Source organism: Hippopotamus amphibius, chromosome 3, assembly GCF_030028045.1.
Source record: "Hippopotamus amphibius kiboko isolate mHipAmp2 chromosome 3, mHipAmp2.hap2, whole genome shotgun sequence".
Classification (NCBI taxonomy): domain Eukaryota; kingdom Metazoa; phylum Chordata; class Mammalia; order Artiodactyla; family Hippopotamidae; genus Hippopotamus; species Hippopotamus amphibius.
Window position 1 is genome coordinate 153023593 of NC_080188.1, and position 144179 is coordinate 153167771.

Sequence of the window (144179 nt, forward strand, 5' to 3'; positions counted from 1 at the left end):
TGGTCTCTGGTTGCTATGTGACACCACTTTAAAGTAGCTAACAGATATTGAGTACTTATTATGTACTTCTTCTCTAATTCACATACCCATTTTGACACTAAATCCTACACTGCATTGGAAGATTACTACTTTTTATCTCCACTGTAGTGTCAAAATCAGTGTGTTCAAATATAACAGTAAGAAAGTATATTTTTGTGTGCAGTTGGGTTTGATTCATTGAAACTTTCAAGAACTTTTTTTTCTTTGAAAGCTGCTCAATAAATCTTTGAAGTTTCCACAACCTACACATGTGACTGCATTAATAATTTATTCTCCAAACATTTATTTGAATTTGTAAAATGAGGGTAGAGGCATCAACACAAAATAGTTCCATTTTTTTAACACTGTTCAATAAAATGGACAGTATAAGCAGTGGCCTTAAATAAGAACAGCAATTAAGAATTTACATTTTATACTTTAAAAAATAGTAGTCACAAAATTTACGGATTGGGCCTATCAGTAAAGTTCGGTTGGATCTAACTGGGAAGGTGTGGCAGAGTGAGTCAGTGGTGATGAGCAGTGGGTTAAAACTTGCTAATGCCAGAGAGGAGTAAAGCCAACAGCGTATTGTGTTAAGAGGAAGGGTAAACATCCAATATTCAGACTGAAGAACGCAGAGAAGGAAAAATGCTCAAGTTAAAGGACTACTGTGGGACTGACCTGGTGGTTCAGTGGTTAAGACTCCACGCTTCCACTGCAGGGGGCACGGGTTCCATCCCTGGTCAGGGAAACTAAGATCCCACGTGCCACGTGGTGAGGCCAAAAAAAAAAAAAAAAAGACTACTGTTTGTTGAATAGACAAATGACTGAAATAGGACATTGGATTCAACAAGAACACTCAAGAGGAGAAATTTCAAGGGGAAGGAGAAGCTAAATAGAAGGAACCCTTCCCTAGTAGGTATATTTGATTACTAGGTCACTTACTTGGGTTGAGAGGTCAAGGAAGGTAGTCAAGTTTAGAAAAGCTGTGAAGAAATGTGAAAGAAATACATTGGCATAACTGCCACAATGTATTTTGGATTGCCTTCCCTTGAAGATGCTCAAGTTAGAGCATGAATTTTAGGGACTTCCTAGGGAGCACAGTGGTTAAGAATGCACCTGCCGATGCAGGGGACGTGGGTTCGATCCCTGCCCCAGGGAGATTCCACGTGCCGCGGAGCAACTAAGCCCACGTGTCACAACTACTGAGCCCACGTGCCACAACTATTGAAGCCCGCACTCCTAGAGCCCATGCTCTGCAAAAAGAGAAGCCCACAGCAATAAGGAGCCCATGCACCACAATGAAGAGTAGCCCCTACTTGCCACAACTAGAGAAAGCCCGTGTGCAGCAATGAAGACCCAATGCAGCCAAGAAAGAGAAAGAGAAAGAAAACATCGTGAATTCTAACCATCATTAAACACTGCTATCCACTAGGGATAAGTACAAGGCAAACCCCTGCCTCTGAAATACATTAAAGAAAAAAGTAACAGGAGTGAAATGGGTACAAGTATCAAATGGATGATGCTATCTATACAGGGGATGAGTGAGAAATCAATGAGTTCAAGACTGGTCAGGGAAGGTTTCCTTGAGGTGTTAGATGGAGTTTTGTGTAGCTTAGCAAAGTAGATTTGACCTGCAAACAAAGCCAAATTGAGCAGGTAAGGTTTGTTTTTAGTGACCATCCCATTGGTACTCTCAGAGTCTCCGTCTTGTCTCATTCTTGCTCAGTTTGCTGTCAGCTGTTCTTGGCTAAGGAATAAACTGATCTTTTAAAAAGAAAGAAGGATCTATTTTAAATGTGAATCTGAGTCACTCTGCTTCATAAAATCCTCCCATGCTTTCCCCTTCTCTCCAAAATTAAAGTCCCTTAGCATAGCATGTAAGGTCCTGTTATACCAGCCTCTTCCATCACTCACCCTTCATGCTCTACACTAGCAAAACTACACTAGCAAAACTTTAAGCTGAGAAGAAGAATGTTCTTCAATACTCAGAAGGCCTGAAGGTGACTCTTCTCAGGATATGTCTCTTTGGACCAGTGATTCTCAGGGTATATCTCTGTGGACCAGTGATTTGCAGATACCTTGGGAATGTCATGAAATCTCAAATTTTACAAGAACATTATGATCAGTTGAAACAGAAAAGGGGGGGGAACAAATGTCATAGTACTTTCCACTACCTAATAAGTTCACTGAATTGGTGATATGTGCATTCACAAGTTTCAAAATTCAAAATATATATAAAGGTATATAGTAAAAATCATCCCTCCTACTCCTGCCCCAGCTACCCAGTTCTCCTCCAAAACCAATGTTCTCAGTATCTCAGGTATTCTAGAGAGATTTTAGGCACATATAAGCAAATATACTTCTATATAATATATATATATATGTATAAAACATGATATCCTGCACTTTGCTTTTTATCATATTTATTATGAAGAGTTTTAAATTATGAATTACAAATCCATGACAAATCTGGTTTCACCTATACCCATACCAGCTATCCATCCCCTATTCTGGTCCCAGGATTGGGGCCAGGGTGCATCAAGGAAGTGCTCACTCTCAGGTTTGTACTTGCACATGCAAGTGTGACTCCTTAAATTTTACTCCTTAGGCTTGCCCCATCTGAGATCCAGCTCTGCTGGCTCCACTGAATTATTCTAAGGTGAATCTCAGATATATCTTACTTTTTCTCTTACTGTATACTATATATCTTTTCATATCAGGACACAAAGAACTTCAATGTTTATTACAGTTGCATAGTATTACACTATATGAACATGCAGTAATTGAGCTAGTTCCTATTAGACATTTAGGTTGTTTCCCATCTCGGCATTTTAAACAATGCTGCAGTGATTATTATTTCACACATGTAATTTTACCTGTATGATTAAATATCTAGAAATGGAGCTTAATAATTTACATTACCACCACTTTTTGATCTTTGCCAATCTAGTGAGGGAAAATGATTTCTCAGTGTAGTTTGGTTTGCATTTCTTTTGTAATGAGTGAAGTTGGACCTCTTTTCTTATGTTTGAAGATTATTTGCATTTCCTTTGCTGTAAAACTGATTGTTCATATCCATTGCCAACTTTTATTATGGATCTTTGTGTCAGATTAGAAATGGCTGCAAATTCTTTAACACACCTCCCATAATGAAGTGGGCTCTATTTTTTCAAGCCCTTTAATCTGGCTTGGGGTATGAACATTATACTAGTTCCAGGCCTGGCCTTTAAGAGTACTGTTAGCTTCAGCCTTGGCTTCTTAGAGCTCTGGGCCCCCATATAATAAAGCATACTCCTCTGCCAGAGAGACCATGTGGTAAGGCCTGGAGGCTACAGAGACATGGAGACGGACTCAGGTGGGGCCAGCCTTCCAAATATACATGCCTTAGATACATCTTCTGAAGCCGAAAAATCACGCAGCTGAGCGCTGCCCAAACTCCTGACCCACAAAGGTCACAATTTAAAAAAAAGAAAAGAAAAAAAGGTTGCTTCTGTTTTAAGCCATTAACTTTTGGAATATTTCTTACACAGCATTTTTTTTTTTTTTTGAGCTCTATATATTAGTAACCCTTGTTTGATGTGGTGCAAACATACTTTTCCCAGATCTTCTCATTTTGCTTATTATAGTGGCTTTTTAGTCATGCAAAACTTTATAATTTTTATATAATTAAATGTGTTACTTTTAAAAACCAGCTAGCGCATACAATTGAATAAAAGACAGTTTTTCAGAATGAGAGAGATGAAATATCTGTGATCAAACTAGACGAACTAGAAAGAAGAAACTAAAAACTAAAGAAAACTAAAAACTTCTCAAACGCTCAAAGGAAAATTTGAACAAACAGAAAGCCATCATGTATTTAGATTTTAAAAACAATTCTAAGTTGTTCTAGATTTAATGTAATCACAGGAAAATACCAAAAGGATTTTTTTTAATTAGATAAGCTTATTCTAAAGTTTTAAAGAAAAACAAAAATAGCAAGGAATATTCTATGCACTTCTAGTCCTACCAAATAAGAAAACATTACAAAGCTACAATACTTAACAGTGATACTAGTCGATAGATACTAATATCAACTGAACAAAATATTAACTCTATACATAAAACACATACCTACACACACACATACACTTGGTATGTTATAAATGTGGCATTTAAAATTGAATGAGGAACAAAGGGTTATTTGTTTTGTAACAAATGATGGATAACTGAGTAGCCACCTAGAAATTTTACAGTTGTATCAGTTCTAGGATATACTGGGATATATTCTAGATGGATCAAAGATTTAAATGGAAAAGGGCAAAATCATTAAGAAAAAAAGTAAATCTCTTCTCATGAGTTGCATAATCAGTCAAATGATTGGTTATAGAGATCAATCCTTAAAAGTTTAGAAATCAGGACTTCAGAAACAGAAAAATGCAAAAATAAGTAGCTAAGCATCTCTGCATCTGAGCTAGGGTAGGTATACGGGTGTGTTTATTCACAATGTCTTCAAATTCAGCAAATCTCAACTTTATGCACATCATTACCCTCTATTGGGTTTGGAGGGTGGGGGAGTGGTGATTTAAAAGAAATAATTATTCCATGTGTTTTCTAGCTCTTTTAAAAAAATCACTTTCGTATCCTTTGATCTCACATTTTTATGAGGTCACCATTAATACCATCCTCATTAAACAGAATGCCTTGAAACTGAGCAGGACCCTGCGGGGCCTCCCAGGGGACAAGACCCCCTTGTATTCCCTGCCTCTTATTTATAGAAAAGCTTTAACTTTGTAGGCCTTCCCTAGTTTCTAAGAGTAAATGTGTAATCACAGAAGTGAGAAAATGCAGAAACAAAGGAAAACAGTCAAGCAAGACAAAAATGATAGTTTAGCCATAAAACAAAGTCAGGGCTATAGATAATATCCTGAGTCATATCCTTGAGTTGTTTGGCAGATAATAAAACCGCTGGCAGGTAGAAGAAGCTAACTGCATTGTGACCATGAACATGTAGCCTCCAGACCGGCTGGAGCCTGAGCATTGATAATGCTAACCCTGTGACCTCATGTGGTTACCTTACCACCCAGAGACCTGTGCATGAACTGATCATGTACCTGCAAGCCTCTCCCTTCCTTTGCCCTTAAAAATCCTTTCCTAAAGGCCATTGGGGAATTTGGGTCTTTTGAGTGTGAGCTGCCTGTTCTCCTCACTTGGCCTTGCAATAAACGCTGTACTTTCCTTCACCACAAACCAGTGTCAACAGCTTCGCTTTATGGCTCCTCTTCCCAGTGGACCCAAGTTTGGTTCGGTAACAACCTCAGTTAAACAAGCTATGATCCTGCCACTTTCCCCAAGTGGTGTCCCCTTAGATGAGTCCCTTCAACTCTGAAGGGAGGAAACTCTCAGTTTCCTCATCTATAAAATGGGTATTCTAATTAGATGAAATTTCTGCCAGCCCACAAGCCCATGACATAACCTAACAAATTCTAACTCCTCCCCTTCCAGCAGTGTTACCCATACGTTCAAACACTGAGATCTTAATGTGTATACGTATACACTACAACTTCATTGTAACTTTAACCCCAAGAGGAAGGAACATTTTGATCTCCATTCTGGTAACAACTAAGCCAAGACATGGCAAGGCTCTGTAACTTACCCTTGGTCATACAGGATAAGCGTGCCGGATTTGAGCCAGAAATCAGATTTCAGGATTTTCACACTACATACATACCCTGTCTCCACCTTATAATAACTCCTCACAGAGTTGAAGAGAATTGAATCGGTTACTGGAGCAAACCACTGCATCTGGCTTTTGAATTGGGATTGTCTGTGGCCGAAAGTGCCATCTGTAGGAGCCCTGACTTTGGGCTTCTTGCCACTGTGCCGTGTCCACCACAACGCTACTATCAAGCCTAAATTCCAGGGAAATAGGCCTTAGAAAAAGCACTAAACCAACCCATTTCACAGACAAAGGGACGCAATGGCACGACTTGGCTCTTAAAGCCGACTCAGAAAATGAAATCGCGATGACGAAGCTTTGTCCCACCGCCCCCCCGGCGGCCACCGCACAAGCGAAGCCGCTGGGCTCCTCCTTCAACCCCCCTCCAGGTGGCGCTGTAGGACCAACCCACGTTCCAAAATGCAGTCGCCGCAGTTTGGCCTCCCCTGGAGGCTGTAGAGCACCGAGATACGCGGACCCCTGTGACTAGAGAGGTATTTCCCAGGAGCCGCCCAGGTCGCCGCTCAAGCACTACGCACTTCCACTTCCGGCTCCTTATTCCGGAAGCCGCTTTTTTAGGTAGTGTGCGGGTGAGTGTGGTCTTTGTGAGCTTCGACCATGGCGTACCGGGGCCAGGGCCAGAAGGTGCAGAAGGTGATGGTGCAGCCCATCGTATCCTACTCGGGATGTGAGAACTAGAGGGTTCGGGCCGGGAAGTGGGGGGGCGAAGGAGCAGACGGGGCAGGCCAGAGGGAGCGGAGTGGGGCCCCTCATCCCATGAGCCCCTGGGGCGACCGGGCCTGGGAGAAAGCGCGGGGAGTTGAAGAACCAGTTATGGGTGGGAGGCGGGCTTGGGCCGACCCCTGCGGTAAGAAAGGCAGGAATGGCGGGGGTGAGCGGTTGGAAGACCACCTTAATTACGTACTGAGTAAGCGAAAGTTACCGGTCTCGAGCAGGAGGAAGATGTCGGCACCGAAGAAACTCCAGGAAAATGGGAGTGGGCGGGGATTCGTTTACAGTATTTGGGGACCCCCAAATGGGTGCCTAGCTGGGCATTTTTCGTTGTGTAGACAGCAGACCTCGCGTTCAGGAAAGTGAGATGGGGGTAGGATTAACCAGTTCGAGGAAGCAGGTTTATACTCTGCGTGTGTTTTTTCCTTAACCACTGCTGCAGAATCTCATCTTCAGGTACTTGCAAAATGTAAGTTGTTTATTGTTAACTGTTTCATAATTTTCAAGTTAAAAGTGAATGTATTTGGCTGTTTGTGTTATCCTGTTTGATCATTGGTCTAGAGTTCAAAGTAGATGAAACTGGAGATGAGGAGGGTATTTGAGGGGAAGGAGTGCCGGGAAAGCTCTAAGGGGATAAATTGGTATGTAGCCATGCCACCTCCAACCATGCAAAGAGTTATGTCATCGTTACTTTTTCAAGACCAAAATTGCTGATTTCAAAAAGTAATTATTGGCTGACGTGACAGTGGTATTCGGGTATTGGTGCTTTCGTTGTAGTGATTATGACCAGAATATTGGAACCTTTCCCCTTTCTCTCTAGGATGAGACATTGGAAGAAAAATTCAGTTAGCTTTAAACTAGGTCATATGGTGGTGTGTTTAGCACTTTGAGGGGTGGGGGACACACATACATAGAAAAGACCCTAAAGAAAGAAGACAGGAGAGAGAAGTTCAGAGGATTTAGTGGCAGCCTTCTTTCTTTTAGGGGGATTTTTAGCAACTCAAAATTTGACATGACAGGGCAGAGTAAATTGTCTCTGAAAGAAAATGTGGTTCCTGTTGTTCTGACGTTTTAGTGTGTGACAACACAGTTGAAAGATTGATTTCAAGCCATTGTAATTTTTAATCACAGGAATTGAGGGTCGCCCTCCTGGTTATTAGGTGTGAGACATGGAAAAGTGAGACCCTAGAGAGAGCTGTCTTGGAGCCGGATTTTGCTATAGCAGATAAGAAGGCTTTTTAAATGCTCTCCTGTCACAAATTTTCACTCTAAATGTATAGAGACTAGAAGCAGTGGAAATATGATTGAGTCCCTAGATCACAGGAAATTATTGTTAGTTGCAATATAGTGTTTATTAAGTGAGAATGTTTCTTGATAAATAACTGGTCTTGGCTTTTATTTGTTAAAGTGTTTTTAGGAGCCATATTTGTTTGACCGAAGTGGTTGAATTTTGTTTACTTATTTCTTAACATTTCTATTTTTAATGATTATTCCAGAGATCTCGGATTCAAGTGTGGCTTTATGAGCAAGTGAATATGCGGATAGAGGGCTGTATCATTGTGAGTACCCAAGATATTTTATTTCAGAGCAGTTTGTTCATAGAAAAAGATTTCGCAAAAGATGGGCAGCAGCGCAGTATACAAAAAGTCTAAGACCCAACCCACAGAAAGTTCTTCAGGACTCACTATCCTTGTCTCATTGTTCTACTTGCTAGGAATTAGGTAATTCATAAAAGAGAGGGAAAATTAATTTTTAAAAAATTATTTAAACAATAGTATTAGTCTTTAAAGGAGGGGTCAGAAGAAATAAAATGGGGTGGAGGAGATGAGGATTAATGGAGTATTATTTCTGGGTTAGGTGATACCTGAATAGAACTGGGTGGGGTTAGTTAAATAAGATGTCCAGGATGGCAGAATAACCTAAATAATGTTTTAAAGAAAGAAGATATGGATGGAAGTGTTATGCTAAGACTCTGGTATTTCTTTTACAGCGTAGATTCCGTCAGTAATCTCCCCTTCCCTGTTCACTAGTTGGAAAACAAGCATGGTGGTTTGTGGTGATAGTGTCTTGAGTTAATTCCTATATGTACACACACTGTATTGAGCAGGTTATAAAAGATAGGGGGAATGGCTCTTTGGCATAGTTAATAAAATCTTAAGTCCGAAAGGTTCCAGAAGTAATTTGAAGTACATCCCATCTTTCTTTGTTATTTAAAAAGAGTCTTAGGGAGTTCCCTGGTTGTCTAATGGTTAGGGTTCCAGGCTTTCACTGCCATAGCCCGAGTTCAATCCCTGGTTAGGGAGCTGAGATCCTGCAAGGCGTGCAGTGTGGCCCAAAAAAAAAAAAAAGAGGCTTAGGATGGGCAGGTGGTGTTTCAGCTAAAAGATCAATGGAGAGGTGAATTTCTGAAGTTGGCATTTCTATATGTTTTCATTTAGAATGGTTTATATGTGGTTTTATGTGACGATGACAGTCAATTGGCTTATTTTTCTAGGGTTTTGATGAGTATATGAACCTCGTATTAGATGATGCAGAAGAGATTCATTCTAAAACAAAGTCAAGAAAACAACTGGGTAAGAATATAGGTGGGCCTAAAGAATTGTAGAAATTTATATTCACTTGCATAATTGAATGAGTTGTAACTCATTTCCTGTTTAAATTTAGTTTGCCTTTGAGAAGTTATTATTTAGGGGCGAAGTATCCTCTTGAAAACATCCTTTGCCACTTATTCTTTACCGTATTCCATTTCTGTTTCTGTCTCTCCACACAGAGAGCTCTCACCAAAGTTACCAAAGACTAATGGTGTTAAATCTATGGTCCTCATTTTACGGAGCTCTAAACAGCATTTGGCTCAGTGGTACTATATATTCAGGTTTTGACTTTTCATTACTAGTTGTTCCTTTTTCAAACTTTTATATATTCATTCTTTAGGACCCAGCCATTAAATGTTTGAGTTGCTCAAGTCTTGGTTCTAGGTCCTCCTGTCATTCAGTATTATTTTCCTAGGCACTCAAAACTGCACATTCAATTACATTTGTATGTTGACTTCCAAATTTACATTTGTAGCCCTAGACCTCTCTGAGCCTATTTAACATTTCTACTTGGATGTCTCAAAGGCTCCTCAGAGTTAGCATATCAGAAGTCAAACTCAATTCCGAGCCTTCACACACGATTTAGAGCTATTTTAGTGTTCCCTGCCACACTGAATGGCACCAGTTCTATTCAGTTTACTAATAAATTTCTCTGCAACTATCTCATCCCCCTCCAGTTTGCTCTGCAGGCTCCAGTCATCTTTTTAAAACTTAATCTTAACTTGTCATCTCTTTGCTTGAAATCCTTCAGTGGCTTTCTGTTGCTCATAGATAAGAAAATCTTTAAAGTATCCTTCAAGGTCCTTCATGATCTGGCCTTATCTCCCTCTGCTCATTTTGTATCACTTTGCACTTCATTTTCTGAGCTTCATTCACACTTCTTTCAATTCTTGGAATCTGCACATTTGTCCCGTCGTAAATCTTTGTATATGCTGTCCCCTGTTTCTTTGGGACTCAGATTAAATATCACTTCCTGCCAGGGTTTGGTTTGGTTTTGCTTGGGGTGGAGATTGAGGGAGGGTGTGCCATGCTGATTTTGTAGTAAAACATTCATTACTGGGATTGTTAATGTCTCTGCCACTGGAACACATGCTCCATTAGTACATGAGTCCTGTCTTTTTTGCTCCTGATATGCTCAGTGCCTAACTCATTGCATTACACGTAGAAGAAATTGTAAAATATTTGAATAGTGAAGGCAGTTTCTTAACCCACGTTCTCTAGGATTCATGGCTTCATCAAGACCTACTGAATCATTTCTGTTGAAATTCCATAAACTTGAGGTTTATTTAGGCATTTTGTCTTTAATTGTTTAATGCCCCAGTTCATAGCTCACTAGTATTTTTATCAGTGGTGGGTTTCAGGTACCTCTTTTTTTCCAGTCCCTGAGGATTTTCTTGAGCCTGTGCTAGCTGTGTGGAAAGTAGATTCTGAGAAGTGTTATAACACTTTGTTTTGCTGCTTCCTGCTTAGGCTATTTTTGTGAAAGCCTGGATTTTTCAAATTTGAATATGTCTTTCCAGGAAGGCCAAGCTAACTATTGATACTATTTATAAATTATTTGCAAAGTATTGATTTCCCATGGTAATATTCACCCCGTAGAATAGATTAATATCACCTGTTGTAGAGGCCTGGGAAAGTGAAACAATTGCTTTTGGTGTTGATTAGCATTTCTCAAACTGTTTTACTGAACACCAGTGTTTCTGAGGGTATATATAGATATTTCTCAGGAAAAAAGTATTCTCTGCTCAAACAAGTTTAGAAAATGTTAGATAAAACTTAAGTTTGTGTATCACAGGATGAAATCTTATTGTATTAAGAGCTCTAAGAATGGAGTTATAGTAAATAATGCTACTTTTCCTAAAAACTCATTTCTCAACTTCTACAAATTCAGAGCATTAGGAAATGTTGGGATAGTTGACTTAGTCTACAAAAACTGTACTTTCCATAAAATAACATTTCTGTACCTTCATTAGGTTATCATTGGAAAAGTGCATGTGGTTTAATATGCACAGCCTTTCAATATATGAATATTGGAAAATGTCACATACCTTCACAAGAGAGAAAGCATTTTCAGAATCAGTCAAGAAGGATTTGAAATTCTGAGGCTAAAAGGTGGTTACAAGGTTGTCTGAGTGGCTCTTAATAGCTTTTTTTTTTCTTTTGTGTGTGTGTGTTGCAGGTCGGATCATGCTAAAAGGAGATAATATTACTCTGCTCCAAAGTGTCTCCAACTAGAAATGATCAATGAAGTGAGAAATTGTTGAGAAGGCAATACATTTTGTTTTTTAGGTGTTGTTTGAAGTGTAGCTGTAAAACATTTATTCATATTGTTTTGCTCACCCTTATGTTTTTACCAGATGACAATAAATGCTGTGGGATTGTTTTTATTAAAATATTTCATTGTTTCCTTCTATCCAGTTGTAGAGAGTTTTTACACAATGGCACCATTAGCTGTTAATATTTATATTTTAACGTTTTCTGAAGGATGGCACTTGCCCTGGGCATTTGCTTTTCACAGAACTTGGATCTGTAGATTCTTAAGGCAAAGAATAGAAATTCTACCTGACATGGAAATTTCTGATACTGGGTGGTGAAGAAGGGGAGTGTTCACAAAAGTAAAGATTATGGTGCCAATATATGTCTTTATCATCAGTTCTTATTCTGGATGCTGGGACACAAAGGTTTCTAACCACAGTATGTTGGGGACATGGTAATAGCTTAGTATTTGCTTAGCATTCTCTTAATTAGAGTTACTGTGAGGTCTTTGTGAATTCTTTTATCACTAAGATCAGAATGTGAGAAATATTTGGCTATAGGCAAAGAATGAAATTTCTTTGAAAAGGAGCTATGTTAAAAGTTAACCAGAAGGGGGCTTCCTAGGTGGCGCAGTGGTTAAGAATCTGCCGCCAATGCAGGGGATACCGGTTCAATCCCTGCCCCAGGATGCTGCAGAGTAACTAAGCCCATGCACCACAACTATTGAGCCCATGTGCCACAACTACTGAGCCCATGTGCCACAACTACTGAAGCCCACATGCCTAGAGCCTGTGCTCCACAGCAAGAGAAGCCATGGCAATGAGGAGCCTGTGCACCACAACAAAGAGTAGCCCCCATGTGCTTCAACTAGAGAAAGCCAGCATGCAGCAATGAAGACCCAACGCAGCCAATAAGTAAATAAATAAAAATAAATGTATATATATATAAAAAAAGGATGTGACCTTATGTTTCAAAATATAAAAAAACACAAAAAGTTAACCAGAAGGGAGGGCTTCCCTGGTGGCGCAGTGGTTAAGAATCCACCTGCCAGTGCAAGGGATACAGGTTCGAGCCCTGGTCCAGGAATATCCCACATGCCATGGAGCAACTAAGCCTGTGCACTACAACTACTGAGCCTGTGTTCTAGAGCCTGTGAGCCACGACTATTGAGGCCATGTGCCTAGAGCCCATGCTCCGCAACAAGAGAAGCCACAGCAGTGAGAAGCCCAGGCACCACAATGAAGAGTAGCCCCTGCTTTCTGCAACTAGAGAAAGCCGAGAAAGACTTCACGCAGCAACGAAGACCCAACACAGCCAATAAATAAAATAAATAAAAATTAATTAAGTTAACCAGAAGGGAGACTTCATGAGATTGGTAACCTACAAAAGACCCACAGACAACACTGGTAAGTTGTTAGGCAGAATAATAGTATGTTAGTTGGAGAAACACCTCTCATTCTTAGCTCCAAGGTTTTTGGTTCCTCCCTCAGTAATTGCTTATTTCCTAATTGAATTTTGTGGTCCATTCCCTCTTCCCCCAATATCTCAGGTTCCAGTTAGAATTCTGTTAAATGGTAATTGAGCATTTGCTATTAGTTGAGTATATACAGTGAAACAGACTGATAAACATAGCCTTAATACCTTAACATGTTAAGTGTTATTTAAGTTGCATCTTGACAGATGAATAAGGAAGGCCTACCTTAAATTCTGGTAATGGGCAGTATTATTAAGGGTAGGTGAGGAAGAACCAAAAAATTCAGTTTCTGCTTTTCCAAGTGCCTATGAGGATAATATAGAACTTTTCTTTAAATTGAATAAAAGAATCACTTTGTGAGAGGAATTTTGTAGGTGAGTGTAGAAATCAGTCCAGCTTAGCATTCTAGCTGTTCCACTCTATTTGAACTTGTGCCCTTTTGGTCATATTTTGAAATAAAGGGCTGCTTTAGCTCTTTTAACATATTTGAGTTTGAAATTCAGTTGAACCTGCTACAGCATGCAAAGAAAACATCAGGCAGCAGAGGGAGTTGCAGCCCTGAGAGTGCTTTGGCCTTTCTGGTGAAAAGCTTTTTTGAGAGCAGAGCAGAGACCTCCCTGTAGCTTTCTTGGCACCAAAATAGCTGGGAAGAAGGATAAAAGCTGGAGCAGTACAATCCCTAAGAAAACCTGCTGGTTGCTTTTTCCATTTCTCCATGCAGCCTTTCTGACCTGGCTGCCCTATGTAAGCAAAGCTGTGCCTGCTGTGGCTTATTGTGAATGGATCAAGACATGGAAGGGGCTATTTTTGACAGAGCAAGTGATGATAGTGGGAAATAAGGTACAGTGAACTCTTACAATTCAGCTCTGTGTTTAGAAATCTCTGCTTGCTTTCCTGCTGTACTGGAGCCTATGGTGTTTGCTTTTTGAGTTGTACTTTTCCACAATCTGTAGATCTTTTCTTCCAAGGAGAATTTGTGTTATAGGAGGCGTTGCTCTCTGCTTCATTAAGGTTATTAAAACCTGCTGCTGGGAAACTGCTCTTGTTGGCAGCCCTTGGTATGTGAGCAGTTATTTTTCTGGAATGGCTGTTGGTTTCTGAAGGGTCTTGCTAACTCTCTTGTAACATTCTTGAAGTGAGGGGTTGGAGGAGAATCAGGCTCTGAAAAAAGTAAGTGCTGATTCGGGCCTGGTGTTCTGTTAGTAGGAAGCAGGAAGAAAGAAGAATAAGAATAGTTTGAAAATGCTAGAATTTTGTATATGCAGGCACCAACTATTGTATCACTTGTCAATTTCAAAATTAGAGGGTGGATCTCTGTCTAATTTGGATTAAGGCATTATTGGCTAGAAAGTGTCATGGGCATTTCCTCGGGAAAAACTAATAGCACCATCTCATGTTAACTGGATGATACAGGATCTTTTCCCTAATTAATTATTCTTATTAGAGCTGATCATAACCACATACTCACGGTGTGCTTTTTTGAAGAGATGCTTGGTAAAACTTAAAGTGGCATGAGAACTTAAGTCTGTTACTATTTAATTTTTATTTAAAAGTTATATCCAGTGGAATTTTTAAAAATTGAATTAAGAAGTGTTAGCTTAGTACACATTTATGATCAAATGTAAACTATACAGAAAGATACAGAGCAGAAAACAAAAATCCATCCTTTCCCCATCAGTGTTCTGCATAAATAACCACTTAAAAGTTAGGTACTTTGTGAATTGTTTACAAATATGTACAGCTTGGTTTGATTCTCATTTTGGTATTTTTACTTTAAAATTTGTTTTAATTAAAAATTTTAATTTTGGTAAAATACACGTTTACTATCTTAGCCATTTTATTTATTTATTTAATTTTATATTTTTGGCTGTGCCGTGTGGCTTGTGGGATCTTAACTTCCCCAACCCGGGATCGAACCCGTGCCCCTTGAAATGGAAGTGTGAAGTCCTAACCACTGGACAACGAGGGAAGTTCCTGTCTTAACCATTTTAAAGTGTACAGCTCAGTAGTGTTAAGTATATTCACATTGTTACCCAACCAATCTTTAGAACTTTTAAATCTTGCAAAAAGCAAACTGTACCCATTAAACAACTTACCACGCACCCCACCCCCCTGCCAGCCCCTGGTGACCATCATTCTTTCTGTTTCTGAGTTTGATTACTCTAGATACCTCGTATAAGTAGAATCATACAGTATTTGTCCTGTTGTGACTGACTTATTTAACTTAGCATGTTGTCCTCAAGAATCCATGTCGTGGAATGTGTCAAGATTTCCTTCCTTTCTAAGGCTGAATAATGTTGCATGTATATATATACCACATTTTGTTGATACAGTGAACTGTCATTAGACATTTGGGTTGCTTCCCCTTTTCTGGTGAATAATGCTGCTGTGAATCTTCAAGACCCTACTTTCAGTTCTTTTGAGTATATGCTCAGAAGTTTTTTTGAGGAACCATCATAACTTTTCCTCAGCGGCTTCACTATTTTACTTTTTCATCAGCAATGCACAAACATTCCAATTTCTTCACATCCTTGGCAAAATAACTTTTTTTTTAAAGAGAAGTCTGTGACTTTATTGGCCAAGCAGGCTACTTGAAGGAGGTGAAGCCAGAGGAGTAGCCCTAATGTCGACCTGGCTGTGTAGGTGATTGAGAACTCAGGCTAGATTCCTCCTGATTGAAAGTATTGCCCTTGTAGATGCTGCCCACCCTCTCAGGCAGGATGAACATGTCCTGCAGGTGTGTCTTTACCACTTCACGCTTCTCTTTGGGCAGTGCCTCCTTCTTGGCCTTGCATAGGTGCTTTAGCAGGGAGTGCTGCTTCCATGGCAGTCCTGGTGCAGCAGTTGTTGGGTGCTGTACAGCTGTACCAGCTGCACGCCCTACAAGGTCCACGCTCTTGTAGGTAAAATCCAAAGGTCTGCTCCACTTCTGCCATCTTGTCGATTCTTCAGAAAAGCAAAACTTTTGTTTTTGATAGCAGTCATCCTAATGGTTGTGAGGTCATGGTTTTGATTTGCATTTCCATAATGATTAGTGATGTTGAGCATCTTTTCATATGTTTATTGGTCATTAGTTTGTCTTCTTTGGAGAAATGTCTATTTATCCTCTGCCCATTTTTAAACAGGTTATGTTTTGGTTGTTAATTGAAAGGAGTTCTTTACATATTCTGGCTATTGACCCCTTAAATAAATGATTTGCAAATATTTTCTACCATTCTGTGGGTTGCCTTTTCACTCTGTTGATTGTCGTTTGATACACAGAAGTTTTCAATTTTGATGCAATCCAATTTATGTTTTTGCTTTTGTAGCTTTTTTCTTTCTTCGGCCTTGCCACGCAGCTTGTGGGATCTTAGTTCCCTGACCAAGGATTGAACCTGAGCCCTTGGCAGTGAAAGTGCAGAGTCCTAACCACATGGACTGCCAGGGAATTCCCTATTGCCTTTTTAGTGTCATAGGTATTTTTATTTGTGTACACATACTCTTTGCAGCTTTGCTGTTATTAACAAAACTTGCACATAGTTCCACGTTAAACAGCTGTGATGTATTCCATTATATGAGTCTCTCAATTTAAGTAATCACACCCTATTGACGGATATGTTAGGCTGTATCTCATTTTTTTTTGCTGTTAAAAAGAATTTTGTAATGAACATCTTTATGCCTGCTTTTGTCCACTTAACATTTTCTGAGATGAATTCTTAGAAGTGGAATTGCTAGATCAAAGATATTCACATTAAAAAAATTCTATAGGTATTTCTAAATTGCCTTCCAAAGTACATATGAGAAAAGTGTATATTCATCAAGAGACTGTTGGGCTTTTGAAAGTGGCTGTACCATTTTGCATTCCTCATACCAGACAACCATCAGGCAGCAGCTTTAATGAAACTCACAGGCTTATTGTGAGGATACTATGAAATAATAATTGTGAACATCCTAAGGATGCCAGAGTAGAAAAATGGGAAAAAATTCGGTCTTTGATGACTTTTGAACCACTGAATTAATCAACTCTGGAACTTCCCTACCACCTAACTTGTTAGGTGAGAATAGAAAATTCCTGATTGGGTTTTCCGTTACTTAGTATTGTAACCAAGAACGATGTCAGAATGGGGATCACTTGTCTTCAGTACCTCTTAAGCTTGGGAGGGGATTAGTTGTTTAGTGAAAATTTGTGAAATGCCATAGTTGAGAAAGTTGGCAATTGAAGTGATAATCTTGGACTGTATGAGGGAATACAAATGAAGTGATGTGACTGATTTTATTCAATAAAACAGTAAACTTCCTTAGTTAAGAAAATAAATCTTGAGAAAGATGATCTTGGATCATCATTCTATGTCCATAGAAATTGCTGTCTCTGGAGTATTAACAGATTCGCCTCATCCCCAGGGCCATCTGAGTTTGAGATGTTTTGCTGGGCTGGGAAATTGCAGAAGGAAACTAGGGAGAATAAACAAATGAGTGCCTCCTTTTGATGGACTGTGTTACTAAACCAGAGATGCTAGGAGCAGAGTAGGAAAGGGAGGATTTTCCCCAGAAGATCATCTTTCGTTAGATCCTATACTTGATACGGTACTCAGTTTAGGAAGTTGTTTCTTATTTTTCGCCAGCATCAGCTTTTATTGGATGTTGTATGTTAGACATAGTGAAGAATATAAAATTTAGTCCTTGTCTTTGGGGAATTGGGAAAGCAGTGAGGTACAAAGGGAAAGATGACCTTGGGAGTCCACATACCTACCTTTCAACCTCAGCTTCGCAGGGTTGGTGGAGTAATTTCATGAGGTAATACATATAAAAGTACTTACCAGGCCTCGGGAATGCTCAAGAAGTTTTCTTTGTCTAGTTACAAATGAGGATAGATTTGTTGTTCGAAAGGTTTATTTAGGAATGTGTGGGGAAAAGGTAAATTTGTTCCACATAGATCAAGACAGATCACAACTTTGGGAATCTGTTTTGTTTTCCTTAGTCCAGTTTATTGAAGCATAATATACAGGTACTGAAAGTCACACTTCATACATGTGCACGTTGATGACATTTGACAAATGTATGTAGTCCACTGCCTCAGTCAAAACATAATACTGATATTTCCATGATCCAGAATGTTGCCTCAGGCCTCTTCACAGTCAATTCACTTCACTCACCCTAGCTCCTGGCAACTACTGATCTGATTTCTGACTTTATAGTTTTGTCTTTTCCAGAGTGTCATATAAATGGAATCATACAGTGTATAGCCTTTTGTGCCTGGCTTCCTTCATATACTATTCTGAGATTCATAATGTTTCATGTGTCAGTGGTTTTTCCCTTTTTATTGCTAAGTATTCCATTGTATGCATGTACCACAATTTGTTTATCCATTAACTAGTTAATGGACATTTGGGTTGTTTCCAGTTTTTGGCAGTTATGCATCAACTACTGTAAAATAGCAGGCCTTTTTGCAGACCTATTTTTGACTTTCTTGGGTAAATACCTAAGAGTGGTATGACAAAGTCAAATAAGTGTATGTTCAACAAGAGACTGTCCATTTTGTGTTCCCATTAGCAATGTATGAGAGTTCCAGTTGCTCTGAATTCTCACCAGCAATTGGTATTGTCAGATTTTATTTTCTCCATTCTAATAGGTGTATAATGGTATCTCATTGTTTTAATTAGCATTTTCCTAATATTGAACAATTTTGAGTTCTACAGTCATTCCTTGGTATCCTCAGGGAATTGGTTCCCAGATGGCTGCCCCCTGCCGCTCCCCCCAACTGGATACCAAAATCTGCAGATGCTTAAGTCCCTCATCTAAAATGGTGTAATATTTACATATAACCTATGCACACCTTCCCCATATACTTTGTCATCTCCACATTACTTATAATACCTAATACAATGTAAATCATTGTAAATACAATGTAAATACTATGTTAAATAGTTTCTGGTGTGGGGGCAAATTCAAGTTTGCATTTGGGAACTTTCTGTAGTTTTATTTTTCTGAAAATTTTTGTTCTGCAGATGTGGAACCCTCAGATGCAGAGGAGAGCCGACTATGTTTTCATGTGCTTATTTGGCATGTGTATCTCCTTTTGATGAATTGTCTCTTCAAAGCTTTTGCCATTTTAAAAATTGGGCAGTCCATTTTCCTCTTTTAGTGTTGGGAGAGTTCTTTATATATTCTGCACAAAAAAATTCCTCATCAGAGAGATGTTTTACAAATATTTCTTCCAAGCCTGCGGCCATCTTTTCATTTCTCTACAGTGTCTTAAAGAACACAACTTTTTCATTTTTTCAATTTTCAAGGTTTTAATTTATCAAAAAAAATTTTCTTTATGGTTTATGCTTTCTGTGTCCTAAGGATTCTTTGCCAAGCCAAAGGTGAAAATATTTTTCTGATGCTTTCTTCTAGAAATCTTAGGTTTTATCTTTAGATCTATGATGCATTTTGTGTTAATTTTATGATACAACGTGAGATATACATTGAGGTTCATTTTTTTGGTAGATGGATGACCAATATTCCAGGACCATTTATCAAAAGACTGTCATTTTCCACTGATTTACTTTAGTGCCTTTGTTGAAAACCAGTTGACTGTATGTGTATGTCACTTTTTCTGGGCTCTTTTGTTCCATTGCTCTGTAGCTCTGTTTTTTTTGGGGGGGGGTTGCTGTGTTGGGTCTTTGTTGCTGTGCACGGGCTTTCGCTAGATGTGGCAAGCAGGGGCTACTCTTCGTTGCAGTGTGCAGGTTTCTCATTGAGGTGGCTTCTCTTGTTGCAGAACACGGGCTCTAGGTGCATGAGCTTCAGTAGTTGTGGCACACAGGTGCAGTAATTATGGCTTGCCAGATCTAGAGCACGGGCTCAGTAGTTGTGGTGCACGGGCTTAGTTGCTGCACGGCACATGGCATCTTCCCAGACCAGGGATCAAACCCATGACTCCTACATTGGCAGGCAGATTCTTAAAGCACTGCACCACCAGGGAAGTCCCTGTAGGTCTGTATTTTAACCAATACCACACTGATTTCACTACTATTGCTTTATAATAAGCTCTGAAATCAAGCAGTGGGAATCATCCAGCTTTGTTCTTTTAAAGTAGTTTGTTCCAGGGCCTTAGCTTTTCCATATAGATTTCAGAATCAGCTTGTGAATTCTTACAAAATTCTGCTGGGGTTTTGGTTGAGGTTACTTCATGCTATAAATAATTTTGGGAAGTATTGACATCTTAATATCATCTTCCATTGATAAACATGGTATCTCTCTCCATTTATTTAGGTTTTTTTATTTCTCCCATCAGTGTTCTGCAGTTTTCAGCATAAAATTCTTACACAAATTTTGTTAGATTTATTCTTTCCTAAATGTTTCATGTTTTTTTATGCTATTATAAACAGTACTGTTTTTCTGGTTTGATTTCCAATTGTTTTATATCGAGAATATAGAAGTATAACTGAGTTTTATAAATTGACCTTGTATCATGTGACCTTGCTAAACTCAATTATTTAAGACTAGTAGCTTTTTTGTGGATTGCTTGGAATTTTCTATGTAGATGATCATTTTGCCTGCAAATAAAAATGCAAGAAATAAAAATTCATAGAAAAAGTTCTATTCCTTCCTTTCCAGACTAAGCCTTTTATTTCTTTTTCTTGCCTTTTTTCAATGGCTAGGGCCATTCTAATATGAGTGGTAGGAGTAGACATCTTTGTGTTGTTCCTGATCTTAGGGAGAAAGCATACCATTAGTGAAAAAACATACTATCAAGTATGATACAGTTGTAGGTTTTTGATACATGTCCCTTTAGTTGGTTAAGGTCCCTCCAAATCTCATTTTTTAAGAACTTTTATTGAGTTGTAATTGACATACAATAAACTGTATATATTTAAAGTGTACAGTTTGATTTTTTTTATTAGTAATGTATATATGGCAATCCCAATCTCCCGATTCATCCCATGTCAACCACCATCCCAACCCCCCCCCTACTTTTCCCACTTGGTGTCCATATGTTTGTTCTGTATATCTGTGTCTCTATTTCTGCCTTGCAAACCAGTTGATCTGTACCATTTTTCTATATTCCACATATATGTATTAATATACGATATTTGTTTTTCTCTTTCTGACTCACTTCACTCTGTATGACAGTCTCTAGGTCCATCCATGTCTCTACAAGTGTCCCAGTTTTGCTCCTTTTTATGGCTGAGTAATATTCCATTGTATATATATACCACATCTTCATAACCATTCATCTGTTGATGGGCATTTATTTATTTATTATTTATATATTTATTTGCTGCATTGGGTCTTTGTTGCCGCACACGGGCTTTTTCTAGTTGTGGAGAGTGGGGGCTGCTCTTTGTTGCAGTGCATGGGCTTCTCATTGCAATGGCTTCTCTTGTTGCAGGGCACGGGCTTTGGGCGTGGCTTTCAGTAGTTGTGGCACATAAGCTCAGTGGTTGTGACTCACAGGCTCTAGAGCACAGGCTCAATAGTTGCTCCTCAGCATGTGGGATCTTCCCGGACCAGGGCTTGAACCCGTGTCCCCTGCACTGGCAGGCGGATTCTTAACCACTGCACCACCAGGGAAGTCCCATGATGGACATTTAGGTTGCTTCCATGACCTGGCTATTGTAAATAGTGCTGCAGTGAACATTGGAGTGCCTGTGTCTTTTTGAATTATGGTTTTCTCTGGGTATGTGCCCAGTAGTGGGGTTACTGGGTCATATGGTAACTCTATTTTTAGCTTTGCAAGGAACCTACATACTGTTCTCCATAGTGGTTGTATCAATTTACATTCCCATCAACAGTGCAAGAGCATTCCCTTTTCTCCACACCCTCTCCAGCATTTTCTGTTTGTAGATTTTCTGATGATGTCCATTCTAACCAGTGTGAGGTAATACCTCATTGTAGTTTTGATTTGCATTTCTCTAATAATTAGTGATGTTGAACATCTTTTCATGTGCCTCTTGGCTGTCTGTATGTCTTCTTTGGAGAAATGCCTTTTTAGGTCTTCTGGCCATTTTTTGATTGGGTTGTTTGTTTTTTTGATATTGAGCTGGATGAACTGTTTATATATTTTGGAGATTAATCCTTTGTCTGTTGATCTGTTTGCAAATATTTTCTCCCATTCTGAGGGTTGTCTTTTTGTCTTGCTTATAGTTTCCTTTGCTTTGCAAAAGCGTTTGTTTCATTAGGTCCTACATATTTATTTTTGCTTTTATTTCCATTACTCTAGGAGGTGGGTCAAAAAAGATCTTGCTGTGATTTATGTCAAAGAGTGTTCTTCCTATGTTTTCCTCGAAGACTCTTATAGTGTCTGGCCTTACATTTAGGTCTTGAATCCCTTTTGAGTTTATTTTTGTGTATGGTGTTAGGGAGTGTTCTAATTTCATTGTTTTACATGTAGCTGTTTAGTTTTCCCAGCACCATTTATTGAAGAGGCTGCCTTTTCTCCACTGTATATCCTTGCCTCCTTTGTTGTAGATTAGTTGACCATAGTTTATCTCTGGGCTTTCTATCCTGTTCCATTGATCTATATTTCTGTTTTTGTCCCAGTACCATATTGTCTTGATTACTATAGCTTTGTAGTATAGTCTGAAGTCAGGGAGTCTGATTCCTCCAGCTCCGTTTTTTTCCATCAACATTGCTTTGGCTATTTGGGGTCTTTTGTGTCTCCATACAAATTTTAGGACTTTTTGTTCTAGTTCTGTGAAAAATGCCATTGGCAATTTGATAGGGATTGCATTGAATCTGTAGATTGCTTTGGGTAGTTTAGTCATTTTCACAATGTTGATTCTTCCAATCCAAGAACATGGTATATCTTTCCATCTGTTTGTGTCGTCTTTGATTTCTTTCATGAGTGTCTTACAGTTTTCTGAGTACAGGTCTTTTACCTCCTTAGTTAGGTTTATTCCTAGGTATTTTATTCTTTTTGTTGCAATGCTGAATGGGATTGTTTCCTTAATTTCTCTTTCTGATCTTTCATTGTTGGTGTATAGGAATGCAATAGATGTCTGTGTGTTAATTTTGTATCCTGCAGCTTTACCAAATTCATTGATTAGTTCAAGTAGTTTTCTGGGAGCATCTTTAGGATTTTCTATGTATAGTATCATGTCATCTGCAAACAGTGACAGTTTTACTTCTTCTTTTCTAATTTGGATTCCTTTTATTTCTTTTTCTTCTCTGATTGCTGTAGCTAGGACTTCCAAAACTATGTTGAATAGTAGTGTGTGAGAGTGGACATCCTTGTCTTGTTCCTGATCTTAGAGGGAATGCTTTCAGTTTTTCACCATTGAGAAGGATGTTTGCTGTGGGTTTGTCATATGAGGCCTTTATTGTGTTGAGGTAAGTTCCCTCTATGACCACTTTCTGGAGAGTTTTTATCATAAATGGGTGTTGAATTTTGTCAAAAGCCTTTTCTGCATCTATTGAGATGACCATATTTTTATTCTTCAGTTTGTTAATGTGATGTATCACATTGATTAATTTGCGTATATTGAAGAATCCTTGCATTCCAGGGATAAACCTCACTTGATCATGGTGTATGATCCTTTTAATGTGTTGTTGGATTCTGTTGGCTAGTGTTTTGTTGAGGATTTTTGCATCTAAATTCATCAGTGATATTGGTCTGTAGTTTTCTTTTTTATGTAGTTTCTTTGTCTGGTTTTGGTATCAGGGTGATAGTGGCCTCATAGAATGAGTTTGGGAGTGTTCCTTCCTCTTCAGTTTTTTGGAAGATCTTGAGAAGGATGGGTGTTAGCTGTCTCTAAATGTTTGATAGTATTCACCTGAAGCCATCTCGTCCTGGACTTTTGTTTGTTGGGAGATTTTTAATCACAGTCTCAATTTCTGTACTTGTGATTGGTCTGTTCATATTTTCTATTTCTTCCTGATTCACTCTTGGAAGGTTATACCTTTCTGCGAATTTGTCCATTTCTTCCCGGTTGTCCATTTTATTGGCATATAGTTGCTTGTAGTAGTCTCTTATGATGCTTTTTATTTCTGCAGTGTCTGTTGTAACTTCTGTTTCATTTCTAATTTTATTAATTTGAGTCCACTCCCTCTTTTTCTTGATGAGTCTGGCTAAAGGAATATCAATTTTGTTTATCTTCTCAAAGAAACAGCTTTTAGTTTTATTGATCTTTGCTATTGTTTTCTTTGTTTCTATTTCATTTATTTCTGCTCTGATCTTTATGATTTCTCTCTGTCTACTAACTTTGGGTTTTGTTTGTTCTTCTTTCTCTAGTTTCTTTAGGTGTAAGGTTAGATTGTTTATTTGGGATTTTTCTTGTTTCTTGAGGTAGGATTGTATTGCTATAAACTTCCCTCTTAGAACTGCTTTTGCAGCATCCCATAGGTTTTGGATTGTTGTTTTTTCGTTGTCATTTGTCTCTAGATATTTTTTGATTTCCTCTTTGATTTCTTTTTTTTAATTAATTAATTTTATTGGCTGTGTTGGGTCTTTTTTGCTGTGCACAGGCTTTCTTTCAGTTGTGGTGAGTTGGGGCTACTCTTCGTTGTGGTGCGCGGGCGCCTCATTGCCTTGGCTTCTCTTGTTGCGGAGCATGGGCTCTAAGCGCATGGACTTCAGTAGTTGTAGCGCATACGCTCAGTAGTTGTGGCTCATGGGCTCTAAAGCACAGGCTCAATAGTTGTGGCACACGGGCTTAGTTGCTCTGCAGCATGTGGGATCTTCCTGGAGCAGGGATTGAACCTGTGTCCCCTGCATTGGCAGGCAGATTCTCAACCACTGTGCCACCTAGGAAGCCCCTTCTTTGATTTCTTCAGTGATATCTTTGTTATTTAGTAGTGTGTTGTTTAGCCTCCGTGTGTTTTTTTTTTTTACAGTTTTTTTTCCTGTAATTGATTTCTAGTCTCATATTCTTGTGGTCGGAAAAGATGCTTGATACGATTGTTAAATTTACCAAGACTTGATTTGTGACCCAAGATGTGATCCAGCCTGGAGAATGTTCCATGTGCACTTGAGAAGAAAGTGTAATTTGCTGTTTTTGGATGGAATGTCCTATAAATATTGATTAGATCTAGCTGGTCTATTGTGTCATTTAAAGCTTGTGTTTCCTTATTAATTTTCTGTCTGGATGATCTTTCCACTGGTGTAAGTGGGGTGTTAAAGTCCCCCACTATTATTGTGTTACTGTTGATTTCCTCTTTTATAGTTGTTAGCATTTGCCTTATGTATTGAGGTGCTTCTATATTGGATGCATATATATTTATAATTGTAGTATCCTCTTCTTGGATCGATCCCTTGATCATTATGTAGTGTCCTTTCTTGTCTCTTGCAACATTTTTTTAAATTTTATAGTCTATTTTATCTGATATAAGTATCACTACTCCAGCTTTCTTTTTAATTCCATTTGCATGGAATATCTTTTTCCATCCCCTCGCTTTCAGTCTGTATGTGTCCCTAGGTCTGAAGTGGGTCTCTTGTAGACAGCATATATATGGGTCTTGTTTTTGTATCCATTCAGCCAGTCTTTTGGTTGGAGTGTTTAGTCCATTTACATTCAAGGTAATTATTGATATGTATGTTCCTGTTACCATTTTCTTAAGTGTTTTGGGTTTGTTTTTGTAGGTCCTTCTCCTATGTTTCCCTCTTAGAGAAATTTGTTTAGCATTTGTTGTAGGACTAGTTTGGTGGTGCTGAATTCTCTTAGCTTTTGCTTCTCTGTAAAGCTTTTGATTTCTCTGTCAAATCTGAATGATTTTTGGTTGTAGTATTCTTGACTGTAGGTTCTTCCCTTTCATTGCTTTAAATATATCATGCCACTCCCTTCTGGCTTACAGAGTTTCTGCTGAGAAATCAGCTGTTAACCTTATGAGAGTTCCCTTGTATGTTATTTGTCATTTTTCCCTTGTTGCTTCTAATAATTTTTCTTTGTCTTTGATTTTTGTCAGTTTGACTACTATGTGCTTTAGCATGTTTCTCCTTGGGTTTATCCTGCCTGGGACTCTCTGCACTTCCTGGACTTGGGTGGCTATTTCCTTTCCCATGTTAGGGAAGTTTTTGACTATAATTTCTTCCAATATTTTTTTGGGTCCTTTCTCTCTCTCTTTTCCTTCTGGGACCCCTATAATGTAAATGTTGGTGCGTTTAACATTGTCCCAGAGGTCTCTTAGGCTGTCTTCAGTTCTTTTCTTTCTTTTTTCTTTATTCTTTTCTGCATCAGTGATTTTCACCATTCTGCCTTCCAGGTCACTTATCTGTTCTTAGGCCTCAGTTATTCTGCTGTTGGTTCCTTCTAGTATATTTTTCATTTCAGTTATTATATTGCTTATCTCTGTTTGTTCTTTAATTCTTCTAGGTCTTTGTTAAACTTTTCTTGCATCTTTTTGATCTTTGCATCCAGTCCTTTTTCAAAGTCCTGGATCATCTTAACTATCGTTATTCTGAATTTTTTTTCTGGAGGGGTGCCTATCTCCACTTCACTTAGTGATTTTTCTGGAGTTTTATCTTGTTCCTTCATCTGGTGCAAAGTCCTCTGCTTTTTCATATTCTCTGTCTTTCTGTGGTTGTGGTTTTCAATTCTACAGAATGAAATACTGCTGGTAGTACTTGATACTGCTGTCTGCCCTCTTGTGGAGGAGGCTATCTAAGAGGTTTGTGGGCGCTTCCTCATGAGAGGGAATGGTGGTGGATAGGGCTGGGTATTGCTTTGGTAGGCGCAGCTCAGTAAAACTTTAATCTGCTTGTCTGCCAATGGCTGGGGCTGCGTTCTCACCCTGTTGGTTGTTTTGGCCTGAGGTAACCCAGCACTGGAGCTTACAGTCTCTTTGGCAGGGCTAATGGAGAACTCCAGGAGGGCTCATGCCAATGAGCACTTCCCAGAACCTCTGCTGCCAGTGTCCCTGTCCCACAGTGAGCCACAGCCGCCCCCCATCTCTGCAGGTGACCCTCCAACACCAGCAAGTAGGTCTGCTTCAGTCTCCTATGGGGTCACTGCTCCTTCCCCCTGGGTCCTGGTGTGCACGCTACTTTTTGTGTGCCCTCCAAGAATGGAGTGTTTTCCACCTCCCGTCCTGTGGAAGCCCTGCAATCAAATCCCTCTGGCCTTCAAAGTCTCATTCTCTGGGAATTCCTCCTCCTGTTGTCAGACCCTCAGGTTGGGAAGCCTGACATGGGGCTCAGAACATTCACTCCAGTGGGTGGACTTCTGTGGTATAACTGTTCTCCAGTTTGTGAGTTGCCTACCCAGGGTTATGGGATTTGATTTTATCATGATTGCGCCCCTCCTACTGTCTCACTGTGGCTTCTCATTTGTCTCTGTATATGGGGTGTCTTTTGGTGAGTTGCAGTGTCTTCTTGTCGATGATTGTGCATCAGTTAGTTGTGATTCCAGTGCTCCTGCAAGAGGGAGTGAGCACATGTCCTTCTACTCTGCCATCTTGAACCATCTCTCCAAGTCTAAGTTGCTTAGAGGTTTTGTTTGTTTGTTTGTTTGTTTTAAGCTCTTTATTGGAATATAATTGCTTTACACTTTTGTACCAGCTTTTGAGGTACACCAAAGTTGCTTAGAGTTTTTATCATGAAATGTGTGTTGAATTTTGTCACCATTTTTTTTTCCTGCATCTGTTGGAATGATCACATGGTTTTCCTGTTGTTGTCTGATAAGGCAAATTGTATTAACTGGTTTTCAGTGTTGAACTAACCTTACATTTCTGAGATAAACACCACTTAGTGATGGTGTATTATCTATTTTATATATTGTTAAATTCAATTTGCTTATTTGTTTAAGGTTTTTTCTGCCTATGCCTATGAGGGATGTTGGTCTGTAGTTTTCTATAGTGTTTTTTATCTGGTTTTACTATCAGGGTAATAGTTTCATAAAAGTTGGGAAGTGTTTCCTCATCTTTTATTTTTTGAAGAGTTTTATGGGATATCATTGCTTCGTTAAATATTTGGTATATTTTACCTATGAAGCCACCTGACCCAGAAGGTTTCTGTAATTTTGCGTGCAATTTGGAAATCTTTAACGTGTGACCTATCCTAAGGAATTTACAAACTTGCTTGGGGCACTGTATTATACATATATCCAACAGAGAAAATAGTATAAGACACTATATAAATACTAAAGATTAACTGGCATAATAAAAAAGAAAAAAATAATGCCATTTGCAGTGACATGGATGGACCTAGAGATTGTCATACTGAGTGAAGTAAGTCAGAGAAAGACAAATATCATATGATAACGCTTATATGTGGAATCTAAAAAAATGGTACAATTGAACCTATTTACAAAATGGAAACTGAGTCACAGATGTAGAAAACAAACTTATGGTTACCAAGGAAGAACAGGGAGAGAGGGATAAATTGGGAGATTTGGATTGACATATACACACTACTATATATACAATAGATAACTTATAAGAATCTACTGTATAGCACAGGGAACTCTATTCAATACTCTGCAATGACCTATATGGGAATAGAGTCCAAAAAAGAGTGGCTATATGTATTGATATATGTATAACTGACTCATTTTGCTGTACAGCAGAAACTAACACAACATTGTAAATCAACTATATTCCAATTTAAAAAAAAAAGGAAAAATTAACTGTCGTAAATGTGGAGGGTGCTCTGGGGCACACCATGAAAAAGACATCCTCTTAGGAACTGGGCCACACAGCAGGAGGTGAGTGAAGCTTCATCTGCCACTCCCCATTGCTCACATTACTGTCTGAACCATCTGCCCCCCACACCTTGTCCATGGAAAAATTGTCTTCCACAAAACTGGTCACTGGTGCCAAAAAGGGGACTGCTGATCTATATGATGGAAGTTGAAATCTTTAGCCTGACTTTCAATGCTTTTTGCAGTCTCTCAGGATTCAGTCTTATCTCCTAGGACTCCTAGGACTCCTCTCTATTCAAAACCTGTAACTCATTGTCCCCTAAGTTCACCTATCTCTACAGCTTGTTTTTGTTTTAGAAGGTTTTCACTACTTTAATAGATCTAGGACTATTCAGGTTATTTACATTTATTGAATGAGTTTTGAGAGGAAGTTTTTTATTAAGGAACTTGTTCATTTTATATAAACTATCAAATTGGCATAAAGTTCATAGTATTCCTTATTTTAATGCCTGTACGATCTGTAGAGATGTCTTTAATTCCTAATATTGGAAATTTGTGTCGAAGCTTTTTCCTTGATCATTCTGGTCAGAAATCTATCATTTTTATTGAACTTCTTAAACAGGTTTCATTTCATTAATTGTTCTCTACTGTTTTACTGTTTTCAATTTCATCAATTTCTGCTTTTTATTGTTTTCTTTTGTCTGCTTGCTTTGGGTTTAATTTGATATTTTCTAGTTTTTAAGGTGGAAGTTTAAATTTTGTTAATTTCATTTTTATTTTTATTAAGCTCAAAATACTTTGTTTCCTTTTAAAATTCCTCTTTGATACATGAGTTATTTAGAAGTGTGTTGTTCAATTTCCAAATATTTGGGGATTTTCCAGTTATCTTTCTGTTATTGGTTTCTAGCATAATTCTGTTGTGTTCAGATAATACACTTTATATGATTTCAGTTATTTTAAATTTGTTAAGTTTGTTTGAGAGCCCACATGATCTGTCTTGGTGACTGTTCCACATGCACTTACAAAGTATGTGTGCTCTAGGGACTTCCCTGGAGGTCCAGTGGTTAAGACTTTGCCTTCCAATGCAGGGGGTGTGGGTTCGATCCCTGGTTGGGGAACTAGGATCCCACACGCCTTGCTGTCAAAAAACCAAAACATAAAACAGAAGCAATATTGTAACAAATTCAATAAAGACTTTAAAAACAAATAAAATGAGTGTGTGTTCTGTTGTTGGGGGATATGTTCTATAAATGTCAAGTCAGGGACTTCCCTGGTGGCGCAGTGGTTGAGAATCTGCCTGCCACGGCAGAGGACATGGGTTTGATCCCTGGTCCGGGAGGATCCCACGTGCCACGGAGCAACTAAAGCCTGTGTGCCACAATGACTGAGCCTGCACTCTACAGCCCTCAAGCCACAACTACTGAGCCCACGTGCCATGACTACTGAAGTTTGCACGCCAAGAGCCTGTGCTCTGCAACAAGAGAAGCCACGGCAATGAGAAGCTCGCACACTGCAGCAAAGAGTAGCCCCTGCTCACCACAAGTAGGGAAAGCCCTTGTGCAGCAATGAAGACCCAACACAGCCAATAAATTAATTAATTAATTAATTTTAAAAATGTCAAGTCAAACTGGTTAATGGTGTTCAAATCTTCTATATCCTCATTAATTTTTTTACTCTTTCTCTCCATTACTGAACAAAGTGGTGGGTTTATTGTAGATATATAGTTGGGGGTCCAATCTGACAATCTCTGCCTTTTAATTGAGGTGTTTAAATCATTTACCTTGGATGTAATTATTGATATTGTTGGTTTAAATCTGCCATCTAGGGACTTCCCTGGTGGTCCAGTGATTAAGACTCCGCACTCGCAATGCAGGGGGCAATGGTTTCAGTCCCCGGTCGGAGAACTAAAATCCCACATGCTGCATGACACGGCCAAAAAAATAAAAATTTAAAAATTAAAAAATAAATAAATAAACTTAAAAAATAGATTTGGAGATAGATCTTCGTAAGTCTTTTTTGCATTTCTGTGTGTCTTGCAAGCAAGGTGCTAACTGCCCTTTGTTTCTGACTGCCTTTTTCAAGGATGTTTATTTAGCAAACAGCCTTGGAAGATAGATAGTATCTCTCTAGATCAAGGAGCAGGCATGCTTACTGCCCACATAAAAAAATTTAGTTCCCCAAGTTCAGGGTTTTTTCTGCTATAACAAAGCTGTATATGTGTCAGAGTCATGTGGCCCTAGTTGCTCTGCTCTGTGCTAATTGAGATTTGGGGCATTGGTGGAAAAAACAAAAACTGATACCCTGGCTATTTCCATTGATAGGAATAATAAACTGCATTTCTGTGACTCAAATGTCTTATGTCTTCTGCCAGCATCCATGAAACTGTGGCAGGCCAAATTGCTACCTTGCAAATAGGGTAAAATTTTAGATACTTCACTGTTCTTGAATCCATCTTTCTTGTTTTTGATTAGTCCCATTTCTTCTTTTTATCTATTTTTCTGTCCTTTGTATTTTTTTAATTTTTTTAATTAATTAATTAATTAATTGATTTTATTGGTTGTGTTGGGTCTTTTTTGCTGCGCACGGGCTTTCTTTTTAGTTGCGGTGAGTGGGGGCTAGTCTTCGTTGTGGTGCACAGGCTCCTCATTGCCGTGGCTTCTCTTATTGCAGAGCACGGGCTCTAGGCACGTGGGCTTCAGTAGTTGCAGCACATGGGCTGCATAGTTGTGGCTCACGGGCTCTAAAGTGCAGGCTCAATAGTTGTGGTACACGGGCTTAGTTGCTCCGCGGCATGTGGGATCTTCCTGGAGCAGGGATCGAACCCCTGTCCCCTGCGTTGGCAGTCAAATTCTCAACCACTGCGCCACCTAGGAAGCCCTGTATTGTTTTATTATTATTCCATTTTATTTGTCTATTGGCTTATTAGCTATACCTCATTTTAAAAGTTTTTTACATGATTCCCCTAGGAATTACAATATACATATTTGACTTATAGTTTACCCTCAATTGTATTTTACTGCTTCATGTGTGGTATAAGAACCTTATTCCTCACATTGTTCATGTTCTTTTTGTCATACTTTTAGATGTGTTATAAATTCCTCAATACATTGTTGGTATCTTTGCTTTAGATAGTCAATAACAAGATTCACATATATGTACCTGCATATCTGGTTGGGGAGTCCCATCTTTTCTGTCTTATCAATTTTTAACTTTTGGATTGGAAATAATTTTTCAGGTCATTTTTTTTTAAGAGATGTGAGGAGGTTTTTTTTTTTCTTTTTATTTTTTTTAACCACATGGATCTTTTCTTGGCTTCAATTTGAGATCTTTTCATACATAACCTTCCCACCTCCTCTTAGAGGAAACCTGAGTGCTGAATCCATTTCTGTATAGGCTCCCTTTTAAAGTGTTGGCTAGTGTTCAGTGTCAGGGAATTAGCAGCAGGAAAGGCTGGAGGGAAGGTCAATAAGGGCATTTCCTTTTCTTCTCCTCTTAATTTCCTTCAGACAGCTAAAGAAAAGGTACTTTCTGTTGCAGTCTTTATACCTTGTTTCAAACTCTAGAGGGTTCCTTTTTCTACAGATTCCATTGTTAAAAACAATTTGTTATGGCATTCAAGGATTTTTAAATTATCACCCGTAATCATGGTTCCTTGTAATCGCTGTTTCTTGCTGTCCTTCAGACTTTGTGCATAACATTACATTAAGTTGACAAATCATAATTTATGAAACATTTCTTTAGTTTCAGCTTTTCGTTATTATAAATTATGCCGCAGTGAACATCCTTTAGCATCTCTTTTGTGTATATTTCCATGAGTGGGTTTCCATGTTTAAAAACTACCAGCATTTTTATAGGTCTTATTATATATTACAAAACTAGGTTAGAAAGGGGAAGAAACCTGGGAAATACATTCTCTGGGGTTGAGAGATCTTATAACTTTGCCTAGAGAAAAGAAGGTGAAGAAATTGTACAGACTTGTTGAAGACAGGCTATTGCAAGGAAATTTTCAAAAATTTGGCTATGGATTTCTACTGTTCTTTTTTCCAGAGGTTAGCATTTGAGGTTTCAGTACCTCTTGATTGGTTTAAAAAAATTGTTTTATTGTGGTAAAATACACATAACAACATTTACTATATTAACCATTTTTTAAGTATACAGATCAGTATTTAATATCACCATCCATCTTCATAACTCCTCTTTTCATCTTGTTAAACTAAAACTCTATACCCATTAAACAATAAACCCCATAATCCTCTCATCTCCCCCACCCTGCCACCAACTCCTGGCAATCACAATTCTACTTTTTATCCCTATGATTTAAGTACCTCATTTAAGTGGAATCATACAGCATTTGTCTTTTTATAACTGGCTTATTTCACTTAGCACAGTGTCCTCAAGGTTTATGCATCTTGTATGTGTTAAAATTTCTTGCCTTTTTAAGACTAAAGAATATTCCATTGTGTGTATGTATATATATCATATATATATCACATTTTGCTTATCCATTCAGCCATCAACAGACATTTGGATTGCTTCCATGTTTTATCTATTGTAAATAATGTTCTGAACATGGGTGTACATATATCTCTTGGATACCCTGCTTTCAATTCTTTTGAGTATATGTCCTCAGAAGTGGAATTGCTGGGTCATATGGTAAATCCATTTTTTTTTTTTTTTTTTTTTTTATTATTATTTTATTTTTTTTTTTTGGGGGGTACACCAGGTTCAATCAACTGTTTTTATACACATATCCCCATATTCCCTCCCCTCCTTGACGCCCCCATTTTTAATTTTTTGAGGAACCGCTGTATTGTTTTCCACAGCAATCGTACCATTTTATATTCTCACCAACAGCACACAAGGGTGTCAGATTCTCCACATCCTTACCAACATTTGTTGTTTTGTTTTTTTGATAGTAGCCATCCTAATGGATGTGAGATAGTATCTCATTGCCTTTTTTTTAATATATATAATGGCTTTATTTTATTTATTTATTTATTTATTTTTGGCTGCATTAGGTCTTTGTTGCTGCATGCGGGCTTTCTCTAGTTGCGGCAAGTGGGGGCTACTCTTTGTTGCGGAGCACTGGCTTCTCATTGCAGTGGCTTCTCTTGTTGCAGAGCACGGGCTCTAGGCACGCAGGCTTTAGTAGTTGGGGTGGCACATGGGCTCAGTAGTTGTGGCTCGTGGACTCTAGAGCACAGGCTCAGTTGTGACGCACAGACTTAGTTGCTCTGCAGCACGTGGGATCTTCCCGAACAGGGATTGAACCTGTGTCCCCTACATTGGCAGGTGGATTCTTAACCACTGCGCCACCAGGGAAGTTCCTCATTGCAGTTTTATTTACATTTCTCTAATGATTATTGATGCTTAGCATTTTTCATTTTCTTATCTGTTATTTGCATATCTTCTTTGGAGAAATATCTATTCAAGTGTTTGCCCATTTTTTAATCAAATTGCTTTTTGAGTTTTAGAGATTCTCTATACATTTTGGATATTTGTCACTTATCACATATATGATTATCAAATATTTTCTCCCGTTCTGTGGGTTGCTTTTTACTCTGTGGATAGTGTCTTTCAGTACAGAGAATGTTTAAATTTTCACGAAGTCCGGTTTGCCTATTTTTTTTTCTTTTGTTGCCTGTGTCTTTCCTTTCATATCCAAGAAATTATTGCCAAATTTAATGTTATGTAGCTTTTATTCTGGGTTTTTTCCTGAGTTTTATGGTCTTCAGTCCTACATTTAGGTCTTCAATTCATTGTATATGGTATTGGTTAGAGTTCAACTTAATTTTTTTTTTTTTTACATGTGAATATCCAGTTTTCCCAACACCACTTGTTGAAAAGACTGTCCTTTCTCTATTGAATGGTTGTGGCACCCTTGTCAAAAAAAATTTCACCATGTGAAGATTTATTTCTGGGCTCTCTCTATTCTACTGGTCTATATGTATGTCTTTATGCCAGTACCACACTGTTTTGAGCTTTTTGTAGTACGTTTTGAAATCAGAAGTGTGAGTCTTTCAGCTTTGTTCTTCCTTTCCAAGATTGTTTTGGTTATTCACAGTCCCTGGTTTTAGGATGGGTTTTGGTTTTTTTTTTTTCTATTCCTGCAAAAAATATCAGGATATTGATAGGAAATACATTACATTTGATCACTTACATTTGATTCATTACAGTAGATCACTTTGGGTCATCTTGATATCTCTTGGGTAGTATTGACAATATTGTCTTCCAATAAATGAACATGAGATGTATTTCCATTTTTTGGTCTTCTTTAATTTCTCTCAGCAATGATTTGCAGTTTTCATTTTACAAGTGTTTCATCTCCTTAGATAAGGTCATTGCTAAGAATTTTATACTTTTGAATGTTATTGTAAATGGAATTGTTTTTGTAATTTCCTTTTCAGATTGTTTATTATTAGTGATTATTAGTGATAGAAATATAACTGATTTTTGTGTGTTGACTTTATGTTCTGCTACTTTGCTGAATTAACATTTTAGTGTCACAATTTTTTGTAAACTATTTAGAGTTTTGTATATCAAAAATCATATCTGTAAATAATAATTTTACTTCTTCTTTTCCATGTTAGCTGCGTTTCATTTCTCTTTCTTGTCTAATTGCTCTAGTTAGAGCTACCAGTACTAGGTTGAATAAAAGTGAGGAAGGTTGATATCCTTGCCTTATACCTGATCTTAGAGGGAAAGCGTTCACATTTTTTTAAATTGAGGTATATTGATTTACAATATTATATGTTTCAGGTACACAGCATAGTGATTCACAGTTTTTAAAGGTTATACTCCATTTATAGTTATTATAAAATATTGACTATATTCCTTGTGCTGTGCAATATATACTATAACTTATTTATTTGATACATCATAGTTTATACCTCTTAATCTCCTACCTCTATCCTCTCCCTTCCCTCTTCCCTGTCATTACTGGTAACTGCTAGTTTGTTCTCTATATCTGTGAGTCTGTTTCTTTTTTGTTATATTCACTAGTTGGCTTTATCTTTTAGAGTCTACAAATAAGTGATATCATACAGTACTTGTCTTTCTCTGTTTGACTTATTTAATTTAGCATAATTCTCTCCAAGTCCATCCATATTGTTGCATATGGCAAAATTTCATTCTTTTTTATGGCTGAACTGTATTCCTGTGTGTGTGTGTGTGTGTGTGTGTGTGTGTGTGTGTGTATTACATCTTATTTATCTATTCATCTGTTAATGAATACTTATTTTGCTTCTACATCTTGGCTATTGCAAATAATGCTGCTATGAACATTGGTGTTCGTATATCTTCGAATTAGTGTTTTCATTTTCTTTAGATGGCTGCCCAGCAGTGGAATTGCTGGACCATATGGTACTTCTATTTTTAGTTTCTTTTTAATTAATTTTAAAAAATTTATTGAAGTATAGTTGATTTACAATGTTGTGTTGGTTTCTGATGTACAGCAAAGTGATTCAGTTATACATATATATTATTTTCCATTATGGTTTATTACAGGATATTGAATGTAGTTCCCTGTGCTATACAGTAGGATCTTGTTATTTATCTATTTTATATATAGTAGTTTGTATCTCCTAATACCAAACTCCTAATTTATCCCTCCCTTTCCCCCTTTCCCCTTTGGTAACCATAAATTTGTTTTCTTCGTGAGTTATTTTTAGTTTTTTGAGGACCCACCATAACTTTTCCATGGTGGCTGCACCAATTTATATTCCCACCAACAGTGTACAAGGATTCTCTTTTCTCCACGTCCTTGCCAACACTTATTATTTATGGTCTTTTTGATGATAGCCATTCTGACAGGTGTGAGGTGATATTAGTGATATCTCATTGTGGTTTTGATTTGCATTTCTCTGATGATTAGCATTGCTGAGCATCTTTTCATATGCCTGTTGGCCATTTGCATGTCCTCTTTGGAAAAATGTCTATTCAGGTCTTCTGCTCATTTTTTAATTAGGCTATTTGGGGTTTTTTTGTTTGTTTGGGGTTTTTTTTTTGTTTGTTTGTTTTTGATGTTGAGTTGTCTGAGCTGTTTATATGTTTTGGATATGAACCCCTTATTGTAATTTGCAAATACTTTCTCCCATTCAGTAGGTTGTCTTTTTGTTTTGTTGATGGTTTCCTTTGCTGTGTAAAAGCTTTTGAGTTTAAGCATTTGTTTATTTTTGCTTTTGTTTCCTTTTCTGCCTTAGGATACAGGTCCAAAAAAAATATCGCTATGATTTATGTCAAAGAGTGTTGTGTCTATGTTTTCTTCTAGGAGTTTTATGGTTTCTAGCCTTACATTTAGGTCTTTAATCCATTTTGAAACTTTCACAATTGAGTATGATGTTTGCTGTGAGTTTTTTCTGTATAGTTTTTATCATGTTGAGATGATTTCCTTCTATTCCTAGTTTGTTGAGTATTTTTATAATGAAGAGCTGTTGAATTTTGTCAAATGCTTTTTCTGTATCAATTGAAATGATTGTGTGGGTTTTCTTCCCCCTTCATTCTGTTAATGTGGACTATTACATTAATCAGTTTTTGTATGTTGAACTGTCCTTGAATTCTAGGAATAAATACCACTTAGTCATGGCATATAACCTTTTAATATGCTTCTGAATTTGGTTTTTAGTATTTTGTTGAGGACTTTTACAAACAAACTTTAAAGAAAATTTAGTATTTTGTTGAGGATTTTTACATCATTGTTCATAAGGAATATTGGATCTGTAGTTTTCTTATAGTGTCTTTGTCTAGCTTTGGGGTCAGGGTAATGCTGACCTCATAGAATGAGTTAGGAAAAGTTCCCTACCCTCTCATTTTTTTGAAAAGTTTGGGAAGGATTAATATTAGTTCTTTAAATGTTTGGTAGAGTTCAGCAATGAAGCCATCAGGTACAGGAGTTTTCTTTGTTGAGAGATTTTTGATAACTGATTCAATCTCCTTATATTATGGTCTGTTCAGATTTTCTGTTTCTTCATGATTTAGTCTTGGTAGGTTTTGTGTTTCTAGGAATTTTTCCATTTCATCTAGGTTACTGAATTTGTTGTCATATAGTCATTCATAATACTCTCATAATCCTTTTTATTTTTGTAGAATCAGTAGCAATGTCCCCACTTTCATTTCTGTTTTTAGTAATTTTGAGTCTTTTTTTTTTTTTTTCTTAGTTCATCTAGCTAAAGTTGTATCAATTTTGTTGATCTTTTCAAAGAACCAGCTTTTGGATTTCATTGATTTTTCTCTATTGTTTTCCTGTTCTCTGTTTCACTGATTTCTGCCCTAGTCTGTATTATTTCCTTTTCTCTGCTAGCTTTGGTTTCAGTTTGTTCTTTTTTCTACTTCCTCAAGTTGTAAAGTTAGGTTGTTGATTTCAGATTTTTTTTAAATGCAAGCATTTTATAGCTATACATTTTCCTCTTAATACTGCTTTTACTTCATCCCACAAGTTGTGATATGCTATGTTTTGTTTTCATTTATCTCTATTGTCTAATTTCCCTTGTTATTTCTTCTTTGACTCATTGGTTGTTTAAGAGTATGTTGTTTAATTTTCACAGATTTATAAATTTCCCAATTTTATTTCTCATTGATTTCTAACTTGGTCCTGTTGTGGTCGAAGATGAAAACTTTGTATGACATTTATCTTTTTAAATCTATTAAGACTTAATTTGAGGTCTAACATGTAGTCTATCCTGTAAAATGTCCCTTGTGCACTTGAGAAGAATGTGAATGCTAGTTGTTGGGTAGAGTGTTCTGTATATGTCTTACATCTAATTGGCTTATAGTGTTGTTTAAGTCCTCTGTTTTCTAATTTATCTTCTGAGTGATTGTTCTATCCATTATTGAGAGTGGGGTATTGAAGTCGCTAACTGTTATAGTAATACTGTCTATTTCTCCCTTCAATTTTGTTTTTGCTTTATATATTTTGCTGGTATGTTATTAGGTGCCTAGATGTTCATAATTATTATGAACTGTAGTGTGCCTTTTATCAAGATATGATCTCTCCCTATCTCTTGTAAGCTTTTTGGTTTAAAGTCTACTTATCTAATATTAATATAGCTAACCCTGATCTCTTTTCATTACTATTTGCATAGAATGTCTTTTTCCATCCTTTTACTTTCAATCCATTTGTGTTTGGGGATCTAAAATGAGTCTCTTGTAGGCAGCATATATTTTGGATCATGTATTTTTATCCATTCTGCCAATCTTTGACTTGTAACTGGGAGATGTTAATCCATTTACATTTAAAGTAATTACTGTAATAAGGGACTTGCTGCTGCCATTTTGCTATTTGTTTTCTATACGAGTTATAGTTTTTTTGTCTCTAATTTCGTGCAGTCCTGTTTGGTTGATTTTTTAGTGGTAAAAATTTAAAATTCCTTTCTCATTTTCTTTTGTGTATATTCAATTGGTATCTTCTTTTTGGTTACCATAGGTATTACATTTAACATTCAATAGTTGCAACATTCTAATTTGAATTTATGCCAGCTTAATTTCAATAATATAAAAACTCTGTGCCTTTATGACTCTGTCACCCTGCTTGCTGTTGTCAATTCACAAAATTGAATCTTTTATACACTGTATGCCCCAAAACATAAAGTAATAATTCTTTTAAATGCATCAGTCTCTTAAATTTTGTAGAAAACAACATGTGGAGTTACTTATCAAAGTTACAATAATCCTATTGTTTGGACTAGTAATTTTTTTTTTTTTTTTGACTACACCATGAAGCTTGTGGGATCCTAGTTCCCTGACCAGGGATCACACCTGGGCTTTCAGCAGTGAAAGCACAAAGTCTTAACTGCTGGACCACCAGGGAATTCCCCTAGACTAATAATTTTTTAAAAATACATTAGTCTTTTAAATCATGTAGAAAACAAAAGTGGAGATACAAACTCTTGTTAAAATAATTCTAGCTTTCATAATTTCTTGTGTATATTCACCTTTGTTGAGATCTTAATTCTCTTTTTTTTAATTATAGTTGTATAGGAGTATAGTTGCTTTACATGCTGTGTTAGTTTCTGCTGTACAGCAAAGTGAATCAGCCACACATATAAATATATCCCTTCTTCCTTGGATTTCACCACAAAGCATTGAGTTCCCTGTGCTATACACTCTGTTCTTATTAGTTCTTTATATGGTTTTGAGTTACTGTCTAGTGTCCTTTCATTTCACCCTTGAGCATTTCTTGCAGGGCAGGGTTAGTGATAATGAACTTTTTCAGCTTCTGTTTATCTGGGAATGTCTTAATTTCTCCCTCAGTCTTGAAGGATAGTTTTGCCAGATGTAGGATTATCACTTGACAGTTTTTTTTTTCTTTTAGCACTTTGAATGTATCAGCTCCACTGCTTTCTGCCTTCCAAAGTTTCTGATAAGAAATCTGATTGTCTTATTGAGGATCTCTTGTATGTGACAAGTCACTTTTCTCTTGCTGCTTTGAAGATTCTTTATCTTTGGTTTTCCTACGTTTTATTATCATATGTCTTGGGTGGGTCTCTGAGTTCATCTTACTTGGAGTTCGTTGTGCTTCTTGGGTGTTTATTTTCATGTCTTTCATCAAATTTGGTAAGTTTTCAGCCATATTTTCTTTAAATATTCTCTTTGCCCCTTTCTCTCTTCTCCTTCTGGGATTCGCACAATGTGTATGTTGGTCCACTTGATAGTGTGCCATAGGTCCCTTAGCTCTGTTTACTTTTCTTCCATCTTTTTTCTTTATCATCTTCCAACTTGATAATTCCTATTGTCCTATCTTCTTCCAGTTTCCTGCTTCTTTCTTCTGGCAGCTCAATTCTGCCTTTGAATCCCTCTAGTGAATTTTTCCTTTCAATTTTACTTTTTAGCGCCAGAATTTTTTTACTTTCTTTTTAGATTTCCTATATCATTTTCTTGACTTTCTACACATCTTCCTTAGTTTTTGAGCATTGTTAAGATGATATGTTAGGCTTTGTTTAGTAGATCAGTAGTCAAGTCTTTCTCAGGGACAGTTTCTATTGATTTAGTTTTTTTCCTTTGAATGGGCAATACTTTCCTGTTTCTTTGTGTGCCTTCTGATTTTTTGCTGAAGATTGGATATTTGAATCTAATAATGTTATCTCTGGAAATCAGATTCTCACCCTTACCTGAGGTTTGTTGTTGTTGTTGTTGTTGTTGTTGTTATTATTTTATTGTTTTGGGTTGTCTCTGTACCAAGGATCAGCTAGAAGTTTAAACTTAAAGTCTTCTCAGTTCTTTTTTGAGCCTGTGCACTTTCTGATTTTTCCCATATATGTAGTTGGTTTTGAATGTCCTAGTCTTTTAATGTCTGGCTGCCAAAATGGGAAAAAAGAAAAAATGAAAGGGAGGGAGAAAAGGGCACTGGCACTTTAAATCCCCTGTAAGTTCATTTCAGCTGTAGGGGAAGTGGCTTGCAATAATGGGTGAAGGTGCAATAACAATGGAACCTCCTCTTTGCACCTCTGTAATCAGAAGCAGCCATCACCAATTAGAATACAGCTTTGCAATATTTGGAGAACAGGGTCCTTTTTACACATCCTGGATGTGAGCAAGCTGTTCCAGGAACACATGCACAGCTACCTTCCATGTGGATGGGGATGGGGGATGGTCCTGTGCTAAGAGCTGAAATTGACCAAAATTAACCATAGTTTACCTTCCAAGCCTTCCTCTAGAAGTTGTAAACCTTCAGTAGATTCCAGAGTTTCAAAATTGGTATGTTAGAAGAATTCTGCCAGTGCAGTTGTTGTCTAAGTGGGGAGAGATTCCTAGTGCTCCCTGCTCTGTCATCCTCCCAGAATTCCCTCTCTTATATTTTTAAAGGCAGTATGATTGTTTTTCAAAGGCAATAAAAAGGCAGTATTTTGTGAGTCTGTTCCTGAGCTGAAATTCTTGAAATACCTCTTCCTGTTGTGAAATGTTTTTAGGAGAACTTTGCCAATGTTTTCATTTTGAGTGTGTGTGGAGTTAAGAGTGCATGCATAAATACCATGGAAATTACATAATATGTAGTTCTTCATAAAGGGCCTAGACCTGTGCTGTCCAGTAGAGTAGCTTTATGTGGCTATTGAACACTTGAAATGCAGCTACTAAGAACCAACTTTTAAATTTAGAAAAATTTCATGTATAATTCAAACAGCTTTGCTATGGAAATCCACTTTCTCAGCTAAACATTTAATGAAAACTAAATACAGCTCAAGTATTTTTTTTTTAATATTTATTTATTTGTTTGTTTGGCTGTGCCAGGTCTTAGTTGCAGCACATGGGATTTTCAGTTGCGGCATGTGGGATCTTTAGTTGCAGCATGAGAACTCTCAGTTGCGGCATGTGGGATCTAGTTCCCTGATTAGGGATCAAACCCAGGCCACCTGCATTGGGAGTGTGGAGTCTTAGCCAGTGGACCACCAGGGAAGTCCCCAGATCAAGTATTTCTGATGAGCATAAGTTCTGTTTTCTACATACATATTGAATGTACTATGAGTGTAAAATACACACCAGACTTTGATAACTAAGTACCCCAAAAATGAAGTAAAATATTTAATTAGTAAGTTTTTACATTTATTACATATGTTAATGTTTTGGATATACTGGATTCAATGAAATACATTATTAAAATTAATTTCACTTTTTACCTTTTTTTAACTACTTAGGAAATTTTAAATTACATATATGGATTGTATTGTATTTCTTTGGACAGTACTGGCCTAGATTGTATGTGACATGAGTTTAAAATACTGTTCCCACAGCTCTGTGGTGTTGCAAATACAGAAAAGGTTGTAGCTCTATGGAGTTATTGAGATTAGAGGGTTCAGTATTGGGGATGTAGGAAAGGAAGCCTGGAATGCCAATGCAGAACCAGCTGGTTGGAAGAAAAAGTGGGCATTGACAGGGTTTATTACTTGAAAGCAATTATTGCTCTATTTAAAGTATGAACTGAGTACACGGTTATCAGTACATTGCTATGCTTTCTGCTTTCAATCTATAATCCAAGAAGCTAATTTTTTTAAAAAGAGTAAACATGAAGATTGAACAAAAATGATAAAATTAATGAAACAAGAATGATTAAATATTAAAATGAAAAGAGGAGGATAGAATTAACAGAAAGATAACTCAAAATTCAAAAGGAAAACATATACCACACTAAATTAAGATTTTAAACATCATATCCATGAACCCCCAATATTAGCTACTGAAGCCAGTGACCCTCCCTAAAATTATATTTTAAGTTGGGGGAAACATTCATTTTTTTTAGAGGAATATAGTCAATAGCTGATAGATTTACAGAAGGGTTTATATCCTCCTCTCACAATAGTTTCATAATCATAGCTGCAAAAAAACAAATCACTAGGCTTCTGATCAGGATGGAATAAGAGGAACCACATTTGCCTTCTCATCAGAAACAACTAAAACTCTGGACAAAATATATGAAGCAGTGGATTTCAGACATTAGACATCAGGCATTACAAGATAGTGATCTGTGAGGGCTGGAAACAAAATGAGATGAGCCATATAATTGGCCATAATGTCTGGAGAGATTTCAGATGCAGTGGGTAAAATTCAGAATGTCTGGCATCAAATTGGAAATTTTAAGTCATGCAAGGAAACAAGAAAATGCAACCCATGGTGAGAAAATCAGTAGCAATACACTTGGAAATAACACAAATGATAGAATTTAGTTTACAAGGACATTAAAAGTTATAACTATGTTCTATATGTTCAAGGAAGTAGAGAAGTGTTTGTAATATTGAAAGATTAAAGAAAAGAACAGACCCAAATCAAACTTCTAGATATGCAAACTCCAATGCCTGAGATGAAAAAAACACTAGATAGGATTAACAGCAGACTAGACATTGCAGAATGAAAGATTAATAAACATGAAGATATAGCAAAGAAATTATCCAAAATGAAACACAAAACAGTATGTACTGAAAGAAATGAACAGCTCTACAGTGAACTGTGGAACTGTAGGACAACTTCAAATGATCTAATATATATGTAATTGGAGTTCCCAAAGGATAGCAGAGTATTGGACCAAAAAAGTATTTGAAGAAATAATGGCTGAAAAAATTTCAAATTTGATGACAACTATAAGCTCATGGATCCAAGAATCTTAATGGACACCAAGTACAAGAAACATGAAGGAAACTACACTAAAGTACATATACTCAATTTCCTCAAACCAGAGGTTAAGAAAATACTAAAGGCAGTCAGGGCAAAAAAAAAAAAAAAAAAAAAAACCACATTGCACATAGAGAAACAAGGATGACAGCATATTTTTCATCAGATACAAGGCAAATGTGAAAATGTTGAAGTAACATCTTTAAAGTACTGAAAGAAAAAAAAATCAACCTTGAGTTCTATACCCAGCAAAAATATCTTTCAAAAACTATAGTGAAATAAAGACTATTTCAGACATACAAAAGTTCAAAGAATTCATCACCAGCAGACTCATACTATAAGAAGTATTAAAGGAAGTCCTTCAGAAATAAGGGACAACATACCATATGGAAATTTGGATCTACACAAAGGAATGAAGAGTAAAAGTTTTCTTTAAAAGATAGTTACAGTTGACCTTTTAACAACATGTTTAAACTGCATAGGTCCTTATACATGGATTTTTTTTTTAATACATACATACTACAGTAGTACATAATCCACAGTTGATTGACTCCATTGATGTGGAGCCACAGATGTGGAGAGCCAGCTATAAAATTATATGTGGATTTTTGACTCTGCAGGTGGGCAATACCCCAACACCCACTTTGTTCAAGGGTCAACTGCACTGCTTAAAGGAAAAAGTAATAAAATTAACCATGGGTCTTATAATATATGTAGAAGTAAAAACATATGACACCAACAGAACAAAGGCTTTTATCTGAAGGAGAAAGTAAAAGTAAAATGTAAAATAAAAATGTAGAAGTAAAAGTGCATGACAATAAGACGAAGGCCAGGAAGGGGAAAATGGAATTTTCAGGGTGTAAGATTCTTACCCTGTACATAAAGTGGTATATTAGTGGAATGTAGTATATAAGAATTTAAAGATTGGTATATATGATAAATTCTAAAGCAGTCACAAAAAATTTTTAAACTGATAAGCTAACAGAGGACATATAATAGCATCAATAAAAATTCCCTATCTAAAAGAATATGGGAAAAAGGGAACAAAGAACTGGGACAAACTGAAGACAAATAGCAAGATGATACATTTAATACCAATCAATAATTGCACTTCATAAAAATTGTCCAAAAACCCCAATTAACATCAAAGGGGGTAAAAAAGCAAGACACAACTATATACTGCTTATCAGAAAACCACTTCAATAAATGACTCAAATAAGTTAAATGTAAAAAGGTGAAAAAAATATGCCGTCTTACCTCTAATACAAAGAAAGTTGGAGAGGCTATATAAATAGCAGACAAAGTAGATTTCAAATCAAAGCTTATTATCAGTGAAAAGTTAATCACATTATAAAGATCAGAGGGTCAACTCAAAAGAGACCATAACAATCCTACATGTTTATGTTACAGCTTCAAAATACATGCAAAAACTGACAAAGTTGTGATGAGAAGCAATTTTCATAATTATAGTCAGAGATTTCAACACCTCTCAATAATTAATAAAACATATAGAAAACACACATGAAAACTAATTTTATGTCAATTATATCTTAAAAAAGAAAATAAGGATATACAAAATTTGAACCGCACTATCAACCAATTTAATGTAATTGTCACTTATATAGTACTCCGTAGCAGCAAAAAACAGTTTTTCCAAGGGCACAAGAGACCTTTATCAAGATTGGTCATATTCTGGGCAACAAGTATCAGTACATTTGAAAGTATTAAAATCTGGCTTCCCTGGTAGTGCAGTGGTTAAGAATCCGCCTGCCAATGCAGGGGACACAGGTTCAAGCCTTGGTCCGGGAAGATCCCACATGCCACAGAGCAACTAAGCTATATGCCACCACTACTGAGCCTGCACTCTAGAGCCTGTGATCCACAACTACTGAGCTCATGCACTGCAACTACTGAAGCCCATGTGCCTAGAGCCTGTGCATTGTAACAAGAGAAGCCACCACAATAATAAGCCTCCGTACTACAATGAAGAGTAGCCCCCGCTCTCTGCAGCTATAGAAAGCCCACGTGCAGCAATGAAGACCCAATGCAACCAATAAATAAAAAATTAATTAATTTTTAAAAAGAAAAGAAAGGATTAAAGTCATACAAAGTATTTTTTTGGCAATAAAATTCAATTAGAGATTGATAATAGAACAGTCTCTGAGAAATCTCCAAATATTTGGGAATTAAACACATTTTATACCCCCCATCAAACAACAAAGAAACAAAGAGGGAAATTAGGATTTTGAACAGAATGAAAAGTGACAACACAACATATGAGAATTTGAAACATACAATTAAAGCAGAACTTAGATGAAAATTTATAGTGTAAATGCCTGTACTTGAAGAAAGACCGCAAATCAATGACTTAATCATCCACCTTAAAGTAGAAAATAAGAGTAAATAAAACTCAAAGTAAGGAGAAGAAAGGAAATAATAAAGGTGAGAATGGAAATCTGAAATCACTAAACCTCTAGCTAGACTGATCAGGAAGAAAGAGAGATGGCAATTTACCAATATCAGGAATGAGAGAGGTGACATAACTACAGATATTACATATATTCAATATTAAAAAGACAGAGAATATTATGAACAATAAATTTGACAGATAAAATGGATAAATACCTTAAAAGAGAAATCTACTAAATGTCAACCAAGAAAAAATAGGACAGTTGTTAACTTGACTTATTGTGGTGATCATTTTATAATATATACAAATATCAAATCATTATGTTGTATACCTGAAACTAATAATGTTATAGGTCAATTATGTATCAGGTAAAAAGGTGAAAAAGTTTTCATTAACTATATAACTATTAAGGAATTTGGATTTGTAGGGGGTTTGGTTGTTTTGTTTTGTTTTGTTTTGTTTTGTTTTGTTGGCTGTTCCCTGTGGCTTGCAGGATCTTAGTTCCCCAACCAAGGACTGAACCTGGGCCCTGGCAGTGAAAGCACCCAGTCTTAACCACTGGACCACCAGGGAATTCCCTGGGGTTGTAGTTTAAACCCCATAAAGCAGAAGGCCTATAAGGATGGCTTTACTAGTGAATTCCATCATATGTTTAAGGAAGGGAAAACAACCCAATTTCTCACAAAGTCTTTCAGAATATTGAAGGGAACAAAACACTCCCTTACTCTAGGAAGCCAATTAGTGGAATTCTCCACACTAACATTTTTAAAAGAAAAAATGTCATCTTGTCAATACTTGCACAGTAAAACATTGATAAAATACAACATCCATTTCTGATAAAGTCTCAGCAAATTAGGAATAGTCGTTTATGAAAAACCTACATCGAACATCATGTTTAATGTTGAAAGATTAAATGCTTTGCCTGTATAATTAGAAAGAAAGCAATGATGTCTGCTCCCACCTCTCCTGTACAGCCTTATACTGAATGTTCTAACCAGTGCAATGACACAAGAAAAAGAAATAGCAAGCCAAGATAGAGTAATCGGAAATGGGTTTACCCTCCTGCCTGTAACAACTGAAAAAGTATACCAAATATATTTAACAATGGCTTTCAAGACGTTGAACATCAGACAACTAAGTTCAGGGATGACTGATTAATGAGAAATAAACAAATACACCCTGTAACTGGCCCAGCTTACTGTCTGGAAATAGTTGCCAAGATGCAAGGAGGGAGAACCCACATATAGCCCAGTCATCTTACTGCGTTAAATAGAATTGGGTTACTGGTAGGCCAAGGCATAGAGCTCTTAGAGCAAAATATCAAACAGGAGAGAGATGTATACGGAATACTCTGGAGTTGCACTTTTCCAATTTTCAGCTAAGCACCTGCATCTAAAGAATAAGAAAAAAAATCAAAAACTTGGAAGTAAGTGAAAGAAAGCACAGCCTGTCTCTAATGTCTTACTGCAACATTGTTTAACAGGTTCATGCAAGGATTACTGACTTTTTAGGAGACTATAGCTGTGTTTGACTTTACTATGTATCATCTGTAGAGCCCAAAGTCTGTGAAGTTACATGTTAACTTATAGATTTCTCTCCAGTAGAAAAGATAACCCTAAAGTTGGAGTTCGTCCTGAAACTCTTTCACCAGTTTTGAATCTAACCTAAAAATCTTAATCTAGGATTCATCTTTTATAATAATGTATCTAGGGACTTCCCTGGTGGCAAAGTGGTTAAGAACCCTCCTGCCAATGCAGGGGACACGGGTTTGAGCCCTGGTCCAGGAAGATCCCACATGCCACGGAACAACTAAGCCCATGTGCCACAACTACTGAGCCCACACACTGCAACTACTGAAGTCCACGTCCCTAGAGCCCATGCTCCTCAACAAGAGAAGCCATTGCACAGAGAAGCCTCCGCACCACACTGGAGCGTAGCCCCCTCTTACCACAACTAGGGAAAGCCTGTGCGCAGCAACGAAGACCCGACACAGAGAAAAATAAATAAACAATAAAAATAAATAAACCTTTAAGATAATGTCTGTAAATACATACTTCCTCCAATACTCTTAGAACCAGCTTTGTCATTTTTGTGGTTCCATCATTAATGAGTTATTAAAATGTTGATGTGTCTTCATTCTATTATTTCTATGAAAGCCATATTTAAAACTTTTTCAGTATTTTACTTTGATATGATTCTACCGAGATACCCAAGTAGATACTTCTATCAGAGCCAATTAAAGAGTTCTACAAGTGCATCTCATGGAATAGTTAAGCCCATGCATGACTTCCTCCCCTGCCCCACCTCCCAAAATGAATCCTAATAAGACAAGCTGGGACCTGGGACCTGGGACCCTTTGCTGCAATGCTTGCACCTGGACAAACATTTCCTCCAGCAACAGAATACAAAGAAACTATAAGGCACTAAAAATAACTGCATACATGCACAGTTGGGGCAAATTAGGAACAACAAAATACAAAAAGACCAAAAACCCAACCTACATTTCTGAGGTGTTGGAAGCAAAAGCAGTCTACCCATGATCCTCGCACACAGCACCACTAAGAGGGTAGACAGACCACCCAAGACACCCTCCGGCACGACCCTGAACAGGCCTCTACCCTCATCCCATTTAAGGGACCAGCTCGCCCCCACACCCTCAGGGAGAGAGCAAGGGAACCTGTTACTTGTTTTTGCTCCCTCATGCTGCAGCACAAGTCCCAATGAAGCTTTGCCTGAATTTCACTTCTGGCCTATTATTAATTTCTATTCATTAAAGAGTCTAAGAACTCAGGTTGGTAGCATACTTTGTTGCGACCCCACTGGGATGCTGCCCCCTACCTAGGAGAGGATCTGGGGACTTCCAGGACCACCAAACACAGTTTCCCCATGAGTGACAAGTGGCCACCTGAACCTCTTGTTTCAATCTCACCATGTTTGGTAAGTCTGCCTTCCTGACCCCTGAGAGCCTCAGTACCCTCATTCAGACAACGCTTTCCCCTTCCCCTTTCCCCTTTTCCCTCTCCTGATATCTCTCTACTTCTCCTCTCTCTGTCCTCTTCTTTTTCTCTGTTCTATCCTTCTGAGAGAGTGGATGTTGGGCAGCTACAGCATCACTCCTCTCAGCTTGTGAGACCATGTTTTCTCTGGTCAGCAATGGCTCACTTTGTGAGTGACAAACAGATATGGGAGGCTTGCCTCATACCCTGAAGATCTTGGTCCAATGGGCTCTCTCTGACAGGAGATTTCAGAGAGTGATAGAGGTTCAACCCTCATATCGTGTAGTGGCTGGAAGTCCAATCATCTCAATACTCTCACCTTTATTTTCCTGCTGCCAAGAAGAGTCCTGATGGAAACAGGCTGAAGTAGCAGATTTCTATATAAATCTGAGGATTTGAATCCCACAAACTGGTGGATACATGGGTGCAAATCCCACCTGTGGGTTAGAGTTCCACAGACAACATACAACTGACTGGTTTCCAGGCTTGATCACCGCAGTGGCAGTGGACAGAGTGCTCCATCCTTCACTGACTCTTTCTGGAAGTGTGCAGACTGATGCCTGAATAGACACTGGAGGGCAGGTTGAATCGGCAATCTCTCTCTTTCTCTTTCCCTTTTTCAGTCTTTTCTGTCCCTCCTCCCTTTACGTCTCCCTTGGTCCTCATACAAACACTCCTGTCCCCTTTCATTCTGGAGACTCCCTGTTGGGTCACCTTTTTCATGACCCCCCAATAAAACTGTTCTATTTTTGTGTTCCTAATTCCAGCTGGCAGAAGAAAGGAATTGGACTGGACAGTGTCCTCCAGAGGCCAACTCTCAGTAAGACCATCTCTTTGTTTCTTGTTTTTTTCTTTAACTTTCTGTCATCGATATATGTTGAGTCTCAGTCAGTGAGTTTAAGAGGATCTTTGTTTTATGTAGTTTTGTCTGTCCAACCACTCCTGCAAGTCTCTGCCACAATTTTGGTCATGGGTCAAACACTTAACCCTTGAAATGCAAACACAGCCCACATTGCCTGAGACTCCAGCCTTGGGTTACTTAGTAGGAGTTTAAAGAACAGAAGAAGAAGAAGAAGAAAAAGAAAAAAAAAAGAGGAGCTTGCATTTCTCTCTCTTGCCTTTGAAATCTTACTGTTCTGCCTGGGCTCTCAGGAAGTACCCGATCCATCTGTAGTTCCCAGACTTAGGAAAAAAAGAAGCCTTTTTAATTAAGCTCAAGCAGTAAAACTATGAGATCTCTGGTTCTGTCTGTCCTTATGTAAAAATTAACTTGTAGATGAGCTGTATTTAATTGATTTAAAGGAAGTTAAGTGCTTATATAAATTCTCAGAAATATGAAAGAAGCTCCCCAGAGTACATTTCAGGTTCATGTGACCTGGGAAATATTCAATATTGAATTAATATCTGGTATTAAAGCTAGCTTAAGCTGCAGGTTTAATTAATGCTAACCTGTCTTTAGAGTCATTAATGTTAAGTATAATACTTTTATTATACCTAGGGTTACTGAAATTCAGTAAGTGCATATTTTTTGTTTGTTTTTTATAAAATTTGTCAACAAGGAAAATGACCTTATATGATAAAACTTTAAAATAAATGTAACTGAGATATAAGTTTTTGGTAAACTCTATAGGAACAATTATTTGGAAATGTCCATCTAAAATAATCTCTCCAGATTTTGGTAACTTGAAACTAAATTAAGTTAAATGATAGGAATTCATTGAATATCAAGGCCCTTTCAAATAAGATAATATATAGGAACATTAATTGCTAAACAGGTCTAAATTTACCTACTTTTTTCTTCTTTCAAGAGGGGACTAAAGATGTTTGAGTTTATTAGATGCCTGTCTTGTACCACATTGAGGAAAGAAATTATACTTTGAAAAGATGCATGTTTCTAGAAGTTATGGGATATTCCAATCAAGAAATGCTGGCATTATAAACAGTTTACAATTACTTGTTTCTTGGTTTTCACTAGAGATTAAGGTTTTAAGGTTAAGGGCAGTGAAGTAGAAGGACATAGAATGCAACCCTCTCCACAGATGCATCAGGAATACACCAAAAGATGTAATAATTCGCACAGAGAAGCAGCTGAACACCAGCAAACGACCTTGCACACCAGAAAGAACTGCAAAAATCCCAACATAACTGGGTAGGACAGAGGGGGAAAGTAAAGGAGAAAGAGGAGGAGAAGAAAGGAAAGGGACAGGTCCCACACCCTAGGGCAGGGGGATCTGAAAGAGAGAGGAGATTGCTGAATTCAGGGAAACATCCCTTATCTGATGGGGAAATCCCTTCTCCAATGGGGAATTTCCCTGGGTCAGAAGGGATGCACTTGGGACTGTTCAGAGAGGGTGAAGCGGTTGAGCTGTGGCAGACGGGAAAGAGGGAGAAACACACGGAGGGTCCGCACCACAGCTGAGCGTGTCTGGACCAAGATGTCGATTCACAGCTGAACAGGGGGTCTGGGAGCTGGAACGTGGGAACTGGAGAACTGGTTCAGGGTGAGAAACATTGTTGGCAGTGGGGAGGCAGACTGAGAGGACAGGAGGGAAGAAATCTGCAGCGGAGAGTGCCTACTGCGGAAAGCTGCATGGCCATGGTGGCGGCTCAATATTGCTGACTCAAAAGCAAGGGGGAGGAGCTGTGGGTGTAGCCTCCCTCTTGACGCCTGTGACAGACAAAGGAAGGACCCCTGTGGGTCTACCTGACGCACTCAAGGATAACAAAGGCCCCCAAGCGGGGCTGGCCTAGAGTGCCTGCAGCTGAGAGCCAAAAGTCCACAGAGTGGCCCAACTCTGGAGACATTCCCTTTACACTGGAGCTGCTGGCATCCCTCTGCAACAGGCACTGCCATGGCCAACTGAGCCATTGTGACCCAGGCAGGGTGCCCCAATGGAGTCATAGCAGGGGGGAGGAGCCGCAGTTGGAGTCACTCTCTTGGCCTGAGCCACCCAAGCCACTGTGACCCAGGCAGGGTGCCACTGCTCACTCACTCGCAGGGGAAGGAGGCACTATTGTACACTCTCTCTCCTCACACACCAGCGCTTACAGACGAACAATAAAGGAAGCTCTGCTGGTCGCAGAATAATACAAAAAGCCCAAAGTGGGTAGAAGGACACTTACAGCTGAGACCCCAAGGAAACAGAAATATTAGTATTAATTCTATTGATCTGGTCCATTCTGGGTCAGTTCTAGTTTTTGTTTTTTTTATTCATTATGATCTTAGTCCTAAGGGATCTACACGTTTTATAACATATTTTTTATTCTATTTTTTATTCTATTTTTATTTTTAGCCTTTTTATATATTTCTATTTCTAGCTAAGTTTTTTGGAGTGCTGACTGTATCTCTCCTACCTTCTTTTCAACTCTATCTTTTATACATTTCTATTTCTTTCTTTTTCTTTTCATATTTCCAGTCACACTACACTCTTCTGTTGCCCTGTCTTCTACCCTTTTTTTTCTTTATTTTATCTTAATATACTTATAATCAATATTATCAGTCTGCTCTGTTTCCTTGCTTTTTTTTTTTTTTAAACTTACTACTCTTTTATTTTTTATTTTATTATTATTTTTAACAAATTTATTTACTGGCTGCACTGGGTCTTTGTTGCTGTGTGCGGGCTTTCTCTGGTTGCGGAGAGTGGGGGCCACCCTTCATTGTGGTGCATGGGCCTCCCATTGCACTGACCTCTCTTGCTACCGAGCGCAGGCTCCAGGCGCTTGGGCTTCAGCAGCTGTGGCACGGAGTTGTGGCTCACAGGCTCCAGAGCGCAGGCTCAGTAGCTGTGGCTCACGGGCTTAGCCGCTTCACAGAATGTGGGATCCTCCCAGACCAGGGCTCGAACCCATGCCCCCTGCATTGGCAGGCGGATTCCCAACGACTGTGCCACCAGGGAAGCCCATGTTTCCTTGCTTTATTCTCCAGATGGCACACTGCTTTGGTATTTATTATGAGGTTTTGTCTTTATCTTAGTTCTAAGTATAATTGTCTGATTTCATTCTGAGAATCTTCAGTCTGTCTGGTGGTACTCTTGCTCTTTATTATATTTGATCCTAGCTTTCAAAATCTCCCTGGATTTGTGTTTGTGTGTATGTGGTGTTTGTTTTTGTTTTTGTTTTGTTCTGTTTTGGTTTTGAATTTCTGTTGGTTTTCTCTTTGATTGTCTGATAGCATACTGGGGTCCTTCTGTCAGGTCTTTCTAGTTCCTTATGTTCTATTGGATTCAGTGTTTGTGTGTCTTATACATGTATGTGTTTCCTTGACTTAGTATTTGTTTGACTCAGCACTCTGCCATTAGTCTGGGGCTTGGACAGTCTTCTTGAAACCCCTTTATTGCTGGGACAAGCAACCTCCAAAGTTTGGACTACTATGAGAAAAAAAAGAAACAACATGCAAACAAAGGAACAGGAAAAAAAACCCACAAACCAAATAAATGAAGAGGAAATAGGAAAATTGCCTGAAAAAGAATTCAGATATGTAATGATAGTAAAGATGATATAAAATCTCAATAACAAAATACAGAAAATACAAGAAACAGTTAATAAGGACTCAGAAGAACTATAGAGTAAACAAACAGTAATGGACAACAAAATAACTGAAATTAAAAATACTCTAGATGGTATAAACAGCAGAATACCTGAGGCAGTAGATGAATAAGTGAATTGGAAGATAGAATGGGGGAAATAACTGCCACAGAGCAGGAAAGAGAAAAAAGAAAAAGAATGGAAGACAGCCTCAGAGACCTTGGTGACAACATTAAGCACACCAACATTCAAATCATAGGCATCCCAGAAGACAAAGAAAAAGAGAAAGGGTCTGAGAAAATATTTCAAGAGGTTATAGTGGAAAACTTCCCCAACATGGGAAAGGAAATAATTAGTCAAGTCCAAGAAGCACAGAGTCCCATACAGAATAAACCCAAGGAGAAATACACCAAGGCACATATTAATCAAATTAATGAAAATTAAACACAAAGAAAAAATATTAAAAGCAGCAAGAGAAGAGCAACAAATAACATATAAGGGAAAACCCATAAGGATAACAGCTGACCTTTCTGCAGAAACTCTGCAGGCCAGAGGGAATGGCAGGATATACTGAAAATCCTGAAAGAGAAAAACCTACAGCCAAGAATACTCTACCCAGCAAGAAGCTCATTCAGATTCGATGGAGAAATCAAAAGCTTTCCAGACAAGCAAAAGTTAAGAGAATTCAGCACCACCAAACCAGCCTTACAACAAGTGCTAAAGGAAGTTTTCTAAGCAGGAAACATAAGAGAGGAAAAGACCTACAAAAACAAACCCAAAACAATTAAGAAAATGGTGATAGGAACACACGTCAATAATAACCTTAAATGTAAATGGATTAAATGCTCCAACCAAAAGACACAGACTGGCTGAATGGATACAAAAATAAGACCTTTGTATATGCTGCCTACAAGAAACTCACTTCAGACCAAGGGATACATATAGACTGAAAGTAAAGGGATGGAAAAAAATATTCCATGCAAATGGAAGTCAAAAGAAAGCTGGAGTAACAATACTCATATCAGACAAATTAGACTTAAAAGTAAAGACTATTACAAGAGACAAGGAAGGACACTACATAATGATCAAGGGATCCATCCAAGAAGAACATATAACAATTGTAAATATCTATGCGCGCAACACAGGAGCACCTCAATACATAAGGCAAATGCTAACAGCCATAAAAGGGGAAATCAACAGTAACACAGTAATAGTAGGAGACTTGAACACCCCACTTACATCAATGGACAGATCATCCAAACAGAAAATAAATAAGGACACACAAGCTTTAAATGACACATTAGGCCATCTCGAATTAATTGCTATTTATAGGACATTCCATCCCCAAACTACAGAATACACTTTCTTCTCAAGTGCACACAGAACATTTTCCAGGCTAGATCACATCTTGGGTCACAAATCAAACCTCAGCAAATTCAAGAAAGTTGAAATCATATCAAGCATCTTCTCAGACCACAACGCCATGAGACTAGATATCAATTACAGGAAAAAAACTGTAAAAAATACAAACACATTGAGACTAAACAATACGCTATTAAAGAACCAAGAAATCACCAAAGAAATCAAAGAGGACATCAAAAAATATCTAGAAACAAACAACAAAGAAAACACAACAACCCAAAACCTGTGGGATTTAGCAAAAGCAGTTCTAAGAGGGAAGTTTATAGCAATAAAGTCCTACCTCAAGAAACAAGAAAAATATCAAATAAACAACCTAACCTTACACCTAAAACAATTAGAGAAAGAAGAACAAATAAACCCCAAAGTGAGCAGAAGGAAAGAAATCATAAAGATCAGAGCAGAAATAAATGAAAAAGAAAGGAAGGAAACAATAGCAAAGATTGATGAAACTAAATGCTGGTTCTTTGAGAAAATAAACAAAATTGATAAACCATTAGCCAGACTCGTCAGGAAAAAAAGGGAGAAGATGCAAATCAACAGAATTAGAAATGAAAAAGAAGTAACAAAGGACACCACAGAAATACAAAAGATCATGAGAGACTACTACAAGGAACTATATGCCAATAAATTGGATAACCTGGAAGAAATGGATACATTCTTAGAAAAATACAATCTTCCAAGACTGAACCAGGAAGAAATAGAAACTATGAACAGACCAATCACAAGTACAGAAATTGAGGCAGTGATTAAAAATCTCCCAACAAACAAAAGCCCAGGGCCAGATGGATTCACAGGCGAATTCTATCAAACATTTAGAGAAGAGCTAACACCTATCCTTCTCAAACTCTTCCAAAATATAGCAGAAGGAGGAACACTCCCAAACTCATTCTATGAGGCCACCATCACCCTGATACCAAAAGCAGGCAAAGATGGCACAAACAAAGAAAATTACAGGCCAATATCACTGATGAATATAGATGCAAAAATCCTCAACAAAATACTAGCTAACAGAATCCAACAGCACATTAAAAAGATCATACACCAAGATCAAGAGGAGTTTATCCCTGGAATGCAAGGATTCTTCAATATACACCAATCAATCAATGTGGTACACAGTATTAACAAATTGAAGGATAAAAACCATATGATAATCTCAACAGATGCAGAAAAGGCTTTTGACAAAAATCAACATCCATTTATGATAAAAACTCTCCAGAAAATGGGCATAGAAGGAAATTACCTCAACATAATAAAAGCCATATATGAGAAACCAAAAGCCAACATCGTTCTAAATGGGGAAAAACTGAAGGAATTCCCTCTAAGAACAGGAACAAGACAAGGGTGTCCACTCTCACCATTATTATTCAACATAGTTTTGGAAGTTTTAGTGACAGCAATCAGAGAAGAAAATGAAATAAAAGAAATCCAAATTGGAAAAGAAGGAGTAAAATTGTCACTCTTTAGCTGACATGATATTATACATAGAAAACCCTAAAGATTCTACCAGAAAACTGCTAGCACTAATTGATGAATTTAGTAAAGTAGCAGGATACAAAATTAATGTGCAGAAATCTCTTGCATTCCTATACACTAACAATGAAAAAGCAGAAAGAGAAATTAAGGAAATTCTCCCATTTACCATTGCAACAAAAAGAATAAAATACCTAGGAATATACCTGTCTAAGGAGGCAAAAGACCTGTATGCAGAAAACTATAAGACACTGATGAAAGAAATTAAAGACGATACAAACAGATGGATGGACATACCATGTTCCTGGACTGGAAGAATCAACATTGTGAAAATGACTATACTACCCAAAGCAATTTACAGATTCAACACAATCCCTATCAAATTACCAATGGCATTTTTCACAGAACTAGAACAAGAAATCTTATGATTTGTATGGAAACGCAAAAGACCCCAAATAGCCAAAGCAATCTTGAGAAGCAAAGATGGAGTTAGTGGAATTAGGCTTCCTGACTTCAAAGTATACTACAAGGCCACAGTGATCAAGACAGCATGGTACTGGCACAAAAATAGAAAGGAAGATCAATGCAACAGAATAGAGAACTCAGAGGTAAACCCAAGCACATATGGGCATCTTATCTTTGTCAAAGGAGGCAAGAATATACAATGGAAAAACGACAGCCTCTTCAAGAAGTGGTGCTGGGAAAATTGTACAGCAACATGGAAAAGAATGAAATTAGAACACTTCCTAACACCATACACAAAAATAAACTCAAAATGGATTAAAGACATAAATGGAAGGCCAGGCACTATAAAACTCCTAGAGGAAAACATAGGCAGAACACTGTATGACATACATCAAAGCAAGATCTTTTTTGACCCACCTCCTAGAGTAATGGAAATAAAATCAAGAATAAACAAATGGGACCTAATGAAACTTAAAAGCTTTTGCACAGCAAAAGAAACCATAAACAAGACAAGAAGGCAACCCTCAGGATGGGAGAAAATACTTTCCAACGAAGCAACTTACAAAGGATTAATCTCCAAAATATACAAGCAGTTCATGCAGCTTAATACCAAAAAAGCAAATAACGCAATCCACAAATGGGTGGAAGACCTAATTAGACATTTCTCCAAAAAAGACATGCAGATGGCCAACAAACACATGAAAAGATGCTCAACATCACTAATCATTAGAGAAATGCAAGTCAAAACCACAATGAGGTATCACCTCACACCAGTCAGAATGGCCATCATCAAAACATCTAGAAACAATAAATGTTGGCGAGGGTGTGGAGAAAAGGGAATTCTCCTGCACTGTTGGTGGGAATGTAAGTTGGTACAGCCACTATGGAAAACAGTTTGGAGGTTCCTTAAAAAACTAAAAACAGAACTACCATATGATCCAGTAATCCCACTACTGGGCATATACCCTGAGAAAACCATAATGCAAAAAGAAACATGTACCATAATGTTCATTGCAGCACTATTTACAATAGCCAGGACATGGAAGCAACCTAAATGCCCATCAACAGATGAATGGATAAAGAAGATGTGGCATATATATACAATGCAATATTACTCACCATAAAACGGAATGAAATGGAGCTATATATAATGAGGTGGATGGACTTAGAGTCTGTCATACAAAGTGAAGTAAGCCAGAAAGAGAAAAACAAATATTGTATGCTAACTCATATATACGGAATCTTAAAAAAAAAAAATGGTACTGATGGACCCAGTGACAGGACAACAATAAGGATGCAGATGCAGAGAATAGACTGGATGACACGGGGTTGGGGGGGCAGGGGGCGAAGGGGAAGCTGGGATGAAGTGAGAGTGTAGCATAGACATATATATACTGCCAACTGTAAAATAGATAGCTAGTGGGAAGTTGCTGTATAACAAAGGGAGATCAACTTGATGATGGGTGATGCCTTGGAGGGCCGGGATGGGAAGAGTGGGGGGAGTCTCTGGAGGGAGGGGATACAGGGATATGTGTTTAAATACAGCTAATTCATTTTGGTGTACCTCATAAGCTGGTACAAGAGTGTAAAGCAATTATATTCCAATAAAGAGATTAAAAAAATAAAAATAAAAATGGGGAGGGACTTCCCTCATGGGGCAGTGGATAAGACTCCGAACGTTCAATGCAGAGGGCCTGGGTTTGATCCCTCGTCAGGAAACTAGATCCCACATGCATGTTGCAAATAAGAGTTCACATGCCACAACTAAGGAGCCTATGTGCCACAACTAAGGAGCCCACCTGCCACAGCTAAGATTCAGGGCAACCAAATAAAAAATAAATAAATAAATAAATAAAAGTAAATAAATAAATTATTTTAAGAAGGGGTTGGGGAAATAAAATACAACATACAGATATATTCCAAGCCCTGATAGGATATGATACAGCCTACACATTTCATAGATGTTCATTCACTAACTCATTTTCCCGACCAGGTCACCACATTTACGCCTCTGCAGGGTACCATTCACATGATAGCAGGTGTGCACTGAACAACCTGTGCAGCTCTCTGTAGAGTTCAGAAAACAGAAGATATTATGAACAATCCAGGAATGAGGGAGATTTCCTAGACAATACTGGAGATCCAGAAGCTGTAAGGACCAGACAGACATATTTTATCATGTAAAAATTAAGCTCTTTTGTATGCTTGAAAGTTGTAATCAGGTTAATTGTTGAGAAATAGGTTAGAAAAATACATTTTCAATTTTGGGCTTATGGATAGAGAATTAATATTTTTAATATAAAAATCTCATAAACTGATAAGAAAAGCAAATAATAATAATAATAATCCACTAAAAATGGGCAAAAGACAGGAAGAGATAATTCACAGAGGTACAAATCTTAACGACATATGATCATTTAGAAAGATGTTCAAACTGACATGTTAGAGAAATGTAAAATTAAAGTTCAATGAAATACTACTTTAGACTCATTGGACCAATAAATACTAAAAAGATCAATAGCACCTGTTACTGGAGGGGTTATGGGAAAAAAGTAACCCTCACATATTGCTGTCATAAATGTAAATTGTTTCAGTTCTTTTTGGAAATCAACCTGGCAGCATCTTCTAAAATTAAAGGTATGCAACCAGGAAAAAAAAAAAGGTTTTAAGGTTAAGAATTATAAGGGAAACATTTCAATATACAAAGAATATGGAAAGCACGTTTTCAATTAAAAAACAAAAGTGTGAGGAATGGAAATGTTGTTAAAGGGTGGGGGTTGAGGGTGGAGAGGTGGTTTTGTCATAGAGCTAGTTGTTTCTAAATAAAAAGAAAATGAAGGACAGAATAATATGGGTACAGAAAGTTGTAGAAGGTTTTTGGAAAAGGAACATTGGGAAAAGTTTTATATGTGGTTAGAATTTTCTAAGATTGGATTAAATTTAATTAGGTAAATGGGTTTTAAGATTTGACTGATGCAGGACTGCATTTGGTTTCTCTCTCTTAAGAGAACAAAGTTTTCTTGAAATGTTGCTTTTGATAGTAGATCATGTAAATTTCTTTGCCTTTAAGTGATCTGTTCCCTATTTGCCCTTTGAAATCTTTTATTGTCACTTTGGTTAAATGAACAAGTATTGTTTCATAGCAAACAAGATCCTATTTGACCAAGTGTTCTAAAACTTTGTGAGATTTTTGACAGATATTCCCAAATATCAAATTCTAATTAAAGTTCTTTTGACCTCCAGATAACTTTGGGGGTGCTTCAAAGGGCCCCTGGAGCATCCCAAAGAGACATATGTCCTAAGCTAATTGGGTTCATTTGGTATGTTAAATTATATGGGAAGCATTCTCAAATTAGCACTAAATCTTCTTAGGCTGTATTGTATGAGTAGATGTTACTATTATAGATATTCTAGAAATTATATGGAATTTTTTTCTGTGCTGTGCAGCATGCAGGATCTTAGTTCCCCTACCATGGATTGAACCCATGCCCCTCCCCACCCCTGCAGTGGAAGCACAGAGCTTTAACCACTGGACCACCAGGGAATTCCTATGGAATTCTTAAAAATCTGGTATGTCCTGATAAAATCTTATCAGTCATAATTTTTGTTATTATAACAAAGTTTCTTTGTCAATTGCATTGTGATCAGGTGTTTAAACCATGCCTTTTAAGTCTTTCATCATTCATAGACAGTTAAACTGATGCTTTGCAAAACACTTCATCTTCAGGAAGATTCATAGAAAGGGCTTTTTGACAAGTACAATTTTCTGGTAACTTTCATATCACACCGCTGAATTAGGTAAAACTGATGGCTTCATAAAACTGTTAATTACATGGGATTGAGTATAGTGATGGATATGGTTATAATTTTTCACTTTTGTCTGAGGTATTACTGGATTTTATTCTGTATTTTCCATATATAGGGAAACCCTACCCCTCAAGCTAATTATGATTTACAGTAGTTTGGTAAATTACACCTCTAAGTATAATTGAAACATTTATCTCTTCTCTCTACTCCAGCCCTCTAGAAATTGGAAACTCAGAGGTTCCCAGCAACTTTATCAGGTAAATAAGGAAGGCCACCTCCTAACAAGTGCAAGAATCTCAAGGTATTTTGGGGATATCTCAAAATGGGAGGAGTTCACCCAAATCTGTAAGGCAAAAGTTGGCATGGCTTTCCTGGCCGTTAAGAGGCCTTTTAAAAGTGTAGTCTGAGATTGCTTATGAAAAGCTCCAGCACAGACAATCTAAAATAACCTATATAATCAAGTATACTTACATAAGTAAACACACCAAGTTTATTGAAATCAGACAGTTTAGTCAAATTGTAATTTGTCTATATTTGGTAAAAATGCAGATAATTTTAGACAGAAAAAGATTATGTTTCAATGGATATCTAATTCTGGTTCTGTTAATTGAGGTCTGTAATTACTGTCTAAGACTAACCTCCCAGATAGTTCCTTGTTGTCATGCTACATAATTGTAAAGGTTAATTGAATTATTAAAAGGACATTCTAAGCTTGTTTCTGAAGCTTATTGCTGCAATCTCCCTTTAGATGAAGATCAAATGCCTCATGACCTGTGATCAGGCACTATCAAATCAAAAATTGAGTTATTGTGTTAACTGTAGAGTTGCCCCAATACTTAGGAATAAATTCTTTAATAAAATTGTCATAAAATATAACTACTCATGACATGCAGCACTGCTTGCAGCTAAAGCACATGTACAATGTTTGTATGACAGTTCAGTATCGTTGATAAAATGTACAGCCTTTAAGATGTTTCCCCCATCAATATAGCTCTGTGTTTGCTCATCATATCTGATTAGTTTTCTCCCAATGTGAATAACTAGGCAAATGTATAAAAAAAAGTAGGCCTACCACCAAGGGACAAATATTTTGACTTTTTTAAGGATTTACAAACAAAAAGAAGGAAAAGGATTTTTAAAAATTTTCACATATTGAGGTATGTGAAACCCTGTCCATGGGTTTCAATGGACATCATCAATGAAATTTTCAACAACTGGTTGGGCTAGATTAGTCCGTGGTTGGTTCCCTTACTCCCAGTTGTGACCTTTGTGATCTTAATCCTGTTTTTTGGTCCTTGTCTGTTTAACCTCTTCATTAGGTTATGTCTTCTAGGCTCCAACAGTTTCAAGTAAGACTCAAGGTGGCTCAAGAACTTCAACCCATTCTAGTAGAGGGTAGCCCAGGTCCCTACAGGTCCTTGGAACAGTCAGCAAGGGACTTCTACACCTCTAAAGTAAACTAGGGTCCGCAGATCTGCAGCCCCTGTCCAGCAGGAAGAAGTTTCAGAAGAAGAGGCCTTCAGCCCCTTAAGCGTTTAGAATGAGGGGTGTAAAATCCCTTGGGAGTAATGAGACTGGCTGGGACCTGGGACCATTTGCTGCAATGCTTGTACCTGGACAAATGTCTCCTCCAGCAACAGAATATGAAGAAACTGTAAGGGACTAAAAATAAGTGCATACATGGGCAGTTGGGGCAAATTATGAACAACAAGATACAAAGAGACCAAAAACCCAACTGCTACTTCTGAAATGTCAGGAGAAAAAGCAGTGTACTGCACATGATCCCTGCACACAGCACCACCAAGGGGGTGGGCAGACCACCCAAGCCACCCATATGGTTTGACTCCTAGACCTGCCCCTACCCCCACCCCATTTAAGGGACCAGCTCATGGGACTTCCCCAGTGGTCCAGTGGTTGGGACTCCATGCTTCCACTGCAGGGGGCACTGGTTCAATCCTTGGTCGGGGACCTAAGATTCCACAAAAATAATAATAAATTAAAAAAGGAGTGGGGAACCAGCTCACCCCCTGACCCCTGGGAGCAAACAAGGGAACCTGTTACTTGTTTTCACTCATGAATCCCAATAAAGCCTTGCCTGAATTTCTCTTCTGGCCTTTTATCAATTTACATGATTAAAGAGTCCAAGAACCTGAGTCGGTAACACTAAGAAGAAGTATACTTTTATTTATTCTTTTTAAAAAATTGAGGTATACACTCTGCAGGTAACATTGATAGTAGGGAATGCTATGCATGTATGGAGAAGGGAGTATATAGGAAATCTCCATACTCGCCACAATTTTGCTGCGAACCTGAAACAACTCTACAAAAATAAAGTCTTAAAAAAATTTTTGAGGTATAGTTGATGTATCATATTAAGTAAATTTCAGGTGTACAACATAGTAATTCACAATTTTTAAAGGTTATACTCCACTTATAGTTTTTATAAAATATTGATTATATTCTTTGTGTTGTACAGTATATTCTTGTATCTTTAACTTTACTTACTCTTGAACTCTTTCTCTTTATTCCTGAACCTCTGTTTTTATTTTTGTTTCTGATTCTTGGCTAAACTTGGTTCTAGTTCGTATTTGCACAAGTTGGTAAGCTATTCTCAATAGCAACAACTGGGGATCTGACTTTAAAGCCTGAACGTTTGGTTATCCATATCAGTGTGATGGTTGTTTATACTCTGTTGGCTGATGGATGACAGAATGTGGTTTGTTTCACTTTTTCCTTTTGGAATGCTTTCCTGTTAGTGACTTCAAGTCAATTAAGAAGACATTTTATGTACATTGGAAAGGAAAATATTCACTGGGGATCAGGCCTGGTGAGATTTTGTGCTCTGTGTTTACTTTGACCCATAGCTGTCATTGTAGAACTAAAGCTTCACGCTTTCTGTGGGTCCCTGTGTCTGTATGAGAAAATTCTTTGCCTCTCATAAGAATCTGTAACATTTTCTTATCTCTGTGTATATTAATAAGTTACACTCTTCATTGATACAATACAAAGCTACCACACCTAGTAATTCCTTTTTATCTTGACACCTCTTTGATGCTTTTAAAAAGGTTATGTGTATAGATGTGTACATGAATATGTTTGTGTCTATATCTCCAGCATTTTGAGTTGTTTACAGTGGAAGTTGGTGGAATTGCCAAATAAAATACAGGATACCAGTTTAATTTGGAATTCATAAAAACAATGATTTTTTTTTTTTTTAGTATGAATATGTCTGAAATTCAAATTTAACTGGGCATCTTGTACTTTCATTTGTTAAGTCTGGCACCCCTGGCAGGAGTGGAGGGTCAATCCAAATAACCTAGGCTATCATTACTAGAAACAAATATATATTCAAATTCTCAATCTTTAAGTAGAAATTTCAGACATTTAAATTAATAATTTTTAAAAAGATCATTCTTGTTTGTTTTTCTGTTTGTTTTTTGAGAGGACTGTTAAACATTATTTATTTATTTATTTATTTATTTATTTATTTATTTAAAACTCTTTATTGGAATATAATTGCTTTATACTCTTGTACCAGCTTATGAGGTACACCAAAGTGAATCAGCTGTATTTATACACATATCCCCATATCCCCTCCCTCCCACGACCCCCCCCCACCCTCCCCATCCCAGCCCTCTAAGGCATCATGTTTTTCTGTTTTTGAAGAGAGTATCTCTAGCTTTTATCCATTAAATACAATATTGACTCTTGATTTGAAATACACTTTTTAAAATTAAGGATTGTGGAATAGAGGATTATCCTTATCCAACAGGTGTCTGGCCTTTGTCCTTCAATTCTGGGAAAGTGATTTCTAGCCCCTAACTAATAGGAATGTCCTACCTGATAGAGGTGTCTTTGCTGGGGACTTTGACCACCGAATAGCTTAATCATGTGATTTATGATATGGGCTTTTGGCCACACTACCAACCTCTAGAGAAATTATGACTAAAGGTGTTAGTGTGATCTTGAGAGGGACTGATAACTAAGGGTTCGCCATGTGAGCAGTAAGTGATTGAGCTCTAATAAAAACTCTAGACACCAAAGGCTCAGGTGAGCATCCCTAGTTGGCAAAACTCCATACATGTCACACATTGTGACCAGAAGGAGGGGATACCATACATGACTCCATGGGGAAAGAATGACTGGAAGCTCTGCATTTGGACCCCTCTTGGACTCAGCCCTATGCATCTCTTCTCACGTCTGATTTTGATTTGTATTCTTTCTCTGTAATAAACTGTAACCATGAGTATAAAAGCTTTCAGTGAGTTCTGTGGGTCCTTTTAGAGAATGATCAAACTAGAGAATCGCTTTTGGAATTCCCCAGATGAGTTAGTGTTAGTGAGTTAGTGAGGTTAGCCTTGTGGGCACTATTCCCTCATACTTACAGTTTGATTAATTCTGGGTTGACACATCTATACTGTTAATGAGAATGTTGTTGAATTTTATTATGTCTTCTTTTCAAACCTCTATTGAAATGATCAGTAAGTTTACCTTATCTGATTGATGTAATTTTTAAAATATTTATCTGTTATCAGTGGTGGGCCCACGGCTTTGTGGAAACTGAAACATATAATTTGGATGACTTTTTTTCAACTACATAAGATTGTAAATATAAAATTATATACAGAAATGAGAATTCATTTATGCTGAGAAAAATCACTATAAAAGATTTTTTTAAATTGACAACACAAAATTACAAATCCATAAAAACAACATAATATTTTTATTAATTAAAGACAAATTATTTCTGTAATGCTTTTCTTCCTGCAGCTCTTTGATTGCTTCTTCTTATAGCAAGATTTTGTAATATTTTCTATTAAATGTATAGAAAGATAAATCAGTCTTTCCTCTTTCATGGTTATTTAAAACACTTTTAAATTTTGTTTAGAAAAATTCTTTCAGCTTTACAATTTCTTATTGTGAATACCGTGCAATTTCATAAGATTGTCAAATTTGGTAAAAGTCTTTATCAAATGGCTTTCGTATATGCAGTAATCTAGATTTCAGGGTGTTTCAAATTTTCTTGTACAATAACTAATCTTAAATAATCTTTGCATTGGTGGCACTCACTAAGTTGTCACAGATGTCTTCATATAGTATTTTGAGTTATGTTATCTCCATAGTTATTTCAGCAGGAAACTGAAATCTATTTCCAAAAATGTTCAATGGATTAATTTTTCCTCATTGATTGGATTAATAAATAAACCAAGAACCTAACTACCTCTGTTTGAAATTTTGCTCTTCCTCTTAAAGAATTAATAATTTTGATATGACATAAAATTTTTATGTTATAATTCACTTCTTAATAAAACATATAATTTTACTGATTTCCCAAAGCTGATCTCTATTGCTTTTGTTTCTTATTGCGTTAATTTTATCTGAATTTCCTTTCAGTTCTTTAATAAATCAATTTAAAGATAACAAAATTCACCTTTATGTAAGTCCAGATTAGGAATCTGACATTTCTCACTTGCTTTATTTATTTAATTATTTACTTATTTTAATTAATTAATGGCTGCTGTTGGGTCTTTGTTGCTGCACATAGGCTTTCTCTAGTTGTGGCGAACGGGGGCTGCTCTTTGTTGCGGTGTGCTGGCTTCTCATTGCAGTAGCTTCTCGTTGCAGAGCATGGGCTCTAGGCATGAGGGCTTCAGTAGTCGTGGCTCATGGGCTCTAGAGCACAGGCTCAGTAGTTGTGGCACACAGGCTTAGTTGCTCTGCGACATGTGGGATCTTCCCAGACCAGGGATCGATCCCGTGTCTCCTGCATTGGCAGGTGGATTCTTTACTACTGCATCACTAGGGAAGTCCTTTCTCACGTGCTGTATTAAGACACTTCAAAATATCTCTCCAAATTACTGTGGAAATGATACATTGAGCTTTACACCATAAGCCCTTCACATCAAAAAAAGGGGAGAGGGAGTATGGTGTAGTTAAAATTGAATATATTGCATTATCAATATATTTCTGACAGAAAGATCTTTGGTTTTAATTTGGTATTTATGAAATTGGAATCCTCTATTTATAATTCTACATGTCCTTTGACCTGTACTTTCCTGTGCCTATCCCAGGTGCATTGGAATGGTGGGTGTTAGGAGTATTCCTGGAAGCCATGCCAGAGCTTCCAAGGAGGGCTAGCAATAATTTAAGTATACATAGAAATACCTTAACTACATAAAATATCCCACCTAGCCTAAACTAAATGCATTCCTGACTCGACCCCTCTTAAGTCTTTTGGACCAGAGTCCAAAAATGACTGTGGCCACTGTAACACCACCACAAGGGGACGTGTGATGAGGGGTAAGTCTAAGTGGAAAGAGAGAATAATCTTAACCTATTATGGTTAAAATATCTTACTTTTGCAAATTAAAAAATACATTTGATCCTGTAAAGATTGTGAGAGTCCCTCCTAGAACCTTGAAAAGTCTTATATAAGTGAGAAGTCCTCAAGCCTAAGCTTCATCTTTATGATTAATTTGCCTTTGCTGCCAGTTCTTAAACTTCCTACCAAAGAAATCAGGTGAGTGGAGAATTTAGGCACTCACCCACAAAGCTTTGATTGTATAATTCTAAACTATGTGCTTCAAAGAAAGAGATTTATTTAAAGTGCTAAGTTTTATCTTAAAAAAGTATGTCAATTTTGCTTATATTTTTTGCCATTTATTTTCATCATTGCTTAATATTTTAAAACATTTTACTTAACATCTTAAAACAAATTATGTTTTAAAAAACTTAAGTCACCTCCTATGTTCTTTCTCTGAAGGAGGAGGGAACACAGTAAAGCCAATGCTTCAGTTTATGCTGTGGCCTCACAACTCTATATAACTTCTGCTCCATCTTTTCTCCTTGGGTTTATCATTTGGGAATATGATATCACCTGGAAACTTGCAAGTAACACAAGACCCACATATCAGTAGCTTAAACAAATATAAATTTATTTAGCTCACAATAAGAAATCTGAGCTAGGCAGTCGACCCATATGCCACCCATTGGTATTTAGAACATTGCAGTGCTAATATGGGAGTCCAACAACACCATCAGACACCCAGGCTACTTCCATCTTTCTCTGCTGCTTCTGTTGTCACAGAGAGAAGTATCCATATGCCTGTCCCCTTGTGAGCATAAGAAAGGACTGCTGCTCCACTAGGAAAATGGAGGGAGCCTGAAGAAGCATGCCATGTGAGTCAAATCTTTTTTAAAAAAAACTTTCTCAGGGTTTCCACCCAAAGACTTTTTTGTATATCATTAGCCATAACCAAGACACTGTTCACTCTTACCTACCAGGATGTCTGAGAAAGTAAGTGTATTAGTCTGCTTGGGCTGCCATGACAAAATACCACAGACTGGTGGCTTACAGAAATCTATTTCCTCACATTTCCAGAAGCTAGAAGTCTCAGATCAAGGTGCCAGCAGATTCTATTTATGGTAAAGCCCCTCTTCCTGGCTTGCAGAAGACTGGCTTCTCCTTGTGTCCTTGCATGGCCTTTTCTGTGTGTGTGCAAGGAAAGAGGAAGAAATGTCTGGTGTCTTTTCCTCTTTTTATAAGTTGTATTGGTTTAGGGTTCCACCCTTATGACCCCCTCCCCAACTACCTTGTTAAAGGCCCTATCTCTAAATATAGTCACAATGGGAGTTAGAGCTTCAACTTAAGAATTCTGGGGGGACACAATTCAGTCCACAACAGCATTTTTAGCTCAACATATTACCACACCAAACAAAATCATTGTTTGTTACTGTGACTGGCTATCAGTGTTCAGCCCATGTCTCCTTGGCCCAAACTGAAGGCACCTGCAGGCCAATTGCTGTACACCAACAATCACTGCCTGGGAGCATCCTCTGACTGCTGACACACACTCAGTCCACATGCTGCCTGAGATTTAGTACTCTTAGAGCAACCCTCACCTAATAAGAGACTGAAAATGAGGGAAAATACCCATGGAACAATTTTGAGACTTATAATATGCATTCTCTCAGAGGGTCCCCAGCAGACTGAGCCTCAGTTATCCACAGTGGTTAACCAGCTTATTAAAACAATTTTGTTAGCTTTCTTGTCATACCTGTTTATTCCTCACTTTCATACTGTGCTTCTTGGGATCATCTTCCAAATAAACTACTTGTACCCAAATCTTGACTTCAGCACTGGTTTTTGGAGGAACACAAACTAAGACATTTAAGTAGAAAATGTAGACAACGAGGAGTGTGTTACATGGAGAAAGTGTGTTTTCTGACACTATGCTTATATATAATGTTAAATTCCATTTTTAAGACTGTCTGTAGTCTAGTAGATTGTGTCCAAGAGTCTGTAATCTACTACATCTTACTTCAGTAATCTTATTTAAGCTTATATCTCAATTTCCTCATCTATAAACTGATAATAATACAAATAACTCCTTCACAGGATTGTTATAAGAATGAAATGAGCTAATTCATATGAATTATTTAGAACAGTGCCTGGAACATACTAAATTTTCAGTACCTTTCATTGATCATTATTATTATGTTCTGTTTGAATGTGTGCGTTACTTTTATCAGGACCATATAAGCTTAATAAATTGAATTTATAGTTTGCCATCTTTTTGGAATAAATTACATAGTATGGAAATTCTAAATTTCTTGAAATTTTTAAATAATTCACATGTGACCCCAATAGGCCCAAATGATTTCTTTTCAATAAAATTTTAAAATTTGGAATAATTTTATTTTTATTTATTTTTTAATTTATTTTTGGCTGTGTTAGGTTTACATTACTGCGCGCGGGCTTTCTCTAGTTGCAGTGTGTGGGGGCTACTCTTCCTTGCAGTGTGCGGGCTTCTCAGTGTGGTGGCTTCTTTTATTATGGAGCACAAGCTCTAGGTGTACGGGCTTCAATAGTTGTGGCTCGCGTGCTCTAGAGCACAGGCTTAATCATTGTGGCGCACTGGCTTAGTTGCTCCGTAGCATGTGAGATCTTCCTACACCAGGGATCAAACCCATGTCCCCTGCATTGGCAGGCAGATTCTTAACCACTGTGCCACCAGGGAAGTCTCAAATTTGGAATAATTTTAGACTGCAGAAAAGTTACAAAGATAATACAGAGAGTTCCCATATACCTTCATTTGCTCTCCCCTAATATTAACATCTTCCATAATTATGGTACATTTAGCAAAACTAAGAGATTAACATTGGTATATTACTATTAACTAAACTCCAGACTTTATTCATATTTCACCATTTTTCTACAAGTGTCCTTTTTCTGCTCAAGGATTCAATCCAGGATGCCATGTTATGTTTTGTCATCACATCTCCTTTTCTTCTCTTGTCTGTGACTGTTGCTCAGTCTTTCCTTGTTTTTCATGACTTTGACAATTTTGAGGATATTGGTCAAGTAAGATTTCGTGGAATGCTTCTCAATTTTTATTTTCTCATGATTAGACTAAAGCTACAGATTTTTGGAAGGAAAACCACAGAAGTAAAGCATCCCTCTCATTGCATCATATCAGGGGCACATGATGTTAACATGACGTATTGCTGCTGAGTTAACTTTTCTCACTTGGTTAGGGTGGTGTCTGCCAAATCTCGCAACAAATCTAGTAACTAAGTTACTATGTTTCCCTTTTCATACTCTATTGTTTGGAAACAAGTCACTAAGAGGAACCTACACTCAAGGTGGGGGGATTAGGCTTCATTTTTTGGAGGGGAGGAAAATATCTACATATATTATTTGGAATTTTTCTATAAGGAAAATTGTCTCTTCTCCATTTGTTTATTTGTTCAATCATTTATTTATATCCATGTGGGTTCATGAATATTTATGTTATCCTTTAGGTTATAATGTAATACTGTGTTGTCTATTTTCTTGCCCAAATTATTCCAAATTTGGTCTTTGGGAGCTCTTTCAGTTGGTTCCTGTGTCCCTTCAACATTTCCCCATCATTTTGTCTTTTGAGCATTTTCTTACTTTTGGCACTAAAAGATGTTCCAGGCCCATCTTTTACTTTCCTTGCCCCATCCCTGAAATCCCATTTCTTCAAGGAACCCTGGCTCTTTTTATTGGAGAACGGTATTCAGAAACCAAGATCTGGGCTCAGGTATACTCATTGCTACTGGGTTGTCACTACTTCTAGGCTATCTCAGCAAACAGAGCTATAAAATGTGTGTGTATGCCTATATATATATATCTGTATGCATATGCACTTAAATGTTATATAAATTTATATTTATATAAAATTATATATAAATAGTTTATTTGATTATATTTTTAATAAACTTTTTATTTTGGAATAAGTTTAGATTTAGAGAAAAGTTACAAAGATAGTGCAGAGAGTTCCTATACACCTTTTGCCCAACTTTCCCTAGTGCTAACATCTTACACATTAGGTATATTTGTCAAAACTAAGAAATTAACATAGGTACATTATTATTAACTAAAATTCTAATTTTATTTGAATTTCACCAGTTTTTCCCACTAATGCCCTTTTTGTTGTTGTTGTGGGATCTAATCCAGGATATCACATTACATTTAGTTGTCATGTCTCCTTATTCTCCTCTGGTATAACTTTTTTTTTTTTAAATAATAGTATTTATTACGGCATAGAGAAGAGAAACTGAGGGAGATAATTTTCAAAAGGGTGACCTGGACCTAGAAAAATCCATCCTGAGCATGATATGAGACAAAGAAGGTAAAACTCTGTAGGCCACCAGGAGAACCTGGACTGGATCCCTATGGTCAAAGCTGGTTAAGTCCTGTCCTAGGCATTTGACAGAAGAGAAAGCTAACACCCAAGTGCTCAGGCTATTCATGCTTCCTTCTAGGGGATAGACGAGCACAAGTTCTATCTACCCTGATCACAGTGTGGTAACTGATGTCCAGTACTGGAATTTGCCGCTTGGTAGAGAGAAGAAACTCACAGTGACATTAAGTCTGGCAAGGGCCCTGGGAGGTCAGAAAGTAGAACGTAGCTCCTTCAATTAAAAGCTTCCTGTGAACCTGGTACTCATAGGCAACCTCCAAACTAGGGCTGTGCAGATGGATGACATCAACTTCCAGTGGAGGACTCCCTCACAGAGCCTATTCAGGCTGCCGTATTAACTAAGGAGACAGCTCATTCGCTGCTCTCCTCTCATTTGAAGGCCTTTCTCCAGTATGAGCTTTCTGGTGTCAAACAAGGTTAGACATTCAGGTGAAAGCTTTCCTACATTTGCTGCAGTCATAGGGTCTACCAGAGCTGTGAAGTTTCTGCTGATCAGTCAGAGAAGACCTTTGACAGAAAACTTTTCCATGTTCATTGCACTTATGAGGCCTTTCTCTGGTGTGAACATTTCAGTGTAAGCTGGGTGCTTTGGCTAAAGAATTCTCCACATTTAGTGCACTCATGTGGCTTTTCTTCAGTGTGAACTCTGGTGCTTAATGAGTACAGCTTTGGCTAAAATGTTTCCACATTCAATGCATTCAAAAGACTTCGCTAAGGTATGAATTTACTGGTGCACAATAATAAGGTTGGGGCTTTGGCTAAACAACTTGCCACATTCACTACACTCATAATGCCTTTCTCCAATGTGAATTCGTTGCTGCAGAACAAGTGTCGGTTGGTTGCTAATGGTATAACTAGTTTTTAATCCTCAAATAATTACTTCATTTTAGAGATGAGGAAACAGAGTCTCAAAAACATTAAGTGACTTTTCCTGGTTCCTGTGGCTAATAAGTTGCTCAGTACTGGTTTACTTGCCTCTATCTGATTGCAAAGACTACACACACTCTAACCACTCTACATGCTGACTCATGAGCTGTGTATGAAAACCTTGAGGAAGCACAAAATGAAGGAACTAACAGAGCATCCTAAGTTTAAGTTAGTTTAGAACAATTTCCACCTAGGAGTCAATAACTCATGTGTCCACATCTCTAGCCCAGACTTGTCCTCTATGCTCCAGACCATCAATAGAGATTGGGGGAAGGGTTCACATTGGCCAAGTTGGTCAAATTTAAATTTGCTCATCCAAGAGATGAGTATGAGCACCTCAAATTAACATGTCTGAAACAAGATTCATGGCCTTCCTTCCCAAAGCTGATCTTCTGTTTCCTTCTCTCCCAAACCTTGCTTCTTATGATATACATGCAGATTGGGGCCATAAGAAGTCATGGCAACATAAAGTCATGGGAAAGCATTCACCATGAATAGGAGTAGTTCTAGGATAGAGAGAAGACATGGAAAGTGGAAGGAAAGAATCAGAGATCTCTTCGCAAGAGGAAAATGGATTAGACAGGTGATGGGTGGCTGAAGCATGCCCAAAGGGTGAGGGTGAGGTATTGGAAAGTCAATTCCCAAATTCCTTAATTGCTGCAAATTCCTTTTTGCCTTTGGTTTCTGTGAGACTACCTGACTTTATGAACTTCTTGCTATTCCTGAGGACAAGTGCTTGAGTATTCCATGGCTCACTTACTATAAATCCCCATTACTTAGAGATTAATGGAATATGCTGAACCTCTCAGTTCTGACCACCCAAATAACCCAACAAGAGCCCTACACAGGTGCAAAAGTGTGGCACATCATCAGCTTCTCAAGAAGCATGCACAAAGGGTCTTAATTCAGGATTTGGCTAAATCTTTTCAGTTTCTCCTACCGCCCCTGCTCCTGCTCTGGGAGGTGAAGTGGAAAGGGTCAGGCACACTTGAATCCCAGCACTGACTCTATTTGTTTAAATCAAAGTTTTTAATGATGTAGGAAAAGAATTAAATGATTTCTTCTTTGAGAAAATAATAGAAAACTATTCAAAGGAAGTGATATTTTCTACATATGGCTGTGTGATTAAGGACACAGACTCTATAGTCAAATCCTAGCTCTACTCAATAAATCAGGGAGTGGCCAAGATAGTGGAGTAGAAAGAACTTGAGCTCACCTCCCCCCATGGGCAACTATTTATACCAAAATTACAACTATTTACACAGCAACTACTGGTGAGAAGAACAAGAATACTAGCAGAAAATATATTCTATGACTAAAGATATAAAGAAGGAAACATAATGAAACAGGTACGAGGGGCGGCAATGAGGTATAGTCAAGACCCATACCCCTGGGTGGGTGACTCACAAATGAGAGGATAATTACAATTGCGAAGATTATCCACAAGGAGGGAGGAGTCTGAACTCCACATCAGGCTCCCTAGCCCTGGGGTCCTATAGCAGGAAGATGAGCAGCCAGAATGCCTGGCTTTGAAGGCCAGTGGGGCTTACTTTTGGAAGAGGCAGAGGGCTGTGGGAAATAGAAACTCCACCCTTAATGGGTGCACACAAAGTCTCACACTCTCTGGGACCCAAGGCAGAAGCAACAATTTTAAAGAAGACTGGGACTTTACTGGTGGCACAGTGGTTAAGAATCTGCCTGCCAATGCAGGGGACATGGGTTCAATCCCTGACCCAGGAAGATTCCACATGCCACAGAGCAACTAAGCCATCATAACTACTGAGCCTGTGCTCCAGAGTCCATGAGCCACAACTATTGAGCCCGCAAGCCACAACTACTGAAGCCCATGCACCTAGAGCCTGTGGTTCACAACAAGAGAAGATACCACAATGAGAAGCTCATGCACTGCAACAAAGTGTAGCCCCCACTGGACACAGCTAGAGAAAGCCCATGTGCAGCAATGAAGATGTAATTCAGCCAATAAATAAATTAAAAAATTTATTTAAAAAAAAAAAAAGCCTGGATCAGACTTACCTGCTGATCTTGGAGAGCCTCCTGGAGAGGCAAGAGGCAACTACAGCTCATGCTGGGAACATAGATACTGGGGCCACCCATTTTTGAGAGCTCATTCTACCCTGGGACACTGGTGCTGGTAAGCATCATTTTGGAATCCTCTTTCTAGTTTATTAACATCAGGATCTGGGCCTGCCCACTAGCCTGTAGACACAAGAATTGAGATACCTCAGACCAAGCAGCTAACCAGGCAGGGATACAGCCCCACCCAGCAGCAGACCAGTTGTCTTAAGACCCCTCCAGAGTCCACCCCAGGACTTGGCCATGCCCACCAGTGTGCCTACACCAACTCTAGGAACCTGAGGACCCTGCAACCAGAGACCCTAGGACTCCACTCGGCCCACTACTGGGCCAGCATTAACCCTGGAACCAGTCTCACCCACCAGTAGGGAGGCACCAGCCCCAGGACCCCCTGGGCCCCAGAACTGCCCAACAGCAGCTTGACACACCAACTCTGGGATCCCCCAGAGTCCTGCAGCCAAAGACCCTAGGACCTGGCTCTATCCACCAGTGAGATGGCACTAGCCATGAAATGCTCTGGGCCTCAGCTCTGCCCACTATTGACTGATACCAGCTGTGAGTCTCCTGGACACTGCAGCCAGAGACACTAGAACACTCCTCTGCCCTTCAGTGGGCTAGCACTAGCCCCAGGACCTGGCCTCATCCAACAAAGAGCAGGCACCATCACCAGGATCGCCTGGGCCCCACTCTGCCAGCCAGTCAGCAGACATTAGCCCCTAAGACCAACAGAGCCCAGCAGCCTGCCATGTCAGTTCCTAGCCAACCCACCAACAGTCCAGCACCAGTTTGGGGACACTTTGGGCCCTTCAACCAGCCACCTCAGAATCTACCCCCACTAACCAACAGGCTGACACCAGTTTTGGGACAAACTGGACCCTTTAGTGAGCCATGTCAGGAGCCAGCCTTGCCCACCAGCAGGCCAACACTAGATTCAGAACCCTCAGCCCTATAACTACCAACCACAAAGCCTGGCTCCACCCACCAGTGGGCTAGCTCTAACCCTGGAACACCCCCCCCCCCCAGGGCTCTGCATCCAGCCTCCTCATGACATGTTCCTGCCCAGCAGTGGCTGGCAACTTCTGCACAAGGCAGGGCCTGGTAATTAACTGGACCAGGGGCCAGCCACACGTACCAGACTGCCCACAGTAGTCAGCCTGCTACAACAGAAGGACCCATGAAGTCCACATAGGGGGCACACATATAGCTCTGATGACCAGAGGGAGAACACTACTGGAACATATAGGATGTGTCATACAAAAGCCTACTTCTCCAAGGTCAGGAAACATAGCCAACCTACCAAATACATAGAAATAAAAATAGTGAATATGGCAAAATGAGGCAACAGAAGAGTATGTTCTAAACAAAGGAACAAGATAAAACCCAAGAAGAACTAAGTGAAGTGGAGGTAGGCAATCTACCCAATAAAGAGTTCAAGGTGGTGATTGTAAAGATGCTCAAATAACTCAGAGAAGATTGGATGAACAGAGTGAGAAGTTAGAAGTTTTAAACAGAATTAGATAATATAAAGAAGAACCAAACAGAAATGAAAAATATAATAACTGAAATAAGAATACACTAAAAGGAAACAAAAGTAGGTTAGATGCTATAGTGGAGCAGTTCAGCTAGCTGGAAAATAGAGTAGTGGAAATCACTGAACCTGAACAGAAAAAAGAATAAAAAGAAATGAGGACAGTTTAAGAGACTTCCAAGACAACATGAGTGTAGTAACACTCACATTAAGGGGGATCCCAAAAGGAGAAGAGAGAGAAAGTGGCAGAAAACATATTTGAAGACATAGTAGCTGGAGATTTCCCTGATCTGGGAAAAGAAACAGACATCCAGGTCCAGGAAGCACAGAGAGTTCCAAACAAGATCAACCCAAAGAGGACCACATCAAAACACATTGTAATTAAAACAGCAAAAATTAAAGATATAGAGAGAATATTAAATGAAGCAAGGGAAAAACAACAAGTTACATACAAGGGAATTCCAAGAGGGCTATCAGCTGACTTGTAGAAACTCTGCAAGCCAGAAGGGAGTGGCATGATATATTTAAAGGGATAAATGGGAAAAACCTACAACCAAGAATACCTGAAAGACTTTCATTCAGATTTGATGGAGGGATCAAAAGTTTTACAGACAGGCAAAAGCTGAAAGAGATCAACACCATCAAACCAGCTTTACAAGAAATGTTAAAGGGACTTTTCTAACTAGAAAAGAAAAGGCCACAACTAGAAATATTAAAATTATTAATGAAAAAATCTCCTTGGTAAATTCAAATATACAGTAAAGGTAGTAAGTCAGCTATATATAAAGGTAACAGGAAGGTTAAAAGACAAAAGTAGTGAAATCACTTTTATCCACAATGAGTAGTTAAGGGATACACAAAACTAAAGGTGTAAAATATGATGTCAAAAACAGTGAACATGGTGGGGAGTAAAAATGTAGGATTGGAAAAGGTATTTGAACTTTAGAGATGAGCAACTTAAAATAACCATGAATATATGTATAGATTTCTATAAGTGAGAGAGTCAAAAATTATCCGCACTCAACAAGAGGGCAGACAGCAGTATCAAACAGTATCAGCAGTATTTCATTTTGTGGAACTGAAAACCACAACCACAGAAAGATAAAGAAAATGAAAAAGAGAGGACTTTGTACCAGATGAAGGGACAGGATAAAACCCCAGAAAAACAATTAATGAAGAGGAGATAGGCACCCTTCCAGAAAAAGAATTCAGAATAATGATGGTGAAGATGATTTAGGACTTTGAAAAAAGGCTGGATGTAAAGATTGAAAAGTTTACCAAAGACCTAGAAGAATTAAAGAGCAAACAAACAGAGATATGCAACACAATAACGGAAATGAAAAATACACTAGAAGGAACCAATAGTAGATTAACTGAGGCAGAGGGCGAATAAGGGACCTGGAAGACAGAATGGTGAAAATCACTGATGCAGAAAAGAATAAGGAAAAAAGAATGAAAAGAAATGAAGACAGTCTACGAGACCTCTGGGACAACGTTAAACGCACCAACATTCTCATTATAGGGGTCCCAGAAGGAGAAGAGAGAGAGAAAGGACCCGAGAAAATATTGGAAGAGATTATAGTTGAAAACTTCTCTAACATGGGAAAGGAAATAGCTACCCAAGTCCAGGAAGCACAGAGAGTCCCAGGAAGGATAAACCCAAGGAGAAACACGCCAAGACATATAGTAGTCACACTGACAAAAATTAAAGACAGAGAAAAGTTATTAAAAGCAACAAGGGAAAAATGACACATAACATACAAGGGAACTCCCATAAGGTTTACAGCTGATTTCTCAGCAGAAACTCTGTAAGCCAGAAGGGAGTGGCATGATATATTTAAAGTGATGAAAAGGAAGAACCTGCAACCAAGAATACTCTACCCAGCAAGGATCTCATTCAGATTCGACAGAGAAATCAAAAGCTTTACAGACAAGCAACAGCTAAGAGAATTCAGCACCACCAAACCAGCCCTACAACAAATGCTAAAGGAACTTCTCTAAGTGGGAAACATAAGAGAAGAAAAGGACCTACAAAAACAAACCCAAAACAATTAAGAAAATGGTAATAGGAACATACATATCGATAATTACCTTGAATGTAAATGGATGAAATGCCCCAACCAAAAGACACAGACTGGCTGAATGGAAACAAAGACAAGACCCATCTATATGCTGTCTACAAGAGACCCACTTCAGACCTAGGGACACATACAGACTGAAAGTGAGGGGATGGAGAAAAATATTGCATGCAAATGGAAATCAAAAGAAAGCTGGAGTAGCAATAGTCACATCAGATAAAATAGACTTTAAAATAAAAAATATTACAAGAGACAAGAAAGGACATTACATAAAGATCAAGGGATCAATCCAAGAAGAGGAGATAACAATTATAAATATATATGCCCCCAATATAGGAGCACCTCAATACATAAGGCAAATGCTAACAACTATGAAAGAGGAAATGCAAGGCAGAAATAGAGACACAGATGTAGAGAACAAACATATGGACATCAAGTGGGGAAAGCAGGGAGGGTTGAGGGGGAATGAATTGGGAGATTGGAATACCAAATTGTACACTCTAAATATATGCTGTTTCTTGTCTGTTAACTGTATCTCAATAAAATTTCTTAAAAAAAATAAAAAAGAATGACCTAGTGTACAGCCTCCCCTCAGCACTGTGTACTAACCTCCATGAGAAAAGAATCCAAAAAATAGATAAATGTATTGTAATAAAAGAATACACTTGCTGTGACCCTAAAACAAACACAATATTGTACATCAACTATATGCCAATACAAACTAAAATTTTAATTTAAAATATTATCCACACTCTGGCTATTGAATTTATTATAATTAACTTTTAGAAAAGACAAATACATCATTTTCCCACATAATCTCCTTGCTTTTCAATACACTTTGTCCATCTGTCAACAAGTTTTCATGTGCCCTTATTAAAAAATGTTTTAGGCTGAGCTGCAAGCCATGAAAGCCCTGCTGTCTTCATGTCTTCATGTGGATGGATGTCCGGCTCCTTCTTGATGGCTAACACTTGTGCCACCTTTCTTGAACTTCTCTATCCATTCATACACACTTCTTAACAACAAAACACTTTCTCCATACTGTGCACAAAGTCTTTGATAAATAATGGCACTAGGTACATCCTCAGATCACAAAAGACAAATCACTGCATGCTGCTCTTCTTTTGTTCAAATCACAAGTAGGACATCCATTTTGCTCGCAGTTACAAATGAACTGAGGTAACATTCACACCTGCACAGAAGTGACTGGGGAGACAGTAGCTTTGAACAGAAAGCTCTGATAAGACCTGCTAAAACAGTGCAGTCAACAGAAGTTTTTTGTTTGTTTGTTTGTTTTGTTTTGTTTTGTTTTTTATGATGCTAAAATGATTTATTTCATTAATTTATTCATTTCAGATACATGTATTGATACTTAATGTGTTTAAAGTTACTTGTGCTGGGAATACAAAGATGAATGGGTATGCAGTCCATGTCTTTGACAGGTACAAAACCAAGAAGAAGAAAACAAAAACAAAACAAATGTCCTGGTGATCAATTAATGAACATGAGAATACATTGATATGAGTTATGCCAAAGCCAGGGATGACCCAACCTAGGGTTCAATTAGCAAAATCTAGATGGATTGCAGATTTTTTCGCTAATATATCCTAATGTAGTGTAAGAAGCTTATTCATTTAACACTGTACTGTACTTGACTATGACCAGGCACTGTTCTGAGTGCTTTATTGTATTAAGTCATTTAATTCCTCTAAGAGTCCCATGAGGTGGAGGTACTCTCACTATTTGTACTTCACCAGTGAGTGTACAGAAAGGTCACTACACAGTGTAGGGACCAAGATTCAAACACAGGGCATCTGACTCCAACTTCTGTGTTTTCTGTGCTTCTGTACTGTCTCTCCAGATTGTTTTGTACTTGAACAAATATTAATTACTTTATAATTTTTTAGACAAAAACATGATATTTTATGGGGAACTGGTTTTCAAGTTGTGCTCCTTAACTCGGTCCCATTCCTTCTTAGCCCAGAAAAGCTCCACTTTTGTCTGTTTATTTGGTTGACTTTTCCACTTAAGATTTTGTTTGAACGAAGAATTCTATGCCAACATTTTCATTAAATACCACTGCATTATGACAGGAAGGCCACAGTCAAGTGTTTACTCAGGTACTTGAGCCAATCCTACACAGTTTCTTGACTCTATTTGCTGAAAACTGTTCGACATCTTATTGTGGAATCTGGTGAGCAGTTCTTAGTCCCATCCTACTTGGTGATCTGTTGGTGGCATTTGACAGTTGATCACTCTATCTTCCAGGAAATGCTTTCTTCACTTGGCTTTCAGGACATGACACTCTTGATTTTCCTCACTTGCTGCTTTTGAGTCTCCTCTTCTCCTTTAGCTTTTAACATTGGAGGGCCCAGCATTTGGACCTGTTCCTTTCCATTTTTATGCTTACTTCCTTAGAGAGCTAATCTAGTCTCAGGACTTTAGATAAATCATCCATATCCTGATCACACCCAAATTTTTATCTCTAGCCCAGACTTTTCTGCTGAACTCTAGACTCATATATCCAGTTTCAACCTGATATCTTCATAGATGACTACTGAACATCTTGAACTATTGCATCCAAAAGTTAGCTCCTAATTTACTTTGGATTTTGTTTGGTAAGCCAGTGTTCCTCCCATATTGGTCTTCAAACCTTTCTGCCTGGGAATCACCTGGTTTAAAATGCCCAGAAGTTTTAATATAACCAGAGTGTGGATAATTTTTGACTCACCCTCATATAAACCTCATGGTAACCACAAACCAAAAATCTATACAAGAGACACACACAAAAAAGAGAAAGGAATTCAAACATAACACTACAGATAATCATCAAATCACAAAGCAAGAGAGTAAAAGAAGAAGAAAGGAACAATAAAAAGAATAGAGAAACAACCCCCAACAATTAACATAATGTCAATAGGTACATAACTATCACTAATTACTTTAAATGTAAATAGACTAAATGCTCCAGCCAAAAGACATAGAGTCAGTGAATACATACAAAAACAAGACTGTATATATGCTGCCTACAAAAGACTCACTCAGACCTAAAGACACAGACAGACTGAAAATGAGGGGATGGAAAAAGTTATTCCATGCAACTGGAAATGAAAATAAGAAAAACACACAAAAAACCTGGGGGTGGTTACATTTAGACAAAATAGACTTTAAAACGAAAACTATTACAAGAGACAAAGAAGGACAGTATGTAATGATGAAAGGACCAATTCAAGAAGAAGATATAACAATTGTAAATATATGTGCATGTAACATAGGAGCACCCAAATGCATAAAGCAAATATTAACAGACAGAAAGGGAGAAATTGACAGTAACACAATAACAAGGAAACATTAGTCTTAAATGATACATTAGATCAAATGGAATATAAATATAAATAACATTCTTTCCAAAAGCAGCAGAATACACATTATTTTCAAGTGCACATGGAACATTCTCCAGGATAGATCACATGGTAGGCCACAAAACAAGTCTCAGTAAATTTTTAAAAATTGAAATCGTATCAAGCATCTTACCAACCACAATGCTATGAGAGTAGGAATCAACTACAAGAAAAAAAACAAAAGACACAAACACATGGAGGCTAAACAATATGGTACTAACTGACTAATAATTCACTGAAAAAAAATCAAAGAAGAAATTTTAAAAAGACATGGAGATGAATGAAAACACAATGATCCCAAGTCTGTGGAATGAAGCAAAAGCAGTTCCAAGAAGGAAGTTTATTTTTTATTTTTTTAGCTCCTTATTGGAATATAATTGCTTTATACTGTTGTTCCAGTTTTTGCTGTACAACAAAGTGAATCAGCTGTATTTATACACATATCTCCATATCCCCTCCCTCCCACAACTCCTTCCCACCTTCCCTATCCCAGCCCTCTAAGTCATCACCCATCATTGAGTTGATCTCCCTGTGTTATGCAGCAGCTTCCCACTAGCTATCTATTTTACATTTGGTAGTGTATATACGTCAATGCTACTCTCTCACTTTGTCCGGGCTTCCTGTTTGCCCCCTCCCCGCCCCCCATAAGAAGGAAGTTTATAATGATACAAACTTACCTCATGAAACAAGAAAAATCTCAAACAACTTAACTTTACACCTAAAGGAACTAAAAAAAGGAAAACAAACATCCAACCTTAGTAAAAGGAAAGAAATCTTTATGATTTATTTATTTCAGAGCAGAAATAAATGTCATAGGGGCTAAAAAAAAAAAAAAACCAATAGAAATAATCAATGAAACTGAAGAGCTGGTTCTTTGAAAAATATACAAAATTGATAGCCAGACTCATCAAGAAAAAAAGAGAGGCTCAAGTCAATAAAATCAGAAATGAAAAAGTTACAACCAACACCATAGAAATAAAAAGGATCATAAGAGATTACTACAAACAATTATATGCCAATAAAACGGGCAACCTAGAACAAATGGAAAAATTCCTGAAAGTGTACAATCTTCCAAGACTGAACTAGAAAAAAAATTGAAAATATGAACAGACAAATTTCATGGAATGAAATTGAATCAGTAACAAAATTTAAAAGTCCCAATAAATAAAAATCCAAGATGAGATGACTTCACAGGGGAATTCTACCAAACGTTTAGAGAAGAGTTAACACCTACCCTTCTCAAACTTTCCCAAATAACTGCAGAGAAAGAAATGTTTCCGAACTTATTCTATGAGGCCAGCATCACCCTGATACCAAAACCAGAAAAAATATCACAGAAAAGAAAATTATAGGCCAATATCACTGATGAACACATGTGCAAAAATCTTCAACAAAATATTTGTAAACTGAATTCAACAATACATTAAAAGAATTGTACACAATGATCAAGTTGGATTTATCCCAGGGATGCAAGGATGGTTCAATATCCACAAATCAATCAATGTGACATACCATGTTAACAAATTGAAGAATAAAAATCATTTGATCATCTCAATAGATGCAGAAAGAGCTTTCAACAAAATTCAATATCTGTTTATGATAAAAACTCTCCAGAAAGTGAGTGTAGAGGGAACATACCTCAACAAAATAAAGGCCATATATGACCAACATCATACTCAATAGTGAAAAGCTGAGGATGTTGTTCCTCTAAGATCAGGAATAAGACAAGGATACCCATCCTCACTACTTTATTCTACACAATATTGGAAGTCCTAAACACAACAATCAGACATGAAAAAGAAACAAATGAATCCAAATAGGAAGGAATAAGTGAAACTGTCATTGGTTGAAGATGACATATTATACATAGAAAACCCTAAACATGCCACCAAAAAATACTAGAGCTTATCAATGTTACAGGATGTAAAATTAATATACAGAAATCTGTTACATTTCTATACACCAACAATGAACTCTCAGAAAGAGAAATTAAGAAACCAATCCCATTTACAACTGCATCAAAAAGAATAAAGGACCTGTACTCAGAAAACTATAAGACACTGATGAAAGAAATTAAAGATGAGACAAACAGATGTAAAGATATACCATGCTTATGGATTGGTAGGATGATATTAACAATATCATTGGTAGAATAATATTGTTAAAATGACCATACTACATAGGCAATCTATGGATACAATGCAATCCCTGTCAAAATACCAATGTCAGTTTTCACAGAACTAGAACAAATATGGAAACACAGAAGTTCCTAAATAGTCAATACAATCTTTGGAAAAGAAGAACAAAGCTGGAGGCATCACTTTCCCTGATGTCAAACCATACTACAAAGCTACTCTCATCAAAACAGTATGGTACTGACACAAAAACAGATACATTGATCAATGGAATACAATAAAGAGCCCAGAAATAAACCTACACTTATATGTGCAATTAATCTATGACAAATGAGGCAAGGATATACAATGGAGGAAAGACAGCCTCTTCAATAAGTGGTGCTGGGAAAACTGAACAGATACATGCAAAAGAATCAGACTGGACTACTCTCTCATACCATGAACAAAACTAAGTCAAAATGTATTAAAGATTTAAATGTAGGACCTGAAACTTAACACTTCTAGAAGAAAACATGGGCAGCTAGCTATCTGACGTTGATCCTAATAATATTTTTTTGGATATGCCTCCTCAGGCAAGAGAAACAAAAGCAAAAATAAACAAATGGGACTCCATCAAACTAAAAAGCTTTTGCACAACAAAGGAAACTATCAACAAGAGAAAAAAAACCACCTGCTGAATGGGAGAGAATATTTGCAAACAATATATCCAATAAGGGGTTAATATACAAAATATACAAAGAGCTCATACAACTCAAAATCAATGAAACAACCAACCAGATTTTAAGAAGTGTAGAGGATCTGAATAGACATTTTTCCAGTGAAGACATACAAATAGTCAATAGGCACGTGAAAAGACACTCAATGTACTAATCATCAAGGAAATGCAAATCAAATTCACAGTGACATATCACCTCATACCTGTCAGAATGGCTATTATCAAGACATAACAAACATTGGGGAGGATGTGGAGAAAAGGAAAAACTTGTATTGTTGGTGGGAATGTATATTGGTGCAGCCATTATAGAAAACAGTATGGAGATTCCTTTAAAATTAAAAATAGAACCAGCATATGATCCAGAAATTTCACTCCTGGATATTTATCTGAAGAAAATGAAAATACTAATTAGGAAAGATATATGAACCCCTATGTTCATTGCAGCATTACTTACAATAATCAAGATATGAAAGCAACCTAACTGCTCATCAATAGGTGAATAGATAAGGAATATGTGGTAAATACATCAAATGGAATGTTACTTAGCCATTAAAAACAAGAATGAAATCTTGCTATTTGCAACAACATGGATGGACCCAGAAGGTATTATGCTATATGAAATATCAGAGAAAGGCAAATACTGTATGATTTCACATAAATGTAAAATCTAAAAAACAAATTAACAAATAAAAGAGGAACAGAGTTATAGCTACAGATAACAAATGGTGGTTGCCATAGAGTAGGAGACTGAGAGAAGAAGAGAAATAGGTGAAGGAGATTAAGAGGTACAAATTTCCAGTTGCAAAACAAATGATTCATGAGTATGAAATATATAGCATGGGGAATATTGTCAATAACTGGGTAATATATTTGTATGGTGACATAAGTTGACTTATTTGGGGGATCATTTTGAAGTGCATAGAAATATCAAATTACTATGCTATGTAACAGCAACTAACATATTGTCGTATATCAATCATACTTCAAAAACAAACAAGCCAACTCATAGAAAAAGAGATCAGATTTTTGGTTACCAGAATTGGAAGGTGGGAGGAGGGGGAATTGAATAATGGCAGTAAAAAGGTACAAAATTCCAGATATCGATATATAAGTACTTGGGATTAATGAACAACATGATAAATATAACTAATACTGCTGTATGTTATATATGAAAGTTGTTAAGAGAATAAATCCCAAGTTCTCATCACAAGGAAAAATATTTTTTTCTGTTCTTTAATGTTATATTTTTTGAGATGATGGATGCACAATAAACATTGCAATAATCAGTTAATGATATGTGTTAAGTCAAATCATTATGCTGTACACCTCAAACTTATACAGTGCTGTATGTCAATTTTATCTCAATAACACTGAAAGAAAAAAAATCTGAACTATACTAGTTATGCCTTTTGGGCATGTTACTTAAGAGCCCTGTGCCCCAGTTTCCTCATCAGCATAAGTTAATAAAGGTAAAATACTTAAAGTAAGCACTGTAAGTAGTAGCTATTATTATTGAAGGACAAGTATCATTTTAATAGGCATAGTAGAAACCATGGGAAGTGATGGGCACTCTATGTGAAAAAACATGGATTGAGAGAAAAAGAAGGCTAAGGATGGAATAAGAGACAGGCAAAAGAGCTAGCAAAAACAAAAACAGAAAAAAACCTGGAAGAGAGATAAAAGAATGAGTAGAAATTTTACCCATATTAAATGAGGAAAATATAGTTGTGTCATAAATTGTAATGTGTTAGTAACATCCATTATTTGAATTATGCTTTACAGTTTATCAAGAATTATCAGTACATTATACTATCTTAGACTATGTTTATATTTCTTCTGCAAATTGCCTGTTCCTATTCTTTGATTGATTTTTTTCAATGATTCATAGCAACTTTTTATAAATTAGGGAATAAATTCTTTTTTCTGATAATGAACAAACTTGGAGAAAATGTAATTTACCAAAACTGACTCAAGTAGAATGATTACATAATCTTATACTCACCAAAGAGAGTGTCAGTAGTTTAGAATCTCCTAACAAAGAAAACTCCAGGAATTATATTTTCTAGGAGTTTGTCCATTTCATCTAACTTTTTAAACTTTTTGGCATTAAATTTTTAACATTATATTTTAATATTTGTAACATTTATAGTTATATACTGTTTCATTGTTGATTATTGTTGATTATTTCTGCAGCCAATCTTTTTTCTTGATCAATTTAATCAGCATTTTGTCAATTTCATTAGCGATTTTGATTGTCTTTTCTCTTTATTATGTGTTTATATTACATTTCATGGATTTCCATTCTGATCTTTGTTATTTTCTTCTTCTCTTCCTTCTGTTCTCTTTGGGTTTATTTTGGTCTTCTTTTTCCAAAGTTAGTGAGTATCTAACTCACTAACTGTTAGCTTTTTCATTTCTCTAATAAGCACTGAAAACTATAGATTTTAGTCTAAGTACTTCTTTAGTTGTATACACAAGTTTTGATATAGTCTTTATGCTAGTGTTCTTTTAAATATTTTTCTAATTATGATTTTTTTTTACTCAATAGCTTTTTTTAAAAAGTATACTTGTTGGGCTTCCTAGGTGGCACAGTGGTTGAGAATCCGCCAGCCAATGCAGGGGACGTGGGTTTGATCCCTGCTCCAGGAAGATCCCACATGCTGCGGAGCAACTAAGCCCGTGTGCCACAACTATTGAGCCTGCGCTTTAGAGCCCATGAGCCACAACTATTGAGCCCCTGTGCTGCAACTACTGAAGCCCATGCACCTAGAGCCTGTGCTCTGCAACAAGAGAAGCCACAGCAATGAGGAGCCCATGCACCACAACGAAGAGTAGCCCCCACTCACCACAACTAAAGAAAGCCCGCACACAGCAAAAAAGACCCAACACAGACAATAAAAATAAATAAATAAATAAATAAATAAATATTTTTTAAAAAGTTTACTTGTCAATTTCCTCCTTTTGATTGTGACCTAAATATCTTATTTTAGGTGTGTCTCTAGGAGATAGCATAAAGCTATCTTTTTTAAAAAAATTCAGCCTGGGTAATTCCCTGGCACTCCAATGGTTAGAACTCTGCACTTCCACTGCAGGGGACACCAGTTTGATCCCTGGTTGGGGAACTAAGATTCTGCATGGTGCACAGCTGCAGCAAAAAATATAAATAAATTCAGCCTGCCAATTTTTGTCTTAGTCCACTTGCGTTTTTTATAGTCACTATAGTTATTACAGTTAGAATTTTGTTTGTCATTTTATGCTTTTTTTATCTTGTCTTTTATTTGTTTTTGTCCTGTGCCTTTCTTGTATCCTTTTTTTTTCTCATTCTAGTTTTTACCTCTAGTCTTTGAAGTTTATATATAATTAGCTCTTGCTATACAACAATCTCTCTCTCCTCTACAAAAAACAAACAAAAACAAGCAGTAACTTAAAACAACAATCGCTTGCTTGGCTCACAATTCCTGGACCACCTAGGGAGTGCACTGATCTAGGTGGCTCTCTGAACCTGTGGCCATTTGGCAGATTGGTGGCTGTTGGATGATCTAGGGTGACCTCACTCATATGTCTGGTGGTTGGCAGACTGTTAGCCAGACCAATAGGGGTGACTATTTATAGGGTCACATGTCTCTTGTCACACATCAGTCTCACTCAGACTTCTATCAGTGGCAGCTTGAAGTTCAAAGAGCACAAAGTAAATAAGTTCCACTCACAAAACTTCATTATTCCACTTATTTGTTATTTGCTAAAGTCCAAAGCAAATAACATGGCCAACCCAATAGATTTAAAGAGTAGATAAATAGACTTCACCTTCTTTTGGGATGGGAAGAATCTGTGGTCATTTTTGCAACCTACCATGAGTGTGTGCTGTCTATTCTTAGGTTTTTATAAATTACCCTAGAAATGTTAATGTGCATGCCTAATTTCTCATAGTCTAAAGTGAATCAGGTTCTGGCCATGACAGAGTAACTAGTACTGGACTTGTCCCTTCCCTACATATATATCACAAATGACTGAAAAACTGAGAAAAACATAAGAAATAACTATTTTCAGACATTGATCATTAGGCAGCAAAGGTTCATGATTCATGAAAGAATAGAAACAAGGTCAGTCCTGTGACCATTCTGGCTTTCAGCTTAGAGTCATTTTCTGGAACATGGCATAGGAAGGTGATGCCAAAATATTGGCTCCCTGTGCACCAATGCCAAACAGAAATACAGAGACAGGGTTCTGGAAGAAAGAGAAAGAGTAGCTTTATTCTTTGCCAGGCAAAGAGGGAACATAGCAGGCTAGAGCCTCAAGAACTGTGCCCCCCTCCCTGAGGAATAGGAAAAGGTCTTACAGTCAGGGCTTGTGGTCAGGGGTAGGTGATAAGGATCAAGACAGTGATGGGCTTGCATTCTTCTGATGGGTTGGTGGTGAGGTAAGTAGGAGTCAGCATCATTAACCTTCAGGTCCAACTAGCCTGGGGTATGCTTGTGGGCAGCATACCACCATTAATTATTAACTTCTCCCACCTGGAAGGGGTTTCAGTATCTGCAAAACAAAACAGCTCAAAGTTATCTTTGTGTGTATCCATTAATGGGGAAGCAGGACCTTGCCCCAAGGCTGCACTATTGTTTGTCTTGACTGTTTCTTCCTTGTCTCACATCGCCTCCCTTCCCTAATTAACTGCTTGAATCTGCCCATTAGAACTCAGGGAAGATCATGGAGTTTGAATGAAGGCTATTTCCTGTAATCAAAGAAATGGGGGACACAGAAAGGGTTTGTGCCCAGGAGCACCACAGAACCCTGCTTGGTATCAGAGAGAGAACCCAATCATAGTACAGTGGGCTTGCTGAGCTAAGGAGACAGAGATTAGAATCTGGAGAAGCTGAGGCAGTTGGAATTATTCAGCAGAGCACCAGAGAAGAAAATTTGGAAGCTTGGGTCATGGTCCCTTGATTTTTTTGACTGAATACCAGTCTATGAATGCATAGAGTAAATTTCCTTGAGGCTGGGCAAAGAACTAATGAGGGATGATAGGGTGAACAATTCCAGAGAATACATGGAGTTAGGAGACATTTGAATTTCAACCAGCCAGACAGGAGACAACTTTTTTAATACCTGGGGCATTTAGTAGAGACTCCAGAAAGATCAAGCCTTACTAGCAGGACTAAACTAGTCCTAGAGTAATGGTTACTGTAGACCCACTCTAATGATGCTTGAAAACAAATCTTGAAAGGATCCAGAAATTTGATTGTCAGCTAAAAGAAAAAACACTCCTTAAAAGAAGGCAACAAAATCCATCCCTCAACATTGGAACATTCACTATGTCCAGCATTCAATTTAAAAATAGTAGTACGCAAAGAAGGAAAATGTGACCCATACCAGGAGAAGTTGGTCAATAGAAACAGAACCAGAGATGACAAGGATGATGGAATTAGTAGCATAGAATTTTAAAGTTATTTTAAATAGACTCAAGAATTTAAAGGAAGATAATATGAAGAGATAAATGGAAAATTTACAGTGAATCAGAATCTTTAACCTCCTCTCCAACAATACAAAAGAACTTGGAATATTTCAACTCTAACCATTTCCTTCTGAATTTATATGCTAATATCATCATGTATTTTAATTTTAATCTCATTTTTTTAATTTCATAAGGCATTGTTATTATTATAGTTTTATGTGGCCAATGTTTGAATTTATCTATGTATTTACTGTTTTGTTCTTTATTATTAATACTTTCATCTTATACCATCCATCTGTGATCACTTTCTTTCTGCCTAATGTACTCATTCTAGAATTTCCTTTAATGAAGATCTGTGGTGGCAAACTTTCTGTTTTTGTATGAAAAATGTCTTTATTCAGAGACTTCATTTAAAAAAATTAATTAATAATTTATTTTTAGGTTGCATTGGGTCTTTACTGCTGCATGTGGGCTTTCTCTAGTTGTGGTGAGCGAGGCCTACTCTTCGTTGTGGTGCATGGGCTTCTCATTGCGGTGGCTTCTCTTGTTGTGAAGCATGGGCTCTAGGTGCATGGGCTTCAGTAGTTGTGGCACATGGACTCAGTAGTTGTGGCACATGGACTCTAGAGTGGAGGCTCAGTAGTTGCGGTGGAGGCTCAGTAGTTGCGGTGCGTGGGCTCAGTTGCTCCATGGCATGTGGGATCTTCGCAGACCAGAAATCAAACCCATGTCCCCTGCATTGGCAGCCTTCATTTTTAAAAGATGTTTTCACTGGTCATAGAATTTCAGGTTTACAGTTATTCCTTTCAGCACACTAAGCATTTTAAAAATATTATTTCACTATCTTCTAGCTTCACTGGCTTCCATTGTTCCTGTTGATAAGTCATATGTCATTCTAATTATGATACATGTGAGAGTAATCTCTCTTTTTTAATGGCTGCCTAAATATCTTTTTTTTTTTTTTTTTTCATTCTGTAGTTTCCCTGTTGTAGCTCTAGGTATAACATTCTTTTTACTTGTTCTACTTGGCATTCACTGGATTTCTTGGATATATGAATTGTTTTCTTTCTTTAGTTCTAAAACATTGTTAGCCATTATTTCTTCAGTTATTTCTTCTGTCTCATTTTCTCTCTTTCCTCCTTCTGGAGATTTAAATAGACATTTGTTAGATCCTTACACTATATCCTGCATTATCTTTTTCATATTTATCATTTTTCTCTTTGTTCTGTATAATTTTTTCAGATTCTAGTCTACTATTTTTGGCTGTGTCTAAAGATACATCCAGAAAATTTAAACCCATCCAGAAAAATTTTAATATATATAAATTATATAGTGTAATATTATATAAAGTATATAATATATATAATATTATATAAAGTATATAGCATATAAATTACTTTTTTTAGTTCTTTTTGGTAAATTTACATATATGTTGGATTTAACTTTTTTCAACTTTCTCTTTTATTTCTAGAAATTCATTAAATATACTTTTTAATTTTCCTATTTGTTGTCTAGTAATTCCAATGTCTAATGTCTTTGCAGTTCTGATTTTTCTGTCATTTCTGCTGGCTCTTGCTCATGGTACTTTGTTTCCTGATGGTTTTGTGATGTATTTTTTGTTTTGTTTTGTTATTGTTGTTTTACTATGAACTGATTTTTTTAAAAAACATTTTCTTTGGGAAGTTTTTAAAGCCTGAGATGAAGATGAGTTTTTTCTTTCTTTCTCTCTCTCTTTTTTTTAAGTTTAACTCAACTTTTTTCTTTTAAATAAATTTATTTATTTATTTATTTATTGGCTGTGTTGGGTCTTCGTTGCTGGGTTGTCTCTAGTTGTGGAGACTGGGGGCTACTCTTTGTTGTGGCTCACAGGCTCCTCATTGCCATGGCTTCTCTTGTGCAGCATGGGCTCAGTAGTTGTGGCTCACGGGCTCTAGAGTGCAGGCTCAGTAGTTGAGGGGCATGGGCTTAGTTGCTCTGCGGCATGTGGGATCTTCCTGGATCAGGTATTGAACCCATGTCCCCTGCATTGGCAGGCAGATTCTTAACCATTGCACCACCAGGGAAGTCCCAAAGATGAGTTTCTTCAAAGGGATTTGCTTTTGCTTCTTTTGGGCACCTGAGGGCATCGTTGTACTAGGACTACTTTAAACCTAATACTTGGCTTTAGATTTTTAAAGTATCTAGGTTGTAAGCATTTGGGCCTCAAACCTGCATTAAATTTGGCTTGTGTTTACATTTTCTTGAGGGATATAATCTCCTCTTCTTCCCAATTTGCACAAAGTTTTGAGATGAGCAATTTTTGTTGTAGTCTGCTGGTGATGATAGTTGTGGTAGGGAAATGGATGATTCCTAATTTGCCTCACACTGAGAGTGTAACACTTTGAGGACTCAGCTTTACTGGGTGGAGGGGATGGTTAGGAGAAGTATCTCTTAAAAGGAGATTCCCTATTTTAGATGCTCCTGGGCTTTGATTTCTAACTTGCATGCCATGCAACACTATACAAATTGAAACTTGAGCTATTCCAGTTTTGCTAGATGTCTTCCATATTTCACTTCATCCCTCTTTATCATATTTCACTATTCAAAATATATATTCTTTCACATTTTAAAATCTCTGAAATTAGTATGCATCTTAAATTGATGGTATCCTACAATCATGGTCAGCCAGGATCAGGCATAACATAGATAAACACATTTTTTATGTGTGTCTGAATATGAAAAGTGAACCATCAAATCTTGCAGCATGAACATCTGTGACTTAGAAGAAAAATTTGAGGCTGATAGTGGAGTATATTTTAACCTCTAGGGATCAAATGTCTGCAGAGAGAAGCCATCCTCATAGTGAACCAGATATATTCAGCAACATTCCTGAAATATAGATTAAAAATTAGTACTGCACTATTGTAAAGTCAGGCTTAAGAGCCCAGCATCAAGGACTTCTCTGGTGGTCCAGTGGTTAAGAATCAGCCTTCCAGTGCAGGGGACAGGTTTAATCCCTGGTCGAAGAACTAAGATCCCACATGCCACAGGGCAACTAAGCCCGCACGCCACAACTAGAGAGAGGCCCACTTGCCACAACTAAGACCTGATGCAGTCAAAAAATAAGTTAATAAAACAAGCCCAGTATCAATGACTTTTCATTCTTTTAAGGATTATTTTATGAAATAATACATCGCCAAGGTTGTCGATGTTACGGAGCATTGATTGTGTAGAAAAGTAAGATTAAATGGGAAGTTTTATGCATACCCTAAGTGATTTCTTTCACTTATATTTTATTGTTTATGTATGCCCAAGAGTAATATGTGATAAAAATAGATGACTAAGTCTAAAGATCTCCTTCAGTAAGTATAAAAGTTTTAAATTACAAGAAAGCTTTATGTCATAGTTTGACAGGATTTTTTTCTTTCTTAATAGTAAATAAAGTAATGGTATTTCTTTCAACCAATGATGCCTTAGAATACATGTAGTGTATTAAGTAATCTTATTTTTTGTCAGCTTCTGAGTACATTTGAGACTTTAAAAAATGCAGTAACTTTAGTTTAACAGGTGGTTTAGTCCTCTAGTGCCTAATCTGCTAAACTACCAGAAATGTAAATCTTGTATTATTTTTGTAATCAGAAAGCATACCTTATTTCCAAAAAATTGTTTGGCTTTGAGAGGGCCTTTCAAAAGAAGAGAGAAAGAGAACTATAGTAAATGAAAGGGTTTCTTCTTTAGGACAGGGGAAAATTTGGCATATTCATATATGACCTCCTTGTTTCTAATATTTCATGTATATGTTCTCTCTCCTTGATTAGATTTGCCAGAGGTTTGTCTATTTCGTAATGTTTATGTAATGACATTGTTTGTATTTTCTAATTAATTTTTGTTTTGGTCTTAATTATTGCCATTCTTCTATTTACTTTTGGGGAGTTTGCTGTTGCTTTTTATACAATCTTTTTTTTCTCTCTATCGAAACAATAAAATATTTAAAACTACATTTTCCTTCAAATACTGCTTTGACTTATCACAAAGATTTAGATAGGTTGGAATTTTCTTTATTTTTTTAAACATAGGTAACTAATAAAAATTACTAATATTTGCCACACACTTTTATAGCTTACAATGCACTCTCTTTTTACATTTCCTCTTTCTTTTTGTCCAAGTTCTTATTTGTGGATATTCATTTATTTTACAGGTGATTGGGGCTATTTATAAGAAAACACATATGCTGCTACTGTTCAATTTTGGACAGAAAATATAGCCCATAAAATGTTTTCCTTTATTACCTTTAATGAAAACTTTCTCCATGACCCAGGATGCTCAGTTTCTATACATGAACATTTGTAGCTGTTAAAGTAGAATCTAAAATCTGAAATAATAGTCTACATTATGAATATTTTAGATCCTCCATGCCTTTCTATATTGTTTGCTTAATCTGTCATTGATATTTAAGTATTAAAATCTCCCACTGTAATTGTGTTTTTATTATTTTCTCATTACAAGTCTATCAATCAACATTATATATTTAGATGCCATGTTGATCCATATCAATTCCTTATTATCATATTTTCATTATTGACTACCTTTTCTCATATGCATAACTCCACCTGCCTTAAGTGCTTTTTATGCCCTAAGTTCTACTCTATCTGACATGAATATTGCTATCATTGCTTTCCTTTTTTATCAGTTTAGTTTATCTTTGCCCATTCTCTGATGTTTAGACTTCCTAGACCTTTTGGCTTTTAAGTCTCTATATTAATAACACATTATTTAGCTGATTTTAAAACAATTTATGCTGTTTTGTCTTATAATGCAGGATTTTGCCTGTTTAGAATAATTTTAATTGTTATGCTTGGTTTATCTTACTTTCTGTTTTGTTTTTTTTTTTCTATTTTATGCTTCCTAACTTTTATTTTCGTTTCTTCAGTTCTACCTTTCCTATAGCTTTTAGGTTGTTTCTTTTTGTGGTTTAAATCAACTTGTAAGATAAATTTAGCAGCTTGAATAACAAATATTTATTATCTCACCCAGTTTCTGAAAGTCAGGAATCTGGGTGTGGTCTAGCTGGGCATTTCTTACATAGGGTGTGTCAGGAGGCCGAAGTCTATTGTTGCTTCAGTCTTTTGAAGGCTTGACTCAGGGAAGGGCAGGTGCTGCAAGTCTGCTTCCAAGTTCACTCAGTGGCTGTTGTCAAAAGGACTTGGTGGCTTGGTAGTTGGAGGCCTTGTTCCTTACCATATGGACCTCTTTACAGGACTGTTCATGACATGGCAGCTGGCTTTCCCCAGAGCAAATGATCCAAGATAGAGGGAGGAATCAAGATAGAAGCCACAATATCTTTTATAACCTAATTTCCCAAATGACATACTGTCACTTTCGCTATATTCTGTTGGTCATACAGAGCAACCCTAGTGCAATGTGGGAAAGAACAACACAAGAATGTAAATACCAGGAGGCAGGGATATTGGGAGCTGTCTTGGAAGCTGGCTAGCTCAAGCATCCTATTTTTAATTCTACTGGTGAATATCTTATGTCCAGAAACATCCTTAATGCTATATTTACTTACTTATAACTGTCTAATAAAAAAGAAGAATTTAGCTACCAAATTATAAGATGATCAGCTTAGTACATTTGGCCTCCTTATCTTATAATCTCTCCATACTTTCTCTTTATTTACTATGAGGTTTTATAATTCCTAAAGTCCTAAAATCAATCTCTCTTTGATATCTCTTCCTAATATTATATCAATGAAGATACCAACAGCCATAGTTAATATCACTGTGTCAGTCAAGCTACCACCAGAGAAAAGAACCAGTAGGAGATAGATATTAATAGATTCAGTGCAAGGAATTGGCTTTTGCAATTGTGGAGACTGGCTGTAGGAAGGCCAGGTTGAAACTCTTTTGTGAGCTGAGTGAAGGTTCAGTCCGTGAGTGGAATTTCTTCTGAGTTGTGCTCTTATGAGCTTTCAGCTGATTGAATCAGACTTACCCAGATTATTTAGAATTATCTCCTTTCCTTAAAGTTAACTGATTATAGGGGCTTCCCTGGTGGCACAGTGGTTAAGAATCTGCCTGCCAATGCAGGCAATGTGGGTTCGATTCCTGGTCCGGGACGATCCCACATGCTGCGGAGCAACTAAGCCCATGCACCACAACCACCTGAAACCCGAGCACCTAGAGCCTGTGCTCTGCAAGAAGAGAAGCCACCACAATGAGAAGCCCACGCACTGCAACGAAGAGTTGCCCCATTCACCACAACTAGAGAAAGCCCGTGCACAGCAACCAAAACCCGTCAGCCAATAAATAAATAAATTTATAAAAAATAAAGTTAACTGATTATAAATGTTAGTCACATTTACAAAATACCTTCATAGCAATACCTATTTACTGTTTGATTGATAACGGGGTTATAGCCTAGCCAAGTTGGCAAATACATCACTTTTCCTCAAAATTGCTTTTCTTCAAACAGTAGCTTTCAAAGCTCTTGGTACTTTTAAAGACACCAACTACACAAGGCCTTCTAGATTTTATTAACATTTTGCCTAACTAATATTGCTTTCCTGGTCCATTTATTTACAAATGAAACTTATATTTGAAAGAAATGTCTTTTTTCTCTGATTCCTTCAGTTTTGTTTTAATGGCAAAATATAAAGCTGCTCTAATTTGCATATAGCCTGCTTTCCTTTTCAGGTTGGAAGGCTTAGAATTATTTCATTTTTACCAGTAATTTAATTCCTTTTTCCAAAGCCATGGTCTTGGTCTCTGCTAGTTAATTTTGATTTCCTCTGAACTTTTTTATGGCCAATCTCAGTTCTTTTTTTGGGTGGAAAAATATTCTTTTATACTTTATTGATCACACATGTGACCATTTTTCTGTATTCTTTGAGACTTCTATTATTCAAAGTTTAGTTCTGCCTTCCTCTTTCATTTTCTTTTAAAATCTATCTATATTTTTGATTCCCTAATACATTTCTCTAAATTATTTTTCATTTCACTGATTTTACTTTTTCCTGTTTTGCTTTTCACTGTTTTGCACAATTATCTTACTTGGTAATGTGATAATCTGACCAGGTGTTAATTGGTAAATACAGACGAGAATTCTCTAGATTGGCTATTCCCTTGCATCTTCTTCAGGAATTAATTTTCGGCTCCTCTCTAATATATTTTTGTATTTCTTATGGCTCAGCCACTTCAATGGTTGGGTTAACTGCAAGCTAACACAGTATTATTATTTTTATAGGCCTTGTATTACTTCCGTGTGTACTTCTGCCTTGAGTTTAATTTCTCTAGTCTTATTGTTTATATTGAAATTTCATTGTTTCAATGATTTGTTTTTGAAACTTAAAGAGTATGGGAAGTTTGGCGTCTGGACATAGTTACTCTTTGTCATCTTTCAGAAAGTCCTAAGGTTTTTTGATTTTGCTTTGTTTGTTTACTTTTGTTTTGTTTTTGTTTTGTTAATATTATAGCAGAGTATTTGGAATAGCAGGCCAAGAATCAGGAGAATTCTATTTCAGTGCCAGCTACTCTCCTAAATACCATACTTGTCTGATTCCTTCATTTTTATGGGCTTTAATTTCCTCATCTATAGAATGTGGAAAAGAAACCGTCCTTATCTTTTGGAGCATCAGGGAAAATGTGAAGATTTATGAGAAAGCCAAGAAAATTCATGCCTTTCAGCAGAATCAGGCTGATGACCGGGCATTGAGAGTGGGAATAGAAGGTCAGGAAGTTGGAAATAGGTGAAGGAAATCACTCATTCATTCTGCATTTATCAAATGTCTATAAGACAGGCACTCTGTGAATTATTTTATATAAGCTATTTCAGGTAATCTTCACAACCACTTTGAAAACTGGGTTTGCTTTTTCTCTATTTCACAATAAGGAAACCAACTCAATACTAATTCAAGTAATCCTAGCTCTGTACCTTTTGTTGTGTGACTTGAATGAACTCACACAACTCAAAAGGGACCAAGTTAGGACCAGAACTCAAATCTTTGAAAAACAGGACTTTTCCCTCTTTACTCTATCATGTTGATACTGTGAAGAAGGCACAGGAGCAAAAGTGTGGCACTGAGTAGGGGATGGGGTGCCCATATTGGAATTGCTCTTGTCTTTTTTCCTTCCACTTAAATTACAAACTATTTCAGGCAAACAGGAAACATAGCGACCAATTTAAAAGCAAGGTATCCATCACCCTGCTTCTCAGATCTTAATATTTGGCCGTTTGCTTCATATTTTTGCAAAAGTAATTAAATGTTAATGTATGTAGTTGAACCCACTTTGTACTCTTTGTGATATAATCTCTTTCTCTTTCTCCCCAGTGGTGTCCGTTATGTTAGTATATATCATTTTCCTGCATGCCTTTATACATTTACTACATACTATAATATATTCTAGTGTTTTGCCTATTTCTAAACTTTATTTAAATGGTTTCACACTATAAATATATAATTCTGCAAATTGCTTTTCTAGTCTAGATTTTTTTAATGTATTTATTCATGTTGGTGTATGTAGCTCTAGTACATTCATTTTAACTATTGAATATTTTTCATTTAATAAATATATCTCTATTTATGTTTATTTAGTGATCTTTTGATGGGCATTTATACTGTTAGCAATTTTCAATGTTACATCAATGCTGAAATGAATGCTCTTATACATTTTTCATTGTATATTCACAAAGAGTTTTCTAGAGTAGATTGTTTATACCTAGGACTAGAGATGTTAGCAGTATGTAAGGTCCTAGTTCTTCACATCCTCACCACTACTTGTTTTTGTAGACTTTGAAATGTTTTATTTTTTTGATCTGATGAATATGAATGATCTGTGGTTTTAATATGCATTTCTCATAGTATAGAGATTGAGTTTCTTTTCTTGTGTTTTCTCTTTTGCAAATTGCTTGTTCATATCTTTTGCTCATTTTTCCATTAAGCTGTTTTTCATTTTCTTATTGTGTTGTAGGGGTTTTTTATATATTCTAAATGTTAACCTCATGTTAGTTATGTTTATTGCAATTATATTCCCATAGCCTCTGGCTTGTTTTTCACTTTATGGTGTTTTGTTGTATAGAATTTTTACGTTATAACACTTTCAAATTTTTCATTTTTTTCCTTAAGGTTTTCTCTAATATTCTTCTCTTAAAATGTTAAAATTTTACTTTTTGCATGTAGGTCTTGATCTACCTAGATTTTTCTTTCTGTATATGATATATAAGAGGGATCTATTACAATTTTTTCAGTTGTATATTATTGATTATTCTAATATTAATTTTTCAATAATTAATTTTTTGCTACAAAATTTGTGGTTTCACCTTGATCACATTTTATCTATCTGCCCCTTCCTCTCTATTCCGATTCACTCGCAGCCTTGACAATCCCTATACTATTACCATGGTGTTCAATGTTATGTCCTTATTATAGGTCTTTTTTTTTTTTAACATCAGCATGACTTATTTGTTTTATAACTGGAAGTTTATACCCTTTGACCCCCTCCACCCAGTTTGCCCACCGCCCCGCACCCCCACCTCCACACCTCCCCACCTCCCCACCTCTGGTAACCACCTATAGGTTTTGATAGCTGGTAGAATAAGTCCTTGTGCCCTGTTCTTCTTTATAATTCTCCTTGTTATTCTTGGCCTTTTAATCTTTTTTTTTTTTTTTTTTTTTTTTTTTTTTATTTGGCACATGGGCTTAGTTGCTCCATGGCATGTGGGATCTTCCTGGAGCTGGGATCGAACCCATGACCTCTGCATTGGCAGGCGGATTCTTAACCACTGTGCCACCTAGGAAGCCCCTTGGCCTTTTAATCTTTTATGTGAAATATAAGTTCTACAAAACAAATCTTTTGGGATTTTGTCTGGAATCTTATCAAATTTTTAGATTAATTTGGTCTTAACTTACTTTTTTTTTTTGGCTGCACTGTGCAGCATGTGAGATCTTAGTTCCCTGACCAGGGATTGGACCAGTGCCCCCTGCATGGGGAGCGCAGAGTCTTAACCACTGGACTGCCAGAGATATACCCTAACTTGCTTTCTTATTAACTTTAATATTGAGGTTTCCCACCTATGAACATAGCATGTTTTTAATTTAGTTTTATTTTCTGTTTTAAAATAAATTTTAGAATTTCTTCTGTAAACATTTTTGAAGATTTTTTTTTCTGTAGGTTTTATTTTCCTCCCCCAGCCTGATAACAGAAACAAGTACAGTGGCAGGAAACTTGGGAATGAATACTTCAAAAGGCTCTGAAGAATAAAAGAAAATTTTGTAAGAGCTGTCCAGTTGTGTTTTGATTCTTATAATGGCTTTGTCAACAGTAGCTAAGCTAGAACTACATTTCCCATAATTTCCTTCTTCACTGCAAGCTTCTTGGTTAGAATTGTCCACAAGAGAAGTCTGCATGAGATTTTAAAGGTAGAAGTGAAGTAGTAGCCAGTTTTGTGCTCTGCAGGTCAGTATAGGGAAAAGCAGTTTTGTAGCTCACAAATCAATTATCTACTGGCTCATTTTGTTCATTTGGGGCAGGCAACATCTCCCACTGGATGTCCTCCTTCATTCTCTCCAGATCCTGGACCATGTGCTTGCATAGGAAATTTTCTAAGGGAAACCAGCGTGTCTCCTGCATCATGTCTATCTCCCCTTTCCAGCTGCTGGCCTTGCTGACTTCAGGCCCAATACTCGATGCAAAAAGAGCATACCTATGTAGACTGCTTAACTGACTCCCAGGATTGTAAAAGACCCAATCCCTGTAATAAACTTTTATTCTATGTCCCTCCTGGTGGTATTCAGCCCCAGTCAAATCCTAAGTGATATAATTCCCATTTCCCTAAAGGTCCCAGAAGAAACACTGGAAAAATAGAATGAAAAAAATGATTAATTGCATAAAGCCTCTGAGGGAATGAGAGAATATCTCAGAGAATTCAGGGACAAGATACAGTTCTTTTAATGAAATGAGTAAAGATTGAGCTGTGGAAATTGCAATGGCTAGTGTCAATGGAAAGGAGTCTGAGACATACTTCCATAGTTCTGCACAGATCCAAAATCAATGAGCAGGAGGCAATCCGGGAATGCAGGGCAGGGTTTATTTGGTAATTAACTTTGTTTTTTACTGTTGGTGATTTATTTTAGAAGCCCCATAGTACAATGCCTGGCACAGTACTCATGAGTATTCACCCAACAAAGTTTTCTGTAATGAAATTAGACTGTCTATTCCTGGGAATATTGTGAAACTCACTTTCGCTGAAATACCACTAATTAGGCTAAAGAGAAATATTATTGTTCCATCTTTGAGAGAGAAAATGGATACTTAAAGATACAATATTGTCTCTTTTCATGGGGAAATATGGACCGAATGATAAAATCCCTGAATTTTGGAACAGGAAATGAGTTTAGTGTAGCCCTCTCCTTTTCCAAATGAGTCAAAAGAAGTTAGTTAGCTTGACAAAGTCAGTGTCAAAGCTTGCGTCAGAATTATGTTTATAGAAATCTCAGTCCATTGCTCTATTTAATAAACACACCTCACTCTCTTCCTTGCAAAAATAGTTGGGTGAATTTATTCACTGTTGATTGAAAAGTTAAACCCAGGTAACGATAAGATCAATTTCAACTTGGTAAGAGATTTCTAAGGGCCCAAGCCTTACTTCATATAACATTTTCCTCAACAACTTGGATAAAGACCTATGAGAAATACTTATATGAAATTATAAAGTGACATAAACTGTACTATATTGACCTAGAGAGTTAGGATTCCAAATGCCAAGTGATAGGCTATAATGTTGGGCTAAAAGATAAAAATTTACAGGAGTAATTGGAAAGTCCAGTATATACATTAAAATATATAATAAGAATAGGAAGGGAAAAACTTGGTTTGGTAGCAGTTCAAGAGAAAAAGGCCTGACAGTTTATAGAAGCCAATGAATGATGCAAAGAAACTTTTTTTTTTAAAGCTCTTTATTGGAATATAATTGCTTTATATTGTTGTGCCAGTTTTTACTGTACAACAAAGTGAATCAGCTGTATTTATACATATATCTCCATATGCCCTCCCTCGTGCAACTGCAAAGGAACTTTTAAAAAATGTTTATACAGTCTTTGGTTGTAAGAAGATGGAGGAAGTAAGATTGGCTGAGGATGTAGATATGGGTACAATTTAGAGAAAGGCCTGAGACACAGCTTTAAGCTATGGGATCTAAATCTTTTCCTAGAAATCAAGAGAAGCTAGTGCTGAGCTCGAGGGTATCCCTACTAAACTGGACCTTGCTTGCTTCCGATTCGTCTACCTCCTCATCATACATCTGCAGTGCTGTTTTCTTGTGTATAAAATACCTGTAGACCACCATTCCCTCTGATCACCTTAATCCTATCATTCAAGCCTAGCTCCAGTCCCACCCATTTCTTAACCCCATTCATGATGAACTTTTCCTTGCTCTGATCTTCTTTAGCATTTATTTATCCCAAATCCTATACTATCTTTTAGACTGTTACTTTTATTTGATGATGATTGTGATGGTAATACTGGTGGCAATAGTGACAAGTGGCATTGGCAATATGTAAGAATTAGCTAAGGGACTTCCCCGGTGGTCCAGTGGGGACGACTCTGCACTCCCAATGCAGGGAACCCAGATTTGATCCCTGCTCAGGGAACTAGATCCAGCATGCATGCCGCAACTTAAAAAAAGATCCCTCATGCCACAACTAAAGATCCCACAGGCTGCAAGGAAGATTCTGCACATGGCAATGAAGATCCCTCATGCCGCAACTAAGGGCCAGCACAGCCAAATAAATAAATATTGAAAAAAAAAAAAAAAGATTTAGCTGAGAATGAGAAAACCTTGAGGAGAGGTGATTCGTTTCTAAGAAGATATAAGTGCTAATTGTAAAAACTAGAGAATGAAGTAATTTGGAAAAACCACTATTCTATTGTTGCTTTGAAATTTGGCTTTAAAAAAAATTGTAAAATTATCTTAAAGAGGAGCAACATGTAAAGAAACTGAGCCCCAGGATAAGTGAGTTTGCCCAAGGTCACTAAACGAAAGATCAATTTGATTTCGCAGCGTACAGGGCCCTACACTATGTCTATCAGATAAGGTTCTTAGGAGTTTATGTTGTAAGAAACAGAAACCAACTGTAGCTGGTCTAAGCAGAAATGGAATTTACTTGGTCGACACATCTACTTAATGTATATCTCTTGAGCGCTCACTATGTGCTAGGTACTTTTTTAGGCCCTTGGGGATATAGCAGAAAACAAAGCCCCTATTCTCAAGGAATTTACATTGTATTAGGGAAGATAAACAATGAACAAATGCATAAATATATTATATTTTGGGTGCTGCAGAAGAAAAATATAGAGGAATGATTCAGATGTTAGAAAAGAAAAATAGAAGGAATCTGGCAGAGGAGAGGAGTGTTATTTTAAATAGGGTAGTCAAGTTGGCCTATCTGATAAAATAACATTTAGATAGAGGCTTGATTGAGTGAGGAAGCAAGTCACATTGGCATCTTGGGGAAGGGTGCTCCACGCAGAGGGAACAGCAAGGCTAACGTCTGGCATTAGGAATGTGCTCTGTGTTTTGAAGTGTAGCAGGGAGGCTTTTGTGGTCAAAACAGAACAAGCTAGAAAGAGAAGGGCGATAAGACTAGCAAGGTAGCAAGCAAGGGCCGAATCATCGAGACCTCGATAAGTATTTTGAAATTTATTTTGAGTAAGATCAGAAATATGGGATGGTTGGCACTTTCTTGGTGGTGCAGTGGTTGAGAATCTGCCTGCCAATGCAGGGGACATGGGTTCAATCCCTGGTCCAGGAAGATCCCACATGTTGTGGAGCAACTAAGCCTGTGTGCCACAACTACTGAAGCCCATGAGCCTAGAGCCCATCCTCTGCAACAAGAGAAGACACCGCAATGAGAAGTCTGAGTACTGCAATGAAGAGTAGACCCTGCTCACCACAACTAGAGAAAGCTGGCGTGCAGCAATGAAGACCCAACACAGTCAAAAAAATAAATAAATAAAAATAAATAAATTTATTTTAAAAAAAAGAAAGAAAGAAATATGGGATGGTTTTGATCAGAGGAGTAACAGGATCTGACTTAAGATTTTAAAAGATCAGTGACTACTTTGCGGAAACAGGACTGCATGGGAGCAAAGGTGAAAGCAGGAAGTCCAGTTAAGGGGCTGTTGCAGTACTCTGGTGAGGGATGATGGTGGCTTGGGCCAGGGTTACCAGTGGAGGAGATAGGCTACTTTCAGAATTTCCTGATGGATTGGATATAGGGTTATAAAGAAGACTCAAAGACATCTCCAAAGTTTGGGCCTGGGAAGCAAGAAGAAGGAGTTGGATAGTTCATAGAATTTCCTGGAGACTCAAGCTCTGAAAACGGGCACATAAATAAAGAGGAGGGAGGGGGCCACAACCACTGCCAAAATCATACCATGGAGCCCGTCTGCTGAAGCCTTTCTTGCTGCCAGCACTGGACATTGCATACCATCCCTGACATAGAAACGACATAGTCTAGCTTTGGCTAGAATAAATTCTGTTTCAGTGCTTCTTTCTCTGCATTACTGTTTCCTGAATCAAAACCTCAGGTGACCATGTCCAGCTGACAAAGCTCAGATCCCATGCCCACTCCCTAGCTGCAGCAGGTGCTGGGAAGCTAAGTATCTGCTCCTTCTACTTCTAAAGTGGGACACTGGCCCTGCTTTGTACTTAAGTTCGAATGGCAGGGAATTCCTCCATGACAAGAAGGGGGCTCAGATAATAGGCAGCCACAAACACAAGGAACATATAGCACGTTACGTCAGAGCAGTTGCCGAGGCAGAAAGCTACTATAACTCGTTTAAAAGCTAGATGTGTTAAAGGAATTTTAACAAACCAGTCTGAGAGAATCTCATTCATAACTGTGAGAGCACTTCAAACTCTTCAACAGGAAGATGAACGGTTGCGTTATCACTTGATGGCACGAAGTATCAGTAACAGACTTCCTTCTGCTTTGCCCACTTCTCTCACCACAGCCCCACGAAGCTGGGATTCTTACAGAAGCAAGGTTTGCTTTCAAGGCACCCAGGGCCCTATCTATGTATTGTGTATCCTTCTTAATCAGTGCAGCATCAGGGGAAAGTGAGGCCTAACAACCCTCTGATGATTGCTGAGAGAATCAAATGTACTTGAAAGCAAAGTGCTGCACCAAAGTCGGGCATTACTGAGCAGTAATTTTACAAGTTTTTTGACCTGCTTTAAGAACCTCCACAAAATCTCACAAACTCCTCCGTGGAATTTGTTGAAGGCCTTGAAAAACAAAGTTTGATAACTACCAGGGAATGCAAAGAACACAAGTTGTGTTATCTAAAGACCAGAGTTCTTGCTGTGCTGCTGAGGCTGATTTACTGCATCTCCATACACTTTAATCTCTGTAAACCTTAGTTTCCTCTTCTGTAAAATGGAAAAAAATCACCATTTCACGGTGTTATCATAAGGATTAAATAAGAGAATATATGTAAAACCTATCTGAAGGGTGAATAAAAGTGTCCTATGAGGTTAGAGTAACTTAATTCTCACAGGCACAGGGAACCACAAATTATAAACCTAGAGCACTTAGGTCTTATACCTGTGTTGCCTGGGGCATTTCTGTTGTCCTGGAAGATACTGAGGCCCAGAGGTTCCTGGTACCTTGCCTCGAGAATGCTATAATAGCATTGATGTCAGAACCCAAACTTGCAGCCTTTCCTGTCCCCATCATTTTAAATAGATCATCGGTCAGGTCCTCTGTGCTCTGGCTTGCCTTACCACCTTGATGTGTTCTGTTGGTGTGAACTGCTAGGTGCCAAGCGGAGGTGCTAATGTGTGCATCCCATGGTTATGGGGAGCCCCTCCCAGCTCCACTCAGGGATGGCTTGCTTGTTCTTTCTGCACCTGGCTGACCCAGGTGTTGCTTTCCATTTCTCCCATTTGGTCCTAAATCCTCCTCCTCAGAGACTTTTCCCCAGAGCCCTGGGTAAAAACTGATTGGCTAGAAAATTCCCACTTCCCATCAGTTTTGTCTCCCCAGGCATAGGAGCCATTCTGTGGTTTGCAACTGAGTTGCCTGGGGAGATATCCTCTAGGTGGCCACCTTTGTTTAGGACACACAAACTTAAGGCCCAAAAATTGCTCTGTAGGCTCTTCCAAACTTGTCTTCTGTGAGTTGGGTAGGGACATTTCCCAGGTCTCCATGGTACTTCCTGCCTTTTGGAAATGATCTCCCAGGGCTGACTACAACCAGAAGAATGACATACAGGGTATCTGAGCCCTATTGCGATAACTGGGGCAAAGTAAGAGTTAACAGAGGCAGGCCTCAGGCATCCTCTGCTCAGGAAGAGAGGAGAGGAGGGGGTGCTGGGAGTGTATGAGGTGGCGGGTAAGGATACAGTGTCCATATTTTGGCGTTGAAGGTGAAAAATATTTTACAGTTAAAATGTATAATAAATATATGTGAAATGGCTTATTTATGAAGTATTCGTTTCAGTCTTATGTAGTTCTGAACATGTGAAATAGAGAAAAAAGGTGAAAGCAAACCTTTGGCCTTCTTGCATTTTAAAAACGTATACCCAGAAAACCTTTTGGAAGAGAGCAAGTGGCTTTCAGTCCTTCAACTTCATGGTGACTCACGGAAGCCCCTTCTTTCGCCTTACATGCAGGAAGGGATGTGCTAGAGGGGAAGTTGTGAATATTTTTCACTAAACTTTGTTTTCCCATGAATGTTACGTGTTTATTACTTTAAAAATCATGTGCTGCTGGGGCTTTCTAGGTGGCACAGTGGTTGAGAGTCCACCTGCCAGTGCAGGGGACACGGGTTCGATCCCTGCTCCGGGAAGATCCCACATACCACGGAGCAACTAAGCCCGCGCAACACAACTACTGAGCCTGCGCTTTAGAGCCCGTGAGCCACAACTATTGAGCCCATGTGCTGCAGCTACTGGAGCCCACGCGCCTAGAGCCCGTGCTCTGCAACAAGAGAAGCCACAGCAATGAGGAGCCTGCGTACTGCAGCAAAAAGAGTAGCCCCCGCTCACCGCAACTAAAAAGAAGGCCCGAGCACAGCAAAAAAGACCCAACACAGCCAATAAAATAAATAAATACATAAATTAAAAAAAAAAAATCATGTGCTGCTAGATTCCACTATATGAGATATGAGCCAGTGCGTGCCTTCTATGGCATTAAAATTTGAGATAGGTGTACTTACGAAGTTCCAACCTGCAATAACAGAGAACCCAAACCAAAATAACAGTGAAGTGGGAGTAAGATGTTTTCATGAATAAGAGTTTAGAGTTGAGAAAGAAGAAAAGCTTGACAAACACTGTTGAGGAAGTTCAGTGTCCAGGGGACGTGTTCAGCTAGGAGGTATCCTAAAGGAGAGGGAATTACAGGATCTATTTGAATAAAATTAATTATTTACACTGCCTAGCCTACAGCTTGTTGGGAAAGGGACTGTTTTGATGGGGAGAAGTCAAGGGCTTTTAGAACCCCAGTGGGGTGAGTAAAGACGGTTAATTAAACAGTTCTTTTCCACTCTGGCAAATCACAGCAGCACCGGATTTGTGGGGTACGGATGGGCTCGCAAGATGCTGACTTTCCGGAGGTGGTTGCTGCTATGGGCCTCAGACCTGGGATCAGGTCACTTTGAAGGTTATTGTCACATCACCAATCTGCAGCTGGGAGGGCCCTTGCAGATCTGAGAAACAAGATACCATCAAGGCTGGTTTCTGCAGAACACTGAGCCCTGCAGTCAAGCAGGAGAGAGGAAGGCAAGCAGAGGCAGCTGCCGCAGGAAGGATGCCCACCTGGGCAGGTGGGGGCTTGTGTTCTTACACCCATCAGAACCTACATCTTTGTGTAGAGCAGGACGCACAAGTTTGATACTAGTTTCTCAAACTGCAAACCATGCCGGACCTCAATTATCCTGAATCAAGACATTACAAGGTGGCCAACCCTAAACTTTACCCATAAGAAGGGGGAAAGCTCTTGGAATCTGAGCCAGCTCTAGAGCTGGAACATAGGAACTTCTTCTGGACACTCCCCTTTGATTTTACACTCCTTTGAACAATTCACTTTATTTATGAGTCTTATGTAAAAACAAGACTAAACAAAAATTATTTACCAAACACCAGCAAGATGCACAGTATTATGCTAGAGTTTGTATAGGCTGCAAAAAAAAATTATGAAATCTGCATCTTTATAAATATTCATACTTTCCAATGTGTTTTCAGATCCTTGCAAGATTTTATCCTTATAATTTCTGGTTATCCTTTCCAGGGAGATTTATCGTACTAACTTTACCTTGTTATATTTATTTCAATATTATCTGTATTAATTTTTGAAGTTGCATGCATTAGTACTTGTCTCTCTATCTTTAATATATGTTTAGGTGTGTGCATCTTACATTAGACTGCTTAGAGCAGGCACCTTCATTTACCAGTTGCACTAAAAGTTTCCTGAGGATTAGAACTGTTTTATCCAATAGATTGAGAGCCACTATAGAGGTAGAACTTAAAAAAAAAATTATTCACTTTAAAAATTTTACATATAATAAAATTCACTATGTTTGTGAGTACAGTCCTATGAGTTTTGACAAATGTATGTAGTTATGTAAACACCACCGCAATCAAGTTATAGAACAATTTTGTTCCCCCCTCCTCACAAATCCCTTCATGCTGCCATTTTGTAGTCAATCTCCCCCACCCCATCCCCACCTCAGCCCCTGGCAACCACTTATCTGTCTTCTGTCCCTATAATTTTGTTTTTTCCAGATGTCTTATAAGTGGAATCACAAATATGTAGCCTTTTGCATGTGACTTCTTTCAGTTACCATGATGACTTTGAGATCCATCCATGTTGTTGCATGTGTCAGTAATCTGTTCCTTTTTATTGCTGAGTAGTGTTTCATTCCATGAATGTATCGTGCTTTGATTATCCTTTCAGCAGGTGAAGGGCATTTGTGTTGTTTCCAGGTTTTTGTGACAAAAAATAAAGCCACCATGAACATTTATGTACAAGTTTTTGTGTGAACATGTTTTCATTTCTCTTGGCTAAATACTTAGGAGTGGGATTGATGGGTCATATGGTAACTGAATGTTTAACTTGAAATGTAACTGTCAGGCTTCCCTGGTGGCGCAGTGATTAAGAATCTGCCTGCCAACGCAGGGAACACAAGTTCGAGCCCTGATCTGGGAAGATCCCACATGCCATGGAGCAACTAAGCCCATGTGCCACAAGTACTGAGCCTGGATTCTAGAGCCCATGTGCCACAAGTACTGAGCCCATGAGCCACAACTACTGAAACCTGCACACCTAGAGCCCGTGCTCCACAACAAGAGAAGCCACTGCAATAAGAAGCCTGTGCACTGCAATGAAGAGTAGCCCCTGCTCTCCACAACTACAGAAAGCTTGTGTGCAGCAATGAAGACCAAATGCAGCCAATGAAATTAATAAATAAATAAAATTTTCTAAAAAGAAAAAAAAAGAAAGAAAAGTAACTGTCCGTGAACCTAAAACTGCTCTAAAAATATAAAGTCTTTAATAAGAAAAAAAAAGTAAAGAAAGAAGCTGTCAAACTGTTTCCCAAAGTGGCTGTTCCATTATCTATTCCCATGAGCATGTGTGAGAGTTCCAGTTGCTATATATTTTTGTCAGCACTTGGTACTGTCAGATTTTTAATTTTAACCATTCCAATAGATGTGTAGTAGTTTCTCATTGTGGTTTTAATTTGCTACTAATAACTAATGTTGTCAATCATCTTTTCTTGTGCTTATTTGCCATCTATATATCTTCTCTAGTGAAGTATCTCTTCAAATCATTTCCCCATGTTCTTCATTGGCTTGTTTGTTTTATTATTGAGTTTTGAGAGTTGTTTATACATTATGGATACAAGTCCTTTGTCAGATGTGTGTTTTTTTAGATAAGTAAAACTTCAAGCTGGCTTAAATGACAAATTGGTTCACATAATTAATTGTGAGATCCAGAGGTATAATGCACAGACTTCAGGATCAGTGAAATTGTTTGTCATTATCCTCCAAAACCTCCACTCTGCATCCTGCTGTGCTAGCTTTAACTTGGGCATAGCTTTTCTGGTGGTGACAAAATTGCTGCAGTAATTCCAGGTCTCATTGTTCCTAAACCACACTGTCCTGAAAGAGGGAGGGCTAGCTTCAAGTAGAGCTCAAGAAGAGATCTGGGACTTCCCTGGTGGTCCCATGGGTAAGACTCTATGCTCCCAGTGCAGGGGACTGGGGTTCAATCCCTGGTGAGGAAACTAGATCCCATAGGCATGCAGCAACTAAGAGTCCACATGCCGCAACAAAGATCTTGCGTGGTGCAAGTAAGACCCGGCACAGCCAAAACAAACAAACAAATAAATAAGTAAAAATTAAATCTTAAAAAATAAAAGAATGAGAGATCTTCTTTTACAATAACCCCACAAACCTTCCCAGTGTCTCTTTGGCCTGAAATGGGTCAGATGCTCATCATGAAGCAATCTCCATGGCCAGAGGAATGTCACAAGCTGGCTGGGTGAAGCAATGAGGAGGGCACACTTATGCTTTGAGGTCATCCAGCATACCCTTCCCTGTGGGGGGTTTTCTGCCATTATGAGTCCTACCTCCCCAAAGGAGAAGCTAGTTTTTCACTGTCAGTGTCCCTTGCAGCTATGGCACGAGCATGAAAGTGGGCACTAATCAGATGCTTCTGTGAGAAATTTTGATGAAGAAGAGAGCAGGATTAGAAAGCAAGGGACACGCAGGATCAATTTTCTTACCAGGGTGGCAGCAGGGGTCCATACATTAATTTGTTAAGTGAGATTGGGGCCTAACTAAGTCAATCCATACAAAACTAAGTCAATATGGCCTTTGACATACATCACTACAAAACTACGACCTCTATACTTTTTTCTGTTTCTACTTCATTTGTTTCAACTCCCAGATGTGTGAGGATTGGGGTGCTCTTATCTCAGAGAGATAGCACCTAGGTGGCTTCTCTTGTTGCAGAGCACCTAGGGAAGGAGGAGGGAACCTGTGGGGGCAGGGACTGCCATAGCTCTCCCTTTTAAGTACTTTGCATAGGATGTAAGGTTTTACATAGGAAAGTTCTATGCAAAATGGGGTTGGTGGGGGAACACTGGGGGAAAGGGAGATGTTACCTCATTAATTTTAGATAAACCAGTGTGGCTGGAGGGTAGAGAATGGAGGCAGGAACAGTATATGGTTAAACTAGAGAGGTAAGCAGGGCCCAGGGCATATTAGGTTTTATAAGGCAGGGACCTCATCCAGCTTTGTGACCTGAGCACCTGAGTGTGAGTAGTGATGCCATTTACTGTGACGGGAAACCTGGAGGCAGAGGTTTGAGAGGAGAGGTGATAGTCTGAGGTGACTTTGCGATATCCTGTCAGTTAGGCAATTGGATCTATGGATCTAGGAGCTCAGAAGATACAGTCGTATGCAAACTGTTAATGTGAAAAGGCACAGGGTGGCAATTCCCTGGCTTGCTTTATATATGCCTTACGAGAGTGTATAATGAGTTTAAAAGGCAGGCCTCTTGGTTGCAAGAGACAGAAATCCTATTTAACTACCTTGGAGAAAACCAGGAATTTATTAGAAGAATATTGGTATAATTTCGTGGTCAAGGAGGAATTGATGAACCAAACCACAAGAAGAGCAGAAACGCATCTAGCTTCATGGAACAACTGAAAAGGCAGACTTCTACAGCTTTTATCCTTTATTCTCTTTTCCTCGTGCTCTCTTAATGCCTACTGGCATCCTCCGTATGGAAGTAATGAGACACAATTGTAAAGAGACACAAACGCCAGGTAATCCTATGTGACATGGCTTTACTTTTTTATATATAGATTTATTGATTTATTTATTGGCTGTGTTAGGTCTTCATTGCTGCGTGTGGGCTTTCTCTAGTTTCAGCCAGCGGGGGCTACTCTTCCTTGTGGTGCATGGACTCTAGGCGCATGGGCTTCAGTAGTTGTGGCATGTGGGCTCTAGAGCACAGGCTCAGTAGTTGTGGTGCACGAGCTTAGTTGCTCCACAGCACGTGGGATCTTCCCGGACCAGGGCTCGAACCCATGTCCCCTGCATTGGCAGGTGGATTCTTAACCACTGAGCCACCAGGGAAGTCCCTGAATGACTTTAAGTGCAGGTAAACAAAGAGACTGTCTCTCTTAACAAACACAGTTTGAAAATCGTGGGCTAGAAATTGCTAGCCTGGCCTGGGTCACACCTCCCCCTGGACCAGCTGACTCTGGAGGAGGTTATAGGGTGGTGGTCATGTATGCACATGGCAGAATAAAAATTAAACATTCTGTATCATGATATTGGTCTGGCTACCGTGATAAAGATCCAAAATAACAATGGGTTAAATGAGATAGGAATTAATTTCTCTTACATAAATACCAGGATATAAATATAGTATTGAAAATATATTTTAACAGGATTGCTATGGATTGAATCAGCTCAGACTTTGTGGGGCTGAATATAATTTTTGGAGCCCTCTTTAATCCATAATACAAATTTTACAGTACAAAATTAGGTACAAAACTAGGTATCTGTTAAGTATGAGAAAATAAATCATAACACATTACTGGAGCTTTGGAGTTTCAGGTCCTTTTCTTCTGAGACCTCTTTAGCCAATTTGCCAGATATGCTTCCTAATTACAATGTTCCCCTCTGCACTGAGAGCACTTCACAACTCCCAGCAGCTGCCAGCACTCACAGGGGCTCAGGCAAGTGAAGCTTCAAGCTGCAGTTTCATTGGCTTCACGGTACATCTACCTCTGTGCTAAGGCAAAATTCGATTCACTCATAAGAAGAAGAGAATAGATATCCCACTAACAGCCTCTCGCACTAGTTCATTATGCATAACCCCAAAGGGTATTATTAAGATTTATGGGTAGGGGTTTCAGAAGAACTACATCAGCTTAATATTGAGAGAAACTTTTTAATGCAATAGATATAATGGACTGCATTAAAATGTGTGCAATTCTTCGTCCCCGGAGGGGATTGGGCTGATAACTATTCGTGAGGATGTCTTAAGGAGAATTAAGCAACAGATTGGTAGGGCTTATTGAGATTAAATGAACTTCGAGGTAGTATAGTGAAACACAAAAGGCATGAACTTCAAAGTAAAAAAGATCAGGGTTTGAGTCTCCATTATACCTCTAACTTGTGAGATGACAATGGGCAAGTGGTTTAACTTCTCTGAACTTTGATTTCCTTGTCTATTCTTCTGGTTTTCTGTAAGAATTAAATGTGAATGAATTTTAAATACACAGATAGGTGCATAATAATAGATCTCAATATAAATTATTTTCCTCTCTCCTGCTCCTTTCCAGTACCAAGATTCTATGATTCTATGTGGGATCTGAGCTTTGTCTTGAAATATAAATAGGATTAAGATCAGAAGGAGATGAACATTTTAAACAGAGGGACTTTAACAAGTTGATGTGTTGATTCCTAGTTTTTGTCTGCCCAACATTCCTTCCCCTTTTAAGGTACTTCTCCTTTTCCAACCGCAGTACAAGTAATTTGGAGGCAATTTATAAATCACAAAACAATCCTTTCATTACCCAAATTCTCCATTCTTACAGTCATAATTATTCATACCTTGAATGGCAGAAGTAAATCTTCAAGTACTTCCTTTTAAGAAGGGCAAGTAGGTATTCTATTTACGGAGCCCTTGAGAATACTTTTTTGTTGTCTTCACCCAGGAACATTCATTTGTTTGGATATAAAATACTGTTTTGCAAATCTATTTAATGTCTGGCTTAATAGAAGATAGCTCATATGTTTCTGCACTCAATCTGCTGTGATATGTTGTCGTGGTTGGAATATATGAAGAAAACCTGGGCTCATACAACATGAAAATATGGAAAATGGAGAAGTATTTTAATAATCTTTTCAAATAATTCTAGATATTCTTCTGTGATACTGAAACAGGAGGGAAGGAGGCAGGGCACAACCTTTGAAAGAATGACGTAGCCTGAGGACATGACATAAACTGATTAGAACCAAATGGGTCCAAGATGGCACACAAGTCAACTTCCACTAGACCTTGAGCTTCAGTTTAAGTTCACTGTAACACATCAGCAAGCTCAATGACACACCCTCAGGCAGACCATAAGGATCAAAATGTAGGTGGTGGCCCAATTCCTGGAAATCCCCACCCCTTCCCAAAATAGCTGGAATACTCCTCCCACTCATTAGCCTATGAAATTACCCACCCCTATAAAAATTGACAACCTCATACTCTGGCACGTTTCTCACCTTCTAAGATGGCCCACACTCTGTTTGTGGAGTGTGTTTCTCTCTAAATAAATCCATTTCTTACCTATCACTGTCTTTCACTGAATTCTTTCTGTGATGAGACATCAAGAACCTGAGCTTCATTAAGTCCTAAAACCAGGTGTGTGATCTCAGTTGGAAGACTTTGGGTTTTGGCTGGGTTGGAATTTCAGCCATGTGGGTTCAAGTCCCAGTCAGGGTTTTGGCTGGGCTTGAGTCCCAGCCACAGGGGTTCAAGTCCCAATCTGAGTTTTGGGCAGGTTTGGGTCCCAGACGCATAGGATCAAGCTCCCAAGTGGCTGGGTTTACCTCCCAATCTGAGATGCACAGTTTCAATACTATACCAAAATTCAACAAATGGTAGTTTCCTAGCTTGTTGCATAGTGGAACATAAAACCATTTCAATGAATCCTTCATACTCTGTTAAATTAGAATCTATTGACCTATTTTTCACTTTGCATGGAATTTTTATCTGTGCATAATTTTGTAACATCACACATTTGGTTATTTAGAAACTACTGGTTCACTGAGTCATGCATATCTTCCAAATGTTAACATATTTCATTAAACAATATAGAAAAAAGTCACTTTCATTTGCATTAGCTCTGATTTCATCAGAAAAGTCTTTAGGTATTAAGGATCTGAGCTCAGAGTGGTAGACACAACTTTTCTAATATTTTAATTTTCACTCGAAATCACGAAGTTTTTCACTGGCAACAAATACTATCAACAGGCTTACTTTGTTCATTTTTAAGAAAGTGTCTGCCAATATCCAAGTCTCTATAACAATCATGTGTCAGTCATTCTTTCGAGTAAGTGGTAATACAGGAAAAAAAAGTGGCTAGTTCAGCCTATGACTCAATCCCACAAACGCTTTTTGTTGAGACAATTATCATACTCTAATGGAGAAGAACAAACCTGACTCCATATTGGTTCTCTTCCTTTAGCTCTTACCTTTGTGCTCTGTTGCCTATGCTTAGCCATGCTGGCTCTGCACATTTGCAAAATAATGTTGCCTATAGCCCTTTCTCAAATCTCTCCCTCCCAGGCTTGATTTTAAAAGCCATAACACTTTTTCATTCATATAGAGATAAAAAGTTGCAGAGCAGAAAATAATTTGTCTCGTTGGAGATTTATAGGAACATCGTGACCAGACGTATGTGGACAGCTGCAAGAACAAAGGACTATCATATCCCCTCTGGGGTCTGGCTGCACCAAGAAGTCTGCAACAACCAGCCACAACCCCTCCCCTTTTAGTATAAAAGAATCCTGAATTCTAACTCGGATAAGATGGTCGTGTGGAACACGGGTCTGCCACCTTCTCAGTCTGCTGGATTTGCAAATAAAGTCACTACTCTTACCTTTCGATTTATTGGCCTGTTGTGTGGCGAGCAATGTGAGCTTGAACTTGATAACAATACTTCACTAGACAAAAGTGTATTATGTTTATTTCCTATTTGCCACATAGACTATTTTTTAAATGTGCACTTAAGATCCGCTGCTAGGAGTGGGGGCTACCTGAATGACGAGTTTGAGAAAAAAATGCATGAGTAGTTTAATCTCTTTATCGAGGAAGCTAGCTTGCTTGTAGAGGGTAGAATCTTCCGGTTGTTCTCTTCCATGCTATAAAATACAGGGACAGGCCTTCCTCTATAGTAAGGAGGCCTGCATTTAAGAGGTATAACCTCAACATCTGAAATGTTGGGCTGTGACTATTGGTAAATAAATAAGGAGTTAAATTATGAATGACAAAATATATACACGAAGAGGCTCTTGGTGAGGTACAGTGTGCCTCTTTGAGCTTTAAGCTTTAGAGTATACTGAACGGGGTGGGGGGTTGTTTGTTTTCAGGGATAATGAAATCTATTTTAAAAAACATTACTTTGGACAACTATTTGTACATGTATTAAAAGGTAACTTTCAACTCCCAGGCTCCGTCAGAAATTGGGTACTGAACTGCCCTGCCAGGAAGCAAGCAAAGCCTTTAACATCAAAAGTTTGCAAACCCCACCATGAGGAGGGTTATTTTACACTTTGTTGGGGAAAATAACGAAAGCATTTAAATTTCTCATTGTACCCTTGTACATGGGTTTAGACTGAATGGCTCAAATTAAACACATATAGATTTCATATACATACAAATATTATATCCTGTATAGGTACACCTATTTTAAAAGGATAAAATTGGAAGCTTGGGCTTTGCATGCATGGATTGTTGCTATTCACTTGTGACCTCCAGAAAGATGCGACCTCACATCTTGGTGCGCTGGGTGCCCCTGGGCTCCTGGAGGGCTGCAATTACTGAGCCACACCTAGTGTTTGGGAGGGGGGCCTGGGGAGCTACCTTTAGGCCCTCCAGACACGCTCAAGGTCATTTTTAAAATTCAGAAATAGAACTAGAAAACCATAAGATAGTAAAGAGAGAGCTTCAGTCCACAGCGTGGAGAAGTAAAACTGTTAAATTTCGTTTTTAGCCATTTCCTTTAGAGCCCACGATGCAGGTTCGCCCTGGCCGGCCCTCCCCTGTAAACAAGCAGGCAGGTCAGGGCCCGGGCTTCTAGGCTCCTGTGAGACCCCGCCCCCATCCCTGCTCTGTACATCAGGCTGATCGCACAGGACTCCCCGTGGCCGTCAGCACAGGTGACAGGCAGCCCCGGGGCTGACCGGCTACTGGGCCCTCCACACCCCACCCTGCAGAGGACGTTTCTGAGACACAAGCCCTTGAGTGGGGAGGGCGGTCGCTTGGCATGGAGGCCGCCATGAGGTTGTGCACAAAACTCCAACCTCGCGGGGGCCCTGACAGCGTGGAGCCGTCGGTACACGCGGTCAGCAGCGCCCCTCAGAGGGCCATGCTCTGCGACTCCTCCTCCGAGTCCCTCATCTCAGCCACAGAGATGCCCACCCTGCCGCCACACGTGCTGCAGGGGACTGAGGTGCAGCGCCGAGCCTAGCTCCACGTGGATGGAGGGAACCTCGACGTCGACCAGATCTGTGGACACGCTCTCGCCGGGGGACATGCCCTCCAGCGCGGGATGCTCGGCGGACTGTGGGCTGGAGGCCGTGAGGCTGACGGTGGGCAGCTGGGGTGGCGGCAGGGTGGGGTCTGCCGGGGCTTCAGGGTGGGCCGAGACTTAGAGCACTGGTGAAGCCGGAGGGAGGAGGCCAGCAGGGGTGCGGCGGCCGCCAGGGCGAGCTGGCCCGAGGCAGACGAGTCCCCCGGGGGGTTGCGCAGTCCGTAGGGTGACAGGGTGCTGGGGGGCGTGGGGGACAGGCTGAGTGGAGACTGCTGGCCGGCAGGCGCCTCAGGCAGGGACCCCGGCTGGCCGAAGAGGACCTTGGGCGGAATGGTGCCAGCTTCTTAGAAAATTTCAGGAGGGTGTGAGGGCTCTGGTCCGCGAGCGGCTGGCTGGGGCTGGCGCCTGCCTGTGCCTCGGGCTGCGTCCCTGCACTGGGTGTCCCCTGGCTGGAACCTGGACTTCCTTCCTGCCTAGATCCTGGAGAAAGTTCCTTGCTTTTAGAAATGCTGGTCCGCTCAGCCCCAGGCTGGAGGCCAAGGCCAGATGGAGACAGCACGGGCAATGCAGGGCCCTCGGGGGCTGCTCCGGGGGGGGGGCGACGGCAGGGGCAGCGAGCTCGGCAGGCCGGGCAGGGGACTGCATGGTGCGTGGGGTGCAGGATGCCTTCCAGCCAGCCAAGGAGCCTCTTGGAGCCACCCATGACTCTCACACCCATGCCATCCTTTTTGTAAAACTCCAGCATCATATTATCCGTGGCAATGCTGAGGGGCCAGCGGGCTTGCTCGGGCTGGCGCCAGTCGGAGGGGTCCATGTCTGGGGAGGGCATTGAGCTGTAGTTGGCACTGTGGTTCACTGGGCACCGGACTCCCGTAATTGCTCATGATGTTGAACTTCCCTGGGGGAAGAACCAGTCCGCATGCTGCGTAATGGGCTCCATGATCCCGACAATCTGCAGCGAGACCGTGGCCATCATCTCCATGAATGTTCCCTTCTGCTTGTGACCACAGCAAGTTGGGTCCTAACACAATTGCCATGTTACTGGGAGTCATCTTGTTGACATCTTGATATTCTGAGAGCTTGGATAAATATTTGATCACGTATCGGATGTTGTAATTGGCCTTGGGAAATGTTTCACAAGCATTCCACAGAGCCTGGAGCCTCTTGTCCTGCTCCTGGATATTGGAAGCCTCAATCCGGTCGTCATAGAGTTCAAAGGTCATCAGAGGTTCCAGCAGCTCCCGGAGGTAAGATTTCAGAGCTCCTGCATATGGCATGAGGGTTGACCAAGCACTCCTGCACGTCTACCACACAGCAGTCCAGGGTGGCCTTGAGCTTCTTCAGCTTGGAGGCGGACGGGTCTACTCGGAAGAGGCCCTCCTCCTTCATCCCACACTCCAGCAGCATCATCACACATGCCTTGATGGGGAAGGCCATCTCCCGGCCGCTGATTGGAAGGTGCTCCTCCAGGGGCTTCCCAAAGGAAGGCTTCTCCACCCAGGCCTCTTGTTGTGCTTTTATCTGAGGCAACGCAGCCTGCAGGAGCATCAGTGACTTCCTGTGGTACTCAGCCTGCACCTCTATGAGCATTTGAAAATAATTTGCATAGTCAATTTCTTTGGCCACAAAACTATATATGTCAGCCGATAGCTGGTCCTTGTTCGTGAAGAGCCCATGTCCAGCACCAGCTTTGCTAAATGTTTCCTCTGGTTTTGGATATATGGGATTTCTACCACGGCCAGCAAGAACAGGGGCTCGATCACAACTCTCTCGACTTGCAATTCACAATGAATCAGCTCCTGGGCCAGACTGTCCTCCGTCTCACCACAGAGTTTCAGCATCTTCCCAAGAAGCGTGTCATCTCCCAGGACAACTGATCCTTCCAGCAGACGCTGAGCCAGTGTGGTCAGAGGCAACTTTTTAGAGCGCTTGTCGGCCTCGGCCCCTTGCTGGCCCTGCAGACATGCCGTGAGTTTCTTGTGTGTGCTGTGGGAGACCTGCTTCACCATCTCCAGCTGCTTCTCCACGTGAAGAAGGTCTTCACTCAGAACTTCAGTCTTCTCTGCCCTGCCCACCGTCTGGTTGGCCAGCTGGCGCATGCGGTTGAACTGCTTCTTCCTCGTGGCCCAGCTGGCGCGCTAGGCCGGGAGCTGGGGAGGACGCAGCAGCCCGGAGCCCTCCGCAGGGTTACATGGCTCCCGCGTGGAGCCTTCCGGGAGGGCGGCGACGGCGGCGGCACTGCGGAGCGTCCGCAGTTGTTTGGCCCGCGCGCGGCTCGCTCCTGGGGGCTCCGCATCCTCCTCCTCCTGCGCACCGCATCCTCCTCCTCATGCGCAATGCGGCGCCTTCATCGCAACGCCCGGGCCGCCCTCTGAACATGTTTCAATTTTAGCAATTTAAGAGGTTGTATTATGTCAGGTGGGTTTTCATAGTTGTGTAGCCTTTAACTTCTGCAAGAGGCTCTAAGTCTTAAACCACCTTATATTTTGACCTTGGCAGATGACTACAGCTTATGTCAGGACATTGCAGCTTATGCTTCTACAAAGCAAAGCTTCACACTTTGGGTCTTAAGCAAAGATGTGGTCCCTAGAAAGACAACACACCCCTCAGTAAGCCACGGCATAGGCCTCAGGTGGCCTCAGGGGTGTATACTATTGCTGCATCCTGAACCTTTAATTATGGCATTGGCTGAAGTGCACATGTGTGGACCTCTTGGAAACATCAGCAGAACTGGTGGATCTAGAGGATTTAGTGAGCAGGTATAACTGAGGGAAGAATTTAAATTCTAGAAGAAAACAAGTATTTTATTATGTAGTTCTTTAAGGAACTGATTGGTGGACAGGAAAATGTTTGTGTTTTTAAAACACAAGCCAGCTGAATCTGTGTGAGCTACAGAGCAGTTGTGATGATTAAGCTTTAAATTATTACTGCCATAAGGATGCTTCTGTTTTATGGTAATGTTCTGTATCTTGATATGGGTGCTTGTTACTTGGATGTGTTTACTTTGTCAAAATATATTGAGCTGTGCACGTGACTTTGGCACTTTTCTGTACACATATTTTACCCCAAAAAAAGTTTATTTAAAAAATGATTAATGTTGAGCCTATGTAGAAAGCATTCTTATCTGCCCCAAGTCTATTCTATAAATATCTCCTAATATACTGTCCATTTCATCTAAGTTTACTAATTTAGTGACAGTTTTTCATAAGTCTCCTATAATATTTAAAGACTTTAATGTAAAATAAATTGTTCCCCTTTCCCTTTCTGCTATTATTCATATGTAAGCTTATGTATTAATTATTTGTTATCAATACATTTGTCTATTTTAACATCTGCTTTGTTTTTATAGATCATTTTTTCTTTATTTCACTAATTTGTGTTTTTTTTTAAATTTTTTCCTTTGTTATACTTTCTTTGAGTTTACTCTGCTTTTTAAGACTGTTTCTTGTTCTTTTCTGATTTGCAGTTAAATCATAATTTGTTTCTGTTGAATTTCTTTTTATTTATCCTCCCTGAATATTTTGGGCTTTCTGGATCTGAGGACTGATATTTCTCAACAACCCTGAAAATTCTTTGTCATTTTCCTTGAAATTTATCCTCAGTAACTCTTTGAAGCTTGGGTTGAAAATAAGCTTTTCCTAAGAAAATTTGTATTTGTTTCTGCTATTTGTCAAATTTGTATTTGAGATTTTTCTAACCACACTGGCAATGGAAGATCAGATAAAAAAACTTTGTGAGGACTGTGTATTAGTTATCTATTGCATAACAAATTATATAACTTAGCAGCTTTGAGAAATAAACATTTATTCTCTTTCCATGGTCTTTGTAGAATCTGAGAGTAGTTCTAGCTCAAGGTTTCACCTAAGATTGCATTCAAGATGTCAGCAAGGGGGATTTTCCTGGTGGTCCAGTGGTTAAGAATCCTCCTTCCAATACAGGGGATGTGGATTCAATTCCCTGGTCGGGGAACTAAGATGTGACATGCCATGGGGCAACTAAGCCTGCAGTCTAGAATCCACGTGCCACAACTACTGAGTCTGGGCGCACTAGAGCCCATGTGTCATAACTAGAGAGAAGCCCCACATGCCACAATGAAGACCCTACGTGCAACAACTAAGACCCAACACAGCCAAATAAATAAATAAATTTTTTTTTTAAAAAGATGTCAGCAAGGATTGCTATTGTCTAAAGGCTTAACTTCACTGGGGCTGGAGGATATACTTCAAGGTGGCTGACTCACAGGCCGAGCTAATTAGTGCTGGCTGCTAGGAAGAGGCCTCAGTTCTTTGCCTCTCTGTAAGACTGCTTCAGAGTCTTCATGACTTGGAACTGATTTCTCCCAGCATGAGTTTTCCAAGAGAAAAGAAAGTAGAAGCCTCAATATTTAATGTTATCTAGCCTCAGAAATCACACACGGTCATTTCTGCAATCTTCTATCACTTAAATAAGTAAGTCTATTTAATATAGGAGGTGACTACATACAAGAGTGTGAATGCCAGAAGGCAGAGATCACTGGGACCATCTTAGATGCTGGGTACCACAGATGGCTTATTCTTGTAAATTATCCAGGGAGATTTTCTCTTCATTCTTTCCAGCACTAAGGTCAAGCTAGGTATATTTCCTTGTCACTTGATGTTTCTACAACAGAATTTAATTTTTGTTTACTTTTGCACTGGGGGTTCTCTCCTTTGGGTCCTAACTATAAGGATCCATCTCCTATTCAATTACCTGCTTAGGAGGTCCTGTGATCCTGGAGAATGTTGTGGGTCATAAAATTTATCAGATAATGTATTCCAATTACAGCTATCGTTCGAGACATGGTATATTGCTTAGACAAAATCAAAATAGCTTTTATGCACCTATTTATCTTGCAAAGGATTTTTTAAAATTATTCATTTATTTATTTGGCTGCATCGGGTCTTTGTTGTGGCATGCAGGATCTTCATTGCCTCACGCAGGATCTTCTTTGTGGCATGCAGAATCTTTTAGCTGTGGCATGTGGGATCTTTAGTTGCAGCATGTGAACTCTTAGTTGCGGCATGTGGAATCTAGTTCCCTGACCAGGAATTGAAGCTGGGCCCCCTGCATTAGGAGCATGGAGTCTTAGCCATTGGATCACCAAGGAAGTCCCTTGCAAAGGACTTAAAACAAAAACAAAACCAAAAAACTGTCAGTTTACGATGATCACCAGATGCTATTTCCTTTAACCTAGAAGAGCCAACCTTCACAGATTTACTAATGTTCACTTTCTTTCTCTAAATATAATATAATTAATATAATATAATATACCCAAAGAAATTTTGATGATGCTGACATCTCAAGATCATCACATTAGTCATACATTAATGATATTATGCTATTTGTGCCTGTTCAGCTAGAAGGACCAAGTACGTAAATGCATTTAGAGAGATTTTCACTTCTGGACAAAGAAGTATAACAGGGACCAAATTTAAATTACTAAAAACACAGACATACCATGGGGCATTAAATTACTAAAAATACAAGCCATAAGAAATAATGGTTTTCCAAAAAGTGGACAACAGGCAATGCAAATGAGTGGTCCTTGGGAGAGGAGGAAAAAATGACTATAGCTGGAGATAGTTTCTAGACCCCAATGAAGTGAAGAGAAACAGAGCCCAGGGTCTCCTTGAACTAAGGAGTAATAGGTGAGAATTTGGAAAGTCAAGGCATATTTAATTCACAGGACAAACTATTGGAGAAGAGAGAGCTGCAGCAGTCTACAGAGGATTTTCCTTTAGTCTTCAGATCAACACATGGGTACGAGATAAACCAATGAAAGGACAATTGGGTAGAAGCAGCAGAATAATTCCAAGTAAATATACAGGGTTAAAAATAGTTCATATTCCCACAGAGTGGAACAACCTTGTGATACACAGGGCTTGGACACAGTACTGAGAAGTATTGCCTCAGTAGTGGGGCCAATTTAACTCTAGAATACAGACACCTATGATTTTACCTAACAAAGCTAAAAGCAATCCTTGAAAGAACCAAACTGTTTCCAAGTAACTTAACAGCATCTCAGAATAAACACAACACCATTTAAAGACTATCCCCCAAAACTCAGCATCCAATAATGTAAAATTCATAATGTCTGTCATCAAATAAAAAATTATCAGACATGCAAATAAGCAGGAAAACACAAGCCATAATGAGGAAAAAAAGCAACCAATGGAAACAGACCCAGAAATGCCGCAAATGATAGGTACAAATTCCATAATTTCAAAAAGTAATGGGAAATTAAGAGCATGTTGAAAGACATGGAAGACACTTAAAAGTTCACATAGAATTTCTAGGGATGAAAATAGACTGGACGGGATTTGTATTTGTTTCCTAGTGCTGACATAACAGAATGCCACAGACCAGATGGCTTAAACAACAGAAGTTTATTTTCAGTTCTGGAGGCTGAAGTCCAAGATGAAGGTGTCAGCAGAGTTGGCTTCTGGTAAGGACTCTCCTACCAGTTGCATATGGCCACCTTCTTGCTGTGTCCTCACATGGTCCTTTCTCTGAATGCATGTACTCATTGTATACTCTAATTCTTCTTATAAGGACATTAGTCCTCTTAGATTAAGGCTTTGCTGTTATAGTCTTATTTAACCTAATGACTTTCTTAAAGGCCCTATCTCCAAATAAAGTAACATTGAGGGTTAGGGCTTCAACATATTAACTTTGAGGAGGACACAATTCAATCCACAACAGGATTAATACCAGATTACACACTACAGAAAAATGATTAGAAAACTTGAAGATATAGCAATGGAAACTATACAAAAGGAAACATACAGAAAGAAGAAGAACACTGAAAAAAATAAACAAAACATTAGTGAGATGTGGCACAACTTCAAGTGGCCTAATATGCATATAATTAGAGTACCTAAATGAGAGAGGGGCAGGCAGAAGAAATATTCAAGAGACTAATGAAGGAATTCCCAGGTGGTCCAGTGGATAGGAGTCAGCACTTTCACTGCTGCAGCCCGGGGTTCAATCCCTGGCTGCAGAACTAAGATTCCCACAAGCTGTGTGGTGAGGCCACAATAAATAAATAAATAAATAGATAAATAGATAAATAAATAAATAAAATAAAAAGATCATACACCACAGTCGAGTGGGATTTATCCCAGGGATGCAAGGATTCTCCAATATATACAAACCAATCATGTGATACACCATATTAACAAACTGAAGAATAAAAACCATATAATCAGGACTTCCTTGGTGGTGCAGTGGTTAAGAATCCACCTGCCAATGCAGGGGACATGGGTTCAAGCCCAGGTCTGGGAAGATCCCACATACCATGAAGCAACTAAGCCCATGTGCCACAACTACTGAGCCTGCATACCACAACTACTGAAACCTGCAATGCCTACAGCCCATATGCCACAACAAGAGAAGCCACTGCAATGAGAAGCCCACACACTGCAATGAAGGGTAGACCCCACTTGCTGCAACTAGAGAAACACTGTGCACAGCAACAAAGACCCAATGCAGCCAAATAAATTAATTAAATAATTTAAAAATATCTACCAGCTCAAAACAAAACCATATGATCATCTCAATATGTGCATTAAAAGCTTTCAACAAAATTCAACACCGATTTATGATAAAAGTCCCCAGAAAGTGGGCACAGAGGGAACCTACCTCAACATAATAAAGGCCATATATGACAAACCCACAGCAAACATAATCTCAATGGTGAAAAACTGACAGCATTTCCTCTAAAATCAGGAACAAGACAAGGGTGCCCATTCTCACCACTATTATGCAACATAGTTTTGAAAGTCTTAGCCAGAGCAATCAGAGAAGAAAAAGAAATAAAAGGAATACAAATTGAAAAAGAACTAAAACTGTCACTGTTTGCAGATGACATGATACTATACATAGAAAATCCTAAGGATGCCACCAGGGACTTCGCTGGGGGTGCAGTGGTTAAGAATCTGCCTGCCAATGCAGGGTACATGGGGTTGATCCCTGGTCTGGGAAGATCCCACATGCCGTGGAGCAACTAGGCCTGTGCACCACAACCACTGAAACTGCACACTACAACTACTGATGCCTGTGTGCCCTAGAGCCTGTGCTCCACAACAAGAAAAGTCACTGCTAGGAGAAGCCTGTGCACCACAATGAAGAGTTGTCCCCACTTGCCACAACTAGAGAAAGCCCACACATAGCAACAAAGACCCAATGCAGCCACACACACATAAAAGATGCCACCAGAAAACTACTAGACTTAATCAATGAATCTAGTAAGGTTGCAGGATACAAAGTTAATACACAGAACTCTCTTGCATTCCTATACACTAACAACAAAAGATCAGAAAGAGAAATTAAGGAAAGAATCCCATTCACCATTGCAACAAAAAGAATAAAATACCTAGGAATAAATCTACCTAAGGAAGCAAAAGATCTGTATGCTGAAAACTGTAACACTGATGAAAGAAATCAAAGATGACACAAACAGATGAAAAAATATACCATGTTCTTGAATTGGAGGAATCAACATTGTGAAAATGACTATACTACCCAAAGCACTCTACAGATTCAATGCAATCCCTATCAAATTGCCAATGGCATTTTTCGCAGAACTAGAACAAAAAATTTTACAATTTGTATAGAAACACAAAAGACCTTGACTAGCAAAAGCAATCTTGAGAAACAAAAATGGAGCTGGAGGAATCAGGTTCCCTGGTTTCAGACTATACTACAAAGCTACAGTAATTAAGACAGCATGGTACTGGCACAAAAGCAGAAATATAGATCAATGGAACAGGATAGAAACCCCAGGGACAAACCCACACACCTGTGGCCAACTAATCTATGACAAAGGAGGCAAGGATATACAATGAAGCAAAGGTAGCCACTTCAGTAAGTGGTGCTGGGAAAATTAAACAGCTACATCTAAAAGAATAAAATTAGAACAACCCCTAACACCATACACAAAAATAAACTCAAAATGGATTCAAGACTTAAATGTAAGGCCAGATACTATAAAACTCTTAGAGGAAAACATAGGCAGAACACTCTTTGACATAAATCACAGCAAGATCTTTTCTGACCCACCTCCTAGAGTAATGAGAATAAAAACAGAAATAAACAAATGAGACCTAATTAAACTTAAAAGCTTTTGCACAGCAAAGGAAACCATAAACAAGATGAAAAGACAACCCTCAGAATGGGAGAAAATATTTGCAAATAAAGCAACTGACAAAGGATTAATCTCCGAAATATACAAACAGCTCATGTAGCTCAATATCAAAAAAACAACGCATCAAAAAAAATGGGTGGAATAAATAGACATGTCTCCAAAGAAGACACACAGAAAGGAAAAAACACATGAAAAGCTGCTCAACCTCACTAAATCTTAGAGAAATGCAAATCAAAACTACAATGAAGTATCATCTCAAACCAGTCAGAATAGCTATCGTCAAAAAAACCTAAAAAAAAAAAAAAAATGCTGGAGAGGGTGTGGAGAAAAGGGAACCCTTGTGCATTGTTGGTGGGAATGTAAGTTGGTACAGCCACTATGGAAAACAGTTTGGAGGTTCCTTAAAAAACTAAAAATAGAACTACTATATGACCCAGCAATCCCACTGCTAGGCATATACCCAGAGAAAACCATAATTCAAAAAGACACATGCACCGCAATGTTCATTGCAGCACTATTTACAATAGCAAGACATGGAAGCAGCTTAAATGCCCATCAACAGAGGAATGGATAATGAAGATGTGGTACATATATACAATGGAATATTACTCAGCCATAAAAAGGAATGAAATTGGGTTATTTGTAGAGACATAGATGGACCTATAGACTGTCATACAGAGTGAAGTAAGTCAGAAAAAGAAAACAAATATATGGGTATATTAATGCACATATGTGGAATCTGGAAAGATTGATATAGATGATCTTATTTACAAAGCAGAAATAGAGACACAGACATAGAGAACAAATGCATGGATACCAAGGGGGAAAGGGGGGAGTGTGATGAATTGGGAGATTGGGATTGACCTATATACACTATTGATACTATATATAAAATAGATAACTAATGAGAACCTACTGTATAGCACAGGGAACTCTACTCAGTGCTCTGTGGTGACCTAAACGAGAAGGAAATCCAAAAAAGAGCAGATATATATATATACATATACCTGATTCACTTTGCTGTACAGTATAAACTAACACAATATTGTAAAGTAGCTACACTCCAATAAAAAAGAGATTAATGAATAAAAAATTTTTTAAGTTGATGAAAACTATGAATCCAAGAATCTCAAAAAATCCTAAGCCCAAGAAACAGGAACAAAAGTACATCATAATCAAATTGCTTAGAACTATTGGTAAGATTTAAGAGAAAAATCTTAAATCTTAAAATCAGCCAGATTAAAAAAGACAGCTTATGTGCAGAATATAAAGATAATAGTGGCAAGAGATTTATTGCCTGAAACAATGGAAGTCAGAAGAGAATGAAGCAATAGCTTTAAAGTACTAGAAGAAAAAAAATTGCCAATCTAGAATTCTATAACTAGAGAAAATTTCTCAAAAACAATCACCAAATACTTTATCAGCAAACAAAATCTGAAAAAAAATTATACCAGCACACCTAAAGAATGTTAAGGGAAGTCTCCAGGAAGAAGGAAAATATTATCAAATGGAAATCTGAATCTACACCAAAAAGTGAAAAGCACAGGAAAGGATAAATATGTGGGTGAATATAAGAGAACTTTAAAAAAATTGTTTTTAAAATTTCTTTAAAATATAATTGACTATCAAAGCAAAAATAACAAATATAATATGGAATTTATGACATATGCAGAAATAAATTACATGATAGCAATAGAACAAAGACCAGGAGTGGAAAAATGAGAGGAGTATACAGTTGTGAGTTCTTATACTATTTGTGAAATAATATAATTTTACTTCAGAGTAGACTGTGATAAGTTAAATGTGTGTACTATAGGCCATAAGCAACCACTGAAAACAAAGAAAAACAGAAATTCAAAGCACTAGAGCCAATAGGCAATGAAAGAGATAAAATGAAATCATAAAAAAATACTCAATCCAAAAGAAGGCAAAAAAGGAGAATGAATAGATGAAACAAATAGAAAGAAAATAACAAATAAATAGCTTTAAATCTAGCAATATCAATAAACTGTTTAAAATTATATATTCTTTTTAAAAAAATATTTATTTATCTATTTTATTTATCTATTTATATATATATTTATTTTTTTAGGCTGCTCCAGGTCTTAGTTGCAGCACATGGGATCTTTAGTTGCAGCATGCAGACTCCTTAGTTGCAGGATGTGCACTCCTTAGTTGTGGCATGCATGCAGGACCTAGTTCCCTGACCAGGGATTGAAACCAGGCTCCCTGCACTGCAAGCACAGAGTCTTACCCTGGACAACTAGGGAAGTCCCATAAAATTAAATATTCTTAACATGCCAATTGAAAAACAAAGATTGTCAAATTGGATAAACAAGCAATATCTAACTACATAAAACCTTTAAGAACTGATTTTAAAATAAACACACAAATAGAATAAAAGTAAAAGAATGTAAAATGACATACTGTGCTAACACAAAAGAAAAGAAATCTGGAGAGCTGTCCAACATCCAGAATGGCATTAAAGACCTCCAAAAATCTGTTTCTCCATAAAGGCAATGAGAAGTCTGGAAAAAACTGTTAAAATCAACTTTTTCAAACTGTTGAAATTATACAGAGGGTTTCAATAATCTGAGTAGTGTTTTGTCAAAAAAAAATGGCTGAATCTCAGTATGAACAATGAGGTTAAGAGCATTTTAACTTTCCCTAATCTAATAGCACCCTTTCCAGCTTCAAAGTGTTATTAAAAGCCAACAGCCTCACAACTACAGCAGCTGTGAAAACCAGCAGACTAGCAGCTACTGGAGCAGAGAGAATGGGTTTGATGCTCCCCCAAAGCCCTAATCCCAAGGAATTCTCACTATTTGATTTTCAGGCAATGCAATGAAAATTACTATCTCAGAGTTTGTTTTATTTGACCTGAATCAGAACTCAACCTCTGCAAATAGCCCTATCCAGAGGGTATTTATCAAAAACATTCAGTGGCAATTGTTTAACATTGAAGCTTCCAAAGGTGGTGTTTACAGTTGGAGCTAACAATGGGCTGATTAAAAATTCTGTAAAAGAAAAATTGGAGAATAAGATTTCCATAGGGAGACATGAAAGTATCTGATACAGTCCTGACAATCTATAAGGTCACGTGCATGCTATGTGCATGCCCAGGAAAAACCTGAGAAGGCCCTAATGTCTTACTGCTGGCAGACACTGAGACTTTGCCATATCGAGAAGTGAAGGCAATGAGAGGTGTAAACTGTGTAACAAATCATTGAAACTGTATCCCAATATACACATAGAGTCATTAAGCCAAAGTGGGTTCAAGATATTTGAGGAAATCTCTATTCAATAACCACCTGGATACTAAGCTAACTGAGTAGAAATTTCATATGACACAGATACAGACTTTATAGAATTAGTCTAAAAAAGTCACAGAACAATTCCTGAGGAGGGGTCGAGAATCTAATTTACTGAGTTGCCACATTATATAATTTTAAATGTCCAGTTCAACAAAAAATTACTATATGCAAAGAAATTGAAAAGTATGTCCCATGTGTAGGAAAAAACAGTCAATAGAAATATTATCAGAGGAAGCACAGGTGTTGGGCTTGAAGACAAATACTTCAAACTTACTATTATAAGTATGTACAAAGAACTAAAGGAAATTGTGTCTAAAGAATTAAAGGAATATGAAATGATGTCTCATCAAAGAGAGAAAGTCAATAAGGAGAAATTATTAAGAAAATAGAAATTCTGGAGTTGAAAAGTATAATTACTGAAATGAAAATTTCACTAGACAGACTGAGCATCACATTTCAACAGTCAGAAGAATAAGAGAACTTGAAAAAATATCAATTAAGATTATACATCCAGAGGAATTGAAATGAAAAAGAATGAAGAAAATGAACTGAGCCTTAGACCTGTGGAATACCATCAAATGAACCAACACAAGCATAACTGAAATCTCAGAAGAAAAGAAGACGGAAAATGGGCAGAAAGAATATTCAAAGAAATAACAACCAAAAAAATTCCCCCCCCCAAAGCCCTAAACCCAGAGAATTCTCACTATTTGAGAAAACATTAGTGTGAACATCCAAGAATCTTAATGAACTCTCAGAACAGACTCAGTAAGTTCCACACCTTGTCATGTCATAGAAAAACTGTCAAAAGACTAGTGAGAATTTTGAAAGCAGCAAAAGAAAAATGACTCATCAAATATAAGAGATCCTCAATAAAAGTAACAGTAGAATGACATAGTCAAAGTGCTAAAAGAAAAAGAGGGTCAACCAAGACTTTTAAATCCAGCAAAACTATCCTTCAAAAAAAGGGAGAAATTAAGATATTCCCAGATTTAAAAAATAAAAATAAAAAAGCAAAAGAAACAGATAATTCATCACTAGCATACCTGCTCTATAAGAAACACTAAAGGGAGCCCTTTGTGCAAAATGGAAAATATAAATCCTATCTCATTAGTTGCTGCAATAAATATAAATGGACTAGAAAATCATATCAAGCATCTTTTCTGACCATAATGCTATAAGATTAAAAATCAATTAGAGAAAAGTCCTGGGGGGAAGGTGGCAGAGTAGAAGGACGTGTGTGCACTCCTTCTTGCAATAGCACTGGAATCACAACTAACGGCTAAACAATCATTGACAGGAAGACATTGGAACTCACCAAAAAAGATACCCCACATCCAAAGACAAAGAAAAAACCACAATGAGATGGTAGCAGGGGTACAGTTATGATAAAATCAAATCCCATAACTGCTGCATGGGCGACTCACAAACTGGAGAACAGTTATACCTCAAAAGTCCACCCACTGGATTGAGGGTTCTGGGCCCCATGTCAGGCTTCCCAACCTGGGGGTCTGATAATGGGAGAAGGAATCCCCAGAGAATCAGACTTTGAAGGCCAGTGGGATTTAATTGCAGGATTTCCACAGGACTGGGGGAAACAGAGACTCCACTCTTGGAGGGCACACAAAAAGTAGTGTGCACATCTGGACGCAGGAGGAAGGAGCAGTTACCCCATAGGAGACTGAACCAAACCTACCTGCTGCTGTTGGAAGGTTGCCTGAAGAGGTGAGGGTCAGCTGTGACTCACTGTGGGGACAGGGACACAGGCAGCGGGGTTCTGGGAAGTGCTCATTGGTGTGAGCCCTCCTGGAGTCCTACAATAGGACCACCAAAGAGCCTGTAAGCTCCAGTTCTGGGTTACCTCAGGCCAAACAACCAACAGGCTGGGAATACAGCCCCAGCCATTGGCAGACAAGCAGATTACAGTTTTACTGAGCTCTGCCCATCAAAGCAACACACAGCCCTACCCACCACCAGTCCCTCCCATCAGGAAGTTCACACAAGCCTCTTAGATAGCCTCATCCACCAGAGGGCAGACAGCAGTATCAAGAAGAACTATACTTCTGCAGCCTGTGGAATGAAAACCACAGCCACAAAAAGATAGAGAAAATGAAAATGCAGAGGACTTTGTACCAGATGAAGGAACAAGATAAAACCCCAGAAAAACAACTAAATGAAGTGGAGATAGGCAACCTTCCAGCAAAAGAATTCAGAATAATGATACTGAAGATGTTCCAGGACTTTGAAAAAAGCCTGGATGCAAAGATTGAAAAGATGCAAGAAAAGTTTAAAAAAGACAAAGACGAATTAACAACAAACAGAGATAAGCAATACAATAACAGAAATGAAAAATACACTAGAAGGAAACAATAGCAGAATAACTGAGGTGGAAGAACAGATAAGTGACCTGGAAGACAGAATGGTGAAAATCACTGACATGGAAAAGAATAAAGAAAAAATAATGAAAAGAAATGAAGACAGCATAAGAGACCGCTGGGACAACATTAAATGCACCAGCATTCACATTATATGGGTCCCAGGAGGAGAAGAGAGAAAGAAAGGACCCGAGAAAATATTGGAAGAGATTATAGTCAAAAACTTCCCTAACATGGGAAAGGAAATCGCAACCCAATTGCAGGAAGCAGAGAGTCCCAGGCAGGATAAACCCAAGCAGAAGCACACTAAAGCCCATAGTAGTCAAACTGACAAAAATTAAAGACAAAGAAAAATTATTGAAAGTAACAAGGGAAAAATGACAAATAACATACAAGGGAACTTCCATAAGGGTAACAGTTGATTTTTCAGCAGAAACTCTACAAGCCAGAAGGGAGTGGCACAATATATTTAACATGATGACAGGGAAGAACCTACAACCAAGAATACTCTACCCAGCAAGGATCTCATTCAGATTCAATGAAGAAATCAAAAGCTTTACAGAGAAGCAAAAGCTAAGAGAATTCAGCACCACCAAACCAGCCCTACAACAAATGCTAAAGGATCTTCTCTAATTGGGAAACACAAGAAAAGAAAAGGACCTACAAAAACAAACCCAAAACAATTAAGAAAATGGTAATAGGAACATACATATTGATAATTACCTTGAATGTAAATGGACTAAGTGCTCCAACCAAAAGACACAGACTGGCTGAATAGATTAAAAAAGAAGACCCATGTGTATGCTGTCTACAAGAGACCCATTTCAGACCTAGGGACACATACAGACTGAAAGTGAGGGGATGGAAAAAGATATTCCATGCAAATGGAAGTAAAAAGAAAGCTGGAGTAGCAATACTCATATCAGATAAAATAGACTTTAAAATAAAAAATGTTACAAGAGACAAGAAAGGACACTATATAAAGATCAAGGGATCAATCCAAGAAGAAGAGATGACAATTATAAATATATATGCACCTAATATAGGAGCACCTCAATACATAAGGCAAATGCTAACAACTATAAAAGAGGAAATCAACAGTAACACAATGATAGCGGGGGACTTTAACACCCCACTTACACCAATGGACAGATCATCCACACAGAAAATTAATGAGGAAACACAAACTTTAAATGACAAAATAGACCAGCTAGATTTAATTGATATTTATAGGACATTTCATCAGAAAATAGCAGGTTACACTTTCTTCTCAAGTGCACATGGAACATTCTCCAGGATAGATCACATCTTGGGTCACAAATCAAGCCTTGGTAAATTTAAGAAAACTGAAATCATATCAAGCCTCTTTTCCAACAACAAAGCTATGAGATTAGAAATCAATTACAGGAAAAAAAACTGTAAAAATCACAAACACATGGAGGCTAAACAGTTTGCTACTAAATAACCAAGAGATCACTGAAGAAATCAAAGAGGAAATCAAAAAATACCTAGAGACAAATGACAATGAAAACACAATGATCCAAAACCTGTGGGACGCAGCAAAGGCGGTTCTAAGAGGGAAGTTTATAGCAATACAATCCTACCTCAAGAGACAAGAAAAATCCCAAATAAATAATTTAACCTTACACCTAAAGAAACTAGAGAAAGAAAAACAAACAAAATCCAAAGTTAGTAGACGGAGAGAAATCATAAAGATCAGAGCAGAAATAAATGAAATAGAAACAAAGAAAACAATAGCAAAGATCAATAAAACTAAAAGCTCATTCTTTGGGAAGATAAACAAAATTGATAAACCTTTAGCCAGACTCATCAAGAAAAAGAGGGAGTGGACTCAAATTAATAAAATTAGAAATGAAACAGGAGAAGTTACAACGGACACTGAAGAAATAAAAAGCATCATAGAAGACTACTACAAGCAGCTATATGCCAATAAAATGGACAACCTGGAAGAAATGGACAAATTTGTAGAAAGGTATAACCTTCCAAGACTGAATCAGGAAGACATAGAAAATATGAACAGACCAATCACAAGTAATGAAATTGAAACTGTGATTAAAAATCTTCCAAAAAACAAAAGTCCAGGACAAGATGGCTTCACAGATGAATTCTATCAAACATTTAGAGAAGAGCTAACACCCATCCTTCTCAAACTCTTCCAAAAAATTGAAGAGGAAGGAACACTCCCAAACTCATTCTATGAGGCCACCATCACCCTGATACCAAAACCAGACAAAGATACTACAAAAAAGAAAATCATAGGCCAATATCACTGATGAATTTAGATGCAAAAATCCTCAACAAAATACTAGCAAGCAGCATCCTACAGCACATTAAAAGGATCATACACATAGATCAAGTGGGATTTATCCCAAGGATGCAAGGATTCTTCAGTATACACAAATCAGTCAATGTGATACACCATATTAACAAACTGAAGAATAAAATTGATATGGTCATCTCAACCAACGCAGAAAAAGCTTTTGACAAAATTCAACACCCATTTATGATAAAAACTCTCCAGAAAGTGGCCATAGAGGGAACTTACCTTAACACAATAAAGGTCACATAAGACAAACCCACAGCAAACATCCTTCGCAATGGTGAAAAAACTGAAAGCTAAGATCAGGAACAAGACAAGGATGTCCACTCTCGCCACTACTACTCAACATAGTTTTGGAAGTCCTTGCCACAGCAATCAGAGAAGAAAAAGAAATAAAAGGAATCCAAATTGGAAAAGAAGAAGTAAAACTGTCACTGTTTGCAGATGACATGATACTATACATAGAAAATCCTAAAGATTTCACCAGAAAACTACTTGAGCTAAACAAGGAATTTGGTAAAGTTGCAGGGTACAAAATTAACACACAGAAATCTATTGCATTCCTATACAGTAACAATAAAAGGTCAGAAAGAGAAATTAAGGAAACAATCCCATTCACCACTGCAACAAAAAGAATAGAATACCTAGGGACAAACCTAACTAAGGAGGTAAAAGACCTGTACTCAGAAAACTGTAAGACACTCATGAAAGAAATCAAAGATGGTATAAACAGATGGAACAGAAAGAATACCATGTTCTTGGATTGGAAAAATCAACATTATGAAAATGACTGTACTACCCAAAGCAATCTACAGATTCAATGCAATCCCTATCATATTGTGAATGGCATTTTTCACAGAACTAGAACAAAAAAATCCTAAAATTTGTGTAGAGACACAAAAGACCCCAAATAGCCAAAGCAATCTTGAGAGAAAAAAAGAGCTGGAGGAATCATACTCCCTGACTTCAGATTATACTACAAAGCTACAGCAATCAAGACAATATGGTACTAGCACAAAAACAGAAATATGTATCAATGGAATAGGATAGAAAGCCCAGAGATTAACTATGGTCAACTAATCTATGACAAAAGAAGCAAGGATATACAATGGAGAAAAGACAGTCTCTTCAATAAGTGGTGTTGGGGAAACTGGACAGCTACATGTAAAAGAATGAAATTAGAACACTTCCTAACACCATACACAAAAATAAACTCAAGAGGGATTCAAGACCTAAATGTAAGGCCAGATACTATAAAACTCTAGAGGAAAACATAGGCAAAACACTCTTTGACATAAATCACAGCAAGATCTTTTTTGACCCACCTCCTAGAGTAATGGAAATAAAAACAAAAGTAAATAAGTGGGACCTAATGAAACAAAAGCTTTTGCACAGCAAAGGAAACTATAAGCAAGATGAAAAGACAACCCTCAGAATGGGAGAAAATATTTGCAAATGGATCAACAGACAAAGGATTAATCTCCAAAATATATAAACATTTCATCCAGCTCAATATCAAAAAAAAAAACAACCCAATCAAAATATGGGCAGAAGACCTAAATAGACATTTCTCCAAAGAAGACATATGGATGGCCAAGAGGCACATGAAAAGCTGATCAACATCACTAATTATTAGAGAAATGCAAATCAAAACTACAATGAGGTGTCACTCACACCGGTTAGAATGGGCATCATAAGAAAATCTACAAACAATAAATGCTGGAGCAGGTGTGGAAGAAAAGGGAACCCTCTTGCACTGTTGGTGGGAATGTAAATTGATACAGCCACCATGGAGAACAGTATGTAGGTTCCTTGCAAAGCTAAAAATAGAGTTACCATATGACCCAGCAATCCCATTACTGGGCATACACCCAGAGAAAACCATAATTCAAAGAACTCACGCACCCCAATGTTCATTGCAGCACTATTTACAAAAGCCAGGTCATGGAAACAAACTAAATGTCCATGAACAGATGAATGGATAAAGAAGATGTGGTATATATATATACAGAGGACTATTACTCAGCCATAAAATGGAATGAAATTGGGTCATTTGTAGAGACATGGATGGACCTGGAGACTTATACAGAGTGAAGTAAGTCAGAAAGAGAAAAACAAATATCATATATTAACACATATATGCGGAATATAGAAAAATGGTACAGATCAACTGGTTTGCAAGGCAGAAATAGAGACACAGATGTAGAGAACAAACATATGGACACCAAGGGAAGACTGGGGTGGGGGGAGGTTGGGGTGGGATGAATTGGAAGATAGGGATTGCCATATATACGTTACTAATAAGAAAAAAAGTCAAAGTGTACACTTAAAATATATGCAGTTTATTGTATGTCAATTATAGCTCAGTAAAAGTTCTTTAAAAAAAATTAAAATAAATGGACTAAAAATTCCAGTGAAAAAGCAGATGTTGTCAGGAGGGAAAATAAAAGACATGATCCAACTCTAAACTGTCTACAAGAGATACATTCTAGATTCCAAGACACAAAGAGGTTGAAATTAAAAGGATGGAAATATATACGCTATTCAAATAGTAACTGAAAGACAACTGAAGATACTATTACCAGATTTCTTTAAATTTAATTTTAATTCTATATTGGGGTATAGTTGATTTACAATGCGTTGTTAGCTTCAGGTGTGCAGCAAAGTGGTCCACTTATAAATATACATGTATCCATTCATTTTCAGATTCTTTTTTCCATGTGGTTATTACAGAATATTGAGTAGAGTTTCCTGTGCTATACAGTAGGTCTTTGTTGCTTACCTATTTTATATGTAGTGCTGTGTATATGTTGATCCCAAACTCCTAATTCATCCCCTGCCCCCACTTTCACCTTTGGTAACCATAGTTTATTTTTGAAGTCCTTGAGTCTGCTTCTGTTTTGTAAATAAGTTCATTTGTATCTTTTTTTAGATTCCTTGTATAAGCATTATATATTTTTCTTTCTGTGTCTGACTTACTTCATTCAGTATGACAATCTCTAGGTTCATCCATGTTGCTGTAAATGACATTATTTCATTCTTTCTTATGGCTGAGTAATATTCCATTGTATATATGTATCACATCTTCTTTATCCACTCCTCTGTCAATGAACATTTAGATTGCTTCCATGTTTTGGCTATTGCAAATAATGCTGCAATGAACATTGTGGTGCATGTATCTTTTTGAAGTATGGTTTTCTCTGGATATATGTCCAGGAGTGGGATTGCTGGATCATGATAGTTCTATATTTAGTGGGTTGGGTTTTTTTTTTTCATCTTTATTGGAGTATAATTGCTTTACAGTATTGTGTTAATTTCTGCTGTACAACAAAGTAAATCAGCTCTATGTATACATATATCCCCATATCCCCTCCCTCTTGAACCTCCCCCCCACCCTCCCTATCCCACCCCTTTAGGTCTTCACAAATCATTGAGCTGATCTCCCTGTGCTCTGTAGCAGCTTCCCACTAGCTATCTACTTTACATTTGGTAGTGTGTATGTGTCAATGCTACTCTCTTACTACATCCCAGCTTCCCTTTTCCCCTCCATGTCATCAAGTCTATTCTCTATGTCTGCATCTCTATTCCTGCCCTGCCACTAAGTTCATCAGTACCATTTTTCTAGATTCTATATACATGTGTTAGCATACGATATTTGTTTTTCTCTTTCTGGTTTACTTCACTCTGTATGACAGACTCTAGGTCCATCCACCTCCCCACAAATAGCTCAATTTCCTTCCTTTTTATAGCTGAGTAATATTCCATTGTATATATGTGCCACATCTTCTTTATCCATTCATCTGTCAATGGACATTTAGGTTGTTTCCTGGCTACTGTAAGTAATGCTGCAATGAACTTTCCCACCAAAAATGTAGGAGGGTTCCCTTTCTTCACACCCTTTCCTGCATTTATTGTTTGTAGATTTCCTGATGATGGTCATTCTGACCAGTTTGAGGTGATACCTCATCATAGTTTTGATTTGCATTTCTCTAAGAATTAGTGATGTTGAGCACCTTTTTATGTGTTTTTTGGCCATCTGTATGTCTTCTTGGGAGAAATGTCTATTTAGATCTTCTGTCTATTTTTTGGTTGGGTTGTTTGGTTTGTTTGTTTGTTTTGATATTGAGCTGCATGAGCTGTTTTTATATTCTGGAGATTAATCCCTTGTCAGTCTCTTTGTTTGCAAATATTTTCTCCCATTCTGTGTGTTGTCTTTTCATTGTATTTATGGTTTCCTTTGCTGTGCAAAAGCTTTTATATTTAAATAGGTCCCACTTTTTTATTTTTGTTTTTATTTGCACTACTCTAGGATGTGGAGCCAAAAAGATATTACTGCAATTTAAGACAAAATGGATTTTAAGGCAAAAAAATGTTACTAGAGATTATGAAGTATTTGTTATAATGACAAGAGAGTCAATCTGTCAGGAATACATAATAATTATAAATCATATATAACAATCAAGTCTCAAAATACAGAAAACAAAAATGGACAGAATTGAATTAAAAATATTGACAATTCAACAATAATAGTTGGAGGGCTTCCCTGGTGGTGCAGTAGCTAAGAATTCACCTGCCAATGCAGGGGACATGGGTTCAAGTCCTGGTCTGGGAAGATCCCTCATGCCCTGAAGCAACTAAGCCTGTGTGCCACAACTACTGAGCCTGTGCTCTAGAGCCCATGAGCCACAACTATTGAGCCCATGTGCCACAACTACTGAAGCCTGTGCACCTAAAGCCTGTGCTCTGCAACAAGAGAAACCACTGCAATGAGAAGACCACACACCACAACAAAGAATAGCCCCCACCACCGCAACTAGAAGAAGCACGTGCCCAGAAACAAGGACCCAACACAGCCAATAAATAAATAAATATTAAAAATAAATAAATATTTTTTTTAAATGGCCAAATCTTTAAAAAAAAAAAACAATAATAGTTGGAGATTTCAATACCCTTCTTTTAATAATGGATACAACAACCAAGCAGAAGATCAACAAGGAAATAGAAGACAACACTATAAAGCAACTAGACATGATGTATATGTATATATATAAGACAGACATGATAGAACATATGTCATGTATATATGTGTATATATATGTGTGTGTATACATATATATATATATATATGACAGACATGGCAGAACACATCACCTAACAACAGCAGCATACATTTTCTTCTCAAGAGCACATGGAACATTTTTTAGGATCAACCGTATGTTGAGTATAAACCCAGCCTTGATAAATTTAAAGGAAGGAAATTTGGGAAACTCACAAATACATAAAAATTAAACAACATACTAATAAATAACCAATGGGTGAGAAACAAGACATCTTCTCTCACCATCACTATTTAACATTATATTGGAAGATCTTTCCAGGGCAACTAGGCAAGAAAAAAATAAATAAAAGACACCCATATTAGAAAGTAAAATAAAACTAATCAGAGATGATAAAATCTTATATATAAAAAACACTAAAACACACAAACCCACTGAAACTAATAAAGAATTTTAGTGAGTTTGTTTACTGATACAAGGTCAACATGCAAAAATCAGTTGTACTTGCCTTGGGGGGGGGGAGGGAGTCGAGGGAGTCATGGGAGGAATGGGGATATATGTATAAATACAGCTGATTCACTTTGGTGTACCTCAAAAACTTGTACAAGAGTGTAAAGCAAATATATTCCAATAAAGAGATAAAGAAACAAAAAATCAGTTGTACTTATAGACTCTACCAATGAACAATCCAAAAATGAAATTATGAAATACTTCCACTTACAATAGCATCAAAATTAATTAATAAATAAAACATCTAGAAATATATTAAATGAAAGAAAGACAAGACTTGTACATTGAAAACTACAAAACATCAATAAAAGAAATTAAAGACTTAAATAAATGGAAAGATATCCCATCTCAATGTATTAGAATACTTAATACTAAGATAGCAATACTACCCAAATTGACCTACAGATTGAATGAAATTCCTATAAAAATCCCCTCTGCCTTTTGTGTAGATGTTTACAAGGTGATCCTAAAATACATATGGAAGTACAAGGGACCCAGAATAGTCAAAACAATCCTGAAAAAGAAGAACAAAGTTGGAAGATTCATACTTCAAAATTTTAAGATTTGCTACAAAACTAAAAGTAATGAGACAGTGTGGCACTAGCATAATGATAGACATATTGATCAAGGGAATAGAATTGAGAATCCTGAAATAAACCCATATACCTAAGACATGACTGATTATTTTTTAATAATGGTGCCCCAATCAGTCAATGGAAAAAAATAATTTCTTCAACAAATGGTTTTGTGTCAGTCCTAGCCTATTCATAGTGATGCTAAGAATGCCTGAGGCACTTGTCTGGGTCCGTATTACTCATAACAAATTCCCATAAACATTTTCCTCACTTGGCCAATGTTGTGGCTAAAACAGCCCTTATGGTTTTTAGTATGATTGTAGGATGCACTTTAGTGAAAACCATCAGGGAATTTTTTGAAGAAGAGGATTTATTATTCACGTCCTAGAAGGTATATAGGCATGCCAAAGGGGCACACAGCAAAGTCACAGGTAGAGAGAAAAAGCGTGGACCTGGGGCTCTGAGATTATCAGGGTCCAAGTGTGGGATGTCTAGGGTTTTGCAGGTTAACTTTCTATTGGCTAATTTAAAGCACAAGGGTGGGAAATAGGTTTGGGGAAGGGAGAAGTAGGATTACTCAAATGGCCAATTATCTAGGTTTCCCAGTGCTTTCTGAAAGAGGGATCTTTATAGGTGGATGCAGCCTGATTCCTTATCTGGTTATTTTGCTAGTAGCTGTGTCATATAGTTGGCATTATATTTTTCAAGACGATGTCATTAGAAATAGATGACTCAGCAATCAAAAGGTTAACCTTAGGCACTTATATCACAACAAAAACAATGTCAGACACTTACACTACAAGGTGCTGGAACAACCTGGATAGCCACAGGATAGGATAGAATTGGGGTTGGGGATTACAGGGAAGCAAGGAGACACAATCACGCTAATGGCTCTTATATCTTGCACAAAGTGGCTGCTGCACCTATTGGCCTTTTTGATGGGTAGAATGGGGTTAATACAAGGGCTAGTGCAAGGAATAATGAGTCTTTTCTGGTGGTATACAGAAGAGGATGGGCTAAAGGCCTTTAATATCCTCCTTTTTGTAGTAGGTTTTGGGTCAATTTTGGAAGGGCATGGCCAGAGTGATAGATACTTTCAAGGATTTAGCCTCCTGTATGTGTCCCCGCATCTGTACTATATTTGGTTTAGTAGGTCAGGGCTCTTTTTGAAAAACATGCTGACTAGAAGACCCAAAGAGACAGGAAACAGCCGAGACAAAGGCAGAATCTAAGGTGTATTTGATTCCAACCACTGAAAATTTTTCATTACTCCAAGGAAGAGAATTACAGAAAGATTGTAGGGGTTGTGGCAGGAAGACAAAAAAAAAAAAAAAAACAACATTGTTTTTGCAACTGCATGGAGATCTCTCTCTTTTGTGTTAAGGCCAATTGTGGGCTGGCCTAAGCAGTAACTTCTAAGAAGGGGTGTCATTTTGGTGGCCAAACTTTGTTCTTTATCTTTTTAGGCCCTATCTTCCAAGCTAAAGCAGAGCCATTGTTCTCCTAGTGCCCCTTTTATAATATGGACAGGTGTCCTCGTCTAGACTAGACATACTGATGTCCTTGTTCTAGTTCTATCTACTTACTTAATCTAAAGAGCTATTAATTTGGTCTATATATTTTTCTCAAAGTCAAACTATCTTCACAGTGCTATGAAAGATCTTGTAATTTACAGAAGGAAACATATTATCTTCTATTTTTTAGCTAAATCTGCTACCTTAGTTTAAGACCATCAACAAAGAAATTACATAAGACAGCTGTGATATCTTTACCCTTATCAGGACTAGACTGTTCCTGGAAGGTGGTAGTTAAGTGATCTTTGAAATTAGGATTGACTCATCCTTTCTCTGTTTATAAACTTAACCTTTTGACTAACTTTTTACAGGAAAAACTTCATGGAAAGCTACTAAGAGAATTTCTCCTATTTTTATATTTTTAAATATTCATCTGTGGTCAAATTTTGATGCATACATTTAACATAAATTGGTGATACGTCCATTCTAATTTTTCTAGGTAGGTTTTGCCTCTCTGGGTCCCAGAAAGATACATATTGATTAGACTATAAATTTTTAGAACAATCTTAAAGTCCTTGATGAATTTTTATCTTTCCTTTAGAAAGTTAGGAAAGTCTTTAACTAGATTATGCAAATTTGATTTTGGCTGGGGTTTAAAGGTATATGTGCATTGATGTAAGGGGTGATCTTCATTCACACCTATATTACAAGCCACTGTGAGGGGATATTGTCAGTGAGAGGAATGTGTTTACAGAAGAACAGTGGAGGAAAGAGGAGAGGACCCAGTAATGGTGCAGAACAAGGACAGGGAAGGCAGAGGAAGGGGAAGGAGGAGGTCAAGGTACAAGGAGGAGATCAAAAGAGAGGCCCAAATGCAGTTGGTCAGAAGAGGGAGAGGAGACTTTAAGTTTGGATTTCTAGGTTCTCTAGATTTTTGTTATCCTTTTCTAAAAGTCATTAAGGGAAGACATTTTAGAGTTTTCCTACTGTATAGAGATCTCTTTATAATAATAACAAAATGTTGACCATTAAATCATTTGAAATTTTTGAATCCTTTGCTTCTAAGGTACTAAGAGTATGAATAATTTTGTTTATATATCATTCTCCAGAGTGGTCACTGAAGCTTTAAATTGTCCTTAATAGAATCCTGCCAGAGCTTCATATATTTGACATTGTTGGCACCATAATGTCTATACATATAAGAAGTGGGACAATAACCTGGAAGTTCACTGAATAACTGACTGTTGCTTACATTCAAATGATGAGAACATGGGAATTCCCTGGTGGTCCAGTAGTTAAGATTCCCTGTTTTCACTGCTGAGAGCCTGGGGTTCAATCCCTGATCGAGCAACTAAGATTCCTTAAAGTGTGCAGTGCAACCAAAAAAAAAAGATGAGGACTAACAAGAGACAATAATCAGCCCAGATATCTCAGCACTATACCCCACCTTGTTTATACAAGCCCTGAATGATATGAAATGACTCAAATCAAGCAGCTTATACCAAGGACAACAAAGAGAAGGAATAAAGGCTTAGGTAATGGTCAAGGGAAGAGAGTGTGGTGCATTTGTCAGGAGCAGAACTTAGCTGGGCAGTCACTGGGACCCCCCGGGAAAAAAGATGATATCCAGGCTGAGCAGCAGAGGGTCCAGGTCACAGCACCAGATTTTATGGGGGAAAAAAATCAACCATAAACTGTGAAGCATATCCTTCATTCAGAATGCTGAAGCATGAGAACCAAAGGGAGGTTCTGCCCTGAGGAACAAAGGTGGAGTTTTAGCCTAAGACATCAGCCTGAAGTTCAACTAGCTTTGAGAGAAGTTGGTCAGAAATGATTCTTGAGGGACTTCCTAGGTGGCTCAGTGGTTAAGAATTTGACTGCCAGTGCGGGGGACACAGGTTCGATCCCTGCTCCAAGAAGATCCCACATGATGCTGGGGAGCAGCTAAGCCTGTGCACCACAATAATTGAGCCCTCAGTGTGCTGCAACTACTGAAGCCCAGGTGCCTAGAGCCTATGCTCTGCAACAAGAGAAGCCACCACAATGAGGAGCCCATGCACCACAATGAAGAGTAGTCCTTCACTGGCCACAACTAGAGAAAGCCTGTGTGCAAGAATGAAGACTCAATGCAGCCAATAAATAAATAAATAAATAAATAAATAAATAATAAATAAATAAATTTATATAAAAAATGCTTCTTGAGAGATGGAGGTATTGTTTTTGCAGTTTTGCAGCCATTGGTTGCACACTTGCAACCCCAAAATACTAACATGCATAGATAGCAGGCCACCAAATGTGGACTAAAAGGAATGGGACAAAGTATAACCTCTCAGAGGACAGAATTTCTGGCAGTTGAATTTTTTGACTAGGAAGCTCAAACTCAGTCTCAAATCAAGGAAATGAATACCTAATACCATTGAGGTTTGTGTATGTTATCTTTCACCTCAGCATCAATGTTCAGGAGGACTTGACATGTG

At 38.0% G+C, this 144179-nt stretch overlaps 1 protein-coding gene and 1 pseudogene across 9 annotated transcripts; one reads left to right on the top strand and one right to left on the bottom strand.

The window, feature by feature from the left end:
• The first annotated feature begins 6269 nt into the window (after nucleotides 1-6269).
• On the top strand, nucleotides 6270-86979 carry SNRPE (small nuclear ribonucleoprotein polypeptide E). 9 transcript variants are annotated; one of them, XM_057726658.1, is made up of 7 exons: nucleotides 6290-6388; nucleotides 6891-6917; nucleotides 7945-8007; nucleotides 8943-9021; nucleotides 49575-49627; nucleotides 60708-60752; nucleotides 86687-86979. In XM_057726658.1, exons 1-7 carry the CDS (start codon nucleotides 6335-6337, stop codon nucleotides 86735-86737), a joined length of 372 nt encoding a protein of 123 aa, XP_057582641.1. In that variant the 5' UTR covers nucleotides 6290-6334; the 3' UTR covers nucleotides 86738-86979. The 9 variants fall into 9 exon arrangements, with proteins under 9 accessions (XP_057582644.1, XP_057582637.1, XP_057582642.1 ...); XM_057726655.1 differs by lacking the exon at nucleotides 86687-86979 and adding an exon at nucleotides 61815-64745; XM_057726661.1 differs by lacking the exon at nucleotides 86687-86979 and having other exon boundaries at nucleotides 6270-6404; nucleotides 60708-61806.
• Nucleotides 86980-116678: 29699 nt separating this feature from the next.
• On the bottom strand, nucleotides 116679-119149 carry LOC130848824 (rho GTPase-activating protein 44-like; annotated as a pseudogene).
• Between the last annotated feature and the right edge of the window lie 25030 nt (nucleotides 119150-144179).

Coding starts and splice junctions, on each gene's coding strand:
- SNRPE (XM_057726654.1), top strand. CDS start 6,335: ATGGCGTACCGGGGCCAGGGCCAGAAGGTGCAGAAGGTGATGGTGCAG. Junction 6,918..7,944: donor TCTTCAGGTACTTGCAAAAT/GTAAGTTGTTTA, acceptor TGATTATTCCAG/AGATCTCGGATTCAAGTGTG. Junction 49,628..60,707: donor CCTCCAGAGGCCAACTCTCA/GTAAGACCATCT, acceptor TCTCTACTCCAG/CCCTCTAGAAATTGGAAACT.